Raw genomic sequence first — 141855 nt, 5'->3', positions numbered from 1 at the left:
CATTACAAACGCTCAGTCACATTTCTCCATGACGAGTTCACTTATCCAAATCATAAATAAATCTTCTGTCTGGCAGAGCAGAGACATTTTCACGGTGACCTTTGGTGGTGAAGACATTAGGACTCGTTCAATCTGAATTTAACATCATTTAAAACGTATTAAAGCTCATTTCAACTACAGAAAATACGTTTGTGTCTAAACTCTGACCCCTCTCATGACCTGCGTCTGTAACAATCACTCGTTCTCACCTTGATGGAGTCGACCAGGTCCTCCACCAGGAACAGGCGCCTCAGTTCACAGATGGTCTTGTTCATTCTGGCCAGAACCACGTCGCTGTACTTGTGGACCACATCCTCAGACAGCGCCACCTCATGGTCCAGGTACTGCCTGAGAGGGACAGCGGGTTTTCTTTAATGTTGTACATTCGATAAACTTAACTCAAAGCTGATATTAGTTTTCTGATAAAAGAACTTAGAGACGTGCAGACGTGTGTATTTGAGACATTTCGTCTCAGGGGAAAAGTCCAGCTTCTGTACTGCAGCTTTGATTTGTGACTCTGAGCTCACTTTCCACAGCTCCTGTTAATCTCAGATTAATTGGTCTTTACTCAGGAAGCAGGTTTTGTCAAAGAGCCAGTCGGGAGGATAAACACACAACAACACAACGAGGCGCAGAGGAGAAGAAAATCCACCATCACCGACAATAAAGATGGTCGACACTTCCTCCCCCATAAGACATCAGCTGTCAATCAATACCTTAAATCTCCAGTTTTATAATAAAGTTTTAGTAACTAATGAAATTTCTAAATCAGACTGAAAACATGTCATGAATTCAAGTATCGGGTACTTCTGCTGCAGGAACTAAAAGTTTCTCCACTTCCTTTATCATTCAAAACAAACTGTGACTGAACTTCCTCAGATTCATTTCAGGGAATCATCTTTTTTTTCCCAGTAAATCAGCGAAAAATCCTGAAATAAAACGTGACTGAGTTCACGTTGCAGCAGTTTAATGCTGCACTGGTTAAATGCTGAAATGCAACATTCAGGTTTTATGTATTAAGTTTATCTTATCTAATTAAAAATGAATTAAACCTGTGATATCAAACAATATTAATGTACCTTTGTGCCTGAACATGTGGTTGATAATATTTGCTGGGACTCACTTGAACGGGTGTCCCTCATCTGACTTCTGGATGGCCTGCAGGATGCCTTTGTATATTCTGAAGCAGATGGTGACTGAGAGCAGAGCCAGGCCGATGTAGGAGCACACGCTCACGATGCTGCACACCGTCAGGGAGAGGAGCAGCAGCAGGGCGGCGCCGAACACCACGCCCGTGCTCTTCACATCACGCCAGTAGAGGAGATCCACCACTGCAGGAGGAGGAAGACGATGGTTAGTGTCAATCATCTAAAACTGTCAGGACCTTCAATGACCAGCAAACAGAATCCCTCTGAGCGCTGCAGCTTTAAATGAAAGCGCTGTTTAATTTCAATTCTTTGATTTAGAAGCTAAAATAAAACGGATTCATTTTGTGGTTACAGTCAAAATTGAGCTTTAAAAACGTTTTGAATGGAAAACATGCTGCGTTCCATCTATTTCTAAAACATCTGTTAATTGATCCTCATCACATCCAGTAACCCAGAACTACCACAGCCCTTCTCCGGCACCTGGAGTTAAACTGACCAGATGAACCAACAACGTTCTTCTTTAGAAACGAGCCTGAATCCGTAGATTTCACTTCTGCTGTGGTGGATCTTCAGTGATATGCATGAGAGCAGAACTCATGAACTCGCCGCGGGACAAAGATTCAATCAGAGATCGATCCGTTTTGGGTTTCAGGGAAAATGTGGGACAGTTGAACAGAAAGAATCAGAGTGAAACCAAAGTGTCCTGAGGGAGAATCTCCTTCAGACAAACTGTTCTCACTCCACTTCACTGACTCTTACAACTAAAACCACATTTCCGTCACATGGTCGGTGCTCGTGATGGTCGTGAGGAGGAGCTTCTGAAAGTTCGTCTCCTTCATCACAGGGTCACAAACTGTCCGACTCATCAGAAATGTTTAAAACCCTTCAGGAGGAAACTCGCTGCAGCTTCTGACTCATCAACATCTTCATCTCTGTGCCTTCTGGACTTTTCTTCCACTTTCCGCCGCGACGCCACCGTGATGAAAACTCAAGTGACGTAACACCAGCTAGAGGTCAGCGGCTCTGATCACGCAGCTCCCGAGATGCTATGAAACAAAATCAGCTCTGAGTTGAAACTCGAAACTCAAAGTTTATCCATCTCACCTGCTCAACGCTCTATTCCATATCCTGTCTGAAGTCTGAAACCTCTGGGGTCAAAGAGCATTTTCGTGTTTCGTCTAAACTGAGGCTCAAAGAGATAAAATGAACCTAAAGCTCAAAAAGGAAATGAGTTTTTAGACATTAGTCAAATCTCCTGTGAAAATACTTTAACATGTTTGTGTTCAGTTCTTTGTTATTCTTGTTAATCTCCAAAGATTAATGATGAACAGAACGGTTTCTGACTAACGAGGCTGAGAACGACTGGACCATGAACGTGAAATAAACTAATAATCTACTACAAGATATGAAGTTTTAAGATAAAATGATTGTTAAATATCATTTTACGAGTCACACAGAAACAAATTTGGGATCGTTAGCTTGTTTAACAATCATCTGATATGATTCAGATTTTTTAAAGTCTTTAATAATGTTACGTGAGTCTCAAAGTCAAACTAAGAATTTGCTGAGTTTAACATTAAAAACCATCTGGAGTTAAAGCTGCAGGTGGTCGAGTGTCTCTGACATGAGGGTGCTGGAGCCTCTTCCCTCTCCGACACTCAGACGGGGGGTGGAGGTGGAGGTGGGTGGGGGTCGGACAGTGCAGGGAGACAGCTGAGCTCATGAACTGGGTGCCTGCACATGCTTATATTTCACCAGGGAATTCCAGGCAGGTCAATGGACAATATTAGAAGTGAAGGAGTCGTTGGTTTCCTTTCCTGCAGACTCGCTGCACGACGAGAGGACATCCTGTTAAAGTGAACGACGGAATGTGACAGTTTAAGATTTCTACCTCGTCTGATTATCTAACATTCTGTTTTCAAGTCGGCAACAAGCTGCACTTTAGATTTCAACTTTCAAAGAGGACATTAGACCAAACACGCAGCAGATTCTTCTGCAGAGGTTGACATTCAACAGAACTGAGAGAATCTTTGACACGAAACATTAAAGACTGAATTCTTCATCGTGTTACGATGTAAAGTTAATAACTTTGCTGTTGGTTGGTCAAAACCAGCATTTGTCCTTATACATCTGAACGATTGTGAAAATAATCAGCTGGATGGAAAACGAATTGGCACAGTGGACAGTAACCAGCAGCTCGACACGGAGCGTCATGACGACAACCAGCTCTCTGTTGTCGAGGGCTGGCCAGCAGCTTCACCTCCACCGGAGTCTTTAAGTGATGAATGGGACAGAGAAGGTCCCTGTGCTCCGTCCACAGCTGTCACAACTTATAGTCAGGGGGTGGGAGGTGAGAGTCGGGGAAGCTTTCTGATTGGACGCAGGGTGAGTCATCAAACAGTGAGTTATAGATGTAGAAATACCAGGATGTTGGTTTTATAACAAGAAAGGAATGAAGTTGAAAATAATCCTAGATTCAGTAAAAACGTTGAGTCGAGTCACAAACAGAAATGTTGTGCTCCTCAGGGTTGGTTCTCTTATCTATTGTGCAGCACACAAACTGAATTTATCAAAAGGCTCTGAACCGTGTAACTGCAGTCCATTAAACAACCGTTATCTTAACAAGCGTCAGTTTACAGATGGATTTCAGAGCCGCCGCCATCTCGCAATGACACAAACTACAGATCCCTGTTTAAACCACTGTTTAAACCCACGGTCAAACACTGGAGGATATTTACACAGCAGAGCTCCTTCACTTCCACAGGATTAACATTTAACAACCTGTCAGTCATGAACACACGTGTATTGTGTATATTCTTCTAATACTGGATGTAAAATGAGTATAAATATGAGAACAGGGTCCATGTCTGTGCAGAGGAGGTTCAATTAATTCAAGTTATAGCAACAGAACACGAATCAATTGAATACAAGCAGCATGAACATGAACCCTTCAAATACTAAAGGATTTCTATTCATCAGTTCTTCTTCATTTAATCTAGTTATTGATGAATATCGGACTGAGTGTTGGGGCCTGGAACCAACGACCTGCTGTTGAATATCAGAACCGTGTCTCATGGAGTCTGATCGGTGCGGAGCGGAGCGGGGAGCTGAGTGTGGCCCGACCAGAGGCTGTTTATTCGGGGAGCTTCTCCAATCAGACGACATGTAACCGCTCAGGGTGATGCTACCTCCGCGTTAGCTTCACCGGAGACAGACCCACTGTCTGCGGGGGGAAAGAACCGGACCGAGCCGGCGACGTGAGGAGCAGAAGGAGGCGGAGGAGTGAAGAGGAGGATCCACGGTCCTAATGCGGCCGCCTGGCTACATATGGTAGCAGGCGTGCTAGCACCGGAGCCTGGCTAAAAATAGACCCGCTTCACAGCGAGCTAACCGCGGCCGCTCATCGCTCCTCTCCCCGCCGTGTTTCACACCACACACCGACTCATCCTCTCTGAACCACCGCGAACCGTTTTAATGTCCGACTGAGTCACACCGGCGCAGGCTGAGCACGCCGCGGGGACAAACCGTCAAACTGTCCGGCGTGACCTCCGCGGGACTCGGCCTGATCCGCCTCCCGCCTCCCCGGGCTGAGCGCAGCCACGCTCCCGGTGCACATGCGAGCACAGCGCGGCTGCAAACGGCGACTCGACCGGGGCGAAAAGAGCGAGATGCTCGGTGAACAAAAGATTATTGTTTAGCGGACTAACCCCGTTTGGCGTCCATCTTGAACCTCCGTTAAACAGCAGCTCCGCCTGGCTGACGGGAGGAGAGACCGGGGAGAGAGACACAGACCGGGGGCGGGAGGGACAGAGACATGCGCAGCTCCGTCTCTCTGGAACATCCGTCCCATCAAGATTCATTCGATCAGCTCCGGGACATGACTCTAATTTAACTGATGTTTATTATAACAAATAATTAATGGAGGGATGTCCATCAGTTGTCACTGGAGGATTATGGTTTTTATCATAACTAGATCATGTTTCTGTCCAATAATCTGCATCGATCAATAAACTGCTGGACTGACAGTTGAACTGCAAACATGAGAACCAATAATGTCTTTGTCACGTGTTGAAGTTAATAATACAGATCAATAAACACAGAACTCATCTGGAGCTCTGGGAGATTACAAAAGGCATTTCTCAATGTTCACTTTCATTCCTTAGAAAAAGTGATTCATCGGTTAATTGACAAAACAATCAGCAGATTGACAGATGTCTCCTTTAGCAGGAAACACTGGGATCTTTATTTGATGGGTCTTTGCCTCTGACAGCATCACTGAGCATAAGATCTGTTACTGAACCACAGGAGGGTGGAAACAGCTTCAACATGACGAAGAGGAGGAGGAGGAGGAAGAGTGGTACATAACCAAACTGTAAGAGGAGAACCTGGCTCCAGAAACACAGAGCACAAATAAAAATGAGATAAAAGTCAGGAATTCAAATCCAACTCAGTGGAACCGTGAGCGGTCATCAGATCTGCTCGTGTTAAAACATCCATAAAAGGGACCACAAGCTGGTCAGGAAGCTCCAGGTGCATGCTGGGAGAGCTGCGGCTCCAAAGTTTACAGCAACCACGTTAAACCATCACGGTTTCTTCCCTGGTGTTTTAAATACGTTTGAATTAATTTCATTCTAATCCATATGTACTTTGTACTCAATGCAAAGAGCCAGTGTGACTATTTGACTATTTTGTAATATATCATTAAGTTATGATTTCTATGTAAAGATCTTTTTACTTTATTTTATACTGGGTTTCAGCCAATGATTCATTTTATCATGGTTATTTTCTTTAATCAATTGTAAAATGTAGAAAAATATTCAAAATTATAATAAGTGACTTAATGAACATCAGCTGTGAGAAGTAGAGACATTTTCTATAGACTTCTATAGAAACTACCAGAGGAGTCGCCCCCTGCTGTTGATTCCAGAGAATGCAGGTTTTAGACATAATGGCTTGACTTTCCCGAGCCGGAATCTGAGTCTATTCTTATATCGTCTATGACATAAAGACTAACAATGCTAGGAGCCACTTACTGGATGTTTATATTCTGATTATACATGCTAAATATAGGTTAAAGGTTACTGAGTCCTTAGTGACACTGGATTCATGGAGCCGATGATGTGCAGCTTAAACAAACATGATTTGACTCCTGAAGGAACCCCATGTTTTAATCTGAGGAACACGTCACAATGAGATCAGCCTTAAGAGGAAAGAGGAAGGAGAGTCATTCTGCTGCCGGTCTGTCTTACAACATAACGCGACGTTATTTCACCGTCCCTGAAACACACACAGCCAATACTGCTTGGTCACAGCCTCGGAGACACAACAGCTTCTTTCAGTCGCGCAGCCACATCAGTCATCGCTCATTAGAGGCTCAATGAACAACAACAACAACTGTTTGATGAACAGAGCCAAGCTCAGCACCGACACACACACAGACACACACAGGCGACAGCAGCACCGCAGCCTCAGATGATGCAGAGACGACAGGACACATGATGATCAGCACTGTAAAGTGTAAACTATCAGTACATTGTTTAAGTCAAAGAAAAGTTTACTGGCTGGAAATGACTTGTAGGATTGAATCAATCACCTAATTCGTTTCTAGTTTTCAGATGATGATGTGAGCTTTATTCTACTTTACTTTAAACCACCATTTTGTTTGAATCGTGTTCTCCACATTAAATTGTCTTGTTTTCCATTTAATGTATGTTTTCCATTATTGTCTTGTTAAAATATGCTGAACAAATAAAGTGGATCATGAAAATGAGCTCTCTCTTTACACCACGTTGTTTGCAGTGCAGCCGTTCCTCCAGTTTGAGACTCGAGTGGCAGTTCAACCACATGATCCGCGAGCGTCTGAAACCTGATTCACATTATCACACACACTGAACATGTTCTTCAGTTTATCACAGCGGAGCCTTAAGAGGAAGCTGCCAAACCGTCTCTATTGAAAGCTCTGGTCTGACTCTTCTCCAGCTCATTAGCACATCACTGTCCAATCAAGACACTGCCAGCTAACGTCACTCCGATCACAAACTTCGCCCCTCCTCTCTGCTGTCTACCTTTGGTCACAGTGGATGATTGGCCGACTGTCCAAAGGTCTTTTCCCTGCCAGGAAAACTGCTCTGTAGCCTCTTCAGTCGCACAAGAACAAAACCAGCGAACTGTGTGAAAATATCTGCAAACAGAATTCAACAGCACAGATGAAAGACAGGGATAAAAAAAAAAAAGTTCACCACAATTTCCCCTTGAATGTCTCCTTGTGTAGCTGTAAGGACATTCAATCTATTCAAATATTCAAAGGAAGACACCTCTAGAGAATCAAATTGAGACAAAACTGTTTCAGTGTTTTCAAAGCTTGTCGTGCGTAAGCTGCATTTCAATCAATGGACGCAGCAGAGGGACAGACAGGGCTAGAAAAGGTAAAAATGCTGCAACGTTCAACTCTGAATGACCAATCAATTCACATCTCACAGGCACCAGTCTCAAACATCTATGTCCTGCTGTCAGTGCATGAAAGAGGAGCCGAGGCGATAAAGACATGAGACGTTGGGGACGTTTCTTCTTGAAGCAGCTTGAACCTTCCACACAGTCACAGTCCTGCTCGAGCCACAAACCAGCCAAACCGTACCATGCTGTCTCCAGTGCTTTGCGGCAGACTCCTGTTTGTCCACACAGTTGTTCTCCATGCCGTCAGATCAGCAAACACACATTCCACACAGAGAGGGACCCAGCAGAGGCGGCAAATGCAAACGTGTTGGAGTGAATGTGTGCGTCCAGCTGCAGGAGGAAGAGGACGAAGAGGGAGGGGAGAATCCGAGCGAGGCTTCCTCTGGAGGGGAGGGGGCGACTGCAGCGAGCAAATGAAGTCGATCCTGCAGGCGAGCTGTCAGCTGACTGTCTGCTGCCAGCGCTCTGACGCAGCAACTATAAGCGTCTCTGCCTCACCCCTTGCCTCCCTCTTTCTGGCTTGCTCTCCCTTTCCCCTCCTCCCCCTAACTCCACCCAGTCTGATCTCCCCTCCTCCCGAGAAATCTCACTCTGCTTTCCCTTTGTCACCCTTCCTCCCCCTCCTCCTCCCCCTATGTGCTGACGATGCATCGAGACGGAGCAGAAGGATGTTTCATCTTGGCTGATGCTGCCAGGTACAGTTTCATACATCAGCTGAACATCTCCAAAGAAAAATAAACCTCATCTTCTTTTAAAAAGTGAACAAAACAAAAACAATCCAGCCCGACATCTACGCTGCTGTGACGAGATTCATTCACCATCAAACCAGACAGTTCCCTGCAATCTAACTCTAACCCTGCATTATTCTGATATCCAACAACCTCCAGACGTTCTTTGCGGCACAGACTCAAATGTAATCTGTGGAAAGTTTGTTCACATTCATCGTTTTGTTCCGCAAACAAAAAACATTTATCACCTATTAAAGAAAAGTCGAGCTGAAAGTTCTCTGATGGTTCCTGATGTGAATGAAAATCTTAGACTATGTTTAACTGATTTGACGGTTGTTTGTCGGCAGGATTATGAAAAAGTTTTTCCACAAAACTTAACAGAAGGACGCAACATGGGCTGGACAATCTAACGACAACCGTAGGTATGTGACAGTGAGTTCTGAACAAAACCAGGAAATCCTTTTGACGCAGTGAGAATCTGAGTGAAGCTGGTTTGTGTTCACAAGCATCACGAGTCAACAGACATAAAAACAAACGGGAACAAGACCTAATGTTGTTCATGGAGTCTCATCAGCAGCAGACCAACTGTGATCATCACAGTGGTAATCACACACTCTGTCCACTAGAGAGCACCTTCCTCCTCTTCTCTCCCTGATAAACTCATGTCATCTTGTGGTGCAGCAGAGACAAACCTGCAGATGTGTTCGAGAAGTTAATAGAGTTTCAATATTCTGGAATCAATCTGTGAGAATGACAGTCACAAGACAAGACTCATTTTCTGTAACAGTCTTGTATGTTATGGTTTAAAAACTGTACTTATTAATCTGCAAAATTCTAAAGTCACACTTAAATACAATTTCCTAAACTACATGAAAACCTAAATTAAAAGAAACCAAAGCTCGATGAGATCAGAATCACTGAAATGTAGGTTTTAAAGAATCCACCGGTTCGTAAATGAAATGGCAACAAACATATTCGGCCGACATTTTACAACAGTGAACTGTGGTGAATCAGTGGTGAAAGAGCTGTTACGTAAAGAGGAACAAAGTTTGTCTCAGTGATGACAACAGTAAAAATTGACCCTTCACCCTGATACGAGTTTCTAAACACAGGTTTCCTGCTGCTGTTACTACGCCACAAGAATAACAGGTTTATTGTTGGAATCATAAACCTGTTGACATGATGACCCTTTACTAAATATGTGCTTATTATTGATTGTTGGTTGAAGCCCTATTAATAGACATAGAAAATACAAAATGATTTAAGTAGAAAAAAGTACAGGAAGGTACAGAAAGTATCTGGTATAAGTAGAGTGACTCATGGACTCTATCCAGTCTGCTGGACGATAAATCAGAAGAGAGGAAAACTAAACAGATTTATGTTCAGATCGCAGCGCCCCACCTTGAGTTGTGTAACAAGAAACATTCGCTGACTGGTATCTGGGTCGGAGAACCCTTTGTGGGCCTGCCAGTGTCGCAATGCAGGGAGGAGGGTGAGGAGGAGGAGGAGGCTTTAATTAACAGGAGATCTCTCTCACACACAGACTCACACACACATACTGACACACACATTCAAGGCAACTGGTCCCAAAGACCAAAGTCCTCCTGCTGTAGTTACACAGTGGCCGCCTGTGTGTAATCAATCGTATGCAATATTGACTGATCGATATCAGACTCAAAACTGAGTCATCCATTAAAATGGAGACTAAGTGTCAGAGTGTGTGTGTGGTGGTGGTGGTGGTGGTGGTGGTGGGGGGGGGGAGTCACACGCTTCAGTCAAATATCAAATTGGGTTTTAGTCTCAGGGCTCGTTAAAGATTTACTTCAAACACAGGGGTTTAGGAAGTGATTATAAATGAAACATGACGTGGATATTTACTTTCACCATAAAACTGTTAGAGTGGCAAAATTAAAAAAGCAAAAAAATTAGGGCAATTTAAAATCAAATGAAATTCTGCACTAACAGCTTTGATGAATCATTAATGTTTCAGGCATTTTTCATGAAGAAACATTAGACAGTTCCAGCTCCAACTCTTTTCTTGCTGTTTTGTCACAATGAATAATTTTTTGAATAGATATTCACGTTCAATCAATTAATGAAGGAAAAAATGAATCCTCATGTTTGAGAAGCTGGAACCGTCGAATGTTTCTTCATGAAAAATGCCTGAAACATTAATGACTCATCCATTCCTAAAAATGATCGGTCAAAATAACCCTGTTACAGAAATAGAAGGTTCAATGCCCCCTCGTGTCATCACAGCCCAAGGTATTTGGCACAAAGTTGATCATTATGTCACATTCAGCCTCATGTACATAAAACCTGATGTAATGTCACATTAGAGGCTGTGCGAGAGGTTGAGAGGATCATAAATCAGAGCAGCAGCTCGTTCAGTCGGCAGCAGGGTGTGGCTCTTAGCTCTGGATGTGTGTGACTGTATGTTGCAGTGGGGGGGTGCTGGGGTCCCTATGGTGGTGTTGGGTTTCACTTTGGCATCTCGAGTTATTTCCAGAGCAGAGAGGAGCTAAAAGAAGACGTTGAGGTGATCTGATCCGAACGTGGGCAAATAGAAAGAACTCTACTAATGTCTGACGCTGCTTAAATAAACTATTTTGATCAAACCAACACTTTTTCAGTTAACTTAGGAATATTTATTCTAAAAATCACATTGTACTTACCGCATCACAAAATAAAAAAAAAATGAAGTAACATGAGCAGGTGCTAGGGCTGTCACTTTACTTGAAATTCAAACATTCATTTGAATATCAGTTCCTATTCGAACTGTGTCGACCTCGTCCAATTCAAAACATACATTCTAGATGCACACTAGATCGACTCTTCATCCAGCAGAGGGCGCTCGCCATCACTATAAACTATTTCTTCGGTTATGTTATTTTGCTATGAAAGTTATAGAAGCTAGCAAGCAAAGCCGAGTGGAAATGTTTGGATTCTACGTCGTAGACAGCGAAGTTTGTTGAATTTGTACAAAACAGGCTAACTGGCTAATCTGTTAGCTTTCCACCTAATAGACGAGATGAACAACGTCATCACCCTCATGTGACTGCAGGGGACTTTCAAATAGATTTGAAGAAATTTTTTGTTGATTAATTCATTTTAACTTGATTTCTTTTTTTTTAGGGGGGGGGGGGGGGGGGGGGGGGGGGGGGGTGACAGCCCTATCAGGTGCACAAAAATGATGTTATGAGACAGAAATGCACAAAATGCAGAAAAAGTCAAACTACAAATGGAAAATGCAAAAATGCAAATTAAAACAGAAAGTACAAAATGCAAGGGTTAATTTTTAAAAAGGAAATGCAAAAAGGGAAAATGCAAAGAAAGGAAAGGTGACACTAGGGAGAAGGTGATGAGATCTCAAATAAACTCTGATGACTAGTTGGGTGGGTGGGGAGAAAATAACTAAGGAGCACAAAAGAGTGAAGATGAAATTATGCCGATGAACATGGAAGTGCCAGAGGGAACTGAGGAGGGTGTGGGATGGGGGTGGTTTCCATGCCAGAACTGGTTTATTTTACCTGCTCTTATGTTCAGGTTTGGCATCTTAAAGAGTTTCCCGCCCACCGCGCTCTTCTTGGCAACCGGCTCCTCTGGTTTGTGGATAGGTGAATGGGTAAGCGGAGCTGAGGGTGGGGGTTGTTGGATGTCAAGCTTTTCTAGCTCCGCCTTGCTCTTCTGCTGGGACGCCTGAGTAAGGAGGCAGTAGGAGCTCTGACTTGGAGCCTCTTCTTCAACCTCTGGGGGAGGGGCTACTTTTGTTGAAGGTGGAGGAGAGACTGGAGCGACATCGCTCTGACCAAAGCTCAGGTCATCATCCATGGGGATTTCTGGGGGCTTGGAGGACGCAAACTTGGAAGTATCCAGGGCCTCGAGAAACTCATCGATGACACCCCTTGGTGGACGCTCAATAAACTCAAACTCCTCAGAGGACACTTCATGCTCAGAGACCTCCTCGGCCACCTCTGCCTCCTCTACGTCCATCTTTAGGTCATCCTTCTGTGTTTCCACCTGAAAGCTGGCAGGGTATTTTGCCATAGCTTCCAGGACTGGAGACAGAGAGTCTGCTGTTGGTGACTCTGAATCTGAATCCTCAGCAGTGGTCTTTTTATTCTGGAAGTCAAGGGGCTCAAACTTTTCAGCCATTTTGGGAGAATCGTGGCTTGAGAACCAATCCTTCTGCTCGATCTTGACCGATTCCTCTTCTTTGACCTGAACTGGAGAGGTTTCCTCTGCCTCTTTGACAAGATCGAAGGCATCAAAGCTTTTGTCTTCATCCCCATTTGCTTTGTCTCCAACTTTCCCCTCCATCTCCTCAGTCATCTCCTTCAGTAGGGACACTTTAGCATCAAAAGCAAATGGATTGTTTGCTGACAGATTGATTGGTGGGTTGGGTGACTCCATCATTCTTCTTTCTAAGATGGGACTCTGCTCCGGGCTTCCCTCTGAGGAGCCCGAGTCCATTTTTTCAGGGTTGAGTGGGGAAGACTTCAGGATGTCTGGAAGTGATGGTGGGAGAGCAGAATCCTCCTCTTCCACTTCCTCTTCTTTATAACCAGATGAGAACTGACTCATTGACTGCATGAGAGAGTCAGCGGCCATCTTGCTCGTCTCAAATGTTTTCCCCTCGTCTATAAAAGACGGAGGGCTATCCTGGGACTCTCCAGTCTGCCCATACTGGACCAGATCTGGTGTGGGACTCTCTGACATTTTAGAAGCTCTGCTGTCAGACTTGGAGTCTCCAAAATGGGAGTACCCACTATCCGCCAGTGGAGAATAGCCTTCAAATGGGTTGATATTCTTCTTGACCTCGTACATCAAGTCATCATCTTCATCAGACTGGTTGCCGTGCGGGTCAGGCTCATAGTTGGAGGAGCTAATGGGGGCCGTATCCTTGGAGAAGCTATCCATGGAGACCTTGGAGTTGTCTTGAGATGCTAGGAATGGTGAATCCCAGTGCTCTGTTGGGTTAGAGGAGGCAAGGTAAGACTCTGGGACCATCATCTGGGGATTCACTGGAGAGGGACCAGTAGAGGACCTGTCTGAGCTAATCAGCTTCTCCTCAGGTGAAAAGGAAACTCCACTGTCTTCACACGGATTATGAGGCCCTGGGTCTTTCCCTAAACTCAGGTATGGACCAGCTAACGGATCTAGAAGGTCTTCCTTATTCTCACTACGGCCCGGTCCAGAGTCACCCTCTTCACGCTCCCAAGGCATGTCCTTGGAATGAATAGTGGGGGCTTGAGTGGAGAAGGAGCCCAAGGATGCAGCAAATCCTGAAGTAGGGGGCTGGTTGGGACTCTCGGTCAGAGAGAGCTCCTCCAGAGAGTCGGGGGAGTGAAGAGGGGAGAGAGGAGAGATGGGAGCAGGGGAATCACCCTTCTGCCCAAGTGCTTGAGTAGATAGGGAGGGGGGAGAATGCAATACAGCACATATCAAAGACATACTCCATTCCTTACAGCGCCCACCACACCTGGGTAGAGGTTAGCATTACTGGAGATATACCGAGGAAGGTTTGGAGATTCAAACCCAGCATTAATTTTGTCTGCCAACAAAAACAACAGGAAAAGTGGATCTGCCAAATATGAGAGAGCAAAGTTACAGCTTGCTGTCTTTTACATGTACTTCATGTTATAAAAAAACTTTCTAACAAGTTTTGTGCAACACTCTCTCAAACCTCCATCCAGTTCAGTATGGATGTGTCATCACCTGTAGCATATTTGAATTTAAACTGTTATTTCAGATCAAATTTCTTCAGAATACACAATGTGGTTCTGTCCTGTGTTTGAATTTAAGCAGTTTGAAATCCCCTTTTCCTCCCACAATTTTATCAACAGACAATTTTAACACCGTAAAGACCAGACAAGTGCTGCTGAAAGCTTGGCTGTGGCTGGTAGACTGTTCAGTTTGTCGAATGAGAGTCAGCTGACAGTATAATGACAAGTGCTTCACAACCCACACACCTATCAAGAGGCAGTTACTTGCCTTCTCTTGACCACAGGAGAGGAAACCTATTTTTAAACTGCCATATTAGCTCGAGTACTACTTGTATAATTTTGAATCGTGAAGTGTGAATATAAATCTGTTGCGTTAATGTTGAAAGACTATCCAGAGTGTTGCCAGTGTTTCCTTGTAGTGGGTGTTTCAGAGTAAACGTTCTTCATTAGGTACAATCTAACCGCAGGAGTTTCTGGAGGCTGCAGCATCTGGTTTTAAATAAATTCACGATGGGTGAAAACAGGTTCACAGAGTCTCTTTATGTCTTCAGTAGTCAAATGAACTCAGGGAAAAAATCTTTCTGACAGCCAAGAGTTACAGCTGTCACAGATGTTGGGGCAGTCTAAAAAATGCTGATCGTCAAAGAAAATGATTCTGGAGCCTCAACAGACGAGAGCCTGAGAGACCAGGAAGTGGATTTTACATGAGCCCGACCCAAATGGATTAGGATTTTACATATTACAATAATGTACAGAAAAAGGCTTCAGTGAAAAGGAAAGTTTCATTGGTTTGATGGGATCTCGTATATATTCTTGATACTTCAAGTGTTGCTGGAGTTATGACCCACTCTGTGCCGACCAGTTTCCACATCCTGCTGTCAGGATGAGATAAACCCCAGTTTAACCACATCATTTCAAATTTATTTGGAGGTGACAGCACCCAGATTTTATTAAGAACTTATGAACGTTGTCTTTGCTTCTAACCACATAGTAAACTCTGTGGAAAGCCCTGAAGCATCGTGGGAACATATATCTGATTATGGTGTATTCTAATGAATTTTTGTGAATTAGAATATCTTAAAACATTTAAAATGTTTATCCAAACTCATACATTTAACTTACATCTACATTAAGCAAGTACAACGTAAGCTTCTAATATGTAGTGAAGTAGAAGTCTAGGGCAGATGACAATAGCTGTAGTAGATATTTGTGATGTACAGGACCATGATCGGAACATCAGTCAGACCGGTTGGGAGAGCAGACTACCTGCCACAGTTGAGATTTGTCAGCATTTGTCTGGTGATCCGTTTACCACCCTGGTTGGACGCATGGTGGTAGAATCATTTCTTTCCCCAGGTCTGGTGCCAATAAACCATGCCCAATGTGTCTCTCGGCAGATAATGATTCCTCTCAAAGGACATTTTAGAAAATACTGTCTCAGTAAAATACATTTAAACATATATTAAAAAGTCAGGCCTGAGGAGAATCATTATTCCTCTATAAACTACTTCTAGCTCATGACAATCTACTCTAAGTCACACGGGAGTCAGAATGCAACACAAACACAAGCAAATGTCATACATCAGATTTAGTGTTACTGAAATCCACAAACGCTACAGCATCACACATGCAGTGGGTTATTCTCGCCACTTGAACTTAAGTGACAGCACAGCAACAAACAGGGGGAGTGAACTGAAGAAGTGGTGAAGGGAAATAAAAGACAAGGAAACAGCGAGCAGAGAGAACTTGCCTTTAGGGAATTGCATCAGAGGATGAGGCTGAGCTTTAGAAGGAGAAGGTACATCTGTGGAAGAAACAGAAGAAGGCAGCAGAGAGTGAGTTCAGATAGTTCGAAAGGCCAAGAGAGGAAGAGATGGAAATCACCTCTCATAACAAAAAGGGAGGTAGATGATTCAGAAGGCGGAATGTGGAAATCACCTCCCTAAGTTTCCTTCGTGAGGTGACCAGTCAGTGAAGAGAGGGGACACACGTGGGAGGCTGCAGGGTATTCTTCAACATTTAAAGGAGAAGGACGAGGTTTTTTCAGTGTTTCTTTCCTGTAGTGCGTCATAAAGGTTTTTGGTGAATGTGAAAAGTTCTACAAATTTAAAAAACCTAAAGTCTGTGGTTAAAGGATCTCCTCTGTTCCAGTGACATCTTCCCTCTCTCCCAACACTGAGTCAAGTTTAGTTTCTTACTGTTCCTCTCCTAAGTCCTCGTCAGTCATTGAGGGAACTGAGGAGTATCTCTAGAATTCTACACCCTCACTATGGAAAGTGAGATTAAAATGAATTGAATCAAAGTGACCCACACTTGCACAATGCAAGCCTGGCAGCTACTCTGGCACAGCCCCGCCCCCCTTTTTTACCCAGTCTGAGTTTATGCATGTGTCCGATGTCTGTTGAGTGTGAGTGTGCATGTACGCAAGATCGCAATGTGACCTTTAACTCAAGCTCCGGGACTATCATACAGAAGCTGCACAATTTGTTTATGGTATCCACATGCTTACAGTGATCACGTAGATGTGGGACACACATGACTATAGGTGGATTTTCAAAAGAGCCACTGCTTTACTTAAAATACATAGTTACTTTTTCTTAAGCATAATTTTCTACAGTGTGGTATTAGTACTTTTTCCATTGTACTTCATCCAGCATCGTGGGCAGCAAACATGTTTCTGGATATTTACAGTGCTTTGCTCAACAAGTTCTCTCAGGTATGTGAGTGTTTGTTGAAGGTTGGTGGGGGGGACAGAGCATGTCAGATAAGAAGAGTGACAGGAACGTGATGCAGACAGATATCTTAGAAAGATAAAGAAGACTGCATGAGTACAGAGAGGCAGCGTAAGAATCTGATCAAATTCAATCTGAGGGAACTGAGCTCAAGTGTAAGTTCAACCAAAAGCAGTAGGTTTATTTATAAATGGTAAATCAAGTTGAATGCAATTAAGAGACGACATGTGGAAAACAGGAGGGCGTGTTGCCATTTTGAGTCTCTTTACCAAATCAACTTAACTGCATGTGTCCGAAGAGAGAGGCCACGTGAGGAAAAGGGCAAAGAATCAAAGAAAATGCAGCTTCAAAAAATTCCACAGACCCACGAGTAACTTATCTAGTGACGATACAAACTGGAACCAAACACTCCAACTGCAGCACTTTCTCTCTTCGTAGATGGTGCAGGCCACCAGGGGGCAATCCACATGATTTGGCTTCACTTTTGGGAGCCGTCATGTCGTCATTTTCACACTTGATGCAGTAATTAATTATTCATTATGCAGCGTAAATGATCTTTGCCTCAAGCTAAATCACTTATGACTTCATGTCTCAATCAGAGAAGCTTGATTATGGACCAGCTTAAAAAAAAAAAAGCTCCTTCCAAAAACAATGAGTCCCTTTGAGCAACGCGAGCACCCCCCCCACCACCAGTGGCTGCGGCCTAAAGACTTAATCTCCTAAGTAATTAGGAAAATACAGACGGGGGGTGTGTGTGTTCTTAAGAAAGGCACTAGATCACTATAAATTCAAAGTATTCAAGATTTGACTATTTGCTGTTTTGATGCCAAAGATCACAGGGGATCAAAGCTCAGCTTCTGTTAACGTAGGCAAGGAAATGAAAAGCAAGAGGTTCCTCAGCCAGTGTGACACGAGCAGAGCCCCCCCCCTCCCACTTATCATCGAAACACCTGATCAAGCTTTGACAATCACAGTCACAAATCTGCATGAATCACCAGCATCTTATGTTGATTATCAAATGTATTGCTGTTATCAAATCAGATTATTAGTTTGAAATTCAAATTTACAATACTGATCTGATAAAGTGATATGAGACCATGAAGATTCTTCTCATCAGGATGTTTGGTTACCTCTGCTGTCGAGGTTTATCTTCAGGTGATGAAGACCTAGGATCAAACCAATGACACACTCATTTATTGAGGATGATGATAAAACTCAAGCAGATGAACAAACTGATAAAAGGTCTGAACAAACTGTCCACGCGCCGGACGAGCTGCGTCAGACTACGTTCTGTAACTGGGGCCAAAGATCAGCTGTAAGTGGAGATCTGAGTCTGAGTAACCTAAGAATTAGTTCAGCTCACGTTACAGATGACACTTCCCAATTTAACATTCTCAGTGTCACTTCTAAACTTTTGCATTTTCCACAAAGCAGTGACGACTCAAACCCCCTGGCCCTGGTCGGTTCAGACGTCCCGCGGCACATGCTGAGATATTTGTCTGCTCCTTGAGCTATAAGTATCTCACAGCTCGACGTTGACATATGATGACTCCAGGGCAGCGATTCACCTGCTGCCATTTTGTAACATACAGAACTCAATGTACGATCCCCACCGAAGCCCTGTCTCCTTTAAAAACAGAACGTTCTGGTGACTCTTTTCCATTTATAGATTTTGAAAAAGGTCATTTTGGCAAATCGAACATTTTTCCAATGAGAACAGTTTATTTCGGGTTTTGCTGGTTGGTTAAAAGACAGACAACTGATTTCACTGCCCCCCCCCCCCCTCCATACCCGCTGTCTGCAGAACAAACAGTTATATAATTCTACAACAAGAACATGTTTTTTAAACTATTAAAAGAAACACTGGTGTGAGGTTTGTAGTGATTGTGTCTCAGCGTGGTTCTTCTGACTGGTCTTTTACTTTCAGCAGCTTTGACCTGAAACTTCTGTTTTTCTGACTCGACTTTGTTTCATTGGTTTAATCGGCTCCAGTCGGCAGAGACATGTCAGAGCGAGACACAAACTGGCCTCCAGCAAAACCCGAACCTGACTGAGCGCTGCCGGTCTGTCCGGCCTTGTGATAACAGCTGCTGCCATGTGAACTGCTGACACACATACATGCTGTGATTAACATTAGAAGGACACGCCTGTTCTTCTGTGCACCTGGAGGGTGGGGGATGGGGGCGTACAGAGGTTTTACCAACATTATTCATGAGACATTGATCGTTATAAAAACATAAGCAGGTTTTTAAACTCACTAAAAAAGGAGATCTACGTCACAAAGAAGCCAGAAACTGAGGCTCTCTCACCTCGGTGTCTCGTCAGCGTTGTATTTTACAGGTTTTATCCAAGATGTAAAAAAACAAATACTCATGTCTGTCATTTACGTGCCGATTCCTGGAGGATCTAAAGTACGACACAGTACAGCCTCAGTGTCTAGACTAAAAGAAATGAAGAGGAAACTGGCTTGTTCATGCAGGTGTCAAGTTTCGATCACTACCAAAACTTGAATCTACTGCAGAGTCCTGTGACGTGGGACTGAATGCTGACTGCTTCCATTCACCTTGCAAACAACAGCCAGATGTTAGCTGGTTTGTGATCACTTGAAAAGGGGCTTGAGTCCGACGTTCTTCTATAAACTCAACATCTGTTTTTTTCCTGTCAATGCTACTTATCATAAATTAATCAATTATTCAGTCAAATAAATCAAAACCATACAAACTAATTCCAGCTGCAGGAATCCACTTGTTCACTAACAAAACAGATTTTGTAAAACTGTTCCCTCAGCTCAAGGTTACACCCTGAAAATCAACACGTATGTGACGAATCAGCACAACACAGGTAAACACCGTATCTTCTGGAAACGTCTGCACGCATCGCAGCGATAAGAGGCCAGATCTAAAACAGATTCAATTGTGGTTCTCATCACAGCCAGGGGCGTGTCTCACTTGTGTAAGGCTGAGCCAGCTGCTGTGTTGGCAGAGTAGAAACAACAGAACGGAGCCTGGTGGTGTTACTGATTTGGGTGGAGGGCTCGGACTCCGGAGCACTTAACCCCACTTGAATGTCGCTTTCACCAGGATACAGAGAAAACAACAACACTGGACTGCGCACACACACGCTCACTGAGCTTTAAGCCTCCGTGACTGTGTGTCTGACATCTCCACTCTCCGTCTAATCCACCTGACCACATCACAAGCCCTCCACAAACACACGCTGACGGATGTGGGTGACCCAAAAATAAGATGTAGGCCGGTGGTGACCGTTGAGCCCCGTGCAATTAGCCAGCCTGTCAGTAACGCCGTCTGAGGGGTGGGGACGGACACTCACTTCAGATATTTTATATATGAAACTGTGTGATGTGAAGTTACAGCAGGACTCAGCAGAAAAAAGACAATGAGGGCAGGTTGTATCTGCCAGTAACACACACATGGTTTTATTATTATTTGAAAATGTCCTTGATAAACTGATGAATCATTTTACCTATAAAACCTTAGAAAACAGAGAATATACCTGATAGAAGATCTCAGGTTCTTCAAATGTTTATATGATCCTCTGTTTATAATGATATAAACTGTAAAGAGCAGTAAATCTTTCTGAGGGGTTGAATGTTTGGTTTGTAACTTGGAGCTCTCAGATCTGGGATGACAATGAAAGATCAAATTCACTTATGTTGAGCCAGATGTTTATTAGAGGGGCTGATATTACTATAAAAGGGGAGATATGTGTAACTGACTGCTACATAGCCACTGTTAGCTTTGGCAGCTGTTTACTTACCAATCAAGCAAATCATTGAAAGTTGAGCATCAAACTTTATTCTTTTATTCAACAAGTTCTGTCTCCACCTCTGATAAGTAAAACCAACAATTGTTCTATCAATTCCTTGAGTTTGCTGAAGTTGTTACCCAGCAAACCACGTTCAGTCTTAAAATAGCAAGTCACCATCACGTCGATGGCTGAAGCTGTTGAAGCTCAAGGGTTGGTCTCAACCGCTCGATCCCGACAGGAAACCACACTCAGCGGCAGACAAACGTTCAAATAGCTGCTTTAGAAACAGTTACCTTCAAAATGCAATTACAAATAAAGACTGGAATACTGATATATAAAATACTGCAATATGTGCAATACCAATATATCTTTTACATGGTTCATCTTTCTGGTTTTTTATAGCAGGTATCGTGTTTTGTAGATTAAACAATTAACTGGAAAGAAAACTGACAGATGAATCACTAATAAAAAGAATCCTTAGTATTTACAGTTTTCCAATTATCATTGAAAGGGAAAATAAAATGAGGATTGTGTTATGAATGATTCCCTGTCTTTTGTTCTGACTGCAGGGCTTTCATCCACAGCTCTGGTTCATCCACCTCCATCAGTGGCCTTGCCAAGCAGCCCCACCCTGCCCCCGCTGCCTGCTGGAGCCCAGACAGGCCTGTTTACCTCACACATGTCAGAGAACCACAAGGCTCCGATATTCACCTGCTACAAATCACAAGTCACAACGAGTCCAGACATGATGGAGAAGCTTTTTGAGGAGGATCCAGAGCAGAGGGGGCCGCGTGTGGAGGACACGGGCCTGTGGCTGAGCTGCAGCCGGGTTAGGGGGGTTGGTTCGGGCGGAGATGGAGGTAAAACTGGGGGTTTGAATGACTCGGTAACAGAATAAAACTCGTATCGTGTGATTGAAAAGAGGTGAGGTGATGGGGGGGGGGGATGCGGAGCCGCAGAGGAGCCGACAGGGAGTGGACGCAGAGCGGATTCCTTTGTTGTGACTAATCTCCGGGTTACAGCTTGAGCCGCTAACTCCCCGTGCATCCATCGTCGGACACGGCGGTGTGTGACGGGCCACTCCTTCTCGCCTCATCCGAGTGACCGACATGCAACACACCTCACATGTGCTCGGTTCTACCCGGGTTAAAGCGGCCACATCCTGGGTTAATAAACAACTGGGCCTGCGGTGTGACGTGATTAGCTTAGCACCGTGCACCACCTGCCTGCAGGCGGAACACACACGTGTTTTTATCCGTTATTAAGAGGTTTAGCTCACGGGAGGGGTGCGGATGTTCACCCGATCTGCTGCTGATGACGAGCAGCAGCCGCAGAGCAAGAGAGGGGACGGTGTCCGATAATGGAACCGTGGTTAGCAACAGCGGGTAGCGGCACCGAGCAGACGGACGGTGACATCTGAAACGGGGGATTGAGTGAACATCTTCCGGGGAAGTGGTTCAGAATCATATAAAAACATATTCGGGGTAATGGAGGGAGATGTTCGCTGCTCGGTGGAGGATAAACGGGGGGAATCAGCGGCTCGTCCCGTCAACAGCTGACGTGACGCTGGTCGGTGAGAACAGGTGGGCCGCATCGCTGCAGCTCAGCGGGACCCGGGGCCACGCTGCCGCCTCCGGCACCGCTCAGACCCGGAAAAGAGGCAGGAAATGTGGATTCGTGCTGGTTTCATTCAGGGCGAATAAAAACTAAACGTGTTTAAAAGTCTGGCTCCTTCATTCACATCCAGGCGGTGAACGGCTGCTCCCCATCACACACCATCCGCTCGCCCCGGGGTAGCAGCAGCAGCTAACCGGGCTAACCTGCACCGCGACCGGCGACAAACACTCAATAATGTTCCGAAAATGACGCAGTTACACTGGATTCGACGCACAGCGGTGGGTTCAGTTGGTCAAACCGAGTAAAGGTTGATGTTTCACCGCATTAATTCACCTTCACGCCGGCGTCTGGCTGAGCACACGATGCTAACCCTCATACGAGGCACGGAAACCGGTGATGATGATTAAAAAATACCGTTAACACCCAGCCCGGCTGGATCTCCTTCACTCCGGTGGAAGACGTTCAGTTTATAAATCTGATTCGAATGTTCAAACCAGTTCCCACTTTCATTCACCGTCATTTCCCCGCTGAGATACTCACAAGATGCTGGAGCCGGTGGTTCCTCCGTCACCGCAGGTCGCTCTGCTGCCTCTGCGGGGGCTGGGGCTGCTTTCAGAGGTTCAGCCGCTGGGAGGGCGTCGCTCTCCGGGGCAGGTTCTGGCTCGGGGGCAGCCTGTGGCTCCGGTGCGATCTTTGAGATCTCGGTTTCGGGTTTGAGGGCCTCGATGATGGGCAAGTCTGCCATTAAAAGGGGTTCTGAAGCATAACAAGCGCTGGTGGAGTCCGGGGTCGCCTCCTCCACCTCGGGCTCGGGTTCTTCCTCCTCGAACTCCGGTTCCTCCACCTCTGGCACCGGTTCTGGCTCCAGCAGCTTCCCCGGCGCGAATGGAGTTTCTGTGACCTCGTGTGGCGCACTGTCCTCGGCAATGTGGCGCACCAGAGCGTCCTGAGCTCCGCCGACCAGGTCCACGATGTCGTCCAGGCTGAAGTGGTCCTGTCTGGGCTGGTCCGGTTCGGCCTGGTAGTGGTGCATCGCCTCGCTGAACAGAGCCGTGGAGGAGGAGACCTGCTGATCCTCGGTGTCTGCCATTTTTCTTTCTCTTCACAAAGTGTCTCCTGCGGTGGATAAAGTTTCAGACCCGGTGTGTGTGTGGGCTCAGTCGCCGCCTGTAACAAACTTCCACCGGGACGAGCTGTGACGAGGTGCCGGTAACTCCTTCAGGTGAGTTTTACTTCTTCACACCGGACAAACGAGGACACGCGCACCCCACCGCAGCTGCTCCAGAGTCGGACCCGAGTTCTCGAGAATCAGCGTGAAGTTCAGAAGTGGAGGAACTCCGCTGGCCAATCACCTGCGGGATGACCTCTGAGTGACGCGGACCGGGACCAACCAGAGCCCTCATATAGGGAGGCCCCGCCCCCAACCAGACCTGAAAAGTTGAGGAGGAGCAGAAAACTGAGTCAGACTCAAAGTTTCTTACATAACTTCTGCAGGACCACGTACTTTTACTGAGTTCTGTACTTCATGTGCTATTTCACATGTTGTCCTGAAGCTGCAGAAACGGAAGTGAGAGGAGCAAGGTCCAGCTTTCTATAGAACATGAAGACAGAAGTTAGATTGTTGAGAATAAAGTTAAAACATCAAGAAATAAGTGGAAATGTTGAGAGGAAAGTTGAAAGTTGAATAAAGTTTAAGAATCATGTTGAAATGTCCTCTCACACCTGCTTTGTGGTTTTAAATGTTAATCCACCAAAAAATAATCATATCCCATGGAATTATAATTGATGATATTTAACAATAATGTACATTCATATGAGATTTTATGCTTAAATTTGATGATGCGGTCGATGGTTGATGTTGTCAGCACTTTAAACCGTAACGCCACCGGAGAAAATCTAAAATGCAAATATGCAAAGTCATAAAAACTAAAAATGAAATGTTGTGAAAATGCTAAATTCATTTGTGAAATCCAGATAGTAAATCTAAAGCAGAACATAATGAAAAAATAAACAAGTGTGAAGTAATTCTACTTCAGAGAGTGGAGCAGTTAATCATCAGTCTGCTGAGGATGACGAATCACTGCCACATGCAGATGCTGCGTTCAGGGACCTCGGCCTCTGGGGGTTGATGGTGTGCTTCAGAGTGAACACTTTCTTTTTGAGACACGAGGCTCAAAACTGTTTGATGCTCCAGGTTTTTAAAGAAGGTCAGTGAAATGACAAACCAGAAATCTTCAGCCCTGCAAAACTCCAAAGCTCCTGAACTTCTGAAAAGTACTAACCTGTGACCAGGGACCTTTTCAGGGTTGAAAGATTTACCTGAAACTTTATTTAGATCCTGATACCTGCTGTGGAAACACAGGGAGATTTCCTCGTTCCACGTGGAACCTTTCCCTCACTTCACTTTTTCTGTGAAATATCTCAACATCTACTTTGAACTGGAACAGTCGATCGTGATCCCCAGAGGATGAATCCCTCATCACTTTCTGATACAGCCTCACAGAGTCGCAGCATCACTGGAGACTTTGTGTTTGTTTATCTGCAGAAATACACAGAAGCTACTGAAGGATGGGACACGAGACAATCTCAACTTGTTAGATTTAGTTGTGGATTCAGGATGTTTATAAAAATCTATTTCTTTTTTAAAATACTTTCAGTGATTCCTCAGAGAATAATTCAAGGTGATAAGAGAAACATTCTAGTTTTCTCCTCCTCAGTTTCTCAAGAGTGATCAGTGAGGTTCATTCAGAGGAAGCTGCAGAGGAGCAGGGAGTTAAACTCACCTCGGACAGGAGACAGAGTTACACAGAGAACAGCCTGGAGTCTACATGGTAAATATAAATGTGTCTGTTTCAGAGAGAGAGCAGCACAACGTATGATAATGTGTGAGAAGAACCGGGGGGTCGTCGAGAATGTCTCGTGACTAAAGTCAGATCTGAATCGTCAGTTTGTCAATCTATCTGTACCCTTCAGTACACACACACACACAAACACACACACACACACACACACCTTGTCAAACTTAATCTCTCTAGCCCCCCCACCCCCCCAACAAACCCATGACTGAGGGTATCAAGAATGGGCATGTGGTGTGTGTGTGTGTGTGTGTTGATTCCAGTGGATGTTTCCATCGTGGATTAAGTCTCATGGAGATATATTTCTGCTGTGTGAGGCATGATGGTGTTGAATTGTGTGTGTGTGTGTGTGTGTGTGTGTGTGTGAGTTATAAATACCCAGGCATCAGTTGCATGGAAAGTTAAAAATGCTGTGTAACACCCCCCCACACACACACACACACCTCTGAGGCTGGTGTTGTTATTTTTGTGAGGACCATTCTGAGTTTGACTCTTCGTCCTCAGTGTAAAATCACACCTGAGATCTGCTCCACACATGAACATGAACCTCAGACGACTCAGCCACGTCTCACATCTGGAGACTCGTTGAGGTTTGATGGCGTCTCACCCCTCACAGTGGCATCCTGGGAGAAGTAGACGGGGTTTGAAAGTGACAGTGACAGAGAGAGAAAATAAGCTGTGTCATGCTGGGTCAGCATCTCTCACTCTCCCCTCTCACTCTTACTCTCTCTCTCTCTCTCACACACACACACACACACACACACTTCAGGAGATCAATATGATGTGGTGAAGTCAGGCAGTTGTGAATCAGCACCTTTGCATCTTTTTCCCTCTTCGTTCAGTTGTTTTTATCTCATCGTCTTTGTGCTTCAAACGGTCACTTCATGGAGAGAGAGAGGGAGAGAGAGAGAGGGAGAGAGAGGGAGAGAGAGAGAGAGAGGGAGAGAGAGGGAGAGAGAGAGAGAGGGAGAGAGAGGGAGAGAGAGAACCCCTCCAACCTCTGCTCCTCTCATCAAATTTCCAGAACCTCTCTCAGCATCACTTCAGTGAGAAACATAACTTCACTGTGTATTTAGTTGGTGAAAGTACCTAGAGGAATAAAACAGTGCAAAGACTTAACAAAGTATTTTACTACATCACTGGTTTAATATCAGTGACTTTTACAGTTATAGTTCCGTCTCAGTATTATTCTGGTTGTAATGTTATTATAAGTTTTGTCTCGTGTAAAACCTTTAGAATGAAAAGGATCACAGGTTCGATGCTGTGGGACAATGGTAACTGTTTTCTAATCTAGTAATGACGTCATTCAATCATGAGGAATGATTGGTTAATCTAAATAACAGTAGATTGTGTCTCTGCTCTCATTGGTTGTACATTTCACCACATGACATCATCTTCTTTCTTCTTACAGTGACATCATGATGAGATCATTCCTACTATGTGACCATAAAGTATTTTTAACCTGTATAAGCTTCAGGTCATGTCAGGATGGGATTGATGTCATCATTATCATTATCATTATCATTATTATTATTATTATAATTACTGATTTCTTTCCTTTTATATTTTAAGGCCGCTTTGCTCTCAGCTTCAGTTTGTGAACCTGTTCTCCCCCTGCTGGCCATTGGTCGCCAGTGTTTCAGCTTTTCCTTTGTCTGAGTCATTTCACTGACACCAGCTAAAGGTTAAAGGTTAAAGGTCAGGGAGCACAGAGACCGGCAATGATGACGACTGGTTCAGAAATGTTAACAACTGGACTGAATCTGACAGAAGATCCAGAGTCCGTCCACGTTTCAGCTTTTACACAACAACCACAATCTGTGTGAGGAAGAGGAGTATTCTGTGTTGTTGTGTCGGAGGACATTCATGCTCCGTCTTCACAGGAAGACATGTTCCATGAGACGGGCTCCCTCCAGGTCCGGGGATAGGACTCTGGTCCTGCTCTGGTCCAGAAGGACAGACATGACGGTCCGGTTCAAGTCGGGTCGTTTCAGCTCAGAGCACAGTGACGCAACATGGATCCAAACGTCCACCGATGAGTCACTGTCCTCCAGAATCACATTCTCCAAAACCCCTGAGAGGACGGAGACACAGAGGTCACGAGATTCATTGTCAGTTGCACCAGGGGGCAGTAGAGACTTCACTTTAGGAGCTGTCAGGTTGTTAATCTTTATTTACAGTGTGTAGTTCAGATGATTGTCCGTGTGTGGACGCACCTCGGCTGACGAAACTGTCCAGGAGCTGCAGCGCTAACAATCCATGATGAGGGTCAACCAGCAGAGTGGAACAGGCCCTGCCCACTGACAAGATGGCCGACCAGCCCCTGCACCGAGGCTCCGTCAACAGCTGGAGGAGGGAGAGGCTGGGCGAGCGACACAGAACCCAAATAAAGTCGTCTGAGAGAGAGAGAGAGAGAGAGAGAGAGAGAGACATTTGTGGAAGTGATAAAAGCTGAGACACACACACACACACACACACACACACACACACACACACACACACACACACACACACACACACACCAGCTGTGAGGTCCTTGCAGTGGTGCATGAACTTGGCGGCGCTGTGGACGAGGCCTCTCCTGCACATGCTCAGTGCCGTCTTCCTGTTCAGCCCACAGGCCTCGAACACGACGGTGGCCAACGCCAGACACAGGTCGGCCACGCTGGCGTTTTCCAGGGCGTGCTCCACAAGGACGTCGCCGAGGTGTTCAGAAAAGACGAGTCTGAGAAGAGAAAGACCTGAAACACCAGCAGGGACACTTCTCTCTCTCTGGTGATTGGTTGACGTGCTCACTTGTTCTGGGTGATGGCGTGGGTGACGAGCTGCGAGGCACCGTGACACAGGGCGAAGAGGACGCAGTGCAGGGAGAGAGGAGCCGACAGCGGGACGCCCGGGGGGGCGGTGATCAGGAGGGACTGGAAGAAGAGGAGGAGAGGGGGGACTGACCCCGGGGCGGCCGTCACACCTGAGAGGAGAGAAAACCGAATGAGACGTCCACACCTGAAAACACACGTCACATGACCGTTCACGTAAACTGGTCATGTGATTCAAATTATGACTGTAAAACTAATCAGGAGGAGAGTCTGTGTCATCGTTTACAAAAGTCTAGAGTGTGTGTGTGTGTGTGTGTGTGTGTGTGTGTGTGTGTGTGTGTTGACCTTTAAACATCTCCATGGTGTCGACGTTCCTCAGGACTCCTTCAGGAGATCTGGCGGCAACGAGAGCAGCTTCCTCGTACTGAGCCGAGTCAAAGAGCTCAGCGAACCTGAACGAGAGGAGAGATATTCAGAGAGAGTTCAGACGAACGTTCCCACAAACTCGTCTGTGAACGCAGCACCTGTCCAGGTGATCTGCCACGAGGTCGGACTCGTCCACTCCGGTCGGCTCTTCGTTCCCAAACAGCTCGGGACTGAAGCTGCGGCTGTCATCGTCCGTCACTGCAGAACGATCAGAAGAAGAGTTTGAGTCCAGTCGTATTTTAATCTAATGATCCAATAAAAAGGTCTGAGAACACGAGAACACTGAGGCTTCGTGTCAGTGTTTTGTTGAAGAGGTCAAACAGGTTCTGGAAGGTTTGTTTTGTCCGTCACATTTGACCATCTTGGTTTTTTGAAACCAGAAGTAACCATATTTGGAGGAGGGGGGGTGGAGCCTGCTTGATGATGAATTAGCTGTCAATCACACTGTGGTCCCCCCCCCCACTACATCCGGTTCTTTCTGGTCTGTTTGACTCTAAATGATCTTAATTGATAAATGAACATCAGCTGTTTGAAGACTCTAAACTAGAGACTGAGACAAAACCTCCTGAGGACAAAGTTTACCGACGCTCTAAAGTGAGAAGAGACATTTTCTATAGAAACTACCAGTGCCCCCTGCTGGTCATCACGGGACCATACAGGTTTCAGAAACCAGAGTCTCCATCCATTTTGTATTCACTGTGGTCAGATTAAATCTAAATGCGTTGACATCAGTGTCTCACCGCTGGTCTGTCTGATGTTCTCCAGTGTAGAACCCAGGAGTTCCTCCAGCGGAACCTGCTCCTGCTCCTCCCAGCGAGACAAATGGTCAGACACAAATCTCAGACGCTTGAATCTGCGACAGAAAGAAAAACAACGTCCACATGAAACCGTCTACATCAAGATGTTTTCATGAGAGCCCAAGATTTTGATTGTTTTTAAAACTATAACTATTTTCGTGTCTTCGTCTTAAAGCTGGTTAAATATTCCTGAACTCAGTCGACACACAGAGCAGCAGCAGCAGCTTTGACTCTTACAGAACTTTCAGCCGATTGTTCTCTGTGCTCAGCTCTTCTCTGTGGTACTCGGCGGTCTGCAGCTCGGCGTCTAGCCGACCTTTGACCTCCAGAGAGACGCAGCGACTCTTCCTGTCCAGCAGAGCAGCTCTCTGGGCCTCGAGACGCCTCAGGTGCTCGTCCAGAGCCTCAGGATCCTCGGACTCAGCCACAGTCAAACCTGAGAGAACAAGTGGTGACGCAGACTCAGTCTCTCAGTTAAGAAGTGGACGGACAACGAGACGGTGGACACAGACAAACAGACGACTCAACAAAGAGAAACACAGAATGAAAGAAAGAGAGAATTCATTTCAAATCTCTTCGTGGTGGTTTTGAGTCTTTAGAGTTGTTTTTCATCCATCGCTTGTGGTTTTCAGTATCTTTGTCGTCTTTTTTTGTGTTTTTTGCTGCTGTCAGACTTTGAACTGAAGTTCAGACATTTTCCTGAAATAAAAGTTCATGTCTATTATAGCTGTTGTTCTTCTTTGGAGTCTTTGGAGTAAGTTTGTTTCTTGACTTTCCAACAAGAAGTTCCAAGAGTTTCTTTAAACTAAAGTCATGTGTTTGTTCTACGACTGTCGGTTAACACACAGCTGCTCCTCTCACTGTGACGCTTTACTCGACTGATCATTGGACGACATGTAGCCTGAAACTTGACAAGTGGAGATTTGTATTTTTGGTACATTTCATTACATTACAGATATTTGTGAAATACAGTGCAACATATAAAACACAGTCAGGTGTAATACCTGGAATCCACGAGCTCTGCCCTTCAGATGATTTCTGTCTCTTCTTCTCCTCTTGGAGGTTTGATGTTTCACTCTGAAGGTCAGAGATCCTGGACACAAACAAACGGTTGTTCATTTACAACATGATGATTCTTTTCCTTGTCTGTCCCATGAAATAAAGAAATGAAATATGAACGCTGTGATTCACTCACTAACCTGACCCTCAGCTGCTCGGCTCTCCTCTGGCAGGTCCTCAATGATTTTGGAAGTGACGTTAATGATGCCACAGTCCTCTGAGTCTTCCTGCCTTCATCCTCCCTCCTCTTCAGCTCACTGATGACGTCCTCGTACTCGGTCTTTATGGTCAACAGGAGTCTCTTATAGGTCGTCGCTCGACCAATCACCTGTCAGAATCGTGAGGAGGAGGATTGATCTGTTTTGACGACTGGTTTAACGATAGACTGAAGAAATAAATATGGAACAAAAAGTACTAATTAATACTAATATATAGTAAAAGTTGCCAAACCATTTTCTATCAATTATAAGTTGCTGTATTGTCTTTGAGGTTATTCTGGTGAACTTCAAATCGGATTTAAATCTTATTACAGCTGGTTTCTTGTAGTTTTGATGTTTTTGTTCCAGCGTCTCTGTTTGCAGACGTGTCGTGATGTTAGTGAACGATTAACTTACCACGATTAAACATTATAAATACTTTATTATAGTATATTATTAAACATTATAAAGACTTATTATAGTATATTATTAAACATTATAAGGACTTTATTATATTGAATTATTAAACATTATAAAGACTTATTATAGTATATTATTAAACATTATAAAGACTTTATTATATTATATTATTAAACATTATAAATACTTATTATAGTATATTATTAAACATTATAAATACTTTACTATATTATATTATTAAACATTATAAGGACTTTATTATATTATATTATTAAACATTATAAGGACTTTATTATATTATATTATTAAACATTATAAAGACTTATTATAGTATATTATTAAACATTATAAGGACTTTATTATATTGAATTATTGAACATTATAAAGACTTATTATATTATATTATTAAACATTATAAGGACTTTATTATATTATATTATTAAACATTATAAAGACTTATTATATTATATTATTAAACATTATAAGGACTTTATTATATTATATTATTAAACATTATAAAGACTTTATTATATTATATTATTAAATATTATAAAGACTTATTATATTATATTATTAAACATTATAAAGACTTTATTATAGTATATTATTAAACATTATAAGGACTTTATCATAATATATTACATCACCTTGTTGAAGACGGAGCGACAGATGATGAAGCGCTGCTCCTCCTCCTCCTCCTCCTCCTCCTCCTCCTCTTCCTCCTCTTGAACCAAACTTTCCTCTGTCTGGAACAATCGAGTGAAAAGTTAAAACTCTGAGTTGTGAAGTTTTCTTGTCCTTCGGCTCCAACTTCTTCATCATTTCTTCTCTTTTATTTTTTCTTCTGAACGTCGACGCTTTTTCCTGGGACGCCATTTCTTTTTTTTAAAGCGTTGCCATGGTTACCGTGAAAACCACAGCGACGAGGCGATTCCTTCGTTTTTTATTTAATTCATTTTGAATATTTGTAAAATGTGACATTAAAATTAATCCGAACGCAAAAGACTCGATAACAAAATCAAATATGATAAAAAAGTGATTTTTCGACCAGGCGCTGAGAGGGACACCTGCTCCGTGCAGACGCGGGCAGAAAACCCCGTGTCTGGCTGAGGAGGACCTCTTCTCATGCTCCGCCATTAGCCGAGCAGCTGCGGTAAGAACGAGCTCCGCGTCGAACCCACAAATATCACGACCCCGCTCCGTCTCCCTGAAGCCCGAGTCCCCGCAGGGAGTCTAACCTCTGCTCTCTGTCCTCCCGCAGGTCTCCGGCGCCACGATGCAGATTTTCGTCAAAACCCTCACGGGGAAGACCATCACCCTCGAGGTGGGTGAGCCGGGCCGGGGGGGAGGAGGAGGCCGCGGCCGCTGCCCTCACCTCCCCGGAAACAGATCGAGCTAATGTCGCTGACGGTCCAAAGTTAGTTTGTTGTCAGAGTTCAGACTTGAGCTCAAGCGTCAGAGTTTAAACTCGACTGAGCTCAAGCTGCCGCTCACATGCTAATGTCGTTAGCTGCGGGAGAGAGAGAAGCTACGTGGCTAAGCTAGCTGCGGAGAACCGTAAACACGTGTGGAGACCCAGAGTCTGATCACGTCACTGATTTTAAATTCACGTTTTAAATTCATCTGAACTTCACGTGATGTGATCTGAGTTTTCTACTGATCACGTGACGAGTTTGATCCGAGTTAAGCTCGCTCATGTGACGTCAGACTGAGCGTCACTGTTATATTTCTATATATTCATATTTCCTGTTCTCGCTCTTAAACTCTTTGTTTTCATGAGTCTCAGTGAAGCTGCTTGTGTCTGTGTCCCACAGGTTGAACCGTCAGATACTATTGAAAATGTTAAAGCTAAGATCCAGGACAAAGAGGGTGAGTTTGGAACTGAAGATTAATTCTCTGATCGTTTTAAATGTTGGAGTCAGAGCAGCTGATCGATGACTGATCCTCTGAGTGATGATCGGTGGTTTGAAGGTTTCGTGTCACTGTTAAATGTTGGATATCTTCTGTTCTGATGTAAAGCACCGTCAGTTTGTCTTTACTTCATCTGTCTTTTAATAACTTGTAGGTTGAAGGATTTGAAGTAAAAATACTCAGGACATGAAGTTGTTCGTGTTAAATACATTTTCTGTTTTTATTAACAAAGTACATTTAAAAGCTTGCGACTGATTCATTCTGTTTATTGATTCTGTGAAACCTTTTTCTATAACTGGAGATTTCAGGTTTTCACTGTTTGAACAAATGTAACTTAAAGAAAATTCATCTGTCGACTTGTGATCAACCATCAGATGAACTTAGAGAAAAGTTGTTTCTGTGGAGAGCATTCTGGGAGTTGTAGTTTTCACAGCTGTGATGTTCAGACGAGGCGTCGGTCCAGTGTCGGTGTTGATTTGTGGTTTTGTCCGTCCGGCAGGAATCCCTCCTGATCAGCAGAGGTTGATCTTCGCTGGAAAGCAGCTGGAGGACGGACGCACGCTGTCCGACTACAACATCCAGAAGGTGAGCTGAGGGCGGAGCCAACTCCTCAAACCATCAGTTCATCGACCGAGTCAGATTCAGTTTACAACTGATGTTAACTGTGATTGCAGGAGTCCACCCTTCACTTGGTGCTGAGGCTGCGTGGTGGTGCCAAGAAGAGGAAGAAGAAGTCCTACACCACCCCCAAGAAGAACAAGCACAAGAGGAAGAAGGTCAAGCTCGCTGTGCTCAAGTACTACAAGGTACAAACTGTTTGCTCACAAGATTTCAGTCTGAAGTAAAGAGATCAAGTTATCGTCAGAGTTCTCAGATTAAATCTTCAGCTCTGAACGTTTTGGTTTTTTTCAGGTGGACGAAAACGGTAAAATCCACCGCCTGAGGCGCGAGTGTCCGGCCGACGAGTGCGGAGCAGGTGTGTTCATGGCGAGTCACTTCGACCGTCACTACTGCGGAAAGTGCTGCCTCACCTACTGCTTCAACAAGCCGGAGGACAAGTAGACGGACTGAAGGCGTTAAACAATAAAGACGGAAATGTTTGACTAAAGATCCAAGACTGTTGTGTTTACTGACCGATGTTCGAGAGAGAAAGTGGATTCAAATCATTCTGATGGTGACACGAGGTCGAGGCTTAAAAAGAACTAGATGAATCTGATGTGGATCATTTATACGTGATTCTAAACTTTAGGTTGTTGATCAACTGGTTTCAGCCTCTGATGTGATCACGTGTAAATAGTTTTATTTTTCAGTTAGTTTTTCAACTTAAAGTAACTAATGTGTCTGAAGCTTCAATTTGTTTCAGAGTGAAAACTTCAAATCAACAGTGAAGCTGAGATTTAGAAAATACTCTGATTGAAAATCAGACACTTGAACTGCTCAGTTAGAAAAATATATCTTGATCAATTCTTCTGATCATTTTGAAAGAAATCAAACGTCAGTGTTTAGATAATTTGGGCAAATTTATCAAACTAAAATAAATTCAGATCAACTCTAACTGAAGTAACTTAAAGGTTCAGTGTGTAAAAGTTTGTGACATCGCGTGTTGAGGTGTCATGTTGCAGCTGAACACCCCCCCCCCCCCCCCCCCCAAACATGAAGAAGAACCAGTGGTTAACTTTAATAGTTATGAAAACACAAAAGGTTTTAGTTCATCCAGTCTAAAAAACATGGCGACCTCCGTTGAGAGGGTCCCCTCCATGTAAATATAAAGTAAATATAAAGTATTTAAATATAAAGGGTCTTTTCTGGGGTAAAGAAAACTACAATTCATATAATTTAGATGAAACAAACTTGTGAAAACTTGAGGATTATTCTACATTAAATTTCTGCCAATAGATCCTCTCACCTAAATCTTACACACTGGAACTTTAATGAAGTATTAAGGTTATTTATTTACTCAAAGACCTAATCAATCATATTAATTGAGTTAAAGCTCTTAATGTTTTTTAACCAAATTAAACTTATTTAGTTCTTTTCTGGGCATAATTCTGTACGTGATGCAAAAAACTAAAATACCAGAGCCTTTAATAGTTCAGTATTTTAAATAGTTATAATATGAACCTGTGTGAAAGATGAGAAACTACATTATACATTTAAACTGCTATAATTTTCATCTTATATAGTAAAATCTTAAACACTTTGATGAAATACGGACTTTGATTTATCTCTGTCTGAAATGTGTTTAAACTTATCTCAGGTCTGTTTCTACAAACTTTCTCTTCTCTGTTCAGACGTGAGTTCCCATGAACCAGCGAAGAGTCAGAAGAAGCAGCAGGTGAAAGAATCAGAGCCGACGCTGAGCGCTTGTGTACTAAAATAAGGTTATTTACTTAAAAATCGTTACATTGGACAGACTGTATACAGAGTTTTCATCTTCCTTGGTAAACTCATAAGGCACCGAACCAGATGCTGTACAAAACAACAACAACATGAGAGATTTACATATTAGAGATTATTCTATACTGGGGCTGTTCTTGCATATTTACTTTAATACAGAGGAAACACTACGTTACTGCTCTTTAATAGCCGCTGTATGAATGGTTAGCTTCTCACACACTGAACATGCACAGCGAGCCAACACGTGCACGTCGTCCTGCTGAGGAGAGAAAACAACGTTTCAGGAAAACGAGTTAGAAACAGTTTCCTGATGATTTTTTTTTTGATGCTGCAGAAACAAAGAAACTGAGTTTTACTTTGATTTTTTACAAGTTTTTTAAAAAAAGTCGGACAAAATGTGACGGGAAGTTGAACCTCGGAGGAACGAGGCGATCGGGAAGAACCAGGATACATCAGGTCACTTTTCGTTTTCTATGTAAAACAGGCTAAACGTACCTTCACTCACGTACCGTGCTCCAGGAAAACTTGCAGGTACTTGTACTGCAGTTTTTCAGTTGAACCAGATTTTTTTTAAAGAAATGTTGGAAAAGAAATTGAATCCTTTGTGTCACATGACTTCAGCTGACGCCTCTTTATGACTCTAAACTAGTAATCTCCTGACAGACGGACAGAGACACAGACAGACAGACGGACAGAGACACAGACAGACGGACACAGACAGACAGAAACACAGACGGACAGACACAGACAGAAACACAGACAGACGGACAGACACAGACAGACAGAGACACAGACAGACGGACAGAGACAAAGACAGACAGACGGACACAGACAGACAGAGACACAGACAGACAGACGGACAGAAACACAGACAGACAGACGGACAGGACGGGAGACGTCTCCGCGGTGACTCCATCGTCTCCAGTCAACGTCTCTTGAGGAGGCGGATGGACGTCAGCACCACTGCAGCAGTGTTCTGTTTCTAAACTCTTCTTATGAGGAGGCACGGCAGCTAACGATAACATTTATTTACACGTTAAAATTCACATATTATAATAGTACCTTATTTTTCTTTCATAATAAACTCTACTGTAAGAGTGGAGATATATTTCAATATGGCAGGAGAACTCAGTCCTGAAGAGAAAATTAAAATACAGATAAAAAGGCATTTCGATGTTTTTTTTGAAACAGGCAGACGAGGAGGAGGAGGAAGAGGAGGAAGAGGAGGGTCCTTAAAAAACTTTTTATCCACCAGCAGGAAGAGCCCCGCCCCCTGCATCTCCTCTCCCCTCCACAAGGAGGCGCCATCAAAATTATTTAATCGTCTGTTTGGCTTTCACAGAAAGCGTCAAACGCGGCACAGGAAGAGGAGGAAGAGGAAGGACTCCACATCTGTTTCCAGCTGATGGACTGAAGCAGGAGGAGGAGGAGGAGGGAGGAGGCGTCCAACAGTTCAGCCCTGAGACGGGTCCTTTATTTTAAAATCTCCCAACGTCTCCTCCTCCTCCTCGTGATGAAGGGCGAGCCTGAGGCGGCCGGTCCGGTCTGATCCGGTCCAGGTCAGAATGGATCTGGCGGCGGAGGTGGGACGAGGACGAGGTCAGATCTTGATGTCCTGAGACTCCACCATCTTGGCGAGCGTCTTCTTCACTCTGAGGATGGTGAGGCGGGAGGCGGGGTTATGAGCCCAGCACTCGGACATCAGCTTCAGCATTGCTCGAAGGCACTGCGGAAACACCGACAGCACACAGTCAGACAAACACCTATTGTCCCCCTTGTGGAGAAGTGACGTTACTGCACTCTACAAATAATCCTACAAACAGTGGAGATACAGAAACTGAACGTTCAGCGTCTTGAAGTGTTGAAGATGATAAACCAACACGCTGGGTCTCACCTCGTCGCTGTTCCATCGGTTGGACACCGTTGGTCGAAGCCCTTTAACACACACGACCTCCAGCATGTCTTCGTACGACGGGTCAGACGGAACCATCTCATAGTACGGCAGCTGGTAGTCCTCCACGATGCCTGAACCCAGACCCAACAGAACCTTTACCAACGTGTCTTTACAGAAACTCATAACAAACTCTGGAACAAAGTGACTCTGTGTGTGTGTGTGTGTGTGTGTGTGTGTGTGTGTGTACCTCCGGTGACGCAGCGTCGGGCCATCTCCCAGATGACGAGGCCGTAGCTGTACATGTCGGCCATGATGTAGGCCTGGAAGTGGTTCTTGTTGAGGCTCTCGTCCAGGACCTCGGGGGCCATGTAGCGTCTCGTCCCCACTCGGGTGCTCAGAGGGATGTCCACCTCGTTGGTGTCGCTACGGCAACACAAACAATCAGTGGCGTTAAAACAAGGCGTCGCTAATGAAGACGTCCCCTTTGTGCTTTAAAGTGTCATCAGACCAAATTACTTGATTCAAAGTGACGTCTTCCAACATCCAGAACATAAAAAATTAAATTTATTCTTTAACGATGTTTATTTTCTCAACCTGTTGAACTTGACGGCGAGGCCGAGGTCTGCGATGCAGCAGGTCCCGTTCTTCTTGATCAGGATGTTCTTGCTCTTCAGGTCTCGGTGGGCGATGGCCGGTTTGCCCTGCGTGCCGTAGATCTCCGTGTGGAGGTGGCAGAGGCCGCAGGCGGCCGAGTACGCCAGTCGCAGAAGAGCCTGCGTGTCCAGCGTGGTCAGCTTCAGGTAGTCGTACAGCGAGCCGCTCTCGTGGAAGTCGGTGATGAGGAAGAGCTGCGTGAAAGCGCCTGTTCCTTTAATGTCGGCCGCGATGAAGCCTGTGGGGGGAGGGGGGAGATGAGTGACAGGTGAGACCTCCAGCGATGAGCCGCCGCAGGAAACGTTATCGTCAGATCAGATCCGGAGTCTGACGGTTCTGACGAGATGTTTGTCGCTGCTCTAAACTTTTAAGAATATTATTTTCGTGCTGAACATTATTTTCTTGTTTCAGTGAAACTTTCCAAAGATTCAAAACGACGAGGAAACACTTTGCTTTTAAAAGAAACCGGCTGAGTGAGACGACTGTGACGGTACCGAGGATGTTCTCGTGTCTCATCAGGACGGTCTGGTAGATCTCCGTCTCTCGGAACCAGCTGGTTTCCTCTCTGGTGAAGAAGACTTTGACGGCCACCTTCTCTCCTCGCCATCGGCCCAGCCACACCTCGCCGTACCGACCTTTGCCGATCTGACGCACCATCTGGATCTGCTTGGCGATGGTCCGCTGCACCTTTGTTTTTTTAATTAAAAATAAAACAACAAAAGAAGAAAACACAGAGTTCTAAAAATCATCTTATGATCATAACCTGAGTTTAAAACATTTAAATATGATAAAAGAAAGAAGATGTTTAACTTGGTTGATTTGGACTTGAGGAATTTATGAGTCTTATTAATTAATTAACAAAACAATCAGCTCATTAATCAATAAATAAAACATTATGATAGAAAGAATATTCAGAGCTGCTCTGTTTCTGAGAAAATCTTATTTAGAAAGGATCTGACATTTTTACAACCATGACTTTTGAAAACGTTTTCTCTGACTAGGAAACAAAAAGTCTCGACTCAGATATTATTCTGCAACAAGCAGAATTCAGCAGTTTCCAGGAGAAACCCAACGACTGCATCATCAACAGTTTTCTCTTTTATTCTCTTTTCGTTGTGTTGTGGTTCAAAACTGCGTCCTCTTGGTGCAGTACTGTGTTCCTACCAGCAGAGGGAGCCCGGAGCCGCTGCCAGAGCTCTGTGACTGGTGGATGAGGTCTTTGAGCGACTCTCCTACAGGGATGAAGACTTCCTGTTCCAGATCGTTATGATACCGCTGACGCTCAGTCTGCCATTTATACCTGACACACACACACACACACACACACACACACACACACACACACAGATTTAGAAGCAGATCTACTGAAGTGTGACTCATGTCAGAAATAATTTGTAAAGTCTCACAAAACCTAAAAATGTGTTTATAACAAAGTCGCGTGCAGATTTACAGAATGAGATAAAGCTTCTGTCTGTTTAATGGATGATCAGTGAGCAGCGGTGGACGGGGAGGTCGAACCTGTAGTAGCAGACGACGGTGACACAGATCAGCGTGCAGCAGCAGACCGTCATCGAGATGAGGAACGCCAGCCAGTGAGGACTTCCTTCTACAGGAGAAGAGAACAGGAGACGATGTGGTTAACGAGGTTAACGAGGTTAACGAGGGTCGACCTCCACCTGATAAACTCCTGAATCAGCTGATCAAAGCCAACGGTACCAGAGGGCGCCTGTGGGGGGAGGGTGGGCTGCAGGTCTCTGTTACAGAAGTCCGTGTTGCAGCACTCGATCGTCCTCCGGGTCTGAGCTTTGGGGGAGTCCTGTCAATCAAAACAATCGTCCAATCAAACAACGACTGACACACGGAAATCTTTTAACCAATAGTCTCTGAACGTGTATGTGTGTGCGAGTGTGCGTGTGTGTACCTTGCACTGGAAGTGTGAGCCTTCATACTTCATACAGCCTGAGGTGAGGATGGCCTCTCCGTGCTCGTCCTCCTCAATGATGGCGAAACACTGACCGTTGGTCCTGAGGAGACGAACACACACATCGTTACATTCATCGTGTGTGTTGGGTCAGAGAGTTGAACTGGTCCTCTCTCTCTCTCTCTGTCTCTCTCTGTCTCTCTGTCTGTCTCTGTCTGTCTCTCTGTCTGTCTCTCTGTCTGTCTCTACTCACTGGCAGGTGTTGTTCGTGGCGTCTTCAGGACAATATCCGGAGCAGTAGCAGCTGAGGAAACGAGCGGCATCCTCTGGTGCGATGGTGGAGTCCTCGCCGAGCCGCCGAGCCTCTGGTTTCACTCCCGTCCCCTGCAGGACGTGGTCTGGGTTCTGACCTGCAGCTGGACGGAGATGAACAAACGTTGGTGAAACAGTGACGATGAGTTCATTTAGATTCAAGTTCAGTTTGAAGACCTGGACTCAGCGACAGGATGGAGCTCAGAGAGCAGACCCCAGGTCAGATTTATCAGTGACTCCTGCTGGAGGTGAAACATTCCTCCTCTATCAGTGGAGGAGGAGGAGGAGGAGGAGGAGAGGTGATGAAGCTCCATATACGGACCAGGAGCTATTTATACTGAGCAGAAACAATGGTGAGAGAATCCTGCTTGTTTCTGCTCATAGTTCTGTTTCTATTCCACTGATGCTGCTTCCTGAACTGAAGCCAGACAGACATGTCCCACACAGAGACATGTCCCAGACAGACATGTCCCACACAGACATGTTCCAGACATGTCCCAGACAGACATGTCCCACACAGACATGTTCCAGACAGACATGTCCCAGACAGAGACATGTCCCAGACATGTTCCAGATAGAGACATGTCCCAGACAGACATGTCCCAAACATGTCCCAGACAGAGACATGTCCCAAACATGTCCCAGACAGAGACATGTCCCAGACAGACATGTTCCAGACATGTCCCAGACAGAGACATGTCCCAGACAGACATGTCCCACACATGTTCTGTATGTGAGATGTTCGTCTGAACATTTTCTGGAGCGGTCCCTGCAGCCTCTTAGTGAAATGATCACATGAGAAACTGTGTCCTCTGTAACTGTGGTGACTTTAGAACATGAAGAACAGTTCGATGGATTTGTTACAGCAGCAGCTCCTCTGGTTCAGGAAGCAGAGGATCATGGGGAATATTTCAGATCAGTGAGTGGGACGACACAGTCGGAGCTCAACACTATGTTTTCACTCAGACACAGAGACCAACAGAGTTAATCGCCACCTGAGGCTGCAGGGGGCGCTGTTGATCAGTGACAGTGACACGGTGTTGCTTTAAAATATGTTTTTTTAAATAGTTTACTTCAAGTTTATTGAATCATTTTGATTTACTGCATCACTGGGGATCTTGAGGACATTTAATATATACAAATAAATAAAAACTCCAAACTCAAATGTTTTGTTTTCAGACATGAATTAAAGTAGTTGAATAGATGTTTGACAGGATTTATCACAGAGAGAGAAAATACTCTTTATTCTTTCAGCTGAGATAAAGGGGTCAGACAGGGAGGAGACGTTTTAATCCCTCCATCCTTCTGACTTCTGTCCATCCCTCTGTTATCAGCCCACCTTTACTGCCTCCTGTTTATCTCCATTCCTTCTCTAATCCCTTGTTGTTTCTCCTTCTCTTCCCATGTGCAGGACAGGCACTCCCTCGCTTCTCCTCTTTTATAGACTGTTCCTCGTCGTTTCTGTTCTCCTCTCTTCAGCTCAGAGTAAAAACACTGCGGTGCGGTGACGAGCATGTTGTCATGTCTGGACTCGAGCTACGTACACTCAGACCAACACTTTGAGCTACCTGGTCGCCACAGCAACAGTCAGTCTGTCTCTTCCCCTGAGAGACATTTGTTGCTGTGGCTCAGAGACGGACGTTCATCCACACCAACATGCTTTAAAAGGAAGACGACCTGTGTCCACACCAGAGTTTCAGCTCCGCATGTCAGATAAACACTTGCGTGTTGATGGGACCAGGAAGTAGATTGTCTCCTCTGCAGTTGGTGTCTTAGTTGCAGAAAATATTACAGACAAGGAACAGTGACGGTGAAAGTAAGAGCAGGGTGGAGAGTCAGCTGACGACTTCCTACAGAGCGCAACTGTTCACGTCACAGGGACTGTGGTGACTCGGGGCGATGTCATCGCACCGGCAGCTGCGAGCCGTCTTTTTAAGTTTTATTTTCAATTTACAGTCAAAGACGCTGGAACAAGAGAATATTCTCGTAATAAAAGAATCTAATCAATTGATCATCTGATTGTTGCAGTTCTCTGGATATTCAAAACACTACAGCTTTAATTGAAGCACACACACAGAACATGAAGCAAAGACGTCCATGTCTTTTGTTTTTGTGGACAATAATATTACTTAAATAATGTAAAGGGTGGTGATCAATGTTTCTGTCGATGAAGTAAAAAAAAAAAAAAGTATTCTGATTATATAGAATGTGTATGTGTGTTTATTTATATTCAACAGGTTGAACTTTTTATTTATATAATATTTCTAACTCTTGTACATCTCTCATTTTTGTAATATTTTAGTTTAGGTTGAACAGATTCTAGATTCTCATAAAAAAACCTTCTCAGACGGCTTCTCCTCATCCCGCCTCCCTCACAACCCGAGTCAGCTGGGATTGGCTCTGAAGTTATGACTGACAGCGGAGAGGAGGGAGGAGAGGGGGAGGGGGGGGTGTTGAGGCTGGAAATGGCTGCTGCTGTTTCTGTGTGTTCCATCCACATGTGTGCTTAATTGTGCCGGCAGTCACAGTGGAGACTGAGGTCTGGCAGAGAGCACGCTGGGTAATCAGACTCTCTCCATGCGCTCTTAAAGTCACAGCGCTGCTTCACTTCTTCAGACTGTTTATTTACACGCAGCCGTATGAGGATCCACCAGCAGGAGCCGTCTGATGCTCTGATCAGCGGCCAAACGACCTTCAGCTCCTCTCAACGTCTGACCAGGAGCAGCGGACGCTCGGTTCGGGGTGTTTTCAGCCGGTGTGGTCTGAAGACACAACGTTAGCTGCTCCGCTCTCGTACAGAGAAACTTAACGACTGTGAGTTAAGTCAACAATGACTCACTGTCTGCAAATATGCAGAGTAATAAAGACGATAAAAGCTCCACAGATGAGAAGTCTTTCTTGAGAAGCTTTTCTTGTCACAAAGAAATTCAAATCCCTCAATTGTAGACTGGAACAAGAAAAACATTTGAAGACGTCTCCTCATCGTCACAGGACTCGATTAATCCACTGATTACTTTACAAATATGTCTTTTTTTTGTAGCTTCGTCTACGTAATGTCTGAAAAAGTGAAAAACATGTTTGTGTCTTCTTTTGTCCAAAGTCCAGAGAACAACATGTACGAGAGAGATGCATCAAATCCTCAACTTTGAGAAGTTGGAGCAAACAAATAATAATAATTTAAAATATTATGGCGGAAATGAAAAGTTACTCAAAGTGTCATTTAAGTTTAAAAGTATTAAATATCATTAATTAGAAAATATATATTGTCTCTGACAATAATCTTTGCTTTGTTTGTAAAACTTCAACTCGTGAAGTAAACTGACGCTCTATCTTCCAGTTGTCTGATTATGTGGTGAAGTAAAAAGTACCACTTCAATAAAACCAAGACGTTCAGTGACTGAGCGAATGTAATGTCACATTCCACCACTGGTAGAAAGGAATGTGGTCGATCCGCTGGGTTAGAGACCGGAGAGCGCTCGTTTCACCTCCTGCTGCTGAAGTTAAAGTGCAGCAGAGGAGGTGAACTGTGCCTTAAGGAGAGACGCTATCTCAAAGTCACAGTTATCTCCTCCTCTGGGTCGGAAACATCCCAAGCACACACCCCGAGGTGATAACCCCCCCCCCCCGTCTACAACGTCATGCACAGTAAAACAAACAAGCGATGTGTAAATACTGTAAATACAAGTAAATACTGTGACATTTGCTCCGAGACAAGGAGACTAAACTCTACATCTGTTGAGGTCGACTCAACTACAAGACACCAAATGTGCAAAGTCCAGACCAAGAAGTGACCGAGTCAGACGTTTAAAAACCAGGACTACTGTCCGTGACGTGTCCCCCGGGGGGGACACATCTGTCTTCTGTCACCTGCAGCTGTTTTCTTCATCCCTGAAATATTTTTAACGGAGCCGCTGAACATGTCTGGTTCATTGGACCTGTTGTTATAGCACGGCTAATGCTAGCTCTGTAACCACAGGCTGTAAATAACGATGGACGACTCGTTTGCATGAGAGTCGGACAGAGAAAGAAGAGAAGCTGAGATTTCACTTGTTACGTCACTTCTGCATCCATCACTTCCCGTCCACAGACAATAAATCTTCCTTATGACCCGATTCTCTTCAGGACAAAACATTTAAGGAACCTAATGATTCATCAATTAATCATGAAATTCAGAGGCAGATGAATCAGATGAATTCATTGGCGGCCGTGCGACTCACATCTCTCAGGTCTGGAATAAAAATCTGGTGAGAAATCAGCGACTCTCCATCTTTACAAGCTGCGACAGGAAAAGTCCAGAGGTGAAATAAACAGTTTCAAAGGGCGAATATGTCTCCGGAGGGACTGAGGGATATTTCCGGAGAACAATGGCTGTTTGGATCATTTAGCGCCGCTGACAGCTCGTACAGTGCCATACAGGAAACGGTTAATGTGCAGGGAGGAAGTGAGAGCGGCAACAATCAGTTGAACAGCTTCCTGCAGGGAGAAGTGGTGGAGTTTGTAAAGAGCTGATACAGCTGCTGAAAGTGGAAGCCTCTCATTTAATACTGTTTACTGGGATTTCTCACTAAACCTCGTCCCTTTCACCCTGAAAAGAAATTACTGACAGAACCAGGTATTTTCACAGTGATTACCAGCTGGTCTCTCACTGTGGACGATGAGTTTTTACGGCCTGGTTCTCTGAAAACAGCTGCTGCTGCAGACGAGGACGACGCTTTGAGAGCGGTGACAGTGAACCTGAGCAGTGACGTTGTATCCGGACACATGGACAATGAGCTGAAAGTCACAAACTCACTCTTACATTTGTTTTCACATAACAGGAGGATAATGTCCAGTCTTCAGTGCAGCTCGCAGAACGATCACGTCGCCGTGATCAAATTAAACGACTTGTTCAAGATGTCACAGTGTAAAAACGGAGCCGAGCAGAACTGTTGTCACTTCAGCCAAAAGCGCTGCCTAGAAACTCTTTGCTAGTTTTGTTCTGGTGTTGAAAGGAATAAAGATACGATCAAATAATCCTGAAGAGACTGTAAAAGTCTGCAGAATGGAGACGGTGCAGACGCTGCGTTGAACCTGATGTCTTCATTCTTTATTCGGTCATATTATCAACAAACGGGTGAAAACCTAAACTCTCAATGCTGTTTCCCGTCTGTGTTGTTGTTCTGAGTTATTTCATGTCACAACTGTGATGCAGTGTTTTCATATTCATTCATCCTTGTTATCGAGCTCCTGCACTGAGCCGATTACACAGAGGCTGAATCTGTCTCCTGCTGACATTTTTTACACTGTTCGGCCGATTTAAATCTCTGATGCAGCTTCAACATTATGATGGGAAAACACGACAACAGGCCCGAGCTTGTTGGGACGCATTGGTGATTTAGAATTAACTTTACTCCTCAAATAGAACTGAAGCCAGAGTCAACAGACTGTGGGAAAAGACTTGTGGGACAATGTGACTGAAAGAGTTTCTCCCTTTCCTGCGTAGATAAGTGTGAGCAGCAAGTCTCAGATATTAAAGTAAATCACAGTCAGACACACGGGGCCGAGCACCACCCTGCACTTATCAGGCTGCCCTGTGTGTTTGAAGATCAGCGACTGGCAGGTCAGAAGGCGGCCGCTCATGTTCAGAGCCACACGTTTATCAGCCACATTTGTTTTCCTGTTCGAGCCCTTAACCTTCACGACACATCGACTTTTTTTAAAAACACTCTCAGACTGAGATTCACTTTCTGGAAACAGAGAAAACACCTGATTCAGACGAGAGGAAAAATATGGGACTTTTCTCTCAGTCAGTCTTCGTACTTGACGTACTGGAGCTTTAATCGCCCTCAGCTGCAGAAGGTCACAGGCCTTGATTTGGTGAGATTTTAGTAGAAAGGCTCATTTTGATCCACTCCTGTTATCCTGATATTGACGCGGCCCTTATCGGACGACGTCTTACTTTGAACTGACAACTGTTTTTTTCAACAGCTCAGGATTTACTTTAGAATGTAGTGAAGCAGAAGTATAAAGTAGGAAAAAACATTTAAAGTATAAGTACCTGCATATTTGTACTTAAGTAAATGTACTCAGTGGAGCAGCCTAAAGCTTCCTAAACACATGACGGGATCTATTTATCCTGGGGGAGTCGTCTCTGTTGTTTCTAAAGGGAGAGGCTCATTTCCAAAGTCTTTCCATTATCAGCCAATTGACACTTAATCACTGCTTCAACAAAAGGCTTCAGATATACATCTGTGTGTACACGGGAAGGGGGAGCTGATTACAAAGCAGCAGCATAATGACTTCTTATGCTAATGTCAGTGTGTAAGTGCTGCTTATCTCTGTGAATACAAACTAAAAGGTGAATGAGTAACTCTTCAGACAGAACGCCTCGTGGTCAGAGGCAAAAATGACCGATGAGGGGGAGACGTCAGAGTTACAGAGAAAAGGAAGGATGAGTTTTAACAGAAAATAAAAACGTCACATCCTCGGATCTTGAGGATATCCGTTGAATCTTTACTCCTCGTTAAGAAAACAAAAGACACACAACAGGTTTGGAGTCGAATGATAGAAAGATCAGATTTTAAATGTCCTACCGTCGGCTCTGAGGGTCAGCAGGAGAGCGGAGGTCATCACAGCCAAACAGAACGATAGACCTGCCATCCTGCAGCAGGACTGGACTGAGACCGAACAGGACCTGGGCCCAGACTGCGCCTCGCCCTCTGTTTGGGTAGCTTCTAATCAGCCGCTCGCTGTGCTGGACTGACAGCAGACGTCCCAGTCCTGATAACAACTCATCCACAGCAGGACCTGGGGAGAGGATCTGGAGAAGACCTGAGGAGGCCTCGGAGAGAGGGGTGGTCGGCTGGAGGACAAGGAGGAGACAATACGAGGGAGGAGTCGATATGAGGATGGGGTTGAGGTTTTATCACAATATCAGGTCCTCTTCTGTCTCACTGGCTCTTTGGGTCCAAAACCCTGAAAAGAAAAGAAGAAACAAGATTAAAACAGTGAAGCTGAAGTGAAAGTTTCCAGCGTTTCCCTCAGAATTTGAATAATCTGTGAGTAAATCAAAAAAGGAGGATGAAGAAGTGAGAGGATGGAAAGAGTAGACTCTGATTTTGACGAACTGAAGGCAGAAGGTTGGTTTGGTGTTTTCTCGCCCTTCGCCCCCCCCACCCTTGTCTTCTCCACGCTGTGACCCGGTGAGCCCTGCCGGCCCGGCGCTGGTCTCCAACGGTCCAACTTGCTACCAAACTATTTGTCGAGTGCATGTTCTGCAATTACAGGCGCTGGACCTGCGCAGCGCTAATAACGGCATGTCGCAATTAGTGAGCGCCAAGAGGGATTGGGCAGGGGGTGGTGGGGGGTGGGACAATGTGCAGCCGGCGTCTGTCACTTTTCATTAGCCGGGGGGGGGGGGGGAACAAAGAGGTCCAACCTGTGACCCACTTTTCACACATCTCTGGCCGAGGAGGCAGCGAAAAAAAGACACACACACACAGAAACACAGTACAGGCCAGGATGAGCGTCAACAAGTGTGTGTGTGTGTGTGTGTGTGTGTGTGTGTGTGTGAAGTGAACGATTTGACTGATTTTCAGAGCAAGAACTTCTAAACTAATGTTTTCTTTTCTAACAGTGTTTTAAATCTCAGATGTTCATACAATCTTATAATAATAATAATAACGATCCCTGTCCACACTCACACACCAGAAACGAGTGTACGTCACGTGACACTCATGTAAAGATTCGTCATTAGACATGAACTCATTCTCTCAACCTGACAACAGATCCATGAGTCTGCTGGTTTATCAGATGTCATCATGCTGCAGTTCTCCAGCTGAATCCAGGGAAACTGGACATGACATCACCTGGTGCATTCGTGCTCCCGGCTGTGGAAATGAAAGTTGTTTCAGTCACCTGAGGCCGAGTGTAAACAATAGTGGTTTTTGGCACCAAGAGGTCAAGAGCGAATGTTTGTTGAATGTCCTGGGAAAGAATGAAAGGACAACATTGTGGATGAGGGATAAGTGCTGTTATGGACCTCGTCCTCTGGTGACGACTGCTCTGATGTAGAAGTCCTTCTTTCTTCCCGTCATCGAAGGAGCGTCACTTATTTTTCACTTGCAGGTAAACTGCTGAGTTGGGACCTGAGGGTCCGTCTGTTGTTTACACTCGACTGCAACACTGATAATGACTTCCGTTAAAACAGCCAGGAGCAGGATCAAACCAAGACTACATCCACTCTATATTTTAGTTTAAAATATATTACATATATCGTTGCTAACACTTTAAACATATTTTAAATACCATCTTTTTGGAAAGAAACTGAATTCAATGCATCTCAAGATATTTCAAGATCCGCAGACACGTTTTTAAACTGTGGAGCACAGAAGAATGTGTTTGAGAGACGGAGGGGAAATAAAGAGGATTAAGGTGTGTGTGCAGAGGGTGAAGGAGTGAGTGTGTATACTGTGATACTGCGTGTGTACACACTTGTCTGAGTTCTACTTCACTGTGTCGTTAACAGAAAGTGGAAAAATCTTCACCTCGCTGCCACAACAAAACCTAAAGTTTGTTTTTTTGGCTGTTCGCTCCATTTAGACACCGACAACAACAACAGTTCAGGACGATAACGCACACAAAGACACATTCAGACAGACGGAGGGAGGGAGAGCAAGACCAGGCAGGCTCAGGAAGGACTGTCTGTTGTGAGCCCCCACGACAGGAAGTATGTCTCCTCCCAGATACTTCACACTCACACACACTCTCACACACACACACACACCACTGAAAACACCAAGGTAAGATGACCATGCACACACACACACACACACGGAGATTGAGTGGCTGAAACACTCAAACACACATCTTCACACTGGAGGCTGACAGAGAAATAAAAAATCCTTACAATAAAACCCAGAGCCAGATTCTGTAAAAGAGGAACCCTTTAGGTGTCAGGTAACTTTCACTCCTCCTCCTCCTCCTCCTCCTCCTCCTGCGCAGTCATGTTCAAACTCGTCTGACCCTTCAGTCTGTTCCTCAGTCAAACAACAAACTCCTTCTTCCCCAAGCCGACGTTAACACAGAGCGATGCAGCGACTTTGTTTAACCCAGATTGCAGTGACTCGTTTCCTCAGATATCCACCACAACATGTACGATGTTCATTAAGCAGATCCTGAAATGATCAAGGTATCATTGGCAGTGTTGAGGTAACAATCATTAACGCTTGTTTGGACACAAGAGCTGCTGTCAGACATTCACTGAACTCTGCAGCTCGTCCATGTTTTCTCTGGAGGAGCTGCACGTGTGAACGCAAATGTCTGAGTGAGACACTCCGTGGTTTCGGTGGACTTTCACCTCTTGCTATAAAGTCTGTATAAACCCAGGAGAATTAGAGCGAGCGTGTGGGGGTTGATGAGACTTCTATTGCACGCCAGTCACAAAAAGAGAAAACAATATATATTTATTTATATATATATTTATATATATTAGATATAGATTATAAGAGTTTCTTCACTAATATAAATAAAGTTTTGACACAAAGAAAGATCCTGGCTGAGGGGGACTGATATTAATTAAGGGTTACATTGACAGACATCGACAGGCCTTCCACTCATGGTATCTGATATGTACTGGCTCCTGTGTCCTCTCCCCTGAAAGACAACCTATGTCCACTGGTCTGTCTCCCGAGTTAACAGAGGTTAATGTAGCATAGCTACTCCGGCTAGCTGGACGTGACATCAAGAGTCTTGGAGGAGGAACGTTCAGCGTGACGGGAATGAAAGGAGGTATTGTTGGTGGTCCCACCTGTACAGAATAAACGGCCCTTATAGGGAACCGCTGAGCCATAGCAGGCCAGCCTCCCCCCAACAGGGGAAGGAATTTGAGGTCACACCTCTCCAGGGATGTTGGGAAATTTGGTGGGATTGAAACCAAAGCAGAGGGTTTAGGTTTGTAGAAGAAACCGAGCTCTTGTAAGGGTTTTAGTGAAGGTGTCTGCTTCTGGGTTTCATAACTTTTCATTTGGCTGGAGAACTAACCGGCTATAAAAACGATCATGTAAAATGATACAGCTCTGAGTTCAATAAAGGAAACACCAAGTTACGCTGCGATGACTTTTATTATTACTTGGATTAGTCTCCAGTTTAACCTCAGTTTGAGGATTAGTTTTAGTCTCAGCGAGACAACGACGCTGTGACGGTTACAGGTTCAATTCCGACAATGGCTGTATTCTTCTAAACCGGAGCCAGAAACATTTCTGACTGGTTTGGTACGTGACAAAAAAACCTTAACCAAAGACTCACCTGGGAGTTTTTGGGAGTGCGTTTTCCTGGAGAGGAAGTAACTAGTTTCAAGATCAAGAACAAACTTTGAATTTTAATCAGCATCCATTTTGACAACAATCAGTTCAGTCACTGATGAAGCAGAAATGGAAAAAGTCTGATGCCCAAAACTTCTCAGATAGAGAATCTGTTGCTTTTCTGTGTTTGCAAAAACTGTGAAAATGAACGTATTTCAACAAAACGACATGAGGTCACTGTAGTCGTGGTTGAACTATAATCCAGAACTTATTAGTTGCAGCCCGACCTTTATGTTTTTATGTGGTACTCACGAAATTCATACATTAAACATACATGGGGGCAGCGTGTGAGAATACAAATGCTCGAGTCAGTTTCCCTGCATGTTCCTGTTGTTGTGAACGAGTTCTTCGCATGTGAAAGACAAACTTGTCCGGAACCAATTTTCCATTTTTGGATCAATAAAATTGACACGGGTGAAAACGAAATGATTCAGTTGAGCCGTCCGGAGCTTTTGAAAATGGTTAACCAGTTTATCACACAGCTTGTTTTGCTCGTCTCGGTTTGTTTTGCAGCTCCAGCTCCTGGAACTGTTAAAATGCTGTAAAGTGACTCTGGACCGAGCAAGTGGAGAACAGTGAGGGAGGTGCAGGTTATTAATGATCCATCCCGAATACGCTCCCCCTCTGGACGGCCTGCAGCAGCGGGGTCAGACATCAATAATCAGGCCTTAATGTGTCTCCTCTTCCTGCTCTGGAAGAACAGCGACAGACTAAATAAACGATGCAGAGTCCTGATTGGAGGAGCAGTGGGGCTGAAAGCTCCTGAGCTCCATAAATAAACGCAGTAATGAGACAGATTGAGATCAGTGCTGGTGCAGAATACGCAATGGACTGTTTCCATTTCTTTGTTTTTACGTGTATTACAAATGATCCGTCCAGTCATGAAGACATTTGCGTTGTCACTGCATCAGTTTACTGATTAATCATGTAGTGCTCAAAGCGACGTCTATAAAAAAAAGTCTGAAGTTCTAAGAGAAGACAGAACAAAAATATCAATGAAAATAATTAATCATCTGTCAATCAAATAGTTGACTAATTGGAGGAGTTTAAGTTTTGAAAACAGGGAAAACAACTGAGGTTAAAACAGAAAATGTCTCAGAAATGAGCATATTTATCAGTTTGTGCAGCAAAGAGGTCGATCACTGATGTTTCCATTAGGGAGGAAACAGTAAAGTTGAGTTGGACGTTTCCATCAGTCACATTACTGCAAACTTGCAGTGTTGTCAATAATGTTTTTACCGTCCTCCGTCTCTTTCTCTCATGAGGAAACTCCTCTGCCACCCGGAGTCTGTTGTTACCATAGATTAATTGAGTTGTGAACGCTGATGCATGTCGTTGGACGCCTGGTTGTAAACAGAGAGTTCAGGAATCTTTGTTGTTCCATTTGAAAAGTGAAAATCATCTTTACAACTCTTTTCTTTCCAGGATCAGATTTCCTCTTTTCTTGTCCGATTCTTTACCTTTAGCTCCTTCCCTTCTTCATTTCTCTTTTATGATCTTGCTCCCTCCCCCTTTTATCCTCATCTTTCTTCCCTCACTCACCATTTCTCTCTCCCTCCCCTCTCCAGGTTTCCATCTTCCTTGTTTCTCTCCCTCTCTCCTCCTCCTCCTCCTCCTCTTCCCTTCCTGCTGCTTCTCATTTCTCCTCTTCTCTCTCTTTCCATCCTCTCTCCCTCCCTCCATCTTGGCCCCGTTCCCCATCCCCTCCAGGGGCCCCTCCTTGCAGGCAGGCCTCTGGGTGCTGCAGCAGCCTCCCGATGGTGTCGGCGCCCTGCCCGACATGCCTTTCAGGGCCTGGGAGACTGCAGGCCAGACTTTCTGGCTCCACTGCCATTGTTTGCTTGGCTGCTCTGTGCCTCATCCCCAGCGATGGATTAGCATAAGAATACCCAGAATACCCAGAGCTACGATGAGCGTATAACTTAAAATGTTTAATTTAGATGGTTCTCCAGACTGTTATTATTAACAAAGTTAATGACGAAAATCAGATTTTAAACTAAATGTAAACTGTGCTTCAGGGTATAAAGTACAAAATGTACAGTAAAGTACAGTTTTGATGATTTTGTAATTTATCGTCAAAACACGGAATATCTATTACAGTTTCTCAAATTTATGATTTTTACTAATTCATTGATCATAAGTATGTTGCTACGGTTACAGCTACTTCCTGTTTACACCACATGATCAGATTACGTGTTTTTAGGTGATGGACAAGGATTCTTACAGATGCAGAGCGAAAACTCCCTTGTAGCCTTAGTGTAGTGAGCTCAAAACCTGGAGTTAGCTGTAATTTGTTTATCTGTGTGTGTGTGTGTGTGTGTGTGTGTGTGTGTGTGTGCATCAGATAAGCGAGTGGACAGAGACGAAGTGTAATTTCATTAGAGGTTGGCTGGAGATTTGAGCAGCTGCAGCTACAAACTGGAGGATTTACTTCATCAATTCCTCTTCTCTTCATCTATTGCGTTACAGCAGCAGATTACCCAGCATCCACAGGGGTGTCACAGGTTTAAGGTCGGACATTAATGACATACAGCTACTTTCCGTCAATATGAACCGATCACTGACTGAATAAGCCGTTAATATCGGTCCTGATGCTGTCAGACTTTCCCGCTCGGTGCACAGACAGACGTCGAGTCTGGTCACAGAGTAATAAAAGTAATAAGCAGCACGATGTGGTTCAGACCCTGAAGGTGTTTTTAATCAGTTTTAATCACTCTAATCACCATGGAAACAGGTCTATCCATCACCGGCACAGTGTCGCCTTTGTCCTGCAGCTGAGTCATAAAACAAATACACTCAGACCATAAAAATAACATTATGATCATAAATCACACTGATGATGGAGAGGACGTTCCCCGCGCAGTCCTCCCAGTTCAACCAGTTAGCTGCTGCTGAAAAACAAAGTCTCCTCCGCAGCAACAAATATAAGGCTGCGACAAGGAAAAATCTTTTTTATTAGTAATTTGTTTTCTTTTTACTTGTAGTTATCTATAGTCAAGTTTATGGTCAAACTGTAAAAACAAATGTAATCCCTGTTGCTCTTCTCACGAGGGTTGGATCTGAAAACATCTTAAGAATAATTGTAATTTTTTTAATGTAACATAAATATAATGTAGAAAATCGTTTGCTCCCTAATGTTGGAATCTGACTCGGTGCGCACACACACACACACACACACACACACACACACACACACACACACACACACACACACACACACACACACACACACACACACACACCCACACACCCACACACCCACACACACACACACACCAGGAAGTGTAAGCTCCATGGCGACTGTGAGACCAGAAACCAAAACACTGTCCTCGCACCGAGTTGTTCGATTCTCCACCCTCATTTGCTGTCAGTCATCTCTAACCAACTATCTTCAAAAGCTGAAACAGAGATCACCACAGCCAATCACACGCTGACGTTCAAAGTTTCAAATGCATTTTCTGCCTCAGCTGCTGCATCACTGGTCTGATCCCAGTATGAAGGAGTGGAAACTGGGAGACACTGGAGCTCTGACAACTTTCCACAGAGACATAAAAACATGAAACTCAAATATAACTGTAATTGTAGCAGACAGAATACTGGCGCTGTGCGAGTGTGTGTATATGTGTGGGTGGTCCGGTCTGAGGCCGGACTCCGTGACGGGAGGCCGGGATGGTTTCATCCACCGTGTTGCCTTGGAAACGACAGCCAGGCCACAGAGCCGTGCACGTACGATACACCGACAGAGGTGGTCCTGTGTATTTGTCCGAGTGTGTTTTTGTATGAAAATAAACAAGTGCAACAGCGGAAAGTGACGGATGAACAAATAAAGGCCAATTCAGAAGGTAGTAAAGTTTTCTTTAAGTTTCAACCTCCAGATGTTTCAACCTGACCTGCTCAGAACTGGCTGAGGACAGTGATGAAGTTCAGGCAGGAGGAAGTCATCTGATGGCCCTCAACAAGAGGGGGGGGGGGGGGGTATTCTCTGTGTGTGTGTGTGTGTGTTACAGCGCAGGCCACAGTCGGTGTGTTTATGTGACTCAAAGCTTTGATAACTTATGACTTGAATCCAACCTCTCAGAGCTGAACACCAGTTTGATTCAAGTCTGAGCGGTTACAGTTTGTTTGTCATATCCGAGAAGTAAAATGATCAAATATGTAAATACAGATTTAAAATGTGGCTTCAGAACAACAACAGCACAGGAATATTCCTCCAACCACATGTGGTAATCATATACTCACAGAGCACACAGCCTAATTTAAATGAACCCAATAACTTTAGTTTAGACTAATATTGCACTTTTATGTTGATTCATCACCACAGATAATGGATTCCCAACTTTTAAATGTTACACCAAAGTGTGGTTTCTCTGTGCAGACACACAAACACTGACATCTGTTAACTCAATGGTCAGCTACGTTTTTAAATGAGCTTCTTAAACTCTCCAAGAAGAAGAGGAGGAGGAGGAGGAGGAGGAGGAGGAGGCTGAGGAGGGACGCTCACCACACTGACTCGTAAACCAGTCACAGGAGTGTCTGAGGAATTTATGACCCAACTGCAGAGTTTCTGATAAACAGCAGAATTCAGACCCTGTCGTCCACTGGGGGTGCGTTCACTGAGCTGCAGTAAAGATAACATCAACTCCAGAAACTGTCGAACGCCCATGCTTATTTCCACATGCTGATCACGTCACAAGAGGAAAGTATCACTCATCTCTTCGTCACCACATCGCAAGTGTCCGTAATTGCATCACACAGTGTAATAATATATAAAACAGCTGATTTCAACTTCTGCTAAAACAGCTCTGGAGGAAAGTTCCTACTTCTTGAGTCAGTGACAAAAAACATCTGCAAAAAATAAAAACAATAATGTAAGAATATAAACTCAATGTAAATACAATGCAAACCAGCCCCAACACAATCAATGTTCCTAAGTTTTCTGATTTGTCAGATTCTAATTTTTTAACCTGGGATCCTTCAGAGTTTTTTTATTTTCCATGTAGCATCTGTGGTTTTGAGTCAGTAGTTAAAAACATACAGTCACAGGTCACCAGGTTGTACTTTAAGCCGAGCCAGGCTGAGCCGGGCCGGGCCAATGTGATCCGAGTCGAGCCGCAGCAAGTGAGGGAAGTGTGCTGGGCGGCGAGGGCAGGGGGGCGGGACTGTTGAAGGACATATGGGAGTGATTTTGTGCTGCAGACTGGACGGCTCTGTTTGAAACAAAGGCACCAATCTGCCTCATTTCAACATACATACATACAGTCACGTGCTCGCAGGAAACTCATCTCGTATGTCAAAGTGCTCAGGAAAAAACGGACTCCATCACAGCTGATAGACAGGGTCTGCAAGGATCATCCGAAGATTTCAGCTTTTAAGAAAACGAGAGCAGCTCTGGTCTCATCCACAAAGTCTTTGCACGACAAACAGCAAGACAAGAAAAGTTTAGACTTCAACAAATTAGATCAGTTTATGAACCTTTCCTTGACTTTGATCAAGTTTTAGGTCAGAGATCCTGAAAACCACTGTTATTTAATCAACACTCATATTTATCATTGATGTGATTAATCAATTAATCACTTATTCTCATGGTCAAAATATCTTTCTGTCCATCAATCAAATTGTTTATTTTAACACACGATCTTTCCTCACATGACTTCACCCTTTACACACAAAGTCCAACACACATCCCAGACGTTTATGTTAAACACTCAACCTATAACACACACAATTACACACACTTTCTTTCACTCTACAAAGCATTACTCCACCTATATATCACACACACACACACACACCCTTCAGGCTCCGTGTAATCAGCGCTCTTCCTGCTCTCTTGCACCGAGGTTATCAATCAAACCAGATGACAACTCAAATGACCCAATCAGAGCCTGCAATTAAAAGTCAGAAAGCCTCCTGATTGGCCCACGCTGCCATCGGTTCAGCTCAGGGGGTCGAAGGTTAATCTCCTCAAACACAGGGGAGATGGGTTGGGGGAGGTTTGGATAATACAGTTATAAGGAGTGATCACTGGTGCCTGAGCACAAAAAGTAATGTTTATGTTTGAGAGAGAGAGAGAGAGAGAGAGAGACAGAGAGAGAGAGAGAGAGAGAGGGAGAGAGAGAGAGACTCAAAGGGAGCAGAGAGCCAACCAGTAATGTTTTTCATGAGACCACAATAAACATCCTGCAGACGTTACACTGACTGGAGGGTGGAACGGAGCTGGAACCGTGTGTGTGTGTGTGTGTGTGTGTGTGTGTGTGTGTGTGTCTTTCCATACCTGAATGGTGGCTCCATGGTTGAACAGCGTGTGTGTTGGTGCACAGCTCCATGGGAAATGTAGACTTGAAGCAGAGGAGGCCGGTCAGATTTAGGACAACATCACGACCACCGACCTGAAACACCAGGAAGAAACAAAGATGTAAAAACCAATGATCTTCAGGCTTCCAGATAAATAAAATCCATCCAATACCAACTTGAGCTTCCGGGAACATTTCCACGATTATGCATCTGAAGACGTGTCTGCACCGCTTGGAACAAAATGAAATTCTGCTTTGGCATTTTTCTGGAAAGTGAACAGCTTCAGATTTTTAAACTGACACTGAGTGAAGAGCAGCTCGATTTACTGCTGTCAGGTGTGAAACCAGGTTAACGTGTGAAAAAAATCTTTCAACAGAGCAAACGAATGCCAAGGGACCTGGAACAATAGACTGTGTGCACCTCTGTGAATGTCACAGATAGTTTAGATATGATAGATATGAGCGATATATGTTTACTTTGACAGCTTTTATAACGATGTGGTTACTCAACAGCTCAGACTGTTTTATTTTAACATCTCTGTTCTGTTAAGATGAGTCAGGCTACAGGCAAGGTTATCCTCATTTTGCCAAGGAAACGCTTAGGAATCAACTGAACGAATACTTGAATCTCTCAAGGACGATTGTAATCTCTTTACATGAAACCACTAGAACACACTCAATATCCAATGGAGTGTCACTAAGGGCCCTGGAACACCAGTAAGAGCCATGGGAAACTCTAAAATCCATCAGATCCTAGATTCCCCCCATGGATCAGTGGAACCGACTTAAAATACCTCGCATGCCCTCAGTGTGTCTGGACACACACACTCACGCACAAACACACACACGCTCTTTTTTTCATCAGATTTCTGTTGCATCAGAAAAATAAGCGGAGAGACGGCAGCCTGAAATAAAACCGGACATTGTGCGTCACACTGACACCAGTGGGAAACTCTCAGTTTTGAATCTGCCGTGTTTTTTAATGGAAACATATTCTTCTCATATTCAGGTTGATAAATTTAATAAGTGTTATCACTCAAATGTTTTCATGCTCTAATGTTCACACATCACTTTCCTCACAGTGTCCATCGCTGCAGCTCCTCTTTTCAGCCTCTGTCTCAAACACCTGGTTTCAGCTCCTGTCTCTTTAAGACCCCCCCCCCTCTGATAAAGCCCACTCTGTTGTGATTGGTCAACCACTTCCAGCAACTGTAGGAAATGACAGCCTCCACTTTCACTCTACCTTTGTTTTGGGGCGTCGTGACATCACAATGATTCAGACGCTGCAGACGACTGACGAGGCGTTTCAGGAGCTTCACTGTTTTCTGTGCAGGAGAGAAGCTCCCTTTGCCACAGACTCGTTAAAAGGCCCATTCACATAAAACCCATGTAACACACTCCGACACCACCCATGTAAACGCTCACTAAACACCATGGTAACCTCACTCAACTCCTGTGCATCCCATCGCTGAGTGTTTGCAACATCTAAATGAAGCTTTAAGAAAAAAACCCTCAGGATCTGTTTGAAACTTCATCGAGGATTCCAAACACCTCCTCATGGACCAAAAGAATCTCCAGACAGACTCGTAGAAGCTCCTGCAGGACGTCTGGACATGAGTCCGCTCCATCATTAGATCAGTGTGTGACTGTCTTGTTGTTTGTTAAGAGATAAGTGGAGCAGTGCGGCTGACAGTCGGCGCATCCTCCTTATCCTCGCCAACACAGAAACCTTTTTATTTGACGGCACAGAGCTCCTCAGAGGAGGCTTTATTTAGTCATGGAGGCAGACGTCAGGGGAGTTAGTTAATATTCACTCAGAGAGCAGAGAGAACCAAACACCGGCCGACCACTTCAGAGTCTGAGACGCTGAGCAGGAAGCTGTTCACACAGCTGCAGAACTATCTAAATAAAATTCCTTAACCCCAAATTATACTACAACACAACACTTGTGCGACCACGAACACTGCACAACCACGAGCCAGATAAGTGGAGTTTGTGCTGATGGTGACGCTGCAGCAAAGTTCACTAAACAAATAAAGGGTTCGTCCTCTGGAGAGAAGAAACATCCAGATGTAAAATTCTGCAAGATCTGTTGTGATGATTACTAATAAAATGAGGTTGAGGTCTAAGGTCAGAGTCGGCAGCGAGCGGCAGCTTTCTCAGGAAGGGGCGTGGGGGCTCTGGCGTCACACGATACCACCCTGCCGCCGCCAAAACTAACACACTCAGCTGGAAAATGTACTCAAGACAGTGTGGAAAAGTGTTCTGATGAGCTGACCGACAGCTCCACAGAGTGTGTGTGTGTGTGTGTGTGTGTGTGTGTGCACATGTGAGAGTGTTTTCAACTCCACCCCAGGGGTTTGAAAAAAAATAAAAGCAGTGGGGATTCAGCCGCTGATTTATTATAGAACAGACGAGGAGAAAATAGATGTCCGAAGACGGGGGCTGAGAGCGGTCACGAGGTTGGCATAAAACAGCTGTGGCCTCTCTGTACAACACACACACACACACACACACACAACACACACACACAACACACACAGAGAGAAAAAAGAAACACTCTTCATTTATGGACAAAGTGGCGGTGCCAAGAAAAAGAGACAGACGGAAGGAAAAACAGATCCTGCTCTCCCACACACGAGGATGAACTGAAGTGAAACAGCTCTGCTTTTCATTCAACTATTTTTATGTGAAATGTGATGAATACAAACAGCTGAGTGGAAACAGATAAGTAAAAAAGAGAAAAACTTCAGGATTGTAAAGAGAAAACTTTGCTGGAGAAAAACTAAAAATCATATATTTGGTTTGTTTTCTTTTATTCATAGTTATTAATGATAATGTTTCTGGTCAAACTGTAAAATATCAAACGTCAATAACACTTCTGTCATTAGGGTTTGATAACGACACATTCAGAATAAATCTTAGACAGTTTTTACATATTAGTACCAGGGGTTAGCTTCTCCTTAATATTAGTATTGGATGCCAATTACCCATATTGGTCTGGTTCAACTTCAAACTGTTCAGTGAATCCAACCAAACATTTAAACTCTGGAGTCACTGGGGTTCATGGATAATTCTCTGTCGGCTGTCTGGTCAATATGTGCTAAACTGAGCCGAGCTTCACTCCGACACACAACTGGTTCATCTGTGACGGCAGACACTTTAGTCCAGTTGAAAACCTGAGGATTTTTAACAGCGTCATAGAAATCTGTGTAACTCGCTGAGGGAAAAACTTCTGCCATTTCCATTCAGTGCATTGCATGGTTCATTTGTTCTACTTCAAAAAAGAAAATACTAGAATCAAAGCTGGCCTGAAGGAGAGATGATGATGAAGATGATGCATCACTGATTACACTAAGCTAATCTGCACAACAGTCCAGCCTCAGTGGAAGCTGCAGCCATGTCGCTCTGGGCTGTTTATACCCACAAACAGAGGAACAGGCTATTTAAAGGAAAAGCAACAGTGGGAGAGAGACGCAGGGAAACAGGAAGCGGAGGGAAAATCAATATGAGACACTGACGACGCCTTCACTGGACATTTTCTGCTGCTTTGTCACGCTCACTGCTCTTTTCTCTTTTCTTAAATCTACATGAAAAAAAATCAAAAATGTCCCAAAACTCAATAATACAAATACTTCAGCTAATATCTGACTGAAAGCAGCTGCAGTACAAGTGGAGCCAGATTTTTATGTAACACACACACACGACCTTATTGTTTACACCAGATGAGCAGGAAAACAAATATTGTACTTAGATGAAGAGTTGGAATCGTGCACAGACAGTGTGCTGCTGGTCCCAGAGATACTTTGCTCTAAAAGACACTTTACTATCATCCAACCGTTTATCTTAGTAGGTAACGCATCAGAGGTAAAGTCTGGTTATTTTTCAAGTTGAATTTATTTTAACCTCAACCATTAAAGTTGTACAAAGGTTATTATTTCACCATTTCAATCATTAGTTTGGCAGCGTGTGGCAACAGAGTAGTTGGAGTTCCACGTCTGTTCCGAAATGAAAAACTGAGACAGTCGATGGCTAAAATTAAATTCCAGCGTTGCGAGCGACGAAGAGGGGAAACCACAATGTGCAGAGAAAGCTGTGAAACCAGTCCTCACGTAAGAGGCAGGTGGAGGTATGCAGCCTGTGATGACACATAAACACACAGAAACACAAGCAGAGCTTTAAACACAGCGGCTCATATTCTCCAGCTTGTTCAAACACGATAGTTTATCAGCAGTGGAAAACCAAGGCTCAGAGGCTTCATCCAAACCAGTTACCATTCACAAATGTTTTAGCTCAGAACCAGGAACAGGTGGAACTCTTAACAACTGTGTCATCGTTTAGAAACGTCTCAGTTCTAAAACGCAGCTCCAGAGTTTTCAAACTTCCAACACTCCTGAGGTGTGTGGACAGAGCGTGTTACCATAGCGACAGAGATACAAATGTAGTTGTGTAGATGAATCCAGAGACACGGTGGTTGATGATGATGATGATGATGAAACAAGACGTTATGGTTCTACAATCAAACATAACATGTAAAGTAATACATATAGAATAATATAGAATATTGTGAAAGACATTTTCTACACTGAAGACTCACTGCTTCAGAGAATTGTCGCTCTCTCTGCAGCACCTCTGTTCACAGCTGTCGTAAGAACTACGTCAGGCCACTGACAAGTCACCAGACCATAATCCTTCACTCTTGACTCGTTTATCATGTTATCTTGTGACGCTTGTTTAAATTTCTATCACACCGTCATACCACGAGCAAAAACGTGGTTCATCTTTTAGAGCTGCGATGATACTTCATTAAGCTACAATTATTTTTGATGATGGGTAATTTGTGCATTAATGTCGGCTGTTTTCTTCGTGCTAATATCTCAGTTAGTTGCAGCCCTATCACACTCATCGGCTCCAGAATCGTCCATGCTATTAGCAGCACTTCAGAAAACCACATCTACTTTTATCCCTTCACTCCAACTGCAGTAAAAACGTTTTTAATCATGACCCGAGGAGGCCAGAACACTGGTTTATTTCTTCCTCAGCCTCACTGTTTTCTCAGTCTAATAAAAGCATCTTGTTGCCAGGAAACATCTGAACACTTGCATCGTTTTATTATCTGTTGCTAGAAGGACGGGGTGCATGGCGAGCTGGGCGCCGGCAGGAAGTGAAGCGAAGCATTCAGATCCCGATCGCAGCAGTTAAAGCCAGCAGCTTTCGTAAAACCAACAGGGGAGAGACGAGAGCTGAGGGACGAGTGTGGAGGTTGGGAGGAGAGACTAATGCCATCAAAGTCAACCAGCAGCCAGAGCTAATTGAAATTAAAGACCAGAAAGGAGGGAGGGGGGGAGCAGCGCTGCGTTCACAGGAGCTTGGGCGGAGCAGGAAAACTCAGCAATGAGGTTTGTGTGCTGGGCTGATGTTTCCTCATGGCTACAACCTGCAGGACGGCCAAGAAAATAAAACCACTGCCTGCTGCGTAGAGTCGGGCCAGAGAACCAGCTCAACAGACTCCAAATGAAAGAAGAAATTACCAAGACAAAAAAATGTACCATCTCGGTTGCAAATCCCTCACACAGTTTTCACAGTCACTTAAAATAGTGTCTGCTGCTTTGTGGCATTTATCTATTAATAATTTCAGAAACAGGATACGTTTCTTTTATTCGCTGCTTTTCTTTTCAAGGTCACTTTGGAAACTGTGCTTCTTAAGTTTTGGTTAAACAGTCTGAAAAACATGAAGCGGGTTTGAAACTCCTTCAAGCAACAGAATACTGACTTACTGACTATACACTGTACAATAAGCCTGCAGCAAATGATGGTTATTATTTTATCATTATCAGTTAAAGGTACAGTGTAGAATTTTGTGATATCTAGTGTTGAAGTGTCATGTTGCAGCTGAAACCCCCTCACCTCCCCCTCTCCTTCCAAACATGAAAAAGAAACTGGGGTAGCCTCTAGAGAGGGTCCCCTCCATGTCAATATAAAGTCTTTAAATATAAAGTCTTTAAATATAAAGTATTTAAATATAAAGGGTCTTTTCTGGGGTAAACAAAACAACAATTCATAATATTTAGATGAAATGAACTAATGAAAACATCATGAGAATTATTCTACATTAAATTTCAGCCAACAGATCCTTTCACCTAAATCTTACACACTGGAACTTTAATCAACAGATATTTAATTTAACGTACGAAAAAAGAGTATCTTTGTAGTTTTTGCTTGAAAATGAGGATTGCACCATTCTCAAAATATTTGCTCGATCTATAATTGATAAGTTGAACAATCCCTGCAGCTCTAATTTAAACTGAACAAATGTTTGTCAGTGTTTTAAATTGAGTAAATATTAGATTTATGACTCATCAAAAGTCTTTTCAACTTAACCAGACACTCGATGTGAAACCTCCTGGACCACAGAAAGAATAAAGACCATCTCTCACTGTGAAGTCGATCGGACGCTCTAATCCAGGTAGAGAAGGAGATGACTGTGTAACTTGCGATCTGACAGGGGGTCAGGACAGCGGAGTCATGGGGCCAGGGGTCGGGCTGGAGGCCAGGGGCCACCGTCACTTCAGAGGGATCACTGCACCTATCGGGCAGCAGGATTACTGAGAAAGGAAAAGCAAATCTCCCCCAAGAATGAAGAAGGAACTGGACTCAACCAGACCTGCACGTGGGGCTCTGGTTCAGTTCTACTCTTCCTGCTGTTTAGAAACTAAATTAGTTTTTTGTTACTGAACCAATAACTTTGTCCTCGTTATGATGTAGACAAATGGTTTATTGATTTCTTATTGAAAAACCTTCACAAGAGAGATTTCCTAAATGGAACAATGACATTTTCAGTTTTGTTTTAGATTTGGTCATCTTCTCTTAACAATGAAACCGGGGGAGTTTAAAGAAGTTTAAACCACAGCAAATGAGAAGAAGCCACAGAGAGTGATCACATCCACAAATCCTGCTGGTTCAAAGGCTCCGAAAGAGGCCCTGCAGCTAATTTCCAGATTATATGATCAAATAATTGTAAGAAAATAAAGAAAATATTGCTTTAATATAAAATAATATATATATATATGATATTAAAAAGCTAATTCACAAAGTACTTGCTGATTAACTGGTTGACTTAATAAATCAACGGACAGACAGGGTGTCTGCTGTGAATATAACTTCTCTCTGAATGTGTAGATTCATTTATTTCTCTGAATGTAAAATAAACTGAAAGTTATTTACAGTAAATCAATGTTCAGTGACGAGCTTTGTTGTGACGGAACAGAAAACATTGTCGTGAGCTCTATATAAAGATCTGACTCCATCCCTGCAGAGTCACAGTCCTCGGAGCGCTCCGGTCAACCGCTCAGATGTTTGAACTCTTGAGGAATGCAGTTGTCTTCCCTGCTGTCACATGACCACACACAAAAAAACCACACACAATCCACAAATAATCTCATTTTCGCAGCGGGTGAAAAAAAAAAAGAGTCAGGTTTGACTTAAAATAGAGGCGACCACAGCGGGCAGCAGAGGAGAACGCTTTCTGTCAGAGCCAACAGGAACATTCTGCTGCCGCTGTGGTCGAGGCAATCTGAATTATTCACTGGGATGGGCTGAGTGTATTTAAGGCAGAGATCAATACCATTAAAGGACGACTGGAGCCGCTGGAGACGGTCAACATGGACGCTGATTCGACCTTCGTCTGAAGTCAGGGCAGAGAACGGAGTGTCGCACAGAGATCTGTTTGTTAGTCCGCAAAAACTTTGGTTTGAAAATATTAAGAACATCTTGGCACACGTGAACAAACTGAGCTACAATAATTAATCTAATTAGAGACAGAAAACAATTAAGAGCATTCAGGAAAAAACTAATCGGGGCTGAAACAAAAACTAGTTTCTATCAATTATTCTGTTTTTATCCTTTAGTTTTAGTCTACAGCTGTTTTCAGATCTAAAATCCATTTCATGAATATTTCTGACTTCAAGATAAAACAAGACACTTGATACTCTGAAGATACAGAGATTGATTTTTTTTTCCTCATTTCTAATATTTTCCTGTGAGTCATTTAATGAACGATTAGATTAACGGTGAGTTGCGGCTCTAACAACTTAAAAATGCTTTTTAATGTCATTGACCCAGTGAGCGAACCTGAGAATCTTTAAGTAGAGCACTGAGACAAGATAACAGAGCTCAGAGACGACAGACTGCTGCTGCTGCTGCAGCTACAAGTGTCTATACAATTACAAACAGCAGCACGGGAGCGGCCCCGCTGCCTCGGCCTCCCTGCGTTCAGTCACATTTCACTGATTTCTGAGTCCAGGTTTGATCCTCAGCTCTGGTCGTCTGGACAAAAAAAAAAAAGTCTCCCTGAAGCAGTTTCACCTTTGCCACACATCCCGGAGAATGAATACACACGGTGCAGGATATAAAATATCTCTGCAGGGATGGAGGGGGAGGTGAAGAAGGTGAAGAATCATCCCTCTGTGTGCTCAGCTCTCATTTACTGCCTTTATTTATCTGCTCTGCTGCAGCGAGAGGCTGGACCTACGGTGGAGGAGGAGGAGGAGGAGGAGAGGGGTGGATTGCATGTTTTCCTTCTCGGCTCAGCCACTCTGTCTCCAGGCCGCCGGGGGGGAGGGGGGCGAGGCAGACAGAGGAGAGCACTGGAGATGTGAAACCTGATCTCCTTCCCTACCTCCTCCCTTGCTCCATCCCTCCTCCACCTCCACCACTGCCACCTCGCCAGAGCCTCGAGACTCCCTGAGTAATCTGATCCTCAGCCGCCGAGACTGGAAACACACTCCAAGAGAGAGCGAGAGGTGGAGGAGGGAAAAATAAAGAGGAAGAAATGGAGGAGGGGAAAAAAAGAGAAGAGAGGGATAGAAATAGAGCAGAGGAAAGAGAGAGAGAGATCCCAAAGCTCAGCCTCCAAGACTGGAAAGAGTCCCAGGAGAGAGAAAACTGAGAAGAGGTAGAGCGGGCAGAGGAGGGAGAGACTGAAAAGAGGAATAGAGAGAAGTGAGGGGAAAAGAAACAGGGATGGAAAAAGAAAGGTCTTGCAAGTCAGACAAGAAAAGGAGCGTCACTGTTTGAAAACACAGATTAACACAGATCCTAAAAAACCAGCCACAGAATTAAAAGAAATGATCTAAAATGGAGAACAAAGAAAAGACGGATGTGTAGAAAACAAAGAGAAGGAAAAGCAAAGAAAACTGATTTATTCTGTACATTTTCTTTCACTTATTTTGAATTTTGCAAAAGAAAACAGATAAGAGGTGAAACTCTAAAAGCAAACTATTCGTCACTGATGGGCTCTGGAAACATTTCTGTCAAAAAAATAAACAAAGAATTGAAGAATTTCATAAACCGCAAACACACCATGCAAGGTGTCGGGTCTAATGCCTTGCTCAAGAAAACGCATTAGGAAGAGCTGGGAATTGAACTGCCAACCATAAGAAGAGCAAGTATGAACCCAACAAACAAATCAGGAGGTTTAAACAAACGACTCAACTGCTGAATAATCTCTAAATGAATTTATCAAACAACCGCATCACAGATATACGACCAAACGCACAGCACTGCTCACGATATCTCACTGTTCCATTGACCTGCAGGTGGCAGCGTTGTGCCGAGAAACACAGCAACGCACCAACAAAGGAAGAGAAGAAGAACCTTCTCCACACGTTAAGGTCTTGAGGACGCGCACGACGACTTCGAGCAAACACAGAAACTGTTGGGGGACAAGGAAACGCCTCAGGGCGGCTTTAACAGAACAACCATTTATTAAAATCATCTTCTCGAGTCATCGTTTAGTTTGTTCAGAAATGTTCAGATTCCTCGTTTTGCTTAAACAACATTCATATAAAACAGAGAGAATCAGGAAATCTTCAAACTGAAGAGGCTGAAAACAGATTTTTTTATGTGGACCGATCAATTAATGGACGAAGCATCGCAGCTGCAGATCATTTATTAGTTTGTTGATCAAGGGCCTCATGTTTTAGCACAGCGTGGACCTTCACTGTGGTTTCAAACTCACTTCTCGAACTCTGGAAACAGCAGCACAGCGCTGCATGGTTTGGTTTTACGACTCCAGGCCCTGGACTGTGCGACAACAACATCTGACTCTCCGAGTTAAAAGCCACTGGCTGATAATGGATTTTTCCAAAAGCAGCGTGACACTCCCCCACCAGACTCCAGAGCTTTCCTGGACGCTGGTCTGGTCCCAGTACAGAGGTCAGGACCGAACGGGCTCTGGTGTCAAGAATAGATCTGCTGCTACAAAACACAACACCCCAGACTTATCACTGAATGATACACAATCAGTGGACAAAGAGATGAGACAGGTGACAGGATGGATATCAGCTTTTAACCTTTGTCCGTCTCTGAACACACATTCATCTCCTCGTTTAACTGAGGAGAAGCTTCCACACTGGCTCCGCAAACACAACTGCTGTGTGACAATAAAGAGGAAACTACACGAACACCCTGAGGTCGGAGCGTCCAGGAGAAAAACTCCTTCACACAGATTAAAGTCTGTCAATGTATCTGTGGGCCTTTGTATAAAAAACACAAATAAATAATAATTATGAATCATTTTTCCAGAATCGAGTCCAGTTGTTGTTTTCTGTCACTACGACTGACTTACACAACGAGAGGAGCAAATTAAATGTAAGTGTGTGTTCAGTGTTCGACAACAGAACGGAGATTTATGGACTGCCACTGTGGTTTCTGCAGATTCAGTTAAGTTCAAGACTTTTCTAAAGCTCGTTGACTGGAGACATTTCTGACTAACGTGAAAGAAAATAGAAAATGTTTAACTGTCAGACAGTTTGTTTGGACAAATTTTGAGAAATCAGGATTTGTGATCGATCCACAGACGAAACATGTTAACGGAGAATCAAGAAAAAATCTCTCCGACTAAGTGATAATGAAAGTTAACGACACTCGCTGTTGTAGTGCATAAAACAGAACGTGCGTGTTGACAGAAAACAGGTGATGAAAACTCAACTGCTCCGAGTTGCAGAATGTAAATTCATATTTTGTCTTTTTCTTCTCTCTCTCCCTCTTGTTGTGGTCTGACTGTCTGTCAGTCCGTTATTTCTGTAACAGAGATCCTGGGCTTGGCTGTGGAATGTACAGCTGTCTGGCATATGGATAATACTAGATTTTAATTTTTAACACCGCACCCTCCTCTCGCTCTCCCTCAAGAGGGGAGGGAGGAAGTGAGGAAGGGGAGGAGGCGAGGATGCAAAGGTAAACGATGTTCCTGTTTATTTCTGCAAACGTCAGGTGTGAACGGTTCTAATCCGAATCAGCCACTTGAGTTTGAATCACTTGAGACGGATGTTGACGTCGGGTGTGAACAAGTTCAGTGTCCGACCATTTCTGTGACTGTTTCAAACCAACGATCCTTTGTTCACACTCCACATGGTGTGTGTGTGTGTGTGTGTGTGTGTGTGTGTGTGTGTGTGTGGGGGTGTGTCTCAGCTTCTCCTTTTTTTATTACACAACCGTTTCTGACCATTTTCACGTGAACAGCAACTGCAACATGATCGACATCTTCCAGGAGAAACTGTCAGTGCTGTTTGTTTTGTTGCACTACTTGTGCACTTTGGTCAGTTTCCCTTCGTTTCCTGTGTGAGGCTGAATGAAACAGACAATAGTTTCAATATGTTTGATTTTTTAGCCAAATCTGATGAGCAAAGTTGTTGATTTATAATTTTAGTACTTTGTAATCATGTATTATGGTTCATTGACCTTTAGGCTCACAGGTTGTGTCGTCTTTTAGAGATATGAAGCATTAGAAGACTCTCCAGGAAATGACATCACAGTTAGAAAAAGTACAGGAGTATCAGGTAGGAAGCTGCATTCAAAGACTCAAGTCAAGTACATGTGTTTATATTTGTAGGGGAGTACAGTGGTGGAGTAAATGTACACATACACACACACATTCCACCACAGTACATGACCGATCCTTTCAGACTGAGCGGCCGCATTAATGCAGCTCATCAAAACACACAATTCAAAATAAAGATTGTTTACTATCAGCAGACAAACGCAGCAGCAGCTTCCTGTTCGGACCGAGTCACACACACACATGTTCACTTTACTTTTGCCTGTCATCCTCAACCTCATCAACCTCATCAACATCAACAGAAGCTGAACATTCCCACATTTTTCCTGGAAATCAAAGCAGCTGATTAACAGTTGGTTCCCAATCAGAACACACGAGTTAACGAGAGGAGGAAATAAAGAGCTGCAGTCATGAGAGCTGGACGAGACACAAAGACTCACAACAACACGAGGCTGCGTTTGATTCACAACACCAGTCCACATTTAAAGCCCCAAAACAAACAACCAAAGTGTTTCACAGATAAAATGAGACGAACAAGATGAGGTCCAGACCCCAACGTCCAAACACACGAGACTGAACAATGTTATCATCTTTAATCTCTCACTGTCAGACAACTGGAGTACTACTGTTGTTCAAGGTTTACAGTAATAATATCCATTAAAATGTCCTCACACTGACTCGTCTTCAGTGTCCTGCACTGTACCAATAAAAACACAGAAACAATTATGCATTCATCAGCTCTTGATTGTTTTTACAATATTGCTAATTCTTCACTGTGTGAAATGTTCAAACGGTAGATTTGTTATTTATATTATGAACAAATGAACTGATTGTGTTATGAATTCATAATCAACTTTAATATTCATGCTGTGACTCAGAAAACAGATCGACACCGTCACAATGTTGTCAACATGATTATAGTTCATTATCCCGATTTTAATCTCTATGTGTCTGAGTTCCTTTAAAAGCTCTATAATAATATTATCATTATTATTTGATTGATTAAAAAGTTAAAGCAGCTAAACCTCTCCAGTACTTTACCATGAAAAATAAAACATTTATCACCAATGGTTCCATTTTCTTCCATTAATATTTAAAATGATCTCATTACATCCACTCTTCATGAGTTCTCTGTGATTTGAACAGAAACTGAAGCTGCCTCATTAATAACTTGAAGTAAAAATGTAATAGATCTTTGTACTGAAGTACAAGTAAGAGTACCTGCAGTACTCAGTTACTTTCCAACAAGTACTTTCCTCCCAGGTGAGAGAGGAGCACAATCACCATGGAAACAAAACCAGGTGAGAGAGATAAACAGCAAAGTTGAGATTTCAAGTTGTTTGAGTTTCATGACGAAGTTAGCACGCGACGCTAACTAACTAGCTCAACAACAATAACAACCAACTAACAAAGGAAACTTCCGAGAGAATCATTAACAAACGAACAAACGCTTTGATTTAAAGACTTTTCACCGGACACGTGTCCGCTTCGCACGAAGTTAATCGTGACTCCGCAAAAGTTTCCGCTGCCGAAGTTTCCACGTTAGCGGCTGCGAAGCCCGCGAGACGATATCGATCGGTGATCGATGTCGATATGTTGTGACTGAGCGGAGTTAGCCGGGAGCTAAAGCTAAAGTCTAATTACAGCGGAGCCGAGCGGAGCTAGCTAACTCAGGAATGCGCGTTTCGCTCAACGTTCACCGGGAAAATCTCCAGAAACCTGCGATAAAAAGTTGACGCGTGAACAACAACCGGCGAATTCAAGTGTTTGAGCGAAACTTTGGATCCGAACGAGTGAAAACCGACGAACTGAGCTGCGACCAACTTTTATCACGGCAGCAGCCGGAGGGACCCGTCTATCACCTAGCGCGCCCCCCCCACACACACACACACTCAGACACACTAAATCTGTTCGGTGAGTCCTGCACGTTGTCGTCGGGTTGTCTCCACGTCACACACAGACACACAAACTGAAACACAACGTCAACAACACAAACTGGATCCGACGGAACCACGAAGAGATGAAAACACGCCGCGTCTCTTCGGAACACACCGACAGAGTGCGTTTGCTCCAGTGCGTAGACGGAGCCCAGAAAAGTCGGGCTCGGACCCGCGGGCAGGGAGCGAAGTTAGGGATCGATCCCGCTTTACCTGCTCGTTCCTCCGGCTTCCTTCGCTTCCGCTCCCGCGGACGTGGCGCTGCTGCGGACGCTACTTCACGGCAGAGGCTCCAGGCCGAGGTCCCGGCGGGTTAACGCCGACATTAGAGTGAGGTTTCCCGGCGCGAGGAGACGTTCCCGACCGATGGAGAACCAGCCGCTCCAAGATCCTCTGTGGCCGCAGGGACGTCTCACTCCGCGGCTCAAAGAAAGAACCGCAGGGAGCTGACTCACTATCAGTTTCCTCAGATCACTTCCTGAAACAGATTCATTGATTCACCAGCTGATCTCCTGACTCTGGATCTGTTACCACTGGCCCACTGTCCGACTTCTCCACCACTGACTTCCATTCTCTTATTTAATCCACTTAAAATAAGATTTTTAATTCACTGAACATTCTCAGCTTCAAACACAGTGAAGGACAATTAATCCAAATTAGATGAAATACATTTAATACAGACGATAAAACTTCCTTTCAGCATTCAACCATCACTGTTATCTATATTTAAGAAGATATTCCACATGATTCATGAAGAATCCAGATGAGATAAAAGATTATCAGAGTATTTAATAACTTTGATGAGGTCGAGACCTCAACGCCTAAAAACACGAGATGAACAATGTCATCAATCTTTAAATATCAGACAACAGCTGAACTAATGTTGCTCAAGTCTTTTTTTACTAAAATATTAAAATCTAATTTAACTTTAAAACTACTTCTGTAACTTTAGTACTTTATAAACTCCACATGTGTACACACACACACACACACACACACACTGAGTGGATGTGATGCAGGAATCTGTATTTCCTTTAGTTGCTTTGCTTCGTGTAGAAATATTAACTTACCGACATGCTCCCACATAATGTTCCTCTCGTCAGGTCTTCAGCTCGTGTTTGATATCAACTGATGAGATGAACGTCCAGTTTGACTTTGAGGAAAACGTCTGACTTCTCAGGATCTAAAATATGAGACGATCTAATCAATAGTTTTTTTCTATCAATCATTGATTCATTATATTGAAACTAAAACAAACAATGATCATTTCATTTATGGAATAATTCACACAACAAAACATCTGTGTCAACATGAAGCTACTGCTTCAAACAGTGGAGCTGATCGTTTTTGTTCTCCCAACACTGAGGCGGAGTGAGAGCTCTCAGTTTATTCCTCTACTCTCTGCTTCCAATCACTGCTGCGGTGTTCGTAGAAACCTGAGGACTTTTATTTTGAAATCTCATCTACTAGTGATTCAGGCGCCTCCTGGTGGTGGTTCAAGGACCAACAGGTCAACTACTGCTACTACTACTAATACTACTACTACTGCTACTACTACTACTACTACTACTAATACTACTACTACTACTACTACTAATACTACTACTGCTACTACTACTACTGCTACTACTATTACTACTACTGCTACTACTGCTACTATTACTACTACTACTACTACTACTAATACTACTACTACTACTAATACTACTGCTACTACTACTGCTACTACTACTACTACTGCTACTACTGCTACCACTGATAATAATAATAATAATAATAATAATAATGGCCGGGTGTGTTTATAAGTTGAGACGTTTCCTCACTTACATTCAATATTAACACATAATTATTTTATATAAAATTCCACAGAAATAAACATTGATAAAAATGGCTGCTGCTGCTGTGACGATTTAATTTCCCTCCAGGGATAAATAAAGTATCTATCTATCTTTCTCTCATTCACTTTCTATGCACATAGATAAATGCAGATAAATGTCTTTTGTTTGATGCACATGTCACATTTTTCACAATAATTACATTTTATAAACTAATAAAATAAACCCTTCTGATTTAATCTGAAGATTCCTGCAGGAAATAGTAAATATTCATAAACATACAAAATGTTTTCAAGTGTTTGAAATTCAGTTTATTCAACTCGCAACACAAATATTCCTAAAATATTTAAAACCTGTTGATGAAATGTAGTAAAACAGCTGCAGGGTCTCAACGTGACGTCAGCTTCTTTCCAACATTTCCTCATTTCTTCAGTCGTGAGTTGTGACATCGACACAGTTTCAGCTCATCGACACTAAAACCAGTTCAAACACTCGCCAATACAAAGTTAAACTGTGGCGTCGGAGCTTCACTCTTCACGACGCAGTGACACAAACTAATACTGACGTTGCCTCGTTCGACGTGCTGTGACAAACTGTGACACACTGTTCTGCATGCACACATTCACTCTCTGAAACACACTCTCACACACTCTTACTGTATAAAATATTCAGAGTAAAAACTGTGCACAGGCTCATCAGACCAGGCCGAGTGCACGTGTCAGTCACACACATGCAGATCACAGATGGTGTTAAGGCACAAAACTCTGCAGAGTCAGTGAGTGAATATTTCTCCAAAGAAACTTGAGTCGGAAACGATTTAATTCATCAGTGAAGCTGAGACTCTGTTCACTCTGTCGACTGTAAGAACCAGGACATATTTGTTTAGGTGCAGTACCTCTGACGGCCACTAGGCTGCTGCCTCGGTGTCTGTATATAAAGATGGATGACGATAAAAAGCTAAAATACTCGAGAACAACTTGAAATGACAGAAACCATCTTTAGAAAAAAAAATTATTTTTACTTTGGCCCATCCACTAAGTTTATAATCGATACGACAGCCAGCCACCAGGGGGCGATCAATATGTTTTGGCTTCACTTGGTCAATTGAAATGAATGGGACACGCTACAAATAAGGCAATTGTTTAACCTGTGGTTACTAGTGGTAATGCAAGCTAGCCAGAGCTAAGCTTTAGTTTGAATCTCGTGTTCGTGACATAAAGAAAATAAATCATAAAACTAAAAACGAGGGGAACCGCAGCGTGAACAGAGTCTGTGGGTCTGTGTTGTGGCTTTGTGGTGAAAATCGAAATAAAAATTCAAGCTCCGACAGTTTGAGAACATTTACAGTGTCGTTACAAAATAAATAAAAAAACACCTTGTGATGCCGAACGTTCACGAAACAAACAAACCAATAATCTGACGAGCACCGAGCGCAGCAGTGACGATATATTAGCTTCTCAATAAATATCACACGGTCAAAAAAATAAATATTAAATCCAAGGTTATTTGTTGCACTGAAACTCTCGCTACTGCAAGTGGAGTCGAAGACGTTAGTAGCTACGCGTCGACGCTCGGCAGCGGCCTCGACTCGGCAGAGTTCAAAACGACCACGAACGCAATTCTTAAAACCTCCGTCACGTTCAGTGTCACTCTCACTTCTACCAACACGTCAGTTCAGATCCACGTCAGACCCGGTCCACGACTGAGCGCTGAGGCAAAGCAGTTCTTTAAAAGCAAAAAAAAAAAAACACGGACGAGTAAAAACACTTTTATATTCTAGTATCTCCACAAACACACTCTGGTTTGAAATCAAACATTCATAAGATCTTTTTTGAAAATATAATAAAAAAAGGCACATCAGCGAAAAGAAAAGAAAAAAGTAAAAGATATGAAGTTTCCTGCAGTTTCATCTACGGAGGCTCGACTGTGACAGAGTTAGATTCTTATGACTTATTTGCTTCGTGTCTCATGTTTTGTTTTCTTGTTTTTCTTTGTGAAGCTGTTTTAAAAGGTGCTCTATAAATAAAGATATAATATTTATTATTGTATCGTAATTATCTTTAAATGTTTCAACATTTCAAAAAGAAAATCACAAATTAAATTCACTGAATTATAATAATAATAATAATTCTAGTTCTATATTTAGTCTATAAATAAAAATTATTAACAAATAAATTGAGAAAAACTTATTTAAGAAAGAAAAATTGTGTTTCATTAATTCAGTTGTTTAGAGACTGAAATCTATATTTTTATTATTATATTGTAGTATTTTAATTATATTATTTTTTTAAATTAAATTAAATTATTAATTTAGTGTAATATAAATATTATACATATTTATGAAATATTAAGTACAGGAACATTCTACAGTAATTTCATTTGGCACACTCAAGACTCCATACTCAAACTGTCCACAGTTCCTCTCTGGTAGAAAACATCATCAAAATAAAAGTCAAGTATAAAATCCTCGTGATGAACGAGAGGAAACTTCCTGACCTCGAGTTTTCAGCAGATTCATCAGGCCGCGTTTTAAACATGAATATTAATGCACAAAGAAAAAGTCTCAAACCAAAGTGGAGTTTTGCACAAAGATCTTTTACACACATCTGAAAAAGTTGTCGTCTTGTGTCGCAGTCGGCTCCTCCCAGTGAGCGCGGGGTCGCCGCTGCGTCTACACGTTGATGGCGTGAGCGTGCTTCTTGCACAGAGGTTTGTCTTTCTTGGAGTAGAAAGGTTGACCCTCCAGGTTCACGTGGCAAACCTGCGGACACACGATGACGAGTGAGCGACGAACATCTGAAAACATCTTTCACCCAAACTCTGAAATGTAATTAGAGCAACACTATGTAACTTTACTGAGCAGCAGCGCCCCCTGCAGCCTCAGGTGGTGATTGACTCTGTTGGTCCCTGTGTCTGATCAATGCGTTGAGCTCACTGAACTGAAGTATTACCCATGATCCTCTGCTCCCTGACCCAGAGGAGCTGCTGCTGTAACAAACTGTTCAGATTCTTCATGTTTTAAAGTTTCTGCTGAACACTGGAGATAAACTCTGGTTGTTAAGAACTGATCTCAGTTCAGCTTCACTCTTCAGCTGATGGAGACTCTCAGTCACTTGTTCTCTCAGGAGATGAACCCACTCAGCAGAGAGAGAGAACAGACGCTCAGGGAGCGAAGGAGGAAACGTTCTCCACCTTCACACTCACTTGTTTAAACTCACATGTTTAAATATTGTTGCTTTTATAATAAAACACTGAAAACTTAGACACTGTTCTGGACGATGTGTCAGAGGTCAAACGGCGTCCGTCGCCGTCCACCATGTTTGTGGTTCTTACCGCGCAGACGAAGCAGGTGTCGTGCCAAGTGTGACCCAGAGCCTCGATGAACTTATCCCCCGCCTCAACTGGGAAGTCACAGCCATGACACTTAGTGCTGAAGAGCGAGACATAATCTGAGAGAAACACACAAACACACACAGAGACGGATTTTAAAGTGGATTCTCTGACCTTTGACCTCTGAGCCCTGGAAATGTTCTGACTTATCAAACCAGTAAAAGTCAAAGTACCTTTCTCGCAGTACGGCTCCCCGTCCTCCATGTGGAAGAGGCTGTTACCGAAAGCTTTACCGCAGGCCGCGCACACGAAGCAGGTGGTGTGCCACGTCTGCCGCAGGGCGTGCATCACTTCCTGTTACACACAACACACAACACACAACACACAGCCTGACTCAAAACAACGGCCGGGTTCTCAACAGAGTAACACTTGGTCTGGTTCACAGGTAGAGGTGGACAGACAGGTGGACAGACAGGTGGACAGACAGGTGGACAGACAGGTGGAGCGTCTCACCCCCATGATCTTGGTGTTGCAGCGAGCGCAGGTCGGGGCGAAGAACTCCTCGTAGCAGTTCTCGCAGTAAACGCTGTTCTGTTCCTCCACGAAGCTGACGTCAGCCAGAGACATGTGACAGTAGTGACAGTTGAACTCCTCCGGGTGCCAGGAGCGGCCGAGGGCCACGAGGAAGGGGCCCCTGCAAACGACATGTTTCTATTATTTCATCAGAATCATCCAGAGATTTCTTGTTTTCCTGAAAAGCAGTAAAATTACCTGATGATGTTGTTACAGGCCCCGCACAGAGGTGTACGGCTGCTGGCGGCGAACCTCTCCGCCCTCTGCGCCACGCCCCTCGCCACTTGAGGGAAAGGGGCGGGACTGGGGGTGATTGGGGCGGGGCTGGGAGCTATAGGTGCAACAGGGGAGGGATTGGGGATGAACGCTGGCGGAGGAGGGGCGGCCTGGGGCAGCGGCGGCACCTTCATGGTGGTGGTGGTCATCTTACTGGGGTCGAACTTGTCGGCAAAGCTGTTGTCGGTCACCCAGGGGGGTCTGTTGGCATCAGCTGCCGGGGGTGGGGCCGGGGCGGCGGCCGGAGGGCGAGGCTGTGGAGGGAATGGAACCGGCGCCGGAGCTGGAGGCGGAGCTAGAGGTGAGGAAAAGAAGACTTCCAATCAATCAGAATCAATAAATCAATCAACATGTCGTCAGTCAGCGTGAAGGCGCTCTCACCGGGCTGCGAGGGGTAGATACAGGCGGTGCTCACCACCTTCGGAGGGGCGGCGCCGAGCGGGATCTGAATGGAGCTCTGCTGAGTGGGTGGGGCGTGTTGCGTGGGGGGCTGGTGGTAGTGCTGCGGGATGTGTTGGTAGTGCTGCGGGGGCGGGGCCTGTGGAGCCTGATGCATGGCAGGAGGCTGAACGTACGGACTGGAGGAGGGAGCAGCAAATATTTCAGTCACAATAAAAACAGATGTTAAGAGTCAGTGCAGCTCGTCGAATACCCACAATCCTTCACTTCAAAGACGACTTTTAACCTTTAACTCTCTGCAGGGATCGAGCTGCATCTGCAGTTTCAACCTTTAACTCACCGTCTGTCTTCATGTGTCAGACACCATGAAACATCCTCACAGTGTAAAGACTTTATTTATCAGACTCTCTCAAACTTTACACAAGTGACGGAAACACAGTGAAGCAGCAACAAGGACAACAGAACAGAGGAAACCAGCCTGACGACTGTTAGCCCACAGCCGCACTCACAACAACTCAACTCAAGAACAAGAGCTGCGGTTCACTACTCAGATGGTGAAATGATGAAGCTGCCGGGGTTAGAGGTTCGATTCCCATCAGGGTCACCCACAAAGATTAAGGCCTCAGTCTGCGTCAGACAGAATCATCATTGAATCATCTGAACCGACTTTAGAATCAAATCTGAAAATTAAAACCACTTTTCATTCTTCACGGCAGAGTTAACGTGAACTCTCGACCTTTTTAACAGGAAGTCAACAAACTGAGCGTCTCAAACCTTTAAGAAGACGACTCGTAAAAAAAGATGTCGGGTCTTCTGTATTTTACAAACTTGGAAGAATCAGATATAAGTTATAGAAAAAGGTGCTTCTGAAGTGTGTCGTCATAAAAAGACGCAGGACAGAAGTTTGTGGTCTTTTTGTAAAAGTCCTGGCTGACGTCTACACAGAAGTGAAAAATAACTTCTCACAGACAAAAAAGTATTTTCATGTTGTTCGTTTCAACACAGCCAGGACGAGTCACTGAGGACTGGACGTTCAAAACAGACATAAACACTTTGACTTTTTCTCCTGAAGCAGACTGAGGCCTTGTTTCCTCTCATGGGAGGAGTTTAAGGGAAGAAGCCGAAGGCAGATGGTGGTGATGATGATGAGCGTTGGATCCCTGCAGGTGTTTGTACCTGGAGACTGCAGCTTTGTGCTGGAGGCTGAAACCAGCGGCCGACTGTCGCTTCAGGCTGCAGAGACGACAACAGCAGAGGTCACCATGACGACCTGCAACCTGGCTTTATTACCGGAAACACCTACTGCTGCTGTCTATCAACCGATCTGTCTACACATCCGTCTGTCTGTGCGTCTATCCATCCATCTACTGTGTCCTCTAAAGAGACGATGGACGAGACCCACATGAGAGGCAAAGGTCGACACAAACATGACATCACACGTCATGTTTGAAGCATGAACACGACCTAAGTACGAGATGAGTCTTCACGTCAAACAGGAACTTTAGCAGACGCTGGACTTTCCTCCTGCACACAAACGCAACACGCCTGGTTACAAATGAAATCCCGAGGAACAAGAACCTCCGACCGAGATCACCGAGAAACACAAACAGAGGGTGACGAGCATCAGAGCAGTCGTTGACTCTGTGGAGAGTCAGGAGTCCAAACGTCCCAGTGTGTCACCAACATGACAAATCAACGCATTCGATTTTGTATTTTTACTAGAATTTATTTTTATTTTCATGATTTCCGTTTAAATTCTGTAAAAGTTGTTTTATCTCCTTTCTAATCTTCAAGTTTTTAAAAATGTTTTCTGAGACAAAGACAAACGAATGAAGTGATTAATGAACAGAAATAAAATCCTGGAACACACGCACTGATTGGTTACCTCTGAGGGGCGGGGTCAGGTGAACAGGGGGCGTGGTCCAGAGGCTGCACAGCTGGCGCAGCGGAGGAGGAGCCAGCACAAGTCGGAGCATGCTCAGTAGGGCTGGGGGGGGGGGGGGGCCAGCAACAGTGATAGAGAGAGACAGAACAGCACACACACAGATATATATATATATATATATATATATATATATCTGTATATACAGTATATACATTGTATATGTTCACATGCAGTCACATTATACATATATACTGTATATAAACTATATGTAAACTGTTTATACACAGATCAGATTAGTAAGTTTGGAGAAGCTAGAAAACATCAGGCTTGTTATTGATCTCATGCACAAACCAAAATGCTTCACGTTGCTCAGATTGAAGAGGACGTTGATGAAATGTTTTATTTTTCTTCATTTGACGTGAGATTAGTTTTAATTTGCCAAAAAAAAGTCAAAAGAACAAAAAAAAAGATTCACCCAATCGAAGCGTCACTTTATTTCCTTCTCGTGCAGCGTTTGTTTCTTCTGTCTCTTCTGAAGAAACTCAGGTTTAATTCTGACTCGAGCTCCAGTTTCAACGTGGATTAGCCTCGATGTGTTTTCCATCGTATTTCAGTTATTTGTGATTTTTTAACTCTATAAACATCCGAGCTTGAAAGCTGATATTTCTGATTATAACAGAGCAGCTGAATAAAAGGTTTTCTGTGTGGGGAGAATCTATAGAATAGATCTGAGGGTGAGCAGCTTCCGTCAGGACAAAGAGAAAAAACACCACAGTCTCTTTAATGGAGGATAAAAGCTCAACCTCTGATCTTATTGATTCACGGTGAGTCACAGGACGACGTGTGGAGTCAGACGAGGGCATTTGGTCGTATTTCAGGAGGAGGGGTTCGATTGTGCATAATGGAAGGATGATTAAATAAGTGCACAGAGGAGAGAATGCTCCATCCATCAGTCAGACAGGAGGAGGAGGAGGAGGAGGAGGAGGGTTAAAAGGTTTGTCCTCTCAGACACTGAACAGACTCTTTGATTTACAGCATCTGTCGCTCAGTTATCAGTTTGTTCGTACAACATTGAGCCTTCGGTCACCAGGAGACGCTGCATTACCAAAATATATCACACAGGAAATAAAGAAGAGAGAATGTTTAGTCTGTATATATATATATATATATATATATATATATATCTATGTAGAGCTTTATTATAAATCTGTTTGTCTTTTGTTTGTGTCTCTTTGTTTCATTGGTTTACTGCCGAACTTTATTCTTTTGTATTTAAACTTGTATGAAGTATTTATATGCAGTCTACAGTTCAAACTGAGGATTGGTGGGGGGGGGTCAGCAGCTGACTGATGGAGCTCTGCTGCCTACCTGCTGCTCCTCAGCGCCTCCTGCTCCTCATCCCCTGGTACTGCAACAGAAAGAGGAGGCGACGTGAGTGAAGCAGATCAGTAAAGTAGAATAAACTTTTATAATTTATTTCATGAGGTTATTATCCCTCAGGCGCTCATGTAGAAGTAGGATTCTAATGTTGTTTGTTTCGTTATATTAATCGATTTGATAATAGATGAGATAAACAAGAAATCTGCAGAAAAGATGATGTCAAACTATAAAATCAGTAAAAGTACTAAATAAATAAATATAAAGTATAAACACGAGGAGTTTAAGAAAGTAACATGAACTAAATCTACACCAGTAACAGGAAACGTACCGGACTCAGTTCCCGTCATGTGGGCGAGGACCCGGAAGGACTTGGACTGCATGTTGACGCTGCGTTGTCCCCACTCCCCCAAGTCTGGGTCCTTCTCTGCGCTCTGGACGGCCTGATAGACCGGGGAGGCGCTGTCTACGAGATGATCTTTACCTGGGAGACTACTGCAACCACATCACCCCCCCACACACACCCCGACACCACAGAGCATCAACACGGAGACTCTGAAGCTACAGACTGAAACCCAGGAAATCAGTGTGGTTTTATTCTGTTATTGATGGACTCTGTGAAGAGCTAACATATTTTAAAATCAACTAAATGATTAAAGTCAGTGTTCGTTAAACAGGAGCAACAGATGTTTGTCACCGAGAGCAGGAGAAGAACGAGGCTCAGAACATTTTTTAATATCAATTTAACTCTCTTATTTCTTTCTTTCATGTGTTCGCTCTCCGATGGAAGAAAACACAACTTTTGTTTAGTTTTGTATTTCAACCGAGAGTGTGGTGAGACGATGATCGAGCAGCAGCAGCAGCAGCAGCAGCAGCAGGAGCAGGAGGAGGAGGAGGAGGAGGAGGAGGAGGAGGAGGACTCAGTGTAAATGTTTTCTCATCACGGCTCGATGGTTCTGATCAGAGTCACATTTTAATTCCAGCTGCTTCACTGGAGGATTAAAACACAGACGCTGAAATGAAGAATGTATTCGAAGACGTTTGGAGCAATATCACTTTTCGTCCCTCTCAAACAAAAAACAAGAGAAGATGCAATTTTCCAACAGATTCAGAAAATGAATTGTTAGTTTGATCCGAGCAGGAAGACGCAAACAACGACAACAACGACAACAACATTTGTCTCTCATTAAGGAAACATGAAAATCAAGAAGCCAAGATGCAAACAACCGTCTCCAGGCAGAGAGCGTGCACGTTAAAGTGAAACTCAAGTCACACATTTGAGTTTGTCTTTGATTTGAAAATTATTTTTTATTATTCCTGATTTATTGGTTGAACATTTCCCTAAAAAATGTTTGTTGAACAACCCTGTGGTTGTTTGTCTCCGCCAACCAGAGCAGCGTCAGTCAAGATCATATTTTCTTTCAGACCGGTGAGGTCACGGTGACCTTTGACCTTTGACTAATCAGTTAATCTGTGAGTCTGAGCGGACGTTTGTGTTAAATTTGAAGAAATTCGTTTGAGTCGTTCATGATCGTGTTCACGAGAATGATGGACAGATGTACATTCTTCCAGCTGTGCAAGTGTACGACACACAAACCACAGTGTTCACAATGAGCTGAGAGCAACGTGCCGACCAGCAACGGTCCAACACTCAATCTGAACGTGTGTCGACAAAACGTCCGTGTGATAAATGTTGTATGTGACATTTAGAATGAAGGAGGACGTTTCGACACACAATCAGATTCTCTGATCCACTGACGACAACACCGAACCACCATCTCTGACCTCGACAACAAAACACAACAACAACCGAGCTGACGGACTGAATCACTGACAGGAGGAGAGAGGAGGAGGGAAGAATGTGTGAAGGAGGAGGAGTGTGAACAGGAGGAAGAGGAGAACAGAAAGAAAGGGACACAAAGGGAGGAGGAGGAGGAGGAGGAGGGGGAAGAGGTGGTGACGCTCTTACCCAACGTCGTGCCCCTTGTTCTGCGTCTGCCCTGCGATGGTGTCCATGATGGCGTCCTGCGAGTACAGGCTGATGGGCGTGTTGTACTGGGCGTGGATGATGGTGGCCTTACCGCCGGGGCCCTTCACCTCGATGGGGTTATGGGTAGAGAGCGCGGTGGGGTTGAAGCCGGCACTGCTGGGCAGAGGGGCGAGGTGGGAGTGACGGGCAGTGATGGAGAGAGGAAGAGAAGAAGAGGTGGGAGGTGGAGTGAAGGAGAGTGGGAGGAAAAGGTGAAGAGATGATGTCGCAGACGGAGGTTTGTGTTAAAAAGAAGAAAAGTCCAGGACGCTCATGCTCAAAGCAAACACACGACGCAGCTCGAACGTCTCCTTTAAAATCCCATTTTTCTACTTTCCTCAAACACAGCTTCACTTTTTTCTTCTGCCGATTTTCAGTTTAATTAAAACACATCAAACCAACACAGCACATCAGGACGACAAGTTCCATCTTATCTCTCGTGTTTAAATAAAACATCCATCAAACCTGCTTCAGCGATCCACATGCCTGCACCATGAAATGTCACAGCAGCTCACTTCAGCAGAAACATACGTCAAACCGTGACCTTTACTGTCGGAGCAGAAATGCCACCGCACACGATCGTATCAGACGAGCAGCTCCGATTGAATCACTTGCATTCAGTATTCTGTATTTAGTATAATATTCTAATTTGTCTCAGGAGTCATGCAGAGACAAACATTCACAAACACCCAGAGGGGATTTAATGGATAATGAAGTCGCTGTTTCTTAATTAGCTGCAGAATCATTTATCTTTTTTTGGGTTAAAAACAACAACAGCAGCTTTTCAGAAACACTGGCGCATGTTCATGAAACCAGAAGTGCCCTTATTAGGAGGAGCAGGGGTGGAGCCTGACTCAGACCTCAAGGACACTGCAGGTTTCGGGCACCTCAGCATTGGCTTCACTTTCCAGGACCAGTGTCTACGTCCATTTTTATAAACTACGCTTGTGGAGTCAGTCGGGTGGGTCGGGATGTAATCTCGAACACCTCACTGTGATCCAACACTAGATCCCTGGAGGACAAATCTGACTCCGCTGGATTTATTTTTGACGCAGAGTTGTTAAGGTTCTCGCTGTGGATCCCTGTGACCTGGGTTTTTATTAATAAATCAGTGTCTGGTCTCACTGGTTAGCGACACCCTGGCAACAGGGACGCTTCCGTTTGTAGACGAGAGAATTCACACAACACGGAAGGATTTCACGTGATCTCTTAGACATGCAGTATATTTGCTAAAGCAGGTCAGCTGATGTTTTCTCTTAGAAACACGATGAAGGATTAAAAACAGAGTAAACTGCTTCAATAGGACATAAGAGACCAACTATTCTCACCAGTCTGTGATTTGTAATTTTACCCAGCTCGTATTATTGGCCACAGACTTGATCCCAACAAAGGGTGCATCTAAACTCAGCCACAGAAGAAAACCATGCCTTAAAAAACCCAAACAGAGCAAACACACAGGACGGGAGGACGGGGGGGAGGATACTAACTTGGGAGGAGCTGGGGAGAAAACCTTGTTTGGTCCGACAGAAAGGAGGCGAGAGAGAAAAGATAGAAAGAAAGAGGAGATGAAGTCATTAGAAAACCCTTCACTTCAGAACTGTGATATCGTCGGGGCTAAAGAGAGGAGGGGAATAAAGGTCAGAGGTCAGAGAGGAGCCGAGGTAAAGACGGAGGAGTCGGAGCGTCCGTGGCTGCGGAGCTGTCGAACCTGAGTGAGGAGAGATTCTCAGATATCAAAAAAAAAAAAACAAGGCAAACATTTTAAAACCTGACGAAACGTGTCAGAGTTTGTTTTCAGGTTTAAGATGACGACAGTTTCATGGATAAATGGAGTTTATAGAGTGTTTTAGATTTTAACGTCCATGAAGCCCTGCAACCAAACACTGTCTAAAATCTATTTAGCTCCTTGAAAGGAAGTTAATCAGCGACAATTTTGATAATCGAGTGATCACCTGAACCCAATCCCTCGTCTGAGTGAAGAACACTCGGATGAAATCAAACAATCCAATGACGTCACTTCAGTTCTGAACGAGATCATCACACATTTTAGAAACCGAGCGATTCAGTGAATCTCATGATAACTGATAGTTTCAATATTGATTCACTAGAAAGTAAAAATAATAAATTATAATTACTGTACGCTGCCGTAAAGTAATTATAGAAGATTGACGATCATAAAAACTCTCTGATTGTTAGTGTGTGTGTGTGTGTGTGTGTGTGTGTGTGTGTGTGTCCAGAAGGTTCCCTGACCTTTAACAGCAGCCAGAGGAACCAACAGGTGTTTGGCATCTTTGCTGAAGCAGTAACTGAATCGCACTGTTAACTGAGGAAACACCACAGGCATGCTGGGTAGAAGTGTGTGTGTGTGTCTGTGTGTGTGATGCTATGATTATGAACAGTTATGGTAACAGTCACATTTTCACCTCTAATTGCAGGATGTGAGTGTTTAAAGTGGACGTGTGTATTTTGATCTGCTGCAGGAGCGTGTGTGTGTGTGTGTGTGTGTGTGTACTGCTCATGCTGTGGGGACATCTGTGTCCACCGTGGGGACTGAACATCCTTCTGGGGACACAATCATTAACCTTTAAGGTGATCCTTATTGGACGAGCCTCAGAGACGTCTCACCCTCCTCCTCGTCAGCGCTCACTAACCGCCTCCATCACTTAAACATCTCGGTTTCGTTTCCTGTTTTAAACCCTCGTCTCTTTCTGGTTTCCACCGGATCTTTAATCGTCACCAACGACTCTTCATTTTCTATTTTGGTTATTTTTGAGCTTATGTTTTGATTTTGGGGGATTTGAAGACACTAAAAGTTCTGATGAGCTCACTCTTCTCCTTCTCTTAGTTAGTCGTACGGAGGCTGTGTGTCGCTCAGCGTGTCAGCTTAATGTTCGGAGGTTCTGAGGTGGAGCTGCAGCAGATAATCTGGCTGAGTCAAACGATAAATATAGATAAAAACATAAAACGTTTCAGATAAGGGTGTCACGATATTCACGTCATTTGGAGCCAGAGTTTAAACAGAAGTGGAGCCGTGGTGTCGAGGTTCCGCCCATACACGCATTAGTAGTAACAAGTAGTTTTTTTTAACATCTACTTTGATTTTGTAGTTTGGTCCATGTCCCATCTGCTAACAAGGAGGAGGCGGGGTTTATGACCTATACTGCAGTCAGCCACCAGGGGGCGATCAACATGTTTTGGTTTCTTTTCTAAGAAAGTCGTATTTACCATCTGTGGTTCGGTTCATTCAGAAATAATCTTTGAGTTGAGTAAACGGTTTGATTCTGGTATACTAGCTAGCCAGCTAACGTGGTCAAAGCTAATGTTAGCATCAGCGATTTGAACCGAACATGAATTTAATCGAATTAATCTAAGTTTGTTCCACTTGTTGCCAGCAGGGCGGCTCCACCTCATCCCCAGTTCGTTAACCTGACACCAGGCGTCTCCTCGGGCCTCCTCTTCTCTACGTACCCCGTCGGCCGACCCTCCTGAATCGCCGCCATCTCCCTCAGAGTCTCCTCTGAGTACAGGCCGATGGGGGAGTTATACTGCTTCCTCTGAGCAGGGCTGGCCGCTCTCCTCCCAGGAGAGTCTGCCTCTGCAGGCCCGGAGGAGGCACTGCAGGCCGACAGGCGGCCATTGACCTGCACTGACTGAGGCTTCAGGTGAGGAAGGGGAGTCAGGAGGGAGGAGACGGGAGGAGGAGAGAACTATCAACACCTCATCAATATGTTTTAGAGGTAATGTTATTTTCTATGGATTTTTCTTTAACACTAAAAAATCCTATCAAAATAAAACCTAGAAGTTAAATGAATAAATATGTCTGTGTCTTATTTTGAATAAGAAAACTAAATGATGTACATTTTGATCATTCATTCTCATACATGTTTTACTAATAAATGATTATTGTCATGTTTCTTGCATCTTTTTAATTAATCTAATTATTTAAATCAGGGATTAAAAGTTATCGATCACTTGCATTTATTCACTCTGCGACACGAGAATACAATCACACAATCTGTGGTTTGTTGTGAAAACATCCATGAATTCCTGTGGCCACCAGGTGGCAGCAGCTCATTGGACTAGTGTGACTGAAAGTCCGAGGGAGATTCTCCACAGTGTGTGTGTGTGTGTGTGTGTGTGTGTGTGTGTGTGTGTGTGTGTGTGTGTGTGTGTGTGTGTGTGTGTGTGTGTGTGTGTGTGTGTGCGTGTGACAGCATGCTGTAATAATCATACAGTCCAAATGTATTGAGAACAAAAAATAAAAAATTAAACAAGACGATGAGAAAATCCCTTTGAAGATTCAAACAATGGAAATAATTCAATGTTTAAATTATTAAACTGTTCTGTTAAAGTTCATTAATACGTTCACACAGTTCACATCCGGAGGCAGATCTATTCACGGTGGAGCCTCTGCTGCAGTTAGCAGGGGTACAGATGCATTCTGGGTAGTGTTACCTGTTGGTGAGGGATCATGGGAATCGTGGCATCCATTCTCGGTACCGGCATCACAGCGGGACGCTTGGACCTGCAGGAAGGAAAATAAAACAGGTGGTCTTTAACACTGAGGGAAGTTTTTATCAGAGACATGAAGACGTGTCTGTGGGAGGAACGAGCTCTACTGAGTGCTGCTCTGCATTGTGTAGAGTCTGAATCCTCTCCACACTGCATCACATCTCTTTATTTCATTTAAACACAGGATGTGATAAAGAAATATATATATATAAAAAAAGGTTGATTATAATCTAATGAGGGCTTTATTTTCACGCCCTGCTCCTTTCATCACATTAATATCCCTCAATCTAACTTGTTGAAACTAAAAATAATACCAGTGTTTTGGCATCTTTAAGATAGAAAACTGTCACATCACCTTTGTTGAGGAATGATACTTTAATAATCCAAACCTTCTCCTCAGTAAAAGTCTTATTTTGTGTGAAACTCAAGGAATTTGTTGTGTTAATGTAAAATCAGGGAACATTTTGAGATCAGTTTGTTTTTTATCCATGAGATCCTTCAGTATGTGGGTCGCTGTGATGGAAATACTCTGTTTACTAATCAACAGAGGGACACACACTTGTTTCACAAGCACCTCCTATAGGAAGAGAAAAGAAAAAGCTTTTATTCCTCAGCTACAAATAAGAAACAAAGGAAGAAATGAAGTGTCAAAGGTCACGGACGACAGAAAGTGTCTCTGAGCCTCAGGGTCAAGAAATAATACATCCCTCCACTCAAGAAAACTGAAACAGAAATAATCAATCAAATCCCAGCAACAGGAGCAGAGGATCAGAACGTTCACACACACTATAATAAATGATCCTCTCTTGATGAGCACATAAAATACATCCGCACATCAGAACTTCTACCTCTGTCTTCCCTGCCTGGCTGATTCACCGGATCACTGTAACATGATGTTTTCAGACCTGCTGTATCAACGATAATCGTACTCCAGACTCATCCGATGGTTCCAAACACAGCAGCTTGAATTTGTACTCAATCCACAACAAGTCACCGTGTTACACAAATGTTATCTCCCCTCCGCCGGCTCCGTCCTCCTGTCAGATCGGACTTTAAGTTGGTTTTGATGACCTACAGGCCCCTTCATACCTGTCTAATCTCTTTAAACCTCACACTCCATCCTGTGCTGCTCGGTCTCAGAGGGCCTGAGTTAAAAAGAAGTCGGCTGCAGGGGCCTTTTCTTACCGGGCCCCCGTCAACCTCCCTGCTCACATCAGACTGTCTGACTCTGTCCAGGCCTTTAAATCCAAACTTAAACCTCATCTTTACTTCTTAATTTTCAGTTAGTGGCTTTGATTACTTCAGGCATGGTAACGCTTATCAGTCTGCCGCTGGTCGGCCTGTCTCTGTGTCCACCAGTCTCTGTGTCCACCAGTCTCTGCGTCCTCTGTGTACCCTCTGCTTTGTGTGTGTGTGTTTTCTGTGTCGCAGATTACATCAGTGCGAAGGGCAAGCAGAGGTCAAACAGACTCTATTACTGTATATGTGCCGCTGTGTGTCCGAGCTTCATGTCTATTTCCTGATCCATGCCTCCTGCCGTCCACCACCGGCCTCAACGTCCACTTTACACTAATGAAACAACTTAAATGACATGAAAACATGATGAGAAGAAACAGACAGAAGCCCCTCATCCTCGGCCGAGCGTCTTATCTTCATCACCCAGAGGGTTCGTGGTTATGAGCCTCTGCCCTTGGCTCCGTGTGGACCAACATTCATTTCCTCACTGAATTTATCAGATCTCCTCAGTCAGAAACCTTCAGGATGAAATGAGTGAGATTTGAGTCACCAAAAACAGCCCAACATGGACGTCTGCAGCGGACAGCTCTTCCCTGTGGCATCCCCCCAGCAGCTGAGACTACATTACCAAAGACCATCTTCTAATTTTAGATATAATACTAGAGAAACCGCTGCTTGTGTTATTATAACATTTCTGTTGCTAAAATAATATGTTCGGAATGTTTCAGTTTTGTTTTCATGTTTTGTAAGAGACTGGATCAGTTTCTAAGCAGGTGACCAGAAAAACCTCTTAAACAGACCAAAGAAACAAACGTTCCCCCCTCGAGGTGTACGAGGCGCTCACTAGCTCAAAGGTCATCATGACCTTTGACCTAAGGAGCTGCTGAGGACATGCCCACCTACCTCTGTGACCTTTGACCTCGAAACTATAACTGTTCATCTTTGAATTTGACCAAATTTGAAGAAATTCCCCTGAAGCATTATTGTGTTCACATGAGGGGAAACGGACGTCCAGACTGAAAACCACCAAGACTGTTGTGTGGAGGCATAAAAACCTGATCTAGGTCATAACCCAGTTTTCACTAGACATGTAGTTTTACCTCTGTTGAACTGCAGAGTGCAGAAAAAGTGCAATAAATACTTGAGGTACTTTCCCCCTCTGGTTCTTACTTGGACATGGTGAGTGCCAGGTTGTAATTGGCCATCTTGATCTTGTTCTGGGCCTCTAGGTGAGTCATCCCGTCGGTGCCGACGCCATCTATGGCGACAATAACGTCACCCTGGATCAGGTTTCCCTGTGCCGCCTTGCTGCCCGGAGAAATCTGTGCAAACACAAACACAAAGAAAGTTCAGATTGTGCGTTTGTTCTCAGGAATCAATAACTTAAGTGCTTCTTAAATAAATAAATATATAACATGTGAGTGATAAACATGTCCAGTGACACCCAGCACAGGTCAGTGGACACGTCAACCTTAATCTTTCAGTCACATAATCCAAAAACCATTTCATCAAATGGGAAAAGAATTATTCAACAAGTTCCTCATTAATATGGCAGCATACTAAAGTGCCTTTAATCTGAAAATCCATCGCAGGTTATAGAGTTTTGTTTCAACATTTTCCTGAGAGAGCACAGCGAGGACACGGCCCACAAACAGGAAGAAGAAGAAATAACTGATAAGACCGTCTGAGGCGTTGCTAGTTGACCTCAGACACAAAAAGAGAAGCTGGAGCAGGTTTATCCCATGAACACAGTTCATGGACGTCACCAAAAGACTTTAATCAGATGCTATATTCAGCTTGTACTGGACTGGATACACTGTAAAGGCGCTGTGACTTAGTTGGTCAAAGCACCTGTCTTGTAAACAGGAGATCCTGGGTTCAAATCCCAGCGGTGCCTTAATGTCACTGACTTAACTCTGTCATGCTTAATCCAAGTCAGATTTATTTTTGATATAACAAAAAAACATAGATTGACCTCCTCACACAGCCTCACTGTTACAGTCAGAGGACAAAATATATGATCAGGAAGCAAACACACGGAGGCGCTGTGGCTTAGCTGGTCAAAGCACCTGTCTTGTAAACAGGAGATCCTGGGTTCAAATCCCAGCAGTGCCTGTCACTTAATCAAAACACAGCTTGTTTAGACGTCTCATCTCTGAAGCCCTGATGTGTCTTGTGTCATTATCTCAAGAATAAACAGTGATCCTTCTATTTTCCATAATAAAGTCACACTGTATTAACTATATAATCTTTGGTCTTTAACTGGATCATAATTTTAAGACAAAATGTATGCGACCACATGGAGGCGCTGTAGCTTAGCTGGTCAAAGCACCTGTCTTGTAAACAGGAGATCCTGGGTTCAAATCCCAGCAGTGCCTTTTTCATAGAGCTAACCCTCTGAATAAAGTCAGCTGTGTTAGACCCCAGTTAGTACATTTTTATATACAAAGAAAAAAATCGATTCGCTTAGATGAAGCTGTTCATTACTGTTAGAGTTAAATACAATAGTTTCCACATTTAACAATGATATTAGATTTTTCAACCCATCCTGTGTTGATGTAGTCAACCTAATGGTTCTGAACTTTTTCTTTGGGATAAACCTGCTGCCTCCGCTCTTTCCACGAATCAGCATAAAACCATCATCTACGTTAACAAACATCCAGACATGAAACCTCACTTTTCATCCACTACAACATTAGATATACTACAACATATGTGATGGAAACATTACTGCGTTTTTAAAGATTGGACCTTGTGAACTTTCACTCATGCGGCCCGTCTGTTACCCAGAGTCCTCTGTGGCGCCTCGAACACAATGACAGCACACAAGTGTTCATGTCTGAGAGTTAGAGGCCTGACAGCTGTTCATACAGCACTAACCCTCACTGAGTCCCAGTCACTCACTCTGTTTACCCCCTGAAATCCCCCCTGACCCTTTATGCTCCGTCTTTCTCACCAATACACCACAACAGCTCTATTTCCATCCATGGGAGTTATTTAAGCTCTGGTCTGAACGCTGTGACCTCTGACCTGGAGCAGGGGCAAGAGGGGATAGGTGAGGTGATGTAGGATCAGGATGTAAGACAAGATGGTGGAGATGGGGCATAGGGAGGTGAACTAGGAGATATACCGTAGGTGGAAATGGAGCTAAAACTGGAGCTGGGTAAAGCTCGTGCAGACATAGGACAGTGAAAGGAGGTTTCTGATGTTGTATTTGAGGATATGGAGGAGGAGCAGAAGCAGCAGGTGTGGATGCCTTGCAGATATTTCTCATAAATAATGAGAGTAGGTTCAGTTAACTCTTTATGACCTTCACCTTGGATCAGCGAAGCAATGTCACAAACCAAAAAGACCCTGAACACATGACCATGTCAGTAAGATAAAAAAATATCTGTTAGTGCGTCTGCAGGAGTAGTGACAGCAGTGATGTGAACAGATGTCTGCAGGATTAATATAAAAACAGCTGCATTCTATAGATGCACCTGCACAAACTGAGAAAGGTTAAATAGGGCTCTGATACTTAGCTGCCGTACTTATCTCCCTCTGACTCATCTCACTGACATTTCCAGTGAACAGGAGTTAATGGACGTGAATGAAAAGTCGCCCCCTGGAGATGAGCTGTTGGCCACCACTGACAGTGACGAGCGGCAGGGACCTGGTCCAGTCCAGACTCCAGGCTCAGATTACTTGACCAGACCCAACTGCACCGAGGGACTGATTACTGCATAAATAAAACTGAGCTCAAACCTGCGATTGAAATGAAAACCCTCCGTGATGTCACCCATCGGTTTGTGAGCGCCATCCTGGTCTTTGAAACCAGAGGTAACCATATTTGGAGGAGCAGGACAGTAGAGCCTGCACCCATTGGACACAACTAGCTGTCAATCAAACGGAATCGCTGTAATAACAACTTTCAACAACACAACATAAAGCAACGCTTTCATCTTCAAAGTCAACACAATTCAAACATGTTGATTGACCTTTTCGGTTTTTATGGCGAAACACTTGTCAGCTCAGATATTAATTAAATTTAAATATAAGGTTAAAGAAGAGAGGCGCTGTGGCTTAGTTGGTCAAAGCACCTGTCTTGTAAACAGGAGATCCTGGGTTCAAATCCCAGTAGTGCCTCATAGTCCATCATGTCAGGACTATGATGGAACCTCTCACATTATCACAGATATCTTGCTTAACCAACTTAAACCATATTGTACTTGCTAGCTAGCTCTAATGACAGTTCATTGCAGCATCTGTCCTGTAAAGAAAAATATAAATTGGTTGCTCCTCTCTCACTGATTGTTTCAGTCACAACTAAGATGAACCCCCTTATAACAGAAGTGTGTTAACTGTCTTTAACCTGATTTTACTTCTTTGGTAGTTCCAATATGACACACAAAACCCCACCACACAGAGGCGCTGTGGCTTAGTTGGTCAAAGCGCCTGTCTAGTAAACAGGAGATCCTGGGTTCAAATCCCAGCAGTGCCTCATTGTGAACATGTGGAGGTCAGGGCTATGATGGAACCTTTAACGTTGTCACAGAAATCTTAATTAACCAACTTAAACCATATTGTACTTGCTACTTATAATATGACTGATTGTTTAAGTCACAACTAAGATGAACCCCCTTATAACAGAAGTGTGTTAACTGTCTTTAACCTGATTTTACTTCTTTGGTAGTTCCAATATGACACACAAAACCTACCACACAGAGGCGCTGTGGCTTAGTTGGTCAAAGCGCCTGTCTAGTAAACAGGAGATCCTGGGTTCAAATCCCAGCAGTGCCTTTAGTACAACTTTATGTAGTTTAGTTTATCGGTTATGAGTCAGACCTAAATATGAAAGTAGAAGAAGATGGACTAGAGCACAGAGATCCAAGATGACATCTCTGTTCAAATCCAAGCTTTGCCTAAATAATAATTTTAAACAACAAAACATAAAGCAACGCTTTCATCTTCAAAGTCAACACAATTCAAACAAGTTGATTGACCTTTTCTAGTTTTATGAAAAATCTATGTCAGCTTGCATATTAATTAAATTTAAATATGAGGTTAAAGAAGAGAGGTGCTGTGGCTTAGTTGGTCAAAGCACCTGTCTTGTAAACAGGAGATCCTGGGTTCAAATCCCAGCAGTGCCTAATTGTTAGCAGTTGTATGTCAGGACTATAATGGAACCTCTCACATTATCACAGAAATCTTACTTAATTGACTTAAACCATATTGTACTTGCTAGTTCGAATATGACAGTTCATCGCAGCATCTGTCCTGTAAAGAAAAATATAAATTGGTTGCTCCTCTCTCACTGATTGTTTCAGTCACAACTAAGATGGACCCCTTGTGACAGAAGTCTGTTAACTGTCTTTAACCTGATTTTACTTCTTTGGTAGTTCCAATATGACACACAAAACCTCACCACACAGAGGCGCTGTGGCTTAGTTGGTCAAAGCGCCTGTCTAGTAAACAGGAGATCCTGGGTTCAAATCCCAGCAGTGCCTTAGTACAACTTTATGTAGTTTAGTTTATCAGTTATGAGTCAGACCTAAATATGAAAGTAGAAGAAGATGGACTAGAGCACAGAGATCCAAGATGACATCTCTGTTCAAATCCAAGTTTTGCCTTAATAATAACTTTAAACAACAAAACATAAAGCAACGCTTTCATCTTCAAAGTCAACACAATTCAAACAAGGTGATTGACCTTTTCTAGTTGTATGAAAAATCGATGTCAGCTTGGATATTAATTAAATTTAAATACAAGAGCAAACTGTAAGCGGCGCTGTGGCTTAGCTGGTCAAAGCACCTGTCTTGTAAACAGGAGATCCTGGGTTCAAATCCCAGCAGTGCCTCATTGTGAACGTGTGGAGGTCAGGGCTATGATGGAACCTTTAACGTTGTCACAGAAATCTTAATTAACCAACTTAAACCATATTGTACTTGCTAGCTAGCTCTAATGACAGTTCATCTCAGCATCTGTCCTTTAAAGAAAAATATAAATTGGTTGCTCCTCTCTCACTGATTGTTTCAGTCACAACTAAGATGAACCCCCTTATAACAGAAGTCTGTTCACTGCCTTTAACCTGATTTTACTTGTTTGGTAGTTCCAATATGACACACAAAACCCCACCACACAGAGGCGCTGTGGCTTAGTTGGTCAAAGCGCCTGTCTAGTAAACAGGAGATCCTGGGTTCAAATCCCAGCAGTGCCTTTAGTACAACTTTATGTGGTTTCGTTTATCGATTATGAGTCAGACCTAAATATGAAAGTAGAAGATGGACAAGCTGACATCTCTGTTCAAATCCAAGCTTTGCCTTAATAATAACTTTAAACAACACAACATAAAGCAACGCTTTCATCTTCAAAGTCAACACAATTCAAACAAGTTTATTGACCTTTTCTAGTTGTATGAAAAATCTATGTCAGCTTGGATATTAATTAAATTTAAATACTAGATAAAACTGTAAGAGGCGCTGTGGCTTAGCTGGTCAAAGCACCTGTCTTGTAAACAGGAGATCCTGGGTTCAAATCCCAGCAGTGCCTTAATTTGAAGGATTTCAAAACTACAACCTATAAGAAGTTTATAATGATTTTATGCATAATGCAAACATTCATTTATAATAAATAACAATGAACCTATAAACTCAGGACAAGGCATAACCCTTCCAAATTTAGTTCAGGCTGGAGTGAAGTCTTAATATGTTGTGATGAATGCCACACACAGGCGCTGTGGCTTAGTTGGTCAAAGCGCCTGTCTAGTAAACAGGAGATCCTGGGTTCAAATCCCAGCAGTGCCTCAATATCAGTACCACACTGTCCATCAGCTGGTTCTAACCTACAAGTTAGACTTTATCTGAGAGCTCTAAGCTGCATCTTCAGGTTTTATGAATGAAAGCTGTGAACATCCACAAGCACCTTTCCTGAACCCTGTGTCAAACCTCATTCAAAGCCTCCTGGTCTGCTCTTTAGCTGGAGAGTGTGTGTCGTTTATAGAGTGTGTGAAGTGTATGTGGGTCAGTTCCAGTGGAAGTAGGCCACTCCGCAGCCCACACAGGCCTCACATTGTTCGAGCCCAGTGAGCAGCTTCAGGAAAGAAAAACGTTTTTTCAGCACGGTTCGTTTTAATCCGACCGGCTGAGGTGAAATAATCTGGAAGCAGAGTGACCCTGAAATCAGCTGCAGTCATTGGACACAGATGGGCAGCCGGGGGGGTTCAGGCGTGAACGAGTCGCAGCTTCATTCATAAAAAACCTTTTAAATAAGGTCCTGTAAATCTTCATCAAACACCTGTGAGCAACAACCAAAGTTCACATGGAGGAAAAAACTACAACAACTGGGTTTATTTGTCCATTTGTTTCCAGCACTAAGTTCATACGCTGAACTTGTTATTGAGCACAGAAATGTTTGAACCACGAAGAAGAGGAAAAAGGAAAATCTCACGAAAAGCAACCGAAACATTTCAACAGAAAACATTCAAGTTCACAGGACTGGGTTCAAATCCCAGCAGAGCCTTGCATACAACTATTTTAAACTTCTTTTTTTTTAAAGTCAAGGGAAGTTGCAGATTGAGCTGATAACTCTCTGTAGTTTCATAACCACCACAGCTTTAACTCTGTAATTTCATCCAGTACTGTCATACCAATAAACATTATTTCCTCTGAAATGCTCCGTCTTGTGTGTGCGTCCCATTTTATCAAATGTAATTGACAGTGTCATGAAAACATAAACATCCACATATTGCTCAAGTTAGAAACGTGACTCATCCACTTTGAATCACTGTGAAGAGTCAAGAGGAAGATCATGACGTGTGAAACATGTTTTAATCAGTGGACCGTTTCAACTGTCAATATAAAAAACACTTGGGAGTCGGAGGCAGTTATAATGAGGTGCTGCTGGGATTGGAACCCAGGAGACAGGGGCTTCCACCAGTTTAGCTACAGCGCCTCTCAGTGGTTATCCACGACTCATATTGAAACCTGAATCCTTGTGTTTTCATTCTAATCAGCTCAGATATGATTCAAACCTGAATATGAGAGCAGAAGAGGAGAGGTGCTGTGACTTAGCTGGTCAAAGCACCTGTCTGGTAAACAGGAGATCCTGGGTTCAAATCCCAGCGGTGCCTGAAGTTGTTATCTCTCATAGACATTAATATGCTTTTCTTTAAACAAACAATGCACCTGTTTTATTGCCTCTCTGAAGGAGATTCTATTTCTTTTTTTTATTGTGGAGGTTTGAGCTTTACTGAGTCACATTCTAGTTTAAAAAACACATAATGTCCATAGTTAACCCAAATCAAACTTTTGATTTACACTGTGGGAAAACCTCTTGCTTTAGCAAAGACACCTTCACAAATTAGTTAAATTTGAGAGAAGAAGAAGAAAAGAAGACAAAAGGTGCTGAAGGGGGTGCGACCTAAAGGACTAAACTCCACTGTGTTGACGTTCACAACTTTCATTACAATATCTAAAAAGTGTTATATTTTTGTTCTCTTTTTTCCAGTGGACACTTAATACCATAACAACAAGCAGCTGAGGCACTGCTGGGATTTGAACCCAGGATCTCCTGTTTACAAGACAGGTGCTTTGACCAGCTAAGCCACAGCGCCTCCTACAAGTTAATCTTGTATTTAAATTGAATTAATATCCAAGCTGACATAGATTTTTCATAAAAACTGAAAAGGTCAATAAACTTGTTTGAATTGTGTTGACTTTGAAGATGAAAGCATTGCTTTATGTTGTGTTGTTTAAAGTTATTATTTAGGCAAAGCTTGGATTTGAACAGAGATGTCAGCTTGTCCATCTTCTTCTACTTTCATATTTAGGTCTGACTCATAACCGTTAAACTAAACCACATAAAGTTGTACTAAAGGCACTGCTGGGATTTGAACCCAGGATCTCCTGTTTACTAGACAGGCGCTTTGACCAACTAAGCCACAGCGCCTCTGTGTGGTGGGGTTTTGTGTGTCATATTGGAACTACCAAAGAAGTAAAATCAGGTTAAAGACAGTTAACAGACTTCTGTTATAAGGGGGTTCATCTTAGTTTTGACTGAAACAATCAGTGAGAGAGGAGCAACCAATTTATATTTTTGTTTACAGGACAGATGCTGCGATGAACTGTCATATTACAACTAGCAAGTACAATATGGTTTAAGTTGGTTAATTAAGATATTTGTGATAACGTAAGAGGTTCCATCATAGTCCTGACATACAACTGCTAACAATGAGGCACTGCTGGGATTTGAACCCAGGATCTCCTGTTTACAAGACAGGTGCTTTGACCAACTAAGCCACAGCGCCTCGCTTCTTTAACGTCATATTTAAATGTAATTAATATCCAAGCTGACATAGATTTTTCATAAAACTAGAAAAGGTCAATAAACTTGTTTGAATTGTGTTGACTTTGAAGATGAAAGCGTTGCTTTATGTTGTGTTGTTTAAAGTTATTATTTAGGCAAAGCTTGGATTTGAACAGAGATGTCAGCTTGTCCATCTTCTACTTTCATATTTAGGTCTGACTCATAACCGATAAACTAAACTACATAAAGTTGTACTAAAGGCACTGCTGGGATTTGAACCCAGGATCTCCTGTTTACTAGACAGGCGCTTTGACCAACTAAGCCACAGCGCCTCTGTGTGGTGGGGTTTTGTGTGTCATATTGGAACTACCAAACAAGTACTAGACAGGCACTTTAACCAACTAAGCCACAGCACCTCCTGACATTCTGTGCAAGACTCACTTATCTGCAGAATAATTTCCGAGGGTTTAAAATGTAAGAGAAGGTGAGAATCTTTAACAAACCAGGATGCGTCACACATACGTTTGGATTCAATTAGTTCATTTGAGAACAAGGCCACATTATGAATGTATCTATAAGAGTGAAGACAAGTGTGTTGGGTTAGAAGCTTTGTGTGTGAGGCACTGCTGGGATAAGAACCAAAGATCTCCTGTTCACTAGACTGGTGCTTTAACACACTAAGCCACAGCAACTGTGAAATCCATTATTCTTCAGGTTTTTGAGAGAGAATGAAAGGCAAACAGGAAGAAAAATAAAAACAAAAAGAAGAAAGAGAACAGGAACAGGAGTGGGCTCAGGTGCTCTTGTATTAAATGTCAAATAAACACAGTGAGGCATTAAACACAAGAAAGAGGAAACAAAAAGTTCACAGGTGTGATTTCTGTCACCGATAATCTGTGGTTGAGTCCAAACGCACAAAAAGACAAGTTTCATTTCATGGCAGCTTGACATATTTGTTAGCACTGAAACTTAACGAAGTCGCAACTCAAAGACAAAGTTATTTTTCACATTCACACGCTGAAATAGAAAGAGTGTAAGAGTGTTAATTAAATATTAAGTCCATTTAATAAATTTAAACATATTCCCAGGCACTAATCTTATCTGTGTTATTTATCTATAAACAATAGATACTAAACTCACTTTCATCAAAAAGATTGATGAAACAAAAGTTCACTGGGCAACAGTTTGAGTTTCAGTTGAGCTGCAGCTACACAGGAAGTGATGCCACGATGTCTCTATAAGTTTCCAGTGGAGATAAAAAAGTGAATCTGGAATTTCTTACGCACACAAAGACCCGACCGCAGGGACACTGTAACACACTGTAACAGTAGATGTGAGACGCAGTGAGGTAACTGATAAGACCTCTGTGTGTGTGTGTGTGTGTGTGTGTGTGTGTGTCTCAGTGACCTTCAGAAGCTAAAAACAGCCTCCTTGCTGTCAGCAGCTCGAGCCGCTCGCTGCTACACTGCAGGTCTGAGTGAGCTGAGGAGGCTGCAGCTCTAAAACACACAATATACTGACGTGAGTTTACTGTAACACAAAGTCACAGCAACTCACATTTTAACATGTTTCTGGCTGTTTTGGTTTCATTGGTTTCTTTTTGCATCTCTGAAGTCTCTCATCTCAGTTGTTTTGCGTCTCTGTAGCCATTCATTGTCTCTTTGTCATCATGTCTTTACGACCAACTATACGTTCCTGGTCCTGCTGCCCCCCCCCCGTTATCTCCTTCTCTGTAGCACGGCGACATAAACTGCAGTGACACCAACAGAAATCCTTGAGTACAGCTCAGTGAGCAGAACGTGGATCTTTTTCAGCTCAGTGAAACTTGCGCAGCTGTAACAGGACGCAGCGATGAGAGCTGAGTCAGGTCCATGTGTTACAGCAGGAGCTCAGCTTTCACACAGACTGTGAAACTTTATTAGAGCGGCTCAGAGGACGCTCCGCTGAGCGTCGGCTGAACGTGGGCTGTGAAGCAGCAGTGAGGACTGCCTGAGACCGTCATGCAGAACATTTTAACTGATGCTGTTTATGTTTGTTGTGTGACTGAGTCAGCAAATTTCATCAAGCAACAATTACTTTAATATTAAGAGTCTGTATTGAGGCTAAAATCCACACAGTGTCGACCACTGATATTATTATTGTTCAATGTTCCAACACTGACACAAAAATCTGAATAAATCTGCAGCGATTCAGAAGTTTTTCATTATTTCAAAATGCAAAGAATGTGAAGGTGAGCTCACGTCCTTCAGCAGCTGCAGTATTTATGTGTAACTGCCCCAACTGACTCTACATGTTACATTTCACACTGATGACACAATCTAGATAAATGATGTAGAATGAAAACACTGTTGGGATCTGTACTTTAAATCTAAATGTTCTTTAATCTTATTTTTAAATTAAAATTAAATTTCATTTTTCTTTCATGAAACAAACTATTTTGTAGTTGATCTTTGAATATAGAAGATTTATTTAGTACGTGATGTTGAGGCTGGTCTGTTCTATTTCTCTCTAGTCAGCCATCTTTGTAGTCCAAACATTGTTTTAATGAGAAAATAGGAGAATTACTTATCGGAGAGGAGAAACGTCATTCTGCTTTAATGCACAGTCGAGCGATACAGCAGAGAAACGAGCAGCAGGTCAGAGCAGCAGAGCTGAGAGGAAACCTGCTGAGACATCTGAGGACGTCCACGTCTTCACACTCATTTCAAATGTAAAATATAATAATAACCTCACAGTTAATCTGTGCATGAGACAATAATCAAAATGAAGAACATGTTTATAAAATGTGGCACAACATTCACACGTTCACCACATACTGTTACCCCTCCCCCCCTGGGTAAAGAGCAGCAGGTCCACTCTGGTTCCTCATCTGTCCATTAATCCGACCTTCTCCTCTCAGCTCCCTGGACCTTCTGCTCTGAACCTGCAGAAACAACCAACCAAACCCCTAGGGATGATGGGAAGTGTCCGCTGTCCCTCGCTTATCCAGACGCTCACTGATCGAGAGACGCCAGCGGCAGGAAACGCGGCGTTAAACCGCCGCTGTCATAATGACGGCAGACTGTCGCCACATGGCACCGAACACAGAGACGCAGAAATCATTCAAACAAAGAGTGTTTGTTGTGAACTGTGATCAGTTAAAAAGAATCAGACGTTATTAAAAAATAGAGTTTATCTCCAATATTCAGCAGCAAACTTATGAAATATGAAGAATTCCCATGAAACCACTTCATCACTCGGACACAGACACCAACAGACCAAACACCACATGTGGCTGCAGGGGGCGCTGACGCTCACTTACAGTTACATGGTTTAAATGTCACGTTTCCATCATACCAATGATCCTCTGGTTGTTTGGAATCAACATGTGATGTTTCATGACCAGTTTAATCTTTCTCTCTGTTAAACAGCTTCCGATATGGCTGCATGATGATGTGACGGAAACACAGACAGAGCCAGGAAAGAGCAGAGGGAAGCTGCTCGTCAGCTGTTCCTGAATGACTGAGCCTGCTGACTCTGTGTGTGTGTGTGTGTGTGTGTGTGTGAACAGCTGCTGGACGTCATTGTGTCGCTCCTGACAGAATCGACAGATGATCAGCTCACTCTTTTAATAATCAGATCTGCTCTAATTCTGATTCTATGATTTCATCGATTACAAATATTGATTTTTACAATTATCAGTGAAGTTCTGCAGATTCATTTATTATTTCTGAGCAGATTCATAAATATTGATTTGCAATTTACATCTAAGATAAGTGGAAAATCTAGATCTGAAAAGATGTTTCATGTCTGAGGGTTTGAAGGGTGAGATGTGTGATGCAAATTGCAGCAATCAGCCGCTGAATGTTTTGAAGTAGCTGTGTGTGTGTGATTGTGTGTGTGTGTGAGTGAGTGAGTGAGTGAGCCACTGCTGCGTCAGCGTCAATCAACCAGAACTGATTGCCTGTTGTTTTGAGAAACACCTGTTTCATTATCACCCTCACAACCTTTTGAACAAGGTCTCTCCACCATTAATAACTTTCTTTGTGTAGCGATTATGTTTTTAACGTCCGTTATAACTCAAAGATCAAGCATTTTTTTATTAAAGTGCCAGTTTTGAGGAAACGTGTTAATTTTGTCCTTTTTCCAGCACAAACACGTCATTAAAGAGCTGAGAATGAACGAGTCGGTGTGGAAATATATGAAATATTTTCTTGTCGGAGATGTGCATCGTTGTGTGAACATCTCATCTGCAGCAGCAAACACACTCAGACAACTGCCCCCCCCCCCTCTCTTTTCTCTCTGAGGATAATTTTTCTCAGAACCAAATCTTTTCCAGAAATCAAAGTCAATGTTTTTCGGCTCTCAGCTCCTCAGACCCTCAAACATGTTTCCTCCTCCTCCACTGAAGCTCAGCTGTCAGATCACCAACACCCAAACATCAGCAGCAGCTCCTAACTCCGCCGTCAGGCTTTAAAACAGTCTCCATGTTGTTTCTGCTGGATGAACATGCAGCACACAAGATGTCAGAGGTCACATGGAAGAGAGGACGCCTAGAACACCATCCATCCAGTCCACTCATCATTTCATTCACATCATCCGCCTCCAGCTTCCTCCTCCGCTTCCTGGACTACGCACATGCTCAGCCCCGTTCAACCCTGATGACATCACGAGCGAAGCGACATTAGGCTGCTCACACATGGTCAACAACCGTGTCAGCAGAGCAGGCAACTGACGGGGGCCCCGAGCTGAGAGGAGACCAACAGCTGATCAATGAGTTGTGTGGGGCCCCAGGTCCACTTTGACTGCAGCCCTCAAAGTCCCTTGAATAGTCCCTGAACACGGAAATACTATATTGTTCATTTTTCAATCAAAGAACATTCACGCCTTTCCATATTGCAAGAGCTTTTTATAAACGACCTTGAAAATCTCCAGACCTCATCTCACAAACAACATATTTATCGATATATACAGTATCTATATATATATTGATATATTTCAATTGTAAACCTGCTGAATACCAAAACCAAATGGACGTAGAGAGGTTGTGTGAAACCAGAAAATTAATTCCTGGCACATTTCAGACATTTAACTGAAGCAGAATGAACCTGAAACCCAACAAGCAGCCAACAGAAAGAAGGTCAAAGGTCAAGGATCACAGCATCCAGACAACAGTAAATTCTCTGTGACTGAAGAAGAAGAGCACAGTGAAGCAGAGGGAAGTGTTTCCTCTCTTTTTATTCCTGCTCCATCTATTCAGAGACGAAGCTGTGAAACCAACACCAGCTCCAGTTTTAGGCCCCTGCTCTGCTTTCGGCCTCCCTGACAAATCCTGGCAGCCGTCATGCCCTCCGGGGCTGACGGGGGCCGACAAGGGGCCACAGGTCTCACCCTGCCAGGGTTTAAAATCCACCACTAATCACAGCTTATCATCAAAATGAATCAAAAACACAGCAGGGTCAGATTTAAAGGAAGACAGAGTTTTTACACCGGTTTCCATTCATTTCAACCGACGGACTGAGAACTGCAGACACCTTCTCAAATCATCACGTTCCTCTGTGAAACCTTATTTTCTGAAAACAGCGTTTTTATTACTCTGATTTTATTTTCCTTTTATGAAGTTTCTAAATGCTGTTTCTGTATCTCACTTAAATTCATTAAACTTTACAAACACATTTTTTGTTGTAGTTGCTGGAAGAGACGACAGGAAATGAGGTGCAGAACATGCAGAAAAGAAAAAGCTCCAATTAGAGACTTTCCAATCCTGGTGTGTTCATTCAGACGCCCCCGCCTCCGTCTGTCTTAATTCAAGATCCAGATACATATGAGCTGAATCTCTATTTATGATTTCCTCACTGCACCAGCAGATTCCATCACTTGTTCTTCAGCAAATAAGTGTCAGTGTTTCAGCTGGTTCTTACCCTGGAGATGGTCAGTGGCATGTTGAAGTCCTTCCCTCCCTGCAGCCTGAAGCCCCAGGGGCCGGGGCCGGGCAGCGTCACAGTGTAGGAGCTCATTCTTCCAGGTGAAACTTTAAAGATCCTGCGAAGCGGACGACGGCAATTGAACCAAACTTTTTTTTAAAACCCCGCAGCAGCTGGAGGGATGGGAGGGAAGCGCTGGCGCCGAGTAGCTTCTGAAAGGAGACAGAAAAACAGGCTGTGAAACAGGTGAAAGGTGTGAGAGCCAAAAACTGACGTGACACAAAAAAACTGTGGCCAACACACAAACTCAAGACTCAGAGAGAAAGAGTCAGGGGAAGAGGAAGAAGCAGCGAGAGGAGAAAGAAGAGGACCTGCCTGCTCAGACGAGCTGAAGTGACAGCCTAAGAATAGCCAGAGATAGCACTGTGTGGCATTGTGTGTGGGGGGGTGGAAGGGTGAGGCAGGGTGAGGCATGGCACGGGGGGGGGGAGGGGAAAGGAGGGGGGGTTGGACTTATATGGCGTGAAAGGGGACCCCTGGTATGTCAGGCTCGCCGTGATTCACCGGGGCTAATATAGACCCAGCAGATTCTTCTAGACACCCCCCCGCCCCCCACCCCCGACCCCATAATGCCCAGGGTCTCCCTCAGATCCAATCAGGGGCGACGCCAGGAAACGTCTCATTACCTCTGTGACGGTAAAGCTGAAACAGAAAGGGCACGAATAAAGTGTCTTCGATTCGTGAAAGGTCAGTGGCAGATGGTTATTACGGCAAGGTCACAGGTTCAAATCCCCTCATCACACCAAACACAATCTTCTGTTTCAGGTTTGCTTCATTAACTTTTCATTCATCAACGAAACATAAGATTTTTTATTTTCCAGAATAATCAATACATCATTTTATTTATGTAAAATCATGATGAGCTGCCAAGATGACAGATTCTAACGGCTCGTTTTTCCAAAGCTTGGTATTTAGTTTTCATCATCAAATCCCCCCCGTGAGATTTCTAATTGAACGATTTCACACAAACTAAACAAAGACGCGGTGTTGAATGTTTCTAATGATCTTAATCTTGTAAACAGCAGCTGCATTTGTCGGAGGCTGCTTTCAGAGGCGGTTAATTCCACGTTTGGTGCTGTAGTAAGAATCTCAGCAGCAGGACGGGATCAAAACTAACTAATGAAGGAATTTGAAGTCTGATGTGTTATAAATCTAAATCCTGTTGAATGTCAGCGTCACTGGTGTGTGTGAAAACATTCTGAGGAATATTTACACTCACCTCATTAATTGATTACTACATTTCTGACATGTACTTTGACTCTACAGTTTTAGTCCATGTCCCATCTGTTAACATGGAGAGGGCAGGATTTCTGCAGTGATGGGTTGTAACATAGTACATTTACTTTGTCACTGCATTTAGATAAATCTTTTACGCATGTGTACTTTAAAGATTTTTTTTTTCAAATACACATAAAATGAATTAGGAAGATGCCAGAGGGGTTTATGACCTATACAGCAGCCAGCCACCAGGGGGCGACCCAGATGTTTTGGCTTCACTTTTGGGGGCGGTCATGTCGTCCATCTTTAGGTATTCTGTCGAAGGAAGGAAGGACGGACACTGCCACTGTGTGGAAAGGACTGACATTTTAAAAGTATTTAAATAACAGTGGGACAGGCCGAGCTGCTCCGCCTCTTATATCACCCGCTAAGTTTAGACGCCTTTGTAACACAGAGGAATCTGACAGAGACAACCTGGAGATGGTACTTCCCAGCATGCACCTGGCACACACTTGTTTGTGAGGTCAAATAAGAAAGACGTTTGTTTGGGGTTTAACAAACGCATTGGTTCTTTTTATTCTGTGTTCACAGGACAGCGACAACAGACTGCAAATAAATAGGGATTTTACTTCTTCCTGTTATATTTCAAATGTGGGCGTGGACAGCCGCCCTTTTGAGTCTGATTCATGATGTCATCCTGTTTTTATATCATCAAATAACTTATTAAAACCAAACTGATCAGAAACACTTGAGCAAACACCAGTGAGACAAAACGACCTGAAATGAATAAAAACATTTTTGACAGCCACCAGGGGGCGATCGAGATATTATGGCTTCACCTTTAGGAGCCGTCATGTCTTGGTCCTCAACCTCCCTCTCTCCTCATCGGGTCGTTTTATTTACTGATCCGAACTTTGTCACAAGCAGCTCGACTGTTCACAAGAGCTCTGAGGTCACACACACACATACACACACACAGTCAGACACACACACACACACACACACACACACACACACACACACACACTCAGACTCACACACAGTCAGACACACACACACACAGTCAGACACACACACACAGTCAGACACACACACTCAGACTCACACACACACTCAGACACACAGTCAGACACAGACACACACACACACAGTCAGACACACTCAGACACACACACACACTCAGACACACAGTCAGACACAGACACACAGTCAGACACACACACACACAGTCAGACACACACACACACACACACACAGTCAGACACAGTCACACACACACACAGTCAGACACACACACTCAGACTCACACACACACTCAGACACACAGTCAGACACAGACACACAGTCAGACACACACACACACAGTCAGACACACACACACACACACACACACAGACACAGTCACACACACACACACAGACACACACTCAGACACACACACACACTCAGACACATGCACACACACAGACACAAACACACACACACTCAGACACACACTCACACACACACTCAGACACACACACACACACACACACTCAGACACGCGCACACACACAGACACACACACACACACTCAGACACGCGCACACACACAGACACAAACACACACACACTCAGACACACGCACACACACAGACACAAACACACACACACTCAGACACACACTCACACAGTCAGACACACACACACACACTCAGACACACACTCACACACACACTCAGACACGCGCACACACACAGACACAAACACACACACACTCAGACACACACAGTCAGACACACACACACACACACACAGTCAGACACACACACACACTCAGACACACTCACACAGTCACACACACACACACACTCAGACACGCGCACACACACAGACACAAACACACAGACACTCACACACACAGTCAGACACACACACACACACACATAAACAACAAGCTGAAAACAATCTTTAAATATGAACGCAGCAGTGAGCAGGAAGTAAAGAACAACTTATTATAGTGTCATAGATTTACTGCTTGTATTAATAGTGTGTGTATGTTTTGTATTAGTGTTAATGAGCTCATGCTTTGAATTGTTGAATCATTAGTTACCACGTGTCTTCCTCTGTCCTTCATGTTGTTTCACTGATTTATTATTTATGCTCAGTTTGTGCTTCAGTGTTTTTCACGTGTTCATGTGTTATAGCATGGAGCAGCAGATGACCACTGTCCTGTGTGTACATGTTCACTGGTGCTCTCACACGAATGAACGTAAAGATAAGTTCCAGTGTGTGTACCTGAATAACCTGACTCTATTGTTCACCAGCCCTCAGGTGTGTCGCCGCCCGCCGGCTCCTGGGCCGCACCGTGCACCGAACCCAGCGAACACCCTGGAAATAGAATTAACCGGACAAGTTAAAGTTATAAAAACGGGTGCACTTGGTTTCCAGGCCTGGAGTCTCACTGACCGGCAGCAGATTCAGCGGGGCACAGCTCCCGGTGTGACCCGGCCTCCGGCGCTGAGAGCCGGGCGGGCGGTGCCACTTGTTGCCGGCTGGTTGTGATGGTGGCGGGGCGGGTGGAGGGATTAAACCCGGACAGAGCAGCGGAACACACGCCGACAGAGACGGTGTGGAAACGGGTAGAGAAGTGAAAACCTGTCGCTGAGTCTCTCACCGAAGCTCCGTAAAAAGTATCACACCGAGCGGACCTTCTGCGGCCCGTAGTCCGGGATCCTGCTCCGGTGCCCGGGCCGGGCAGAGCAGCAGGAGGAGGAGGGGGGAGGCCGGGGGAGGGGGGGAGGCCGGGGGAGGGGGGAGGAGGAGGGAGGCCGGGGGATTTACATGAGCTGCGTTTTATTTAAAGAGGCAGGAGGACTCTACTACTATAGACTGTGTATAAAGATAAACCATTTCAAACTATAGACTTTATATAAAGATAAACCAGTTCAAACTATAGACTTTTTTATATAAAGATAAACCAGTTCATAATATAGACTGTGTATAAAGATAAACCATTTCAAACTATAGACTTTTTTATATAAAGATAAACCAGTTCATAATATAGACTGTATATAAAGATAAACCAGTTCATACTATAGACTGTATATAAAGATAAACCAGTTCAAACTATAGACTGTATATAAAGATAAACCATTTCAAACTATAGACTGTGTATAAAGATAAACCAGTTCATACTATAGACATTATATATAAAGATAAACCAGTTCATACTATAGACTGTATATAAAGATAAACCAGTTCATAATATAAACCAGGGGTCACCAACCTTTGTGAAACTGAGAGCTTCTTCATGTTATATGAGTCGTATGAAGGGCTTCAGTTTGATCCACTCTTCTGAAATAAAAAATTTGCTCAGTTTGCCTTTAGTTATATATTATTATTAATGATAAATGATACTCATCTATGTGAAGACACTGATCACGTTAATGATTTCTCACAGTAATTATCAACAATCACTTAACAAGGTGGGAACAGATGATATCAATATTCAACACTTTATTTCAATTAATCTCAGCATTTGTTTAAATTTACAGATGATCACTTCTATGTCATAAGAAAATGCCAATGACCAACCCTTTTAACAAATCATAGTCAAGAGTCAACTTCAACATGAGAATAAAATGTTGACGGTATAAAAGGTAAATAATTACATTTAATTAGAATTTAATTAGCATATCAAATGTTAGACGCAGCTCACTGGTGAGTTACCTGGTGACCGCGGGCACCGTGTTGGTGACCCCTGTTCTACGACCTTCGGAAGGGGTCAAACAAAAAAGTACAAGAAATGTTTGAATAACTTTTTTTCCGAAAGTCGTACAGACTTGGGCATTTCACACATAGTCATGGGGAGACAGCCACGCACCCACACCAAATTTCAGCCCGCTTCGAGCAAGCAGCGCAGAGTTATTCACCCTAGGGTGAATAGGGTGAGGGCTGAAATGAGGGTTAGGGTTAGGGTTAGGGCTGCAATTAGGGTTAGGGTTGCAGCCAGGGTTAGGGTTAGGGTTGGGGAGGAAATCCCATTGGAAATTCAAGATTTTCTTGAATAACTTTTGTTCTGAAGGTCATAGAGACTTGGAAGTTGGTTCCTTCTGAACTAATGTGGGGATGCCCGATCCATTGGTACCATCCCCGAGCTTCTACGACCTCCGCAAGGGGTCAAACCACCAAATCTCAAAGAAAAAGTACACGATATTTTGGAATAACTTTTTTTCCGAAAGTCGTAGAGACTTGGGCATTTCACACATAGTCAAGGGGAGACAGCCACGCACCCACACCAAATTTCAGCCCACTTTGAGCAAGCAGCGCAGAGTTATTCACCCTAGGGTGAATAGGGTGAGGGCTGAAATGAGGGTTAGGGTTAGGGTTAGGGCTGCAATTAGGGTTAGGGTTGCAGCCAGGGTTAGGGTTAGGGTTGGGGAGGAAATCCCATTGGAAATTCAAGATTTTCTTGAATAACTTTTGTTCTGAAGGTCATAGAGACTTGGAAGTTGGTTCCTTCTGAACTAATGTGGGGATGCCCGATCCATTGGTACCATCCCCGAGCTTCTACGACCTCCGGAAGGGGTCAAACCACCAAATCTCAAAGAAAAAGTACACGATATTTTGGAATAACTTTTTTTCCGAAAGTCGTAGAGACTTGGGCATTTCACACATAGTCAAGGGGAGACAGCCACGCACCCACACCAAATTTCAGCCCGCTTTGAGGAAGCAGCGCAGAGTTATTCACCCTAGGGTGATTAGTGTGAGGGCTGAAATGAGGGTTAGGGTTAGGGTTAGGGCTGCAATTAAGGTTAGGGTTGCAGCCAGGGTTAGGGTTAGGGTTGGGGAGGAAATCCCATTGGAAATTCAAGATTTTCTTGAATAACTTTTGTTCTGAAGGTCATAGAGACTTGGAAGTTGGTTCCTTCTGAACTAATGTGGGGATGCCCGATCCATTGGTACCATCCCCGAGCTTCTACGACCTCCGGAAGGGGTCAAACCACCAAATCTCAAAGAAAAAGTACACGATATTTTGGAATAACTTTTTTTCCGAAAGTCGTAGAGACTTGGGCATTTCACACATAGTCAAGGGGAGACAGCCACGCACCCACACCAAATTTCAGCCCGCTTTGAGCAAGCAGCGCAGAGTTATTCACCCTAGGGTGATTAGGGTGAGGGCTGAAATGAGGGTTAGGGTTAGGGTTAGGGCTGCAATTAGGGTTAGGGTTGCAGCCAGGGTTAGGGTTAGGGTTGGGGAGGAAATCCCATTGGAAATTCAAGATTTTCTTGAATAACTTTTGTTCTGAAGGTCATAGAGACTTGGAAGTTGGTTCCTTCTGAACTAATGTGGGGATGCCCGATCCATTGGTACCATCCCCGAGCTTCTACGACCTCCGCAAGGGGTCAAACCACCAAATCTCAAAGAAAAAGTACACGATATTTTGGAATAACTTTTTTTCCGAAAGTCGTAGAGACTTGGGCATTTCACACATAGTCGAGGGGAGACAGCCACACACCCACACCAAATTTCAGCCCACTTTGAGCAAGCAGCGCAGAGTTATTCACCCTAGGGTGAATAGGGTGAGGGCTGAAATGAGGGTTAGGGTTAGGGTTAGGGCTGCAATTAAGGTTAGGGTTGCAGCCAGGGTTAGGGTTAGGGTTGGGGAGGAAATCCCATTGGAAATTCAAGATTTTCTTGAATAACTTTTGTTCTGAAGGTCATAGAGACTTGGAAGTTGGTTCCTTCTGAACTAATGTGGGGATGCCCGATCCATTGGTACCATCCCCGAGCTTCTACGACCTCCGGAAGGGGTCAAACCACCAAATCTCAAAGAAAAAGTACACGATATTTTGGAATAACTTTTTTTCCGAAAGTCGTAGAGACTTGGGCATTTCACACATAGTCGAGGGGAGACAGCCACGCACCCACACCAAATTTCAGCCCGCTTTGAGCAAGCAGCGCAGAGTTATTCACCCTAGGGTGAATAGGGTGAGGGCTGAAATGAGGGTTAGGGTTAGGGTTAGGGCTGCAATTAGGGTTAGGGTTGCAGCCAGGGTTAGGGTTAGGGTTGGGGAGGAAATCCCATTGGAAATTCAAGATTTTCTTGAATAACTTTTGTTCTGAAGGTCATAGAGACTTGGAAGTTGGTTCCTTCTGAACTAATGTGGGGATGCCCGATCCATTGGTACCATCCCCGAGCTTCTACGACCTCCGGAAGGGGTCAAACCACCAAATCTCAAAGAAAAAGTACACGATATTTTGGAATAACTTTTTTTCCGAAAGTCGTAGAGACTTGGGCATTTCACACATAGTCAAGGGGAGACAGCCACGCACCCACACCAAATTTCAGCCCGCTTTGAGCAAGCAGCGCAGAGTTATTCACCCTAGGGTGAATAGGGTGAGGGCTGAAATGAGGGTTAGGGTTAGGGTTAGGGCTGCAATTAGGGTTAGGGTTGCAGCCAGGGTTAGGGTTAGGGTTGGGGAGGAAATCCCATTGGAAATTCAAGATTTTCTTGAATAACTTTTGTTCTGAAGGTCATAGAGACTTGGAAGTTGGTTCCTTCTGAACTAATGTGGGGATGCCCGATCCATTGGTACCATCCCCGAGCTTCTACGACCTCCGGAAGGGGTCAAACCACCAAATCTCAAAGAAAAAGTACACGATATTTTGGAATAACTTTTTTTCCGAAAGGCGTAGAGACTTGGGCATTTCACACATAGTCAAGGGGAGACAGCCACGCACCCACACCAAATTTCAGCCCGCTTTGAGCAAGCAGTGCAGAGTTATTCACCCTAGGGTGATTAGGGTGAGGGCTGAAATGAGGGTTAGGGTTAGGGTTAGGGCTGCAATTAGGGTTAGGGTTGCAGCCAGGGTTAGGGTTAGGGTTGGGGAGGAAATCCCATTGGAAATTCAAGATTTTCTTGAATAACTTTTGTTCTGAAGGTCATAGAGACTTGGAAGTTGGTTCCTTCTGAACTAATGTGGGGATGCCCGATCCATTGGTACCATCCCCGAGCTTCTACGATCTCCGGAAGGGGTCAAACCACCAAATCTCAAAGAAAAAGTACACGATATTTTGGAATAACTTTTTTTCCGAAAGGCGTAGAGACTTGGGCATTTCACACATAGTCGAGGGGAGACAGCCACGCACCCACACCAAATTTCAGCCCGCTTTGAGCAAGCAGTGCAGAGTTATTCACCCTAGGGTGATTAGGGTGAGGGCTGAAATGAGGGTTAGGGTTAGGGTTAGGGCTGCAATTAGGGTTAGGGTTGCAGCCAGGGTTAGGGTTAGGGTTGGGGAGGAAATCCCATTGGAAATTCAAGATTTTCTTGAATAACTTTTGTTCTGAAGGTCATAGAGACTTGGAAGTTGGTTCCTTCTGAACTAATGTGGGGATGCCCGATCCATTGGTACCATCCCCAAGCTTCTATGACCTCCGGAAGGGGTCAAACCACCAAATCTCAAAGAAAAAGTACACGATATTTTGGAATAACCTTTTTTCCGAAAGTCGTAGAGACTTGGGCATTTCACACATAGTCAAGGGGAGACAGCCACGCACCCACACCAAATTTCAGCCCGCTTTGAGCAAGCAGCGCAGAGTTATTCACCCTAGGGTGATTAGGGTGAGGGCTGAAATGAGGGTTAGGGTTAGGGTTAGGGCTGCAATTAGGGTTAGGGTTGCAGCCAGGGTTAGGGTTAGGGTTGGGGAGGAAATCCCATTGGAAATTCAAGATTTTCTTGAATAACTTTTGTTCTGAAGGTCATAGAGACTTGGAAGTTGGTTCCTTCTGAACTAATGTGGGGATGCCCGATCCATTGGTACTGTCCCCGAGCTTCTACGATCTCTGGAAGGGGTCAAACCACCAAATCTCAAAGAAAAAGTACACGATATTTTGGAATAACTTTTTTTCCGAAAGTCGTACAGACTTGGGCATTTCACACATAGTCAAGGGGAGACAGCCACGCACCCACACCAAATTTCAGCCCGCTTTGAGCAAGCAGCGCAGAGTTATTCACCCTAGGGTGAATAGGGTGAGGGCTGAAATGAGGGTTAGGGTTAGGGTTAGGGCTGCAATTAGGGTTAGGGTTGCAGCCAGGGTTAGGGTTAGGGTTGGGGAGGAAATCCCATTGGAAATTCAAGATTTTCTTGAATAACTTTTGTTCTGAAGGTCATAGAGACTTGGAAGTTGGTTCCTTCTGAACTAATGTGGGGATGCCCGATCCATTGGTACCATCCCCGAGCTTCTACGACCTCCGGAAGGGGTCAAACCACCAAATCTCAAAGAAAAAGTACACGATATTTTGGAATAACTTTTTTTCCGAAAGTCGTAGAGACTTGGGCATTTCACACATAGTCAAGGGGAGACAGCCACGCACCCACACCAAATTTCAGCCCGCTTTGAGCAAGCAGCGCAGAGTTATTCACCCTAGGGTGATTAGGGTGAGGGCTGAAATGAGGGTTAGGGTTAGGGTTAGGGCTGCAATTAGGGTTAGGGTTGCAGCCAGGGTTAGGGTTAGGGTTGGGGAGGAAATCCCATTGGAAATTCAAGATTTTCTTGAATAACTTTTGTTCTGAAGGTCATAGAGACTTGGAAGTTGGTTCCTTCTGAACTAATGTGGGGATGCCCGATCCATTGGTACCATCCCCGAGCTTCTACGATCTCTGGAAGGGGTCAAACCACCAAATCTCAAAGAAAAAGTACACGATATTTTGGAATAACTTTTTTTCCGAAAGTCGTACAGACTTGGGCATTTCACACATAGTCAAGGGGAGACAGCCACGCACCCACACCAAATTTCAGCCCGCTTTGAGCAAGCAGCGCAGAGTTATTCACCCTAGGGTGAATAGGGTGAGGGCTGAAATGAGGGTTAGGGTTAGGGTTAGGGCTGCAATTAGGGTTAGGGTTGCAGCCAGGGTTAGGGTTAGGGTTGGGGAGGAAATCCCATTGGAAATTCAAGATTTTCTTGAATAACTTTTGTTCTGAAGGTCATAGAGACTTGGAAGTTGGTTCCTTCTGAACTAATGTGGGGATGCCCGATCCATTGGTACCATCCCCGAGCTTCTACGACCTCCGCAAGGGGTCAAACCACCAAATCTCAAAGAAAAAGTACACGATATTTTGGAATAACTTTTTTTCCGAAAGGCGTAGAGACTTGGGCATTTCACACATAGTCAAGGGGAGACAGCCACGCACCCACACCAAATTTCAGCCCGCTTTGAGCAAGCAGTGCAGAGTTATTCACCCTAGGGTGATTAGGGTGAGGGCTGAAATGAGGGTTAGGGTTAGGGTTAGGGCTGCAATTAGGGTTAGGGTTGCAGCCAGGGTTAGGGTTAGGGTTGGGGAGGAAATCCCATTGGAAATTCAAGATTTTCTTGAATAACTTTTGTTCTGAAGGTCATAGAGACTTGGAAGTTGGTTCCTTCTGAACTAATGTGGGGATGCCCGATCCATTGGTACTGTCCCCGAGCTTCTACGATCTCTGGAAGGGGTCAAACCACCAAATCTCAAAGAAAAAGTACACGATATTTTGGAATAACTTTTTTTCCGAAAGTCGTACAGACTTGGGCATTTCACACATAGTCAAGGGGAGACAGCCACGCACCCACACCAAATTTCAGCCCGCTTTGAGCAAGCAGCGCAGAGTTATTCACCCTAGGGTGAATAGGGTGAGGGCTGAAATGAGGGTTAGGGTTAGGGTTAGGGCTGCAATTAGGGTTAGGGTTGCAGCCAGGGTTAGGGTTAGGGTTGGGGAGGAAATCCCATTGGAAATTCAAGATTTTCTTGAATAACTTTTGTTCTGAAGGTCATAGAGACTTGGAAGTTGGTTCCTTCTGAACTAATGTGGGGATGCCCGATCCATTGGTACCATCCCCGAGCTTCTACGACCTCCGGAAGGGGTCAAACCACCAAATCTCAAAGAAAAAGTACACGATATTTTGGAATAACTTTTTTTCCGAAAGTCGTAGAGACTTGGGCATTTCACACATAGTCAAGGGGAGACAGCCACGCACCCACACCAAATTTCAGCCCGCTTTGAGCAAGCAGCGCAGAGTTATTCACCCTAGGGTGATTAGGGTGAGGGCTGAAATGAGGGTTAGGGTTAGGGTTAGGGCTGCAATTAGGGTTAGGGTTGCAGCCAGGGTTAGGGTTAGGGTTGGGGAGGAAATCCCATTGGAAATTCAAGATTTTCTTGAATAACTTTTGTTCTGAAGGTCATAGAGACTTGGAAGTTGGTTCCTTCTGAACTAATGTGGGGATGCCCGATCCATTGGTACCATCCCCGAGCTTCTACGATCTCTGGAAGGGGTCAAACCACCAAATCTCAAAGAAAAAGTACACGATATTTTGGAATAACTTTTTTTCCGAAAGTCGTACAGACTTGGGCATTTCACACATAGTCAAGGGGAGACAGCCACGCACCCACACCAAATTTCAGCCCGCTTTGAGCAAGCAGCGCAGAGTTATTCACCCTAGGGTGAATAGGGTGAGGGCTGAAATGAGGGTTAGGGTTAGGGTTAGGGTTGCAATTAGGGTTAGGGTTGCAGCCAGGGTTAGGGTTAGGGTTGGGGAGGAAATCCCATTGGAAATTCAAGATTTTCTTGAATAACTTTTGTTCTGAAGGTCATAGAGACTTGGAAGTTGGTTCCTTCTGAACTAATGTGGGGATGCCCGATCCATTGGTACCATCCCCGAGCTTCTACGACCTCCGGAAGGGGTCAAACCACCAAATCTCAAAGAAAAAGTACACGATATTTTGGAATAACTTTTTTTCCGAAAGGCGTAGAGACTTGGGCATTTCACACATAGTCAAGGGGAGACAGCCACGCACCCACACCAAATTTCAGCCCGCTTTGAGCAAGCAGCGCAGAGTTATTCACCCTAGGGTGATTAGGGTGAGGGCTGAAATGAGGGTTAGGGTTAGGGTTAGGGCTGCAATTAGGGTTAGGGTTGCAGCCAGGGTTAGGGTTAGGGTTGGGGAGGAAATCCCATTGGAAATTCAAGATTTTCTTGAATAACTTTTGTTCTGAAGGTCATAGAGACTTGGAAGTTGGTTCCTTCTGAACTAATGTGGGGATGCCCGATCCATTGGTACTGTCCCCGAGCTTCTACGATCTCTGGAAGGGGTCAAACCACCAAATCTCAAAGAAAAAGTACACGATATTTTGGAATAACTTTTTTTCCGAAAGTCGTACAGACTTGGGCATTTCACACATAGTCAAGGGGAGACAGCCACGCACCCACACCAAATTTCAGCCCGCTTTGAGCAAGCAGCGCAGAGTTATTCACCCTAGGGTGAATAGGGTGAGGGCTGAAATGAGGGTTAGGGTTAGGGTTAGGGCTGCAATTAGGGTTAGGGTTGCAGCCAGGGTTAGGGTTAGGGTTGGGGAGGAAATCCCATTGGAAATTCAAGATTTTCTTGAATAACTTTTGTTCTGAAGGTCATAGAGACTTGGAAGTTGGTTCCTTCTGAACTAATGTGGGGATGCCCGATCCATTGGTACCATCCCCGAGCTTCTACGATCTCTGGAAGGGGTCAAACCACCAAATCTCAAAGAAAAAGTACACGATATTTTGGAATAACTTTTTTTCCGAAAGTCGTACAGACTTGGGCATTTCACACATAGTCAAGGGGAGACAGCCACGCACCCACACCAAATTTCAGCCCGCTTTGAGCAAGCAGCGCAGAGTTATTCACCCTAGGGTGAATAGGGTGAGGGCTGAAATGAGGGTTAGGGTTAGGGTTAGGGTTGCAATTAGGGTTAGGGTTGCAGCCAGGGTTAGGGTTAGGGTTGGGGAGGAAATCCCATTGGAAATTCAAGATTTTCTTGAATAACTTTTGTTCTGAAGGTCATAGAGACTTGGAAGTTGGTTCCTTCTGAACTAATGTGGGGATGCCCGATCCATTGGTACCATCCCCGAGCTTCTACGACCTCCGGAAGGGGTCAAACCACCAAATCTCAAAGAAAAAGTACACGATATTTTGGAATAACTTTTTTTCCGAGAGTCGTAGAGACTTGGGCATTTCACACATAGTCAAGGGGAGACAGCCACGCACCCACACCAAATTTCAGCCCGCTTTGAGCAAGCAGCGCAGAGTTATTCACCCTAGGGTGATTAGGGTGAGGGCTGAAATGAGGGTTAGGGTTAGGGCTGCAATTAGGGTTAGGGTTGCAGCCAGGGTTAGGGTTAGGGTTGGGGAGGAAATCCCATTGGAAATTCAAGATTTTCTTGAATAACTTTTGTTCTGAAGGTCATAGAGACTTGGAAGTTGGTTCCTTCTGAACTAATGTGGGGATGCCCGATCCATTGGTACCATCCCCGAGCTTCTACGACCTCCGCAAGGGGTCAAACCACCAAATCTCAAAGAAAAAGTACACGATATTTTGGAATAACTTTTTTTCCGAAAGTCGTAGAGACTTGGGCATTTCACACATAGTCGAGGGGAGACAGCCACGCACCCACACCAAATTTCAGCCCGCTTTGAGCAAGCAGCGCAGAGTTATTCACCCTAGGGTGATTAGGGTGAGGGCTGAAATGAGGGTTAGGGTTAGGGTTAGGGCTGCAATTAGGGTTAGGGTTGCAGCCAGGGTTAGGGTTAGGGTTGGGGAGGAAATCCCATTGGAAATTCAAGATTTTCTTGAATAACTTTTGTTCTGAAGGTCATAGAGACTTGGAAGTTGGTTCCTTCTGAACTAATGTGGGGATGCCCGATCCATTGGTACCACCCCCGAGCTTCTACGACCTCCGGAAGGGGTCAAACCACCAAATCTCAAAGAAAAAGTACACGATATTTTGGAATAACTTTTTTTCCGAAAGTCGTAGAGACTTGGGCATTTCACACATAGTCAAGGGGAGACAGCCACGCACCCACACCAAATTTCAGCCCGCTTTGAGCAAGCAGCGCAGAGTTATTCACCCTAGGGTGAATAGGGTGAGGGCTGAAATGAGGGTTAGGGTTAGGGTTAGGGTTGCAATTAGGGTTAGGGTTGCAGCCAGGGTTAGGGTTAGGGTTGGGGAGGAAATCCCATTGGAAATTCAAGATTTTCTTGAATAACTTTTGTTCTGAAGGTCATAGAGACTTGGAAGTTGGTTCCTTCTGAACTAATGTGGGGATGCCCGATCCATTGGTACCATCCCCAAGCTTCTATGACCTCCGGAAGGGGTCAAACCACCAAATCTCAAAGAAAAAGTACACGATATTTTGGAATAACCTTTTTTCTGAAAGTCGTAGAGACTTGGGCATTTCACACATAGTCAAGGGGAGACAGCCACGCACCCACACCAAATTTCAGCCCGCTTTGAGCAAGCAGCGCAGAGTTATTCACCCTAGGGTGATTAGGGTGAGGGCTGAAATGAGGGTTAGGGTTAGGGTTAGGGCTGCAATTAGGGTTAGGGTTGCAGCCAGGGTTAGGGTTAGGGTTGGGGAGGAAATCCCATTGGAAATTCAAGATTTTCTTGAATAACTTTTGTTCTGAAGGTCATAGAGACTTGGAAGTTGGTTCCTTCTGAACTAATGTGGGGATGCCCGATCCATTGGTACTGTCCCCGAGCTTCTACGATCTCTGGAAGGGGTCAAACCACCAAATCTCAAAGAAAAAGTACACGATATTTTGGAATAACTTTTTTTCCGAAAGTCGTACAGACTTGGGCATTTCACACATAGTCAAGGGGAGACAGCCACGCACCCACACCAAATTTCAGCCCGCTTTGAGCAAGCAGCGCAGAGTTATTCACCCTAGGGTGAATAGGGTGAGGGCTGAAATGAGGGTTAGGGTTAGGGTTAGGGCTGCAATTAGGGTTAGGGTTGCAGCCAGGGTTAGGGTTAGGGTTGGGGAGGAAATCCCATTGGAAATTCAAGATTTTCTTGAATAACTTTTGTTCTGAAGGTCATAGAGACTTGGAAGTTGGTTCCTTCTGAACTAATGTGGGGATGCCCGATCCATTGGTACCATCCCCGAGCTTCTACGACCTCCGGAAGGGGTCAAACCACCAAATCTCAAAGAAAAAGTACACGATATTTTGGAATAACTTTTTTTCCGAAAGTCGTAGAGACTTGGGCATTTCACACATAGTCAAGGGGAGACAGCCACGCACCCACACCAAATTTCAGCCCGCTTTGAGCAAGCAGCGCAGAGTTATTCACCCTAGGGTGAATAGGGTGAGGGCTGAAATGAGGGTTAGGGTTAGGGTTAGGGCTGCAATTAGGGTTAGGGTTGCAGCCAGGGTTAGGGTTAGGGTTGGGGAGGAAATCCCATTGGAAATTCAAGATTTTCTTGAATAACTTTTGTTCTGAAGGTCATAGAGACTTGGAAGTTGGTTCCTTCTGAACTAATGTGGGGATGCCCGATCCATTGGTACCATCCCCGAGCTTCTACGATCTCTGGAAGGGGTCAAACCACCAAATCTCAAAGAAAAAGTACACGATATTTTGGAATAACTTTTTTTCCGAAAGTCGTACAGACTTGGGCATTTCACACATAGTCAAGGGGAGACAGCCACGCACCCACACCAAATTTCAGCCCGCTTTGAGCAAGCAGCGCAGAGTTATTCACCCTAGGGTGAATAGGGTGAGGGCTGAAATGAGGGTTAGGGTTAGGGTTAGGGTTGCAATTAGGGTTAGGGTTGCAGCCAGGGTTAGGGTTAGGGTTGGGGAGGAAATCCCATTGGAAATTCAAGATTTTCTTGAATAACTTTTGTTCTGAAGGTCATAGAGACTTGGAAGTTGGTTCCTTCTGAACTAATGTGGGGATGCCCGATCCATTGGTACCATCCCCGAGCTTCTACGACCTCCGGAAGGGGTCAAACCACCAAATCTCAAAGAAAAAGTACACGATATTTTGGAATAACTTTTTTTCCGAGAGTCGTAGAGACTTGGGCATTTCACACATAGTCAAGGGGAGACAGCCACGCACCCACACCAAATTTCAGCCCGCTTTGAGCAAGCAGCGCAGAGTTATTCACCCTAGGGTGAATAGGGTGAGGGCTGAAATGAGGGTTAGGGTTAGGGTTAGGGTTGCAATTAGGGTTAGGGTTGCAGCCAGGGTTAGGGTTAGGGTTGGGGAGGAAATCCCATTGGAAATTCAAGATTTTCTTGAATAACTTTTGTTCTGAAGGTCATAGAGACTTGGAAGTTGGTTCCTTCTGAACTAATGTGGGGATGCCCGATCCATTGGTACCATCCCCAAGCTTCTATGACCTCCGGAAGGGGTCAAACCACCAAATCTCAAAGAAAAAGTACACGATATTTTGGAATAACCTTTTTTCTGAAAGTCGTAGAGACTTGGGCATTTCACACATAGTCAAGGGGAGACAGCCACGCACCCACACCAAATTTCAGCCCGCTTTGAGCAAGCAGCGCAGAGTTATTCACCCTAGGGTGATTAGGGTGAGGGCTGAAATGAGGGTTAGGGTTAGGGTTAGGGCTGCAATTAGGGTTAGGGTTGCAGCCAGGGTTAGGGTTAGGGTTGGGGAGGAAATCCCATTGGAAATTCAAGATTTTCTTGAATAACTTTTGTTCTGAAGGTCATAGAGACTTGGAAGTTGGTTCCTTCTGAACTAATGTGGGGATGCCCGATCCATTGGTACTGTCCCCGAGCTTCTACGATCTCTGGAAGGGGTCAAACCACCAAATCTCAAAGAAAAAGTACACGATATTTTGGAATAACTTTTTTTCCGAAAGTCGTACAGACTTGGGCATTTCACACATAGTCAAGGGGAGACAGCCACGCACCCACACCAAATTTCAGCCCGCTTTGAGCAAGCAGCGCAGAGTTATTCACCCTAGGGTGAATAGGGTGAGGGCTGAAATGAGGGTTAGGGTTAGGGTTAGGGCTGCAATTAGGGTTAGGGTTGCAGCCAGGGTTAGGGTTAGGGTTGGGGAGGAAATCCCATTGGAAATTCAAGATTTTCTTGAATAACTTTTGTTCTGAAGGTCATAGAGACTTGGAAGTTGGTTCCTTCTGAACTAATGTGGGGATGCCCGATCCATTGGTACCATCCCCGAGCTTCTACGACCTCCGGAAGGGGTCAAACCACCAAATCTCAAAGAAAAAGTACACGATATTTTGGAATAACTTTTTTTCCGAAAGTCGTAGAGACTTGGGCATTTCACACATAGTCAAGGGGAGACAGCCACGCACCCACACCAAATTTCAGCCCGCTTTGAGCAAGCAGCGCAGAGTTATTCACCCTAGGGTGATTAGGGTGAGGGCTGAAATGAGGGTTAGGGTTAGGGTTAGGGCTGCAATTAGGGTTAGGGTTGCAGCCAGGGTTAGGGTTAGGGTTGGGGAGGAAATCCCATTGGAAATTCAAGATTTTCTTGAATAACTTTTGTTCTGAAGGTCATAGAGACTTGGAAGTTGGTTCCTTCTGAACTAATGTGGGGATGCCCGATCCATTGGTACCATCCCCAAGCTTCTACGACCTCCGGAAGGGGTCAAACCACCAAATCTCAAAGAAAAAGTACACGATATTTTGGAATAACCTTTTTTCCGAAAGTCGTAGAGACTTGGGCATTTCACACATAGTCAAGGGGAGACAGCCACGCACCCACACCAAATTTCAGCCCGCTTTGAGCAAGCAGCGCAGAGTTATTCACCCTAGGGTGATTAGGGTGAGGGCTGAAATGAGGGTTAGGGTTAGGGTTAGGGCTGCAATTAGGGTTAGGGTTGCAGCCAGGGTTAGGGTTAGGGTTGGGGAGGAAATCCCATTGGAAATTCAAGATTTTCTTGAATAACTTTTGTTCTGAAGGTCATAGAGACTTGGAAGTTGGTTCCTTCTGAACTAATGTGGGGATGCCCGATCCATTGGTACCATCCCCGAGCTTCTACGACCTCCGGAAGGGGTCAAACCACCAAATCTCAAAGAAAAAGTACACGATATTTTGGAATAACTTTTTTTCCGAAAGTCGTAGAGACTTGGGCATTTCACACATAGTCAAGGGGAGACAGCCACGCACCCACACCAAATTTCAGCCCGCTTTGAGCAAGCAGCGCAGAGTTATTCACCCTAGGGTGATTAGGGTGAGGGCTGAAATGAGGGTTAGGGTTAGGGTTAGGGCTGCAATTAGGGTTAGGGTTGCAGCCAGGGTTAGGGTTAGGGTTGGGGAGGAAATCCCATTGGAAATTCAAGATTTTCTTGAATAACTTTTGTTCTGAAGGTCATAGAGACTTGGAAGTTGGTTCCTTCTGAACTAATGTGGGGATGCCCGATCCATTGGTACCATCCCCAAGCTTCTATGACCTCCGGAAGGGGTCAAACCACAAAATCTCAAAGAAAAAGTACACGATATTTTGGAATAACTTTTTTTCCGAAAGTCGTAGAGACTTGGGCATTTCACACATAGTCAAGGGGAGACAGCCACGCACCCACACCAAATTTCAGCCCGCTTTGAGCAAGCAGCGCAGAGTTATTCACCCTAGGGTGATTAGGGTGAGGGCTGAAATGAGGGTTAGGGTTAGGGCTGCAATTAGGGTTAGGGTTGCAGCCAGGGTTAGGGTTAGGGTTGGGGAGGAAATCCCATTGGAAATTCAAGATTTTCTTGAATAACTTTTGTTCTGAAGGTCATAGAGACTTGGAAGTTGGTTCCTTCTGAACTAATGTGGGGATGCCCGATCCATTGGTACCATCCCCGAGCTTCTACGACCTCCGTAAGGGGTCAAACCACCAAATCTCAAAGAAAAAGTACACGATATTTTGGAATAACTTTTTTTCCGAAAGTCGTAGAGACTTGGGCATTTCACACATAGTCGAGGGGAGACAGCCACGCACCCACACCAAATTTCAGCCCGCTTTGAGCAAGCAGCGCAGAGTTATTCACCCTAGGGTGATTAGGGTGAGGGCTGAAATGAGGGTTAGGGTTAGGGTTAGGGCTGCAATTAGGGTTAGGGTTGCAGCCAGGGTTAGGGTTAGGGTTGGGGAGGAAATCCCATTGGAAATTCAAGATTTTCTTGAATAACTTTTGTTCTGAAGGTCATAGAGACTTGGAAGTTGGTTCCTTCTGAACTAATGTGGGGATGCCCGATCCATTGGTACCATCCCCGAGCTTCTACGACCTCCGCAAGGGGTCAAACCACCAAATCTCAAAGAAAAAGTACACGATATTTTGGAATAACTTTTTTTCCGAAAGTCGTAGAGACTTGGGCATTTCACACATAGTCGAGGGGAGACAGCCACGCACCCACACCAAATTTCAGCCCGCTTTGAGCAAGCAGCGCAGAGTTATTCACCCTAGGGTGATTAGGGTGAGGGCTGAAATGAGGGTTAGGGTTAGGGTTAGGGCTGCAATTAGGGTTAGGGTTGCAGCCAGGGTTAGGGTTAGGGTTGGGGAGGAAATCCCATTGGAAATTCAAGATTTTCTTGAATAACTTTTGTTCTGAAGGTCATAGAGACTTGGAAGTTGGTTCCTTCTGAACTAATGTGGGGATGCCCGATCCATTGGTACCATCCCCGAGCTTCTACGACCTCCGGAAGGGGTCAAACCACCAAATCTCAAAGAAAAAGTACACGATATTTTGGAATAACTTTTTTTCCGAAAGTCGTAGAGACTTGGGCATTTCACACATAGTCAAGGGGAGACAGCCACGCACCCACACCAAATTTCAGCCCGCTTTGAGCAAGCAGCGCAGAGTTATTCACCCTAGGGTGAATAGGGTGAGGGCTGAAATGAGGGTTAGGGTTAGGGTTAGGGCTGCAATTAGGGTTAGGGTTGCAGCCAGGGTTAGGGTTAGGGTTGGGGAGGAAATCCCATTGGAAATTCAAGATTTTCTTGAATAACTTTTGTTCTGAAGGTCATAGAGACTTGGAAGTTGGTTCCTTCTGAACTAATGTGGGGATGCCCGATCCATTGGTACCATCCCCGAGCTTCTACGACCTCCGGAAGGGGTCAAACCACCAAATCTCAAAGAAAAAGTACACGATATTTTGGAATAACTTTTTTTCCGAAAGTCGTAGAGACTTGGGCATTTCACACATAGTCAAGGGGAGACAGCCACGCACCCACACCAAATTTCAGCCCGCTTTGAGCAAGCAGTGCAGAGTTATTCACCCTAGGGTGATTAGGGTGAGGGCTGAAATGAGGGTTAGGGTTAGGGTTAGGGCTGCAATTAGGGTTAGGGTTGCAGCCAGGGTTAGGGTTAGGGTTGGGGAGGAAATCCCATTGGAAATTCAAGATTTTCTTGAATAACTTTTGTTCTGAAGGTCATAGAGACTTGGAAGTTGGTTCCTTCTGAACTAATGTGGGGATGCCCGATCCATTGGTACCATCCCCAAGCTTCTATGACCTCCGGAAGGGGTCAAACCACCAAATCTCAAAGAAAAAGTACACGATATTTTGGAATAACCTTTTTTCCGAAAGTCGTAGAGACTTGGGCATTTCACACATAGTCAAGGGGAGACAGCCACGCACCCACACCAAATTTCAGCCCGCTTTGAGCAAGCAGCGCAGAGTTATTCACCCTAGGGTGATTAGGGTGAGGGCTGAAATGAGGGTTAGGGTTAGGGTTAGGGCTGCAATTAGGGTTAGGGTTGCAGCCAGGGTTAGGGTTAGGGTTGGGGAGGAAATCCCATTGGAAATTCAAGATTTTCTTGAATAACTTTTGTTCTGAAGGTCATAGAGACTTGGAAGTTGGTTCCTTCTGAACTAATGTGGGGATGCCCGATCCATTGGTACCATCCCCGAGCTTCTACGACCTCCGGAAGGGGTCAAACCACCAAATCTCAAAGAAAAAGTACACGATATTTTGGAATAACTTTTTTTCCGAAAGTCGTAGAGACTTGGGCATTTCACACATAGTCAAGGGGAGACAGCCACGCACCCACACCAAATTTCAGCCCGCTTTGAGCAAGCAGCGCAGAGTTATTCACCCTAGGGTGAATAGGGTGAGGGCTGAAATGAGGGTTAGGGTTAGGGTTAGGGCTGCAATTAGGGTTAGGGTTGCAGCCAGGGTTAGGGTTAGGGTTGGGGAGGAAATCCCATTGGAAATTCAAGATTTTCTTGAATAACTTTTGTTCTGAAGGTCATAGAGACTTGGAAGTTGGTTCCTTCTGAACTAATGTGGGGATGCCCGATCCATTGGTACCATCCCCGAGCTTCTACGACCTCCGGAAGGGGTCAAACCACCAAATCTCAAAGAAAAAGTACACGATATTTTGGAATAACTTTTTTTCCGAAAGGCGTAGAGACTTGGGCATTTCACACATAGTCAAGGGGAGACAGCCACGCACCCACACCAAATTTCAGCCCGCTTTGAGCAAGCAGTGCAGAGTTATTCACCCTAGGGTGATTAGGGTGAGGGCTGAAATGAGGGTTAGGGTTAGGGTTAGGGCTGCAATTAGGGTTAGGGTTGCAGCCAGGGTTAGGGTTAGGGTTGGGGAGGAAATCCCATTGGAAATTCAAGATTTTCTTGAATAACTTTTGTTCTGAAGGTCATAGAGACTTGGAAGTTGGTTCCTTCTGAACTAATGTGGGGATGCCCGATCCATTGGTACCATCCCCAAGCTTCTATGACCTCCGGAAGGGGTCAAACCACCAAATCTCAAAGAAAAAGTACACGATATTTTGGAATAACCTTTTTTCCGAAAGTCGTAGAGACTTGGGCATTTCACACATAGTCAAGGGGAGACAGCCACGCACCCACACCAAATTTCAGCCCGCTTTGAGCAAGCAGCGCAGAGTTATTCACCCTAGGGTGATTAGGGTGAGGGCTGAAATGAGGGTTAGGGTTAGGGTTAGGGCTGCAATTAGGGTTAGGGTTGCAGCCAGGGTTAGGGTTAGGGTTGGGGAGGAAATCCCATTGGAAATTCAAGATTTTCTTGAATAACTTTTGTTCTGAAGGTCATAGAGACTTGGAAGTTGGTTCCTTCTGAACTAATGTGGGGATGCCCGATCCATTGGTACCATCCCCGAGCTTCTACGACCTCCGGAAGGGGTCAAACCACCAAATCTCAAAGAAAAAGTACACGATATTTTGGAATAACTTTTTTTCCGAAAGTCGTAGAGACTTGGGCATTTCACACATAGTCAAGGGGAGACAGCCACGCACCCACACCAAATTTCAGCCCGCTTTGAGCAAGCAGCGCAGAGTTATTCACCCTAGGGTGATTAGGGTGAGGGCTGAAATGAGGGTTAGGGTTAGGGTTAGGGCTGCAATTAGGGTTAGGGTTGCAGCCAGGGTTAGGGTTAGGGTTGGGGAGGAAATCCCATTGGAAATTCAAGATTTTCTTGAATAACTTTTGTTCTGAAGGTCATAGAGACTTGGAAGTTGGTTCCTTCTGAACTAATGTGGGGATGCCCGATCCATTGGTACCATCCCCGAGCTTCTACGACCTCCGGAAGGGGTCAAACCACCAAATCTCAAAGAAAAAGTACACGATATTTTGGAATAACTTTTTTTCCGAAAGTCGTAGAGACTTGGGCATTTCACACATAGTCAAGGGGAGACAGCCACGCACCCACACCAAATTTCAGCCCGCTTTGAGCAAGCAGCGCAGAGTTATTCACCCTAGGGTGAATAGGGTGAGGGCTGAAATGAGGGTTAGGGTTAGGGTTAGGGTTGCAATTAGGGTTAGGGTTGCAGCCAGGGTTAGGGTTAGGGTTGGGGAGGAAATCCCATTGGAAATTCAAGATTTTCTTGAATAACTTTTGTTCTGAAGGTCATAGAGACTTGGAAGTTGGTTCCTTCTGAACTAATGTGGGGATGCCCGATCCATTGGTACCACCCCCGAGCTTCTACGACCTCCGGAAGGGGTCAAACCACCAAATCTCAAAGAAAAAGTACACGATATTTTGGAATAACTTTTTTTCCGAAAGTCGTAGAGACTTGGGCATTTCACACATAGTCAAGGGGAGACAGCCACGCACCCACACCAAATTTCAGCCCGCTTTGAGCAAGCAGCGCAGAGTTATTCACCCTAGGGTGATTAGGGTGAGGGCTGAAATGAGGGTTAGGGTTAGGGCTGCAATTAGGGTTAGGGTTGCAGCCAGGGTTAGGGTTAGGGTTGGGGAGGAAATCCCATTGGAAATTCAAGATTTTCTTGAATAACTTTTGTTCTGAAGGTCATAGAGACTTGGAAGTTGGTTCCTTCTGAACTAATGTGGGGATGCCCGATCCATTGGTACCATCCCCGAGCTTCTACGACCTCCGCAAGGGGTCAAACCACCAAATCTCAAAGAAAAAGTACACGATATTTTGGAATAACTTTTTTTCCGAAAGTCGTAGAGACTTGGGCATTTCACACATAGTCGAGGGGAGACAGCCACGCACCCACACCAAATTTCAGCCCGCTTTGAGCAAGCAGCGCAGAGTTATTCACCCTAGGGTGATTAGGGTGAGGGCTGAAATGAGGGTTAGGGTTAGGGTTAGGGCTGCAATTAGGGTTAGGGTTGCAGCCAGGGTTAGGGTTAGGGTTGGGGAGGAAATCCCATTGGAAATTCAAGATTTTCTTGAATAACTTTTGTTCTGAAGGTCATAGAGACTTGGAAGTTGGTTCCTTCTGAACTAATGTGGGGATGCCCGATCCATTGGTACCATCCCCGAGCTTCTACGACCTCCGCAAGGGGTCAAACCACCAAATCTCAAAGAAAAAGTACACGATATTTTGGAATAACTTTTTTTCCGAAAGTCGTAGAGACTTGGGCATTTCACACATAGTCGAGGGGAGACAGCCACGCACCCACACCAAATTTCAGCCCGCTTTGAGCAAGCAGCGCAGAGTTATTCACCCTAGGGTGATTAGGGTGAGGGCTGAAATGAGGGTTAGGGTTAGGGTTAGGGCTGCAATTAGGGTTAGGGTTGCAGCCAGGGTTAGGGTTAGGGTTGGGGAGGAAATCCCATTGGAAATTCAAGATTTTCTTGAATAACTTTTGTTCTGAAGGTCATAGAGACTTGGAAGTTGGTTCCTTCTGAACTAATGTGGGGATGCCCGATCCATTGGTACCATCCCCGAGCTTCTACGACCTCCGGAAGGGGTCAAACCACCAAATCTCAAAGAAAAAGTACACGATATTTTGGAATAACTTTTTTTCCGAAAGTCGTAGAGACTTGGGCATTTCACACATAGTCAAGGGGAGACAGCCACGCACCCACACCAAATTTCAGCCCGCTTTGAGCAAGCAGCGCAGAGTTATTCACCCTAGGGTGAATAGGGTGAGGGCTGAAATGAGGGTTAGGGTTAGGGTTAGGGCTGCAATTAGGGTTAGGGTTGCAGCCAGGGTTAGGGTTAGGGTTGGGGAGGAAATCCCATTGGAAATTCAAGATTTTCTTGAATAACTTTTGTTCTGAAGGTCATAGAGACTTGGAAGTTGGTTCCTTCTGAACTAATGTGGGGATGCCCGATCCATTGGTACCATCCCCGAGCTTCTACGACCTCCGGAAGGGGTCAAACCACCAAATCTCAAAGAAAAAGTACACGATATTTTGGAATAACTTTTTTTCCGAAAGGCGTAGAGACTTGGGCATTTCACACATAGTCAAGGGGAGACAGCCACGCACCCACACCAAATTTCAGCCCGCTTTGAGCAAGCAGTGCAGAGTTATTCACCCTAGGGTGATTAGGGTGAGGGCTGAAATGAGGGTTAGGGTTAGGGTTAGGGCTGCAATTAGGGTTAGGGTTGCAGCCAGGGTTAGGGTTAGGGTTGGGGAGGAAATCCCATTGGAAATTCAAGATTTTCTTGAATAACTTTTGTTCTGAAGGTCATAGAGACTTGGAAGTTGGTTCCTTCTGAACTAATGTGGGGATGCCCGATCCATTGGTACCATCCCCAAGCTTCTATGACCTCCGGAAGGGGTCAAACCACCAAATCTCAAAGAAAAAGTACACGATATTTTGGAATAACCTTTTTTCCGAAAGTCGTAGAGACTTGGGCATTTCACACATAGTCAAGGGGAGACAGCCACGCACCCACACCAAATTTCAGCCCGCTTTGAGCAAGCAGCGCAGAGTTATTCACCCTAGGGTGATTAGGGTGAGGGCTGAAATGAGGGTTAGGGTTAGGGTTAGGGCTGCAATTAGGGTTAGGGTTGCAGCCAGGGTTAGGGTTAGGGTTGGGGAGGAAATCCCATTGGAAATTCAAGATTTTCTTGAATAACTTTTGTTCTGAAGGTCATAGAGACTTGGAAGTTGGTTCCTTCTGAACTAATGTGGGGATGCCCGATCCATTGGTACCATCCCCGAGCTTCTACGACCTCCGGAAGGGGTCAAACCACCAAATCTCAAAGAAAAAGTACACGATATTTTGGAATAACTTTTTTTCCGAAAGTCGTAGAGACTTGGGCATTTCACACATAGTCAAGGGGAGACAGCCACGCACCCACACCAAATTTCAGCCCGCTTTGAGCAAGCAGCGCAGAGTTATTCACCCTAGGGTGAATAGGGTGAGGGCTGAAATGAGGGTTAGGGTTAGGGTTAGGGCTGCAATTAGGGTTAGGGTTGCAGCCAGGGTTAGGGTTAGGGTTGGGGAGGAAATCCCATTGGAAATTCAAGATTTTCTTGAATAACTTTTGTTCTGAAGGTCATAGAGACTTGGAAGTTGGTTCCTTCTGAACTAATGTGGGGATGCCCGATCCATTGGTACCATCCCCGAGCTTCTACGACCTCCGGAAGGGGTCAAACCACCAAATCTCAAAGAAAAAGTACACGATATTTTGGAATAACTTTTTTTCCGAAAGGCGTAGAGACTTGGGCATTTCACACATAGTCAAGGGGAGACAGCCACGCACCCACACCAAATTTCAGCCCGCTTTGAGCAAGCAGTGCAGAGTTATTCACCCTAGGGTGATTAGGGTGAGGGCTGAAATGAGGGTTAGGGTTAGGGTTAGGGCTGCAATTAGGGTTAGGGTTGCAGCCAGGGTTAGGGTTAGGGTTGGGGAGGAAATCCCATTGGAAATTCAAGATTTTCTTGAATAACTTTTGTTCTGAAGGTCATAGAGACTTGGAAGTTGGTTCCTTCTGAACTAATGTGGGGATGCCCGATCCATTGGTACCATCCCCGAGCTTCTATGACCTCCGGAAGGGGTCAAACCACCAAATCTCAAAGAAAAAGTACACGATATTTTGGAATAACCTTTTTTCCGAAAGTCGTAGAGACTTGGGCATTTCACACATAGTCAAGGGGAGACAGCCACGCACCCACACCAAATTTCAGCCCGCTTTGAGCAAGCAGCGCAGAGTTATTCACCCTAGGGTGATTAGGGTGAGGGCTGAAATGAGGGTTAGGGTTAGGGTTAGGGCTGCAATTAGGGTTAGGGTTGCAGCCAGGGTTAGGGTTAGGGTTGGGGAGGAAATCCCATTGGAAATTCAAGATTTTCTTGAATAACTTTTGTTCTGAAGGTCATAGAGACTTGGAAGTTGGTTCCTTCTGAACTAATGTGGGGATGCCCGATCCATTGGTACCATCCCCGAGCTTCTACGACCTCCGGAAGGGGTCAAACCACCAAATCTCAAAGAAAAAGTACACGATATTTTGGAATAACTTTTTTTCCGAAAGTCGTAGAGACTTGGGCATTTCACACATAGTCAAGGGGAGACAGCCACGCACCCACACCAAATTTCAGCCCGCTTTGAGCAAGCAGCGCAGAGTTATTCACCCTAGGGTGAATAGGGTGAGGGCTGAAATGAGGGTTAGGGTTAGGGTTAGGGCTGCAATTAGGGTTAGGGTTGCAGCCAGGGTTAGGGTTAGGGTTGGGGAGGAAATCCCATTGGAAATTCAAGATTTTCTTGAATAACTTTTGTTCTGAAGGTCATAGAGACTTGGAAGTTGGTTCCTTCTGAACTAATGTGGGGATGCCCGATCCATTGGTACCATCCCCGAGCTTCTACGACCTCCGGAAGGGGTCAAACCACCAAATCTCAAAGAAAAAGTACACGATATTTTGGAATAACTTTTTTTCCGAAAGTCGTAGAGACTTGGGCATTTCACACATAGTCAAGGGGAGACAGCCACGCACCCACACCAAATTTCAGCCCGCTTTGAGCAAGCAGCGCAGAGTTATTCACCCTAGGGTGATTAGGGTGAGGGCTGAAATGAGGGTTAGGGTTAGGGTTAGGGCTGCAATTAGGGTTAGGGTTGCAGCCAGGGTTAGGGTTAGGGTTGGGGAGGAAATCCCATTGGAAATTCAAGATTTTCTTGAATAACTTTTGTTCTGAAGGTCATAGAGACTTGGAAGTTGGTTCCTTCTGAACTAATGTGGGGATGCCCGATCCATTGGTACCATCCCCGAGCTTCTACGACCTCCGGAAGGGGTCAAACCACCAAATCTCAAAGAAAAAGTACACGATATTTTGGAATAACTTTTTTTCCGAAAGTCGTAGAGACTTGGGCATTTCACACATAGTCAAGGGGAGACAGCCACGCACCCACACCAAATTTCAGCCCGCTTTGAGCAAGCAGCGCAGAGTTATTCACCCTAGGGTGATTAGGGTGAGGGCTGAAATGAGGGTTAGGGTTAGGGTTAGGGCTGCAATTAGGGTTAGGGTTGCAGCCAGGGTTAGGGTTAGGGTTGGGGAGGAAATCCCATTGGAAATTCAAGATTTTCTTGAATAACTTTTGTTCTGAAGGTCATAGAGACTTGGAAGTTGGTTCCTTCTGAACTAATGTGGGGATGCCCGATCCATTGGTACCATCCCCGAGCTTCTACGACCTCCGGAAGGGGTCAAACCACCAAATCTCAAAGAAAAAGTACACGATATTTTGGAATAACTTTTTTTCCGAAAGGCGTAGAGACTTGGGCATTTCACACATAGTCAAGGGGAGACAGCCACGCACCCACACCAAATTTCAGCCCGCTTTGAGCAAGCAGTGCAGAGTTATTCACCCTAGGGTGATTAGGGTGAGGGCTGAAATGAGGGTTAGGGTTAGGGTTAGGGCTGCAATTAGGGTTAGGGTTGCAGCCAGGGTTAGGGTTAGGGTTGGGGAGGAAATCCCATTGGAAATTCAAGATTTTCTTGAATAACTTTTGTTCTGAAGGTCATAGAGACTTGGAAGTTGGTTCCTTCTGAACTAATGTGGGGATGCCCGATCCATTGGTACCATCCCCGAGCTTCTACGACCTCCGGAAGGGGTCAAACCACCAAATCTCAAAGAAAAAGTACACGATATTTTGGAATAACTTTTTTTCCGAAAGTCGTAGAGACTTGGGCATTTCACACATAGTCAAGGGGAGACAGCCACGCACCCACACCAAATTTCAGCCCGCTTTGAGCAAGCAGCGCAGAGTTATTCACCCTAGGGTGAATAGGGTGAGGGCTGAAATGAGGGTTAGGGTTAGGGTTAGGGCTGCAATTAGGGTTAGGGTTGCAGCCAGGGTTAGGGTTAGGGTTGGGGAGGAAATCCCATTGGAAATTCAAGATTTTCTTGAATAACTTTTGTTCTGAAGGTCATAGAGACTTGGAAGTTGGTTCCTTCTGAACTAATGTGGGGATGCCCGATCCATTGGTACCATCCCCGAGCTTCTACGACCTCCGGAAGGGGTCAAACCACCAAATCTCAAAGAAAAAGTACACGATATTTTGGAATAACTTTTTTTCCGAAAGGCGTAGAGACTTGGGCATTTCACACATAGTCAAGGGGAGACAGCCACGCACCCACACCAAATTTCAGCCCGCTTTGAGCAAGCAGTGCAGAGTTATTCACCCTAGGGTGATTAGGGTGAGGGCTGAAATGAGGGTTAGGGTTAGGGTTAGGGCTGCAATTAGGGTTAGGGTTGCAGCCAGGGTTAGGGTTAGGGTTGGGGAGGAAATCCCATTGGAAATTCAAGATTTTCTTGAATAACTTTTGTTCTGAAGGTCATAGAGACTTGGAAGTTGGTTCCTTCTGAACTAATGTGGGGATGCCCGATCCATTGGTACCATCCCCAAGCTTCTATGACCTCCGGAAGGGGTCAAACCACCAAATCTCAAAGAAAAAGTACACGATATTTTGGAATAACCTTTTTTCCGAAAGTCGTAGAGACTTGGGCATTTCACACATAGTCAAGGGGAGACAGCCACGCACCCACACCAAATTTCAGCCCGCTTTGAGCAAGCAGCGCAGAGTTATTCACCCTAGGGTGATTAGGGTGAGGGCTGAAATGAGGGTTAGGGTTAGGGTTAGGGCTGCAATTAGGGTTAGGGTTGCAGCCAGGGTTAGGGTTAGGGTTGGGGAGGAAATCCCATTGGAAATTCAAGATTTTCTTGAATAACTTTTGTTCTGAAGGTCATAGAGACTTGGAAGTTGGTTCCTTCTGAACTAATGTGGGGATGCCCGATCCATTGGTACCATCCCCGAGCTTCTACGACCTCCGGAAGGGGTCAAACCACCAAATCTCAAAGAAAAAGTACACGATATTTTGGAATAACTTTTTTTCCGAAAGTCGTAGAGACTTGGGCATTTCACACATAGTCAAGGGGAGACAGCCACGCACCCACACCAAATTTCAGCCCGCTTTGAGCAAGCAGCGCAGAGTTATTCACCCTAGGGTGAATAGGGTGAGGGCTGAAATGAGGGTTAGGGTTAGGGTTAGGGCTGCAATTAGGGTTAGGGTTGCAGCCAGGGTTAGGGTTAGGGTTGGGGAGGAAATCCCATTGGAAATTCAAGATTTTCTTGAATAACTTTTGTTCTGAAGGTCATAGAGACTTGGAAGTTGGTTCCTTCTGAACTAATGTGGGGATGCCCGATCCATTGGTACCATCCCCGAGCTTCTACGACCTCCGGAAGGGGTCAAACCACCAAATCTCAAAGAAAAAGTACACGATATTTTGGAATAACTTTTTTTCCGAAAGTCGTAGAGACTTGGGCATTTCACACATAGTCAAGGGGAGACAGCCACGCACCCACACCAAATTTCAGCCCGCTTTGAGCAAGCAGCGCAGAGTTATTCACCCTAGGGTGATTAGGGTGAGGGCTGAAATGAGGGTTAGGGTTAGGGTTAGGGCTGCAATTAGGGTTAGGGTTGCAGCCAGGGTTAGGGTTAGGGTTGGGGAGGAAATCCCATTGGAAATTCAAGATTTTCTTGAATAACTTTTGTTCTGAAGGTCATAGAGACTTGGAAGTTGGTTCCTTCTGAACTAATGTGGGGATGCCCGATCCATTGGTACCATCCCCGAGCTTCTACGACCTCCGGAAGGGGTCAAACCACCAAATCTCAAAGAAAAAGTACACGATATTTTGGAATAACTTTTTTTCCGAAAGTCGTAGAGACTTGGGCATTTCACACATAGTCAAGGGGAGACAGCCACGCACCCACACCAAATTTCAGCCCGCTTTGAGCAAGCAGCGCAGAGTTATTCACCCTAGGGTGATTAGGGTGAGGGCTGAAATGAGGGTTAGGGTTAGGGTTAGGGCTGCAATTAGGGTTAGGGTTGCAGCCAGGGTTAGGGTTAGGGTTGGGGAGGAAATCCCATTGGAAATTCAAGATTTTCTTGAATAACTTTTGTTCTGAAGGTCATAGAGACTTGGAAGTTGGTTCCTTCTGAACTAATGTGGGGATGCCCGATCCATTGGTACCATCCCCGAGCTTCTACGACCTCCGGAAGGGGTCAAACCACCAAATCTCAAAGAAAAAGTACACGATATTTTGGAATAACTTTTTTTCCGAAAGTCGTAGAGACTTGGGCATTTCACACATAGTCAAGGGGAGACAGCCACGCACCCACACCAAATTTCAGCCCGCTTTGAGCAAGCAGCGCAGAGTTATTCACCCTAGGGTGAATAGGGTGAGGGCTGAAATGAGGGTTAGGGTTAGGGTTAGGGTTGCAATTAGGGTTAGGGTTGCAGCCAGGGTTAGGGTTAGGGTTGGGGAGGAAATCCCATTGGAAATTCAAGATTTTCTTGAATAACTTTTGTTCTGAAGGTCATAGAGACTTGGAAGTTGGTTCCTTCTGAACTAATGTGGGGATGCCCGATCCATTGGTACCACCCCCGAGCTTCTACGACCTCCGGAAGGGGTCAAACCACCAAATCTCAAAGAAAAAGTACACGATATTTTGGAATAACTTTTTTTCCGAAAGTCGTAGAGACTTGGGCATTTCACACATAGTCAAGGGGAGACAGCCACGCACCCACACCAAATTTCAGCCCGCTTTGAGCAAGCAGCGCAGAGTTATTCACCCTAGGGTGATTAGGGTGAGGGCTGAAATGAGGGTTAGGGTTAGGGCTGCAATTAGGGTTAGGGTTGCAGCCAGGGTTAGGGTTAGGGTTGGGGAGGAAATCCCATTGGAAATTCAAGATTTTCTTGAATAACTTTTGTTCTGAAGGTCATAGAGACTTGGAAGTTGGTTCCTTCTGAACTAATGTGGGGATGCCCGATCCATTGGTACCATCCCCGAGCTTCTACGACCTCCGGAAGGGGTCAAACCACCAAATCTCAAAGAAAAAGTACACGATATTTTGGAATAACTTTTTTTCCGAAAGGCGTAGAGACTTGGGCATTTCACACATAGTCAAGGGGAGACAGCCACGCACCCACACCAAATTTCAGCCCGCTTTGAGCAAGCAGCGCAGAGTTATTCACCCTAGGGTGATTAGGGTGAGGGCTGAAATGAGGGTTAGGGTTAGGGTTAGGGCTGCAATTAGGGTTAGGGTTGCAGCCAGGGTTAGGGTTAGGGTTGGGGAGGAAATCCCATTGGAAATTCAAGATTTTCTTGAATAACTTTTGTTCTGAAGGTCATAGAGACTTGGAAGTTGGTTCCTTCTGAACTAATGTGGGGATGCCCGATCCATTGGTACCATCCCCGAGCTTCTACGACCTCCGGAAGGGGTCAAACCACCAAATCTCAAAGAAAAAGTACACGATATTTTGGAATAACTTTTTTTCCGAAAGTCGTAGAGACTTGGGCATTTCACACATAGTCAAGGGGAGACAGCCACGCACCCACACCAAATTTCAGCCCGCTTTGAGCAAGCAGCGCAGAGTTATTCACCCTAGGGTGAATAGGGTGAGGGCTGAAATGAGGGTTAGGGTTAGGGTTAGGGCTGCAATTAGGGTTAGGGTTGCAGCCAGGGTTAGGGTTAGGGTTGGGGAGGAAATCCCATTGGAAATTCAAGATTTTCTTGAATAACTTTTGTTCTGAAGGTCATAGAGACTTGGAAGTTGGTTCCTTCTGAACTAATGTGGGGATGCCCGATCCATTGGTACCATCCCCGAGCTTCTACGACCTCCGGAAGGGGTCAAACCACCAAATCTCAAAGAAAAAGTACACGATATTTTGGAATAACTTTTTTTCCGAAAGTCGTAGAGACTTGGGCATTTCACACATAGTCAAGGGGAGACAGCCACGCACCCACACCAAATTTCAGCCCGCTTTGAGCAAGCAGCGCAGAGTTATTCACCCTAGGGTGATTAGGGTGAGGGCTGAAATGAGGGTTAGGGTTAGGGTTAGGGCTGCAATTAGGGTTAGGGTTGCAGCCAGGGTTAGGGTTAGGGTTGGGGAGGAAATCCCATTGGAAATTCAAGATTTTCTTGAATAACTTTTGTTCTGAAGGTCATAGAGACTTGGAAGTTGGTTCCTTCTGAACTAATGTGGGGATGCCCGATCCATTGGTACCATCCCCGAGCTTCTACGACCTCCGGAAGGGGTCAAACCACCAAATCTCAAAGAAAAAGTACACGATATTTTGGAATAACTTTTTTTCCGAAAGTCGTAGAGACTTGGGCATTTCACACATAGTCAAGGGGAGACAGCCACGCACCCACACCAAATTTCAGCCCGCTTTGAGCAAGCAGCGCAGAGTTATTCACCCTAGGGTGAATAGGGTGAGGGCTGAAATGAGGGTTAGGGTTAGGGTTAGGGTTGCAATTAGGGTTAGGGTTGCAGCCAGGGTTAGGGTTAGGGTTGGGGAGGAAATCCCATTGGAAATTCAAGATTTTCTTGAATAACTTTTGTTCTGAAGGTCATAGAGACTTGGAAGTTGGTTCCTTCTGAACTAATGTGGGGATGCCCGATCCATTGGTACCATCCCCGAGCTTCTACGACCTCCGGAAGGGGTCAAACCACCAAATCTCAAAGAAAAAGTACACGATATTTTGGAATAACTTTTTTTCCGAAAGTCGTAGAGACTTGGGCATTTCACACATAGTCAAGGGGAGACAGCCACGCACCCACACCAAATTTCAGCCCGCTTTGAGCAAGCAGCGCAGAGTTATTCACCCTAGGGTGATTAGGGTGAGGGCTGAAATGAGGGTTAGGGTTAGGGTTAGGGCTGCAATTAGGGTTAGGGTTGCAGCCAGGGTTAGGGTTAGGGTTGGGGAGGAAATCCCATTGGAAATTCAAGATTTTCTTGAATAACTTTTGTTCTGAAGGTCATAGAGACTTGGAAGTTGGTTCCTTCTGAACTAATGTGGGGATGCCCGATCCATTGGTACCATCCCCGAGCTTCTACGACCTCCGGAAGGGGTCAAACCACCAAATCTCAAAGAAAAAGTACACGATATTTTGGAATAACTTTTTTTCCGAAAGTCGTAGAGACTTGGGCATTTCACACATAGTCAAGGGGAGACAGCCACGCACCCACACCAAATTTCAGCCCGCTTTGAGCAAGCAGCGCAGAGTTATTCACCCTAGGGTGAATAGGGTGAGGGCTGAAATGAGGGTTAGGGTTAGGGTTAGGGCTGCAATTAGGGTTAGGGTTGCAGCCAGGGTTAGGGTTAGGGTTGGGGAGGAAATCCCATTGGAAATTCAAGATTTTCTTGAATAACTTTTGTTCTGAAGGTCATAGAGACTTGGAAGTTGGTTCCTTCTGAACTAATGTGGGGATGCCCGATCCATTGGTACCATCCCCGAGCTTCTACGACCTCCGGAAGGGGTCAAACCACCAAATCTCAAAGAAAAAGTACACGATATTTTGGAATAACTTTTTTTCCGAAAGTCGTAGAGACTTGGGCATTTCACACATAGTCAAGGGGAGACAGCCACGCACCCACACCAAATTTCAGCCCGCTTTGAGCAAGCAGCGCAGAGTTATTCACCCTAGGGTGATTAGGGTGAGGGCTGAAATGAGGGTTAGGGTTAGGGTTAGGGCTGCAATTAGGGTTAGGGTTGCAGCCAGGGTTAGGGTTAGGGTTGGGGAGGAAATCCCATTGGAAATTCAAGATTTTCTTGAATAACTTTTGTTCTGAAGGTCATAGAGACTTGGAAGTTGGTTCCTTCTGAACTAATGTGGGGATGCCCGATCCATTGGTACCATCCCCGAGCTTCTACGACCTCCGGAAGGGGTCAAACCACCAAATCTCAAAGAAAAAGTACACGATATTTTGGAATAACTTTTTTTCCGAAAGTCGTAGAGACTTGGGCATTTCACACATAGTCAAGGGGAGACAGCCACGCACCCACACCAAATTTCAGCCCGCTTTGAGCAAGCAGCGCAGAGTTATTCACCCTAGGGTGAATAGGGTGAGGGCTGAAATGAGGGTTAGGGTTAGGGTTAGGGTTGCAATTAGGGTTAGGGTTGCAGCCAGGGTTAGGGTTAGGGTTGGGGAGGAAATCCCATTGGAAATTCAAGATTTTCTTGAATAACTTTTGTTCTGAAGGTCATAGAGACTTGGAAGTTGGTTCCTTCTGAACTAATGTGGGGATGCCCGATCCATTGGTACCATCCCCGAGCTTCTACGACCTCCGGAAGGGGTCAAACCACCAAATCTCAAAGAAAAAGTACACGATATTTTGGAATAACTTTTTTTCCGAAAGTCGTAGAGACTTGGGCATTTCACACATAGTCAAGGGGAGACAGCCACGCACCCACACCAAATTTCAGCCCGCTTTGAGCAAGCAGCGCAGAGTTATTCACCCTAGGGTGATTAGGGTGAGGGCTGAAATGAGGGTTAGGGTTAGGGTTAGGGCTGCAATTAGGGTTAGGGTTGCAGCCAGGGTTAGGGTTAGGGTTGGGGAGGAAATCCCATTGGAAATTCAAGATTTTCTTGAATAACTTTTGTTCTGAAGGTCATAGAGACTTGGAAGTTGGTTCCTTCTGAACTAATGTGGGGATGCCCGATCCATTGGTACCATCCCCGAGCTTCTACGACCTCCGGAAGGGGTCAAACCACCAAATCTCAAAGAAAAAGTACACGATATTTTGGAATAACTTTTTTTCCGAAAGTCGTAGAGACTTGGGCATTTCACACATAGTCAAGGGGAGACAGCCACGCACCCACACCAAATTTCAGCCCGCTTTGAGCAAGCAGCGCAGAGTTATTCACCCTAGGGTGAATAGGGTGAGGGCTGAAATGAGGGTTAGGGTTAGGGTTAGGGTTGCAATTAGGGTTAGGGTTGCAGCCAGGGTTAGGGTTAGGGTTGGGGAGGAAATCCCATTGGAAATTCAAGATTTTCTTGAATAACTTTTGTTCTGAAGGTCATAGAGACTTGGAAGTTGGTTCCTTCTGAACTAATGTGGGGATGCCCGATCCATTGGTACCACCCCCGAGCTTCTACGACCTCCGGAAGGGGTCAAACCACCAAATCTCAAAGAAAAAGTACACGATATTTTGGAATAACTTTTTTTCCGAAAGTCGTAGAGACTTGGGCATTTCACACATAGTCAAGGGGAGACAGCCACGCACCCACACCAAATTTCAGCCCGCTTTGAGCAAGCAGCGCAGAGTTATTCACCCTAGGGTGATTAGGGTGAGGGCTGAAATGAGGGTTAGGGTTAGGGCTGCAATTAGGGTTAGGGTTGCAGCCAGGGTTAGGGTTAGGGTTGGGGAGGAAATCCCATTGGAAATTCAAGATTTTCTTGAATAACTTTTGTTCTGAAGGTCATAGAGACTTGGAAGTTGGTTCCTTCTGAACTAATGTGGGGATGCCCGATCCATTGGTACCATCCCCGAGCTTCTACGACCTCCGCAAGGGGTCAAACCACCAAATCTCAAAGAAAAAGTACACGATATTTTGGAATAACTTTTTTTCCGAAAGTCGTAGAGACTTGGGCATTTCACACATAGTCGAGGGGAGACAGCCACGCACCCACACCAAATTTCAGCCCGCTTTGAGCAAGCAGCGCAGAGTTATTCACCCTAGGGTGATTAGGGTGAGGGCTGAAATGAGGGTTAGGGTTAGGGTTAGGGCTGCAATTAGGGTTAGGGTTGCAGCCAGGGTTAGGGTTAGGGTTGGGGAGGAAATCCCATTGGAAATTCAAGATTTTCTTGAATAACTTTTGTTCTGAAGGTCATAGAGACTTGGAAGTTGGTTCCTTCTGAACTAATGTGGGGATGCCCGATCCATTGGTACCATCCCCGAGCTTCTACGACCTCCGCAAGGGGTCAAACCACCAAATCTCAAAGAAAAAGTACACGATATTTTGGAATAACTTTTTTTCCGAAAGTCGTAGAGACTTGGGCATTTCACACATAGTCGAGGGGAGACAGCCACGCACCCACACCAAATTTCAGCCCGCTTTGAGCAAGCAGCGCAGAGTTATTCACCCTAGGGTGATTAGGGTGAGGGCTGAAATGAGGGTTAGGGTTAGGGCTGCAATTAGGGTTAGGGTTGCAGCCAGGGTTAGGGTTAGGGTTGGGGAGGAAATCCCATTGGAAATTCAAGATTTTCTTGAATAACTTTTGTTCTGAAGGTCATAGAGACTTGGAAGTTGGTTCCTTCTGAACTAATGTGGGGATGCCCGATCCATTGGTACCATCCCCGAGCTTCTACGACCTCCGGAAGGGGTCAAACCACCAAATCTCAAAGAAAAAGTACACGATATTTTGGAATAACTTTTTTTCCGAAAGTCGTAGAGACTTGGGCATTTCACACATAGTCAAGGGGAGACAGCCACGCACCCACACCAAATTTCAGCCCGCTTTGAGCAAGCAGCGCAGAGTTATTCACCCTAGGGTGAATAGGGTGAGGGCTGAAATGAGGGTTAGGGTTAGGGTTAGGGCTGCAATTAGGGTTAGGGTTGCAGCCAGGGTTAGGGTTAGGGTTGGGGAGGAAATCCCATTGGAAATTCAAGATTTTCTTGAATAACTTTTGTTCTGAAGGTCATAGAGACTTGGAAGTTGGTTCCTTCTGAACTAATGTGGGGATGCCCGATCCATTGGTACCATCCCCGAGCTTCTACGACCTCCGGAAGGGGTCAAACCACCAAATCTCAAAGAAAAAGTACACGATATTTTGGAATAACTTTTTTTCCGAAAGGCGTAGAGACTTGGGCATTTCACACATAGTCAAGGGGAGACAGCCACGCACCCACACCAAATTTCAGCCCGCTTTGAGCAAGCAGTGCAGAGTTATTCACCCTAGGGTGATTAGGGTGAGGGCTGAAATGAGGGTTAGGGTTAGGGTTAGGGCTGCAATTAGGGTTAGGGTTGCAGCCAGGGTTAGGGTTAGGGTTGGGGAGGAAATCCCATTGGAAATTCAAGATTTTCTTGAATAACTTTTGTTCTGAAGGTCATAGAGACTTGGAAGTTGGTTCCTTCTGAACTAATGTGGGGATGCCCGATCCATTGGTACCATCCCCAAGCTTCTACGACCTCCGGAAGGGGTCAAACCACCAAATCTCAAAGAAAAAGTACACGATATTTTGGAATAACCTTTTTTCCGAAAGTCGTAGAGACTTGGGCATTTCACACATAGTCGAGGGGAGACAGCCACGCACCCACACCAAATTTCAGCCCGCTTTGAGCAAGCAGCGCAGAGTTATTCACCCTAGGGTGATTAGGGTGAGGGCTGAAATGAGGGTTAGGGTTAGGGTTAGGGCTGCAATTAGGGTTAGGGTTGCAGCCAGGGTTAGGGTTAGGGTTGGGGAGGAAATCCCATTGGAAATTCAAGATTTTCTTGAATAACTTTTGTTCTGAAGGTCATAGAGACTTGGAAGTTGGTTCCTTCTGAACTAATGTGGGGATGCCCGATCCATTGGTACCATCCCCGAGCTTCTACGACCTCCGGAAGGGGTCAAACCACCAAATCTCAAAGAAAAAGTACACGATATTTTGGAATAACTTTTTTTCCGAAAGTCGTAGAGACTTGGGCATTTCACACATAGTCAAGGGGAGACAGCCACGCACCCACACCAAATTTCAGCCCGCTTTGAGCAAGCAGCGCAGAGTTATTCACCCTAGGGTGAATAGGGTGAGGGCTGAAATGAGGGTTAGGGTTAGGGTTAGGGCTGCAATTAGGGTTAGGGTTGCAGCCAGGGTTAGGGTTAGGGTTGGGGAGGAAATCCCATTGGAAATTCAAGATTTTCTTGAATAACTTTTGTTCTGAAGGTCATAGAGACTTGGAAGTTGGTTCCTTCTGAACTAATGTGGGGATGCCCGATCCATTGGTACCATCCCCAAGCTTCTATGACCTCCGGAAGGGGTCAAACCACCAAATCTCAAAGAAAAAGTACACGATATTTTGGAATAACCTTTTTTCCGAAAGTCGTAGAGACTTGGGCATTTCACACATAGTCAAGGGGAGACAGCCACGCACCCACACCAAATTTCAGCCCGCTTTGAGCAAGCAGCGCAGAGTTATTCACCCTAGGGTGATTAGGGTGAGGGCTGAAATGAGGGTTAGGGTTAGGGTTAGGGCTGCAATTAGGGTTAGGGTTGCAGCCAGGGTTAGGGTTAGGGTTGGGGAGGAAATCCCATTGGAAATTCAAGATTTTCTTGAATAACTTTTGTTCTGAAGGTCATAGAGACTTGGAAGTTGGTTCCTTCTGAACTAATGTGGGGATGCCCGATCCATTGGTACCATCCCCGAGCTTCTACGACCTCCGGAAGG

At 44.5% G+C, this 141855-nt stretch overlaps 5 protein-coding genes and 17 non-coding genes across 40 annotated transcripts in view; 14 read left to right on the top strand and 8 right to left on the bottom strand.

Moving 5' to 3' along the window:
* rtn4a (reticulon 4a) overlaps positions 1-24143 on the bottom strand; it is a 26769-nt gene extending 2626 nt beyond the window's left edge. Inside the window, exons 1-5 of one of the 6 annotated variants that reach the window (XM_020106600.2) lie at positions 22752-24143; positions 15845-15898; positions 11899-13770; positions 1163-1370; positions 249-387 (exon numbers count right to left, since the gene is read on the bottom strand). In XM_020106600.2, the coding sequence (XP_019962159.1) occupies positions 249-387; positions 1163-1370; positions 11899-13770; positions 15845-15898; positions 22752-23301 (2823 nt within the window). In that variant the 5' untranslated portion in view covers positions 23302-24143. Of the gene's footprint in view, positions 1-248; positions 388-1162; positions 1371-4894; positions 5214-7821; positions 8145-11898; positions 13771-15844; positions 15899-22751 lie in introns of those variants that run through there. The other 5 variants (XM_020106601.2, XM_020106602.2, XM_020106603.2 and 2 more) reach the window with 5 other exon arrangements.
* Positions 24144-26187: 2044 nt separating this feature from the next.
* LOC109641989 (clathrin heavy chain linker domain-containing protein 1) lies at positions 26188-31908 on the bottom strand. The gene is made up of 12 exons (XM_020106606.2): positions 31849-31908; positions 31429-31527; positions 30305-30492; positions 30110-30198; positions 29343-29541; positions 29049-29161; positions 28407-28506; positions 28228-28334; positions 27863-28034; positions 27589-27791; positions 27283-27462; positions 26188-27140 (listed from the first exon to the last, which is right to left on the bottom strand). The coding sequence occupies exons 1-12, from the start codon at positions 31906-31908 to the stop codon at positions 26944-26946; spliced, it is 1707 nt and encodes a 568-aa protein (XP_019962165.2). The 3' UTR covers positions 26188-26943.
* rps27a (ribosomal protein S27a) lies at positions 31488-33800 on the top strand. Its single transcript, XM_020106609.2, has 6 exons — positions 31488-31934; positions 32043-32105; positions 32596-32650; positions 33192-33277; positions 33367-33498; positions 33605-33800. The coding sequence occupies exons 2-6, from the start codon at positions 32058-32060 to the stop codon at positions 33752-33754; spliced, it is 471 nt and encodes a 156-aa protein (XP_019962168.1). The 5' UTR covers positions 31488-31934; positions 32043-32057; the 3' UTR covers positions 33755-33800.
* A 1256-nt stretch (positions 33801-35056) lies between these two features.
* Positions 35057-70878, bottom strand: LOC109641990 (bone morphogenetic protein receptor type-1A). The gene is made up of 13 exons (XM_020106608.2): positions 70490-70878; positions 56485-56599; positions 46443-46824; positions 39812-39974; positions 39559-39661; positions 39354-39453; positions 39156-39243; positions 38802-38937; positions 38132-38324; positions 37578-37875; positions 37231-37406; positions 36984-37114; positions 35057-36815 (listed from the first exon to the last, which is right to left on the bottom strand). Exons 3-13 carry the CDS (start codon positions 46507-46509, stop codon positions 36690-36692), a joined length of 1581 nt encoding a protein of 526 aa, XP_019962167.1. The 5' UTR covers positions 46510-46824; positions 56485-56599; positions 70490-70878; the 3' UTR covers positions 35057-36689.
* A 1521-nt stretch (positions 70879-72399) lies between these two features.
* On the bottom strand, positions 72400-106945 carry LOC109647137 (LIM domain-binding protein 3-like). Of its 14 annotated transcripts, XM_069538578.1 has the most exons (16): positions 106643-106945; positions 106472-106564; positions 102914-103128; positions 88899-89050; positions 86436-86505; positions 85449-85636; positions 80283-80446; positions 79943-79982; positions 78575-78676; positions 77866-77922; positions 76672-76868; positions 76213-76585; positions 75955-76135; positions 75675-75795; positions 75445-75560; positions 72400-74872 (listed from the first exon to the last, which is right to left on the bottom strand). In XM_069538578.1, exons 3-16 carry the CDS (start codon positions 103007-103009, stop codon positions 74783-74785), a joined length of 1947 nt encoding a protein of 648 aa, XP_069394679.1. In that variant the 5' UTR covers positions 103010-103128; positions 106472-106564; positions 106643-106945; the 3' UTR covers positions 72400-74782. The 14 variants fall into 14 exon arrangements, with proteins under 14 accessions (XP_069394679.1, XP_069394684.1, XP_069394680.1 ...); XM_069538583.1 differs by lacking the exon at positions 77866-77922; XM_069538579.1 differs by lacking the exon at positions 106472-106564.
* On the top strand, positions 89552-89625 carry trnat-ugu (transfer RNA threonine (anticodon UGU)). The gene has a single exon. It is a non-coding gene; the product is annotated as a tRNA-Thr (tRNA).
* Positions 89770-89843, top strand: trnat-ugu (transfer RNA threonine (anticodon UGU)). The gene has a single exon. It is a non-coding gene; the product is annotated as a tRNA-Thr (tRNA).
* Positions 90033-90106, top strand: trnat-ugu (transfer RNA threonine (anticodon UGU)). The gene has a single exon. It is a non-coding gene; the product is annotated as a tRNA-Thr (tRNA).
* trnat-ugu (transfer RNA threonine (anticodon UGU)) lies at positions 91783-91856 on the top strand. Its single transcript has one exon. It is a non-coding gene; the product is annotated as a tRNA-Thr (tRNA).
* Positions 92138-92211, top strand: trnat-agu (transfer RNA threonine (anticodon AGU)). The gene has a single exon. It is a non-coding gene; the product is annotated as a tRNA-Thr (tRNA).
* On the top strand, positions 92437-92510 carry trnat-agu (transfer RNA threonine (anticodon AGU)). The gene has a single exon. It is a non-coding gene; the product is annotated as a tRNA-Thr (tRNA).
* trnat-ugu (transfer RNA threonine (anticodon UGU)) lies at positions 92787-92860 on the top strand. The gene has a single exon. It is a non-coding gene; the product is annotated as a tRNA-Thr (tRNA).
* On the top strand, positions 93144-93217 carry trnat-agu (transfer RNA threonine (anticodon AGU)). Its single transcript has one exon. It is a non-coding gene; the product is annotated as a tRNA-Thr (tRNA).
* Positions 93494-93567, top strand: trnat-ugu (transfer RNA threonine (anticodon UGU)). Its single transcript has one exon. It is a non-coding gene; the product is annotated as a tRNA-Thr (tRNA).
* Positions 93854-93927, top strand: trnat-agu (transfer RNA threonine (anticodon AGU)). The gene has a single exon. It is a non-coding gene; the product is annotated as a tRNA-Thr (tRNA).
* On the top strand, positions 94186-94259 carry trnat-ugu (transfer RNA threonine (anticodon UGU)). Its single transcript has one exon. It is a non-coding gene; the product is annotated as a tRNA-Thr (tRNA).
* trnat-agu (transfer RNA threonine (anticodon AGU)) lies at positions 94440-94513 on the top strand. The gene has a single exon. It is a non-coding gene; the product is annotated as a tRNA-Thr (tRNA).
* On the top strand, positions 95765-95838 carry trnat-agu (transfer RNA threonine (anticodon AGU)). The gene has a single exon. It is a non-coding gene; the product is annotated as a tRNA-Thr (tRNA).
* On the bottom strand, positions 96248-96321 carry trnat-ugu (transfer RNA threonine (anticodon UGU)). Its single transcript has one exon. It is a non-coding gene; the product is annotated as a tRNA-Thr (tRNA).
* Positions 96583-96656, bottom strand: trnat-agu (transfer RNA threonine (anticodon AGU)). The gene has a single exon. It is a non-coding gene; the product is annotated as a tRNA-Thr (tRNA).
* trnat-ugu (transfer RNA threonine (anticodon UGU)) lies at positions 96941-97014 on the bottom strand. The gene has a single exon. It is a non-coding gene; the product is annotated as a tRNA-Thr (tRNA).
* Positions 97272-97345, bottom strand: trnat-agu (transfer RNA threonine (anticodon AGU)). The gene has a single exon. It is a non-coding gene; the product is annotated as a tRNA-Thr (tRNA).
* Positions 106946-141855: the final 34910 nt, after the last annotated feature.

Source organism: Paralichthys olivaceus, chromosome 14 (genome assembly GCF_024713975.1).
Source record: "Paralichthys olivaceus isolate ysfri-2021 chromosome 14, ASM2471397v2, whole genome shotgun sequence".
NCBI lineage: Eukaryota > Metazoa > Chordata > Actinopteri > Pleuronectiformes > Paralichthyidae > Paralichthys > Paralichthys olivaceus.
The sequence above is the reverse complement of the archived record's forward strand: the minus strand, read 5'-3'. Positions and strand labels throughout refer to the sequence as shown.

Bases quoted from the DNA above. Each gene is read 5' to 3' on its own strand.
- LOC109641989 (XM_020106606.2), bottom strand. From the start codon at position 31,908: ATGAGAAGAGGTCCTCCTCAGCCAGACACGGGGTTTTCTGCCCGCGTC. The intron at 31,528-31,848 runs GTGTCCCTCTCA...CGATTGTTCCAG, and splicing joins CCCGCGTCTGCACGGAGCAG to ACAGAGGAAAGTTTGGTTCA. The intron at 28,507-29,048 runs GTGAGACACTGA...ATCGTTCTGCAG, and splicing joins GAACATCAGACAGACCAGCG to TGACGGACGATGACAGCCGC.
- rps27a (XM_020106609.2), top strand. From the start codon at position 32,058: ATGCAGATTTTCGTCAAAACCCTCACGGGGAAGACCATCACCCTCGAG. The intron at 32,106-32,595 runs GTGGGTGAGCCG...TGTGTCCCACAG, and splicing joins GGAAGACCATCACCCTCGAG to GTTGAACCGTCAGATACTAT. The intron at 32,651-33,191 runs GTGAGTTTGGAA...TCCGTCCGGCAG, and splicing joins TAAGATCCAGGACAAAGAGG to GAATCCCTCCTGATCAGCAG.
- LOC109641990 (XM_020106608.2), bottom strand. From the start codon at position 46,509: ATGGCAGGTCTATCGTTCTGTTTGGCTGTGATGACCTCCGCTCTCCTG. The intron at 39,454-39,558 runs GTACACACACGC...TTTGATTGACAG, and splicing joins GCTCACACTTCCAGTGCAAG to GACTCCCCCAAAGCTCAGAC. The intron at 36,816-36,983 runs GTGAGACCCAGC...GTGTTTCCGCAG, and splicing joins ACCGATGGAACAGCGACGAG to TGCCTTCGAGCAATGCTGAA.
- LOC109647137 (XM_069538578.1), bottom strand. From the start codon at position 103,009: ATGAGCTCCTACACTGTGACGCTGCCCGGCCCCGGCCCCTGGGGCTTC. The intron at 78,677-79,942 runs GTAGGCAGCAGA...CCCCCCCCCCAG, and splicing joins GAGGCGCTGAGGAGCAGCAG to CCCTACTGAGCATGCTCCGA. The intron at 75,796-75,954 runs GTGAGACGCTCC...TGTGTGTAACAG, and splicing joins GCAACACCAAGATCATGGGG to GAAGTGATGCACGCCCTGCG.